Raw genomic sequence first — 144,179 nt, forward strand, 5'->3', positions numbered from 1 at the left:
ATCTGGTTAAATATGAATGGACATTGAGACTCCGTAACATTTCTTGCGATTGCAGCGAATTTTGGCAGTCAAGGAGGCTGCTTTTCACTCCACCTAGTATTCTCGGAACGGGATGTCACAAAAACCGTAGTATAGTTCGAAGGATCTGCATAGGTGTAGTTTACCTTCATCTCAAGCCTCTAGGCAATTGAACGAGAAGATGAAGCTGAGTTCTCACGGAAGATGAAAGCTCAGACACGTTTTCGAGCCAATAAAATATCAGGTCTTCGGATGGAGTGTTAAACTCTGCAAACTTTGCATAACTCATTTTTTTGCCCAGAAACTGCGATGATCTGACAAGGATCTTGCAGTGGTGAACTTGAAACTGTTGTTTTTATTGTTAAGGTTATCAGTCTATCAAATTGTTCGTGAATTTGCTCATTCGAAATGTTTGAGACACTTACACTTAGTTTAAAAACACGGAGAAAGTTACTGAAAGCGTTCTACAGTTTGCTTGATGATGAAATAAATGATTATTGAGGTTAACCTTTGAACAAGTCTGATGAAGGCGAAAATTTTATAGAAATTCCGTGCGTTCGTCTTAATGCCGTCGGAGCAATTTTCCAATTCTTTCATGAAAGGTAATTTTTCTTTTACTTTAATTTTGATGGAATAACATTTTGCTTGAGAGCAATTCCAGAAATGAACAGCAGAGAAGATGGTAAAATCATGGCCCACTTGCTCCGATTTGGATGAAAATATGATCACGATCAATTGCACTCAATACTGATTTTAAAAAGGAAGAATGATTTTTTTAATGAAAATTTCTTCAAATCATTGTAACTCGGAAACTGTTATTGGTGGAAAAATGGCATCGAAAAAGAAGAGGTAGGTAGTTATTTTAGACATGAATTATGAATAAAATGTGTCCGAAATTTAATTTGAATATGTTGACGTTAATGCGATTCGTGTCTTAAAAAATAAGTAGTTACTGCTGAAGCAATTTTTAGTTATTTTCAGAAATTCAAGCTCATGACGAAAAATAGTCAATGTAACACACTAAAATGATTTTATAGATCAAAAGCAACACATTTACTCATAGTAACCATTCAAAATTTTAATTTTTTTTTGAAACTCATATCTAAATGTCTCGAAAACGGTTACTTCTAGGAGAATGGCCACTAAGTATACATTAATTGCTTTGTATCTGTAAAATTAATTATACACGGAAAGAAATCCGTTACTGCTGTCATGATTAGAAAATCAATAAGCAAATAAGTCTTCTCTCATGAAATTTAATCATGGTCCGAAAAGGTGTTACTTGAGGAATGTATTTCATTTAAAGCCCGTAACTCCAATTTTCTACCCGGATATCACTTTGAACCCTCTTCCTCAAGTGATGTGGCAAAAAGCAGACATTGAAAAGCAACAACCACTGAAAATGTTTACTTAATCGTGAGGCTTATTCATTTCATAATTGTGTTGTTTTATCCACCGACTGACAGAGAATTGACAACATGAAGATAATGAACCGAAAATTGACATCGGCTTCGATTTTTATTTGGCAAACATCAATGTTACATTTTGTATATCTGAATGTATTCTTCCATATTTGATGTGACCGTTGTTTTTAGAATAATATTCCGAGAGCTAACGTCAACCGAAAAATAAATTCAACAGTGAATTTAGAACACCATCTAACGAAAATCAGAAAAAAATTTTGTTCAACCACTTTGATTATTTTGTAACAACACACGTACAGCTCAATACCTAAATATTTAAAAAAAAGCCGATTTTGCTAATGATGTTAAAAAAAATAAAAGGAAAAATCAATACACGGTATTTGCTAGAATACGACATAGAGTTTCTTTTCGAGAGATTTGTTTCACACGAGTTTTTTCATGCAGTTCGTTTAAGTGTTTAAATTCAGAAAAAAAATAGAGCAATGAACGCAAGTAAACACGTTATTTAAGGCGTCGTCGCTTAAAAAAATTGTTTTGGTAATGATTCAGATTAAAAGGAATTCGTCGTGCTTTTCACTGTTTTGCTATTCAATTGTGCATATATAAAACATAAGTTAAAATCGCGTAAAAACTACACCATTCCATTTAATTCATATATGAAATCTTCATATTTTAAAACATAACGCCTTCATTTATGTTGCAAAGATTACCATCGTAGCAGAAACACGCCTGAAGTTATACCCACAACGTCATGTGCGTTATGCTTAAATTTCAGCGAAATCAGTCCAAATGGATCATGATCCGAGAACTTTCAATTATGGTGTACCTTATGATCAAAAAAGAACCGGAATTTTCATTTTAAAATTCCCGCGCTTGTCCAATCGGTAAACTTTTATTCTCTCAACGTTGGCAACACTTTTACACACATTCTGTCAAATTTTGACGCATATCGTACGATTAGTTTTTGTTTGGCGTCTATACAAAGAAGTTGAAAAATTTTCGTGTGGCGATTTTTATAATGGATGAAAATTTAGAACAACGGCCTTTGGTGAATCGTGTCTAGGAAAAACACAGGCATACGGGTGGTATAAACGCTTCAAAGGTGGTCGTACAAGCTTGGATCATGATGAGATCCCTGGTCGCCCAACAACATCTGTTACTGAAGAAAACATTGAATCGGCGAAGCAAATCGTGTAGCAAAATCGTTCTGTACCGATTAGAGAGATTGCTGTGTTGTTGGGCATCTCTTATGGATCAGCCGAACACATTTTAACTGATGTTTTGGGTTTGAAACGCGTCGCTTCTCGGCTGGTGCCAAAAAAGCTGAGTTTCATTCAAAAACAGCGTCGTGTTGATGTGGCCAAAGAGATGATTTCCAACGCAGATAGTGACCCTACATTCATCGAATGCATGATAACTGGTGATGAGGTGTGGATCTATGAATATGACGTCGAAACAGCACAACAATCGACCGAATGGCGCTTCGAAGGCGAGCCGTTGTTCTAAATTTTCATCTATTATAAAAATCGCCACACGAAAATTTTTCAACTTCTTTGTATAGACGCCAAACAAAAACTAATTGTACGATATGCGTCAAAATTTGACAGAATGTGTATAAAAGTTATGCCAACGTTGAGAGAATAAAAGTTCACCGATTGGACAAGCGCGGGAATTTTAAAATGAAAATTCCGGTTCTTTTTTGATCATAAGGTATTATCATAACATGAAAATATATTATTTTCCCCAAATCATGACACGTTTTGCTCATTTCTAGAATCGGAATTTTTACCGTGTACCGTTGCAATAACTATTTTTTTACGTAAATAAGTCTTACTTTACTATGGGGCGCTTTTTAAAAATCATACTAATATGATCAGCAATTTTCTATGGAATTTTGTAATTGTGTGAGATAACAATGACTCAAATACTGAGTATTGTGAAACTTTTGGAAACATTACGCTTGCTTGCCTTTCTCGTACTCGCGACGACGGTTTCGAGGAAATCAGGCACATTGTCAGTTTCTTAGTTTATCGAATCCTGATCTAGGATTTCTACCTAAAAGAACAAAATTTAGGATATGAATTTTTCTATCTGGATTCTGGAACTAGATGTTAGAACTAAACTTTAGAAGTGACTTCATAATTTCATAACTAGAAATTAAGTTTCATAATTTAATTCCTAAATTCAGTTACAAGATTTATTTCCAGAATTCAGAACCTGCATGCTAGAACTAAATTCAGAGCATAGATTCTGGAGCAAGATTTTGGAACTGAATTCAGTTCCTTTATTACAGTTCGTAATTCACTTCTAGAACAACGTGGATTCTGAAAATGAGATCAGTTCCATATCTTTAGAACTAAATGTATGACCTGATTTCTTGATTTGGATTCCGAACTTGAATTTCGCATCCCAGATTTCAAATTTAGTGCTTTAATCAAGATGATTTTGCGAAGTTTACCTCTACTATATAAATCTACAAAAATAGAATTATTTCGTGTAATTTAATTGTATAGTAGAATTCGTTCAATATCAAAACGTCGTTCTTTAGTATAGATGCATCGTTACAATTCTGGAAGCGAAGCAGTAAAAGCAAAATTCACACAATCTACTTATACGAACGATTATCTATATTCGGAAGTGTAAAGGAAACATGTCAGTTTTATTCGTATTCACGTCCTCTGGTTATGTCTGAGACATTACCCACCCGCCTTTATTTTATATCGTTTATTTATACCCGGCTTTAACCTAATTTTGGTCGTTCGCCGGGTAGCCGCCTTTTTATTATTAGGAATTTAAAACTGGAAAAATGTATTAAAATTATTCCAGCTATTATACCTTTCCCTTTTAAATGTTTCTAATAGGCACACATTAAATTTGGACGTTAAGTTTAAGTTAAAAATAATATTATAAAAAAAAATAGGGGGACAGCTTTCTAATTTGACTTTTTCGATACACGGAACGACCGAAATCAGCATTTTCGCGAAAAATTTAGTTGATTTGCTGATTTTAGTTAGTTATTTTTTGAGACAACTAAAAAAATCTTACTTTTGCTGATTTAGATTTTTTATTCTCATTCCCTTAATAATAATAAAATATTTGTTGAAATGACTATTTTTTTTAGTTGAATTCACAAATTAAACGTACTGTCATTTCTTAGCTAAGGCACACTTCATATCCAGTCAACTAATTTTTTAGTTGAATTAAAGAAATATAATGTTGTTTTCAACCAATATGAATGGTTGAATTGGCTTCTGCAATCTGCAGCTATATGGCGCCCTGTCACCGAAACGGTAACACCTTAATGACTACTAGCCACTAGATGGCACACTACTGCCGAAAAAAATTCAGACGCGGTTGTCTTTTCTATATTGGCAGGTATAAATACGATGTTGTGTTGGAGAAAAAGACATAAACGAAACGTAAACATCTTTTTGAATTTTTTTTCTTCTAAATCACTGTTTCTTCATTCTCACTGAAAACTTTGAGCACTCGGAAAACAAAAACCGAATACAAATAGTACACCGGACGGCGCAGCTCGGAAGGTTTGAAGATACAAAAAAACTTCATCACAATTAGAGTGAAACATTCGAAATTCACATCACTGCTCCGCGTAAAAACATTATTACGCACAATCGCTTCAAGTGCGCACAAATTCTGAATAAATACACTGTCCACTAACAGTTTACGTCATTTTTACATATCGGTTTAGAAAATTATATAGGGATATATCGTAACACATGCGAAAAACATCTAAACAATTTGCGAGCAGTTTCAACAAGACTGTCCCTTTTAGCTTTTTAATGGATTGTTTTGCTTTGACACTGCTGTCCTTCAGTAATGACGGTGATAGATAAATAGAATCAAAGTTTCTGATTTTAATAACAAAATTAGTTGTCAATGAGAATTTCGTGTTGGATTGAAATATTGCTGGTTTGTGTCCAGAATATTCGCCAACTAAACACATTCTCTAAAAATAAGAGTTTTTTTCAGCACAGTAAATTCTATATTTTAACTAATTTTATAGTTATTTTGGAAATTTTGTTGTTAGAATCAACTAATTCAAAAACAGTAATACGAATTAGGCGCAGAGCTAATTTCGGTCGTTCCGTGTAGTTTTTTTTAAATCTTGTAAAAGTGTTCGTGTTTTTTTCCTGCATGCACTGTTTTTAGAGTGCTCAATCGATTTTCTATAACTACATGTGAACTATTCTATAACTTCATGTGAACTATTCTTGAAGAAAGTCCATACTAAAATTATACGCCAGTCTTTAGTCATCCGTGAAGTATAAATGTTAGTACTCATATTTTAGAACAACAATTTTACGATTCAGTTTTTTTGCATTTCTCATATTATGGAAGGTTATGCAATCACCGATTTTTGAACCGAGGCCCCAAGGACCGAGTGTCATATACCATTCGACTCAGTTCGTCGAGTACGCAAAATTTTATGTGTGTGAAAGCACGTATGTGTGTGAATGTAACGTTTTTTTGCACTAATTTTTCTCGGAGATGGCAGGACCGATTTCACAAACTTGGATTCAAATCAAAGCTCTTGTGATCACATACTAAATTCCGGAATACTATTTGGATCCGACCTACGATTCTGGAATTATGGGGTAAAATGAGCAGAAAAATGTTTGAAAAAAATATAATATTCAATTTTATACCATCCCTTAGAGGGGCGAAACAAAAACGGTAAAAAATTCCTAAACTGTCTTCAAAACTCCGGTTATTTTTTCAAGAACCGAGAAAAATTATTTTTTTTTTATAAAATTTTTTTTATTCAGGCCAATTTGCGTACAAGCTTTACGTGGCCGAATGAGCCATGTTTTTATTAGATAGAATAATTTTTTTACCGTTGGATCTCGTTGTCACCCTTTTTCTAGGGGGAGAGGAGCTTCCATTTTTATCTTGCGATGAGTGAGGGGCACTTTGTTCGTGGCTCGTCTCGTCCTCCATTGCCGCATCGGTGGTATCGTTGTTGGTTTCCGTTTTTTCTTCGTTTTCCTTGTAATTCGCCTTCTTGGGTTGGTTGTTAGTTGCTGTAGACGCGCCTTGTTGTGCATTAATTGCAGTTGTTGGTGGGTTTGATGGTACAACAGGAGTACTGCGCTCACTAGTTTCCGTTGTTGGGCGGTTGTCCTTATTTTTGTTTAAAGATGTCCTTTTATCAGTTTCAGTGCAAGGTTTGCCGTAGTGTGCAGGTTGTTCACAAAACTGACATGTAACCAGTTGATTTTCATACGTAATCAGCGTTTTACACGGATGTATCCCGTCTTGATCACAAATGATGTAAGATGGAATTGCTTTACGTAGTTGCATACGTACTACTCGCACGCCATTCCGGATACCCGGAAAAAAATTCCGCCATACTTCCCTTTCGATGGAAAGAACTTCACCGTACTGCGACATACATTCCCGAACATACTCCTCGCTGGTCTGCGGGGGAAGGTCATGCACGCGTACTTCTATGGCATTGTCCACCATGTACACAGGGATTTTATATTTAACATTGTCATGATCAATACTGTGCACCCCGTTATTAACCGAAGCAAATGCAATTGCATCTTTTTCACGTTTGAACATAATGTACACACAGTTAGACGCCTTGTTGAATTGAATCTCACTTACATCAGTAACGTTTAGATGCATTCGTTCCTTAAGCAAGATTTCCATTTCGGTTGCTGCTGGCCTAACTTTGCAGCGCTTGAAATCAATACAAATTGAATTTGGCCTTGTAGGCCAAGTTTCAGGCTTTGTTAAATCGTATTTGCCCATTTCGTACACTGTATTGTTCACTACACTGTATTGTCTTTGTTTCTATCGTCTCGACCGTAAGCAATTGTCGACTGTGTCTGATGAGATGCCAGCACGAACTGAAAAAATTATTTTGAAACATACCACATTGTTATATATGAACGGCTGAAAGCAAGAATCGGATAAGTACAACTTTGTTTGGAAAACCCGTTTAAGTATTTTCGAATGCAAAAATAGAAAAAAAAAACATTGAGAGCAAAAACCGGACATGGATTTTGCAATGCAAGAATCGTTTAAAAACATCTTTTCTGCAAGAACCGGACAAAATAACTTTGAATGCAAAAATCGGACAAAAAACTTAACCGGTACTTCCAAACCAAATGTATTTATCCGGTTTTTGCATTCAAAGTTTTTACAAACTGCCGTTGTGGGAACGCAGCTTAGATCAAGTTGCCCTTAACAAACAAGCTAACCATGCTTCGTCCACAGCGACAGTCGGTTAAAACTTTGAATGCAAAAACAATCTTTTTCTAGAAATTACGTTATTAATAATAGTGATAATGATGAAACGGCAAGTCTGTCAGTACGTTGTCCAGTTAAACTTTAATGATGCACATGTAGTTCAATTCGAACTGCTAAGCACTAACGAGTCGAATATGAAATGTAACGAAAATACAGAACAGAAGTTATGTACCATTGGAGTAAACTGAATTCCAAACACTCTAATTAATTATTGACATCAAACATTCGGCAAATCGATTTATTGGAGACGTGATAGCTTACAAGTTTAGAATATTCAAAGCATGCTTCTTGTTTCCGAAATGTTTGAAAGTTTTAAGAAATTCCGAAATTTTAATCGCAACTTCGTCACCTTCAAGTAGATTTATTACAAACCTGCTGGCCTCCGGAGAATCACACTATCATAGAACAACAAAAAAAATCCTGTCACATTTGGCTTTCATTAAGACCCGAAAGAGCCGACTCCAGTATTTCAATTAAACAAGGCAAATGTAGCCTGAAGAGATAAATCAGTTTCATCGAGCAGAATGACGAATTACTGTAGGTGGTTTTCTAGTTTCCACAACGGGATCCTATATCGGAGTTAAACAAAAAAGTCGAGATGTTCTCCGCAGAAGTGCTCGGGACAAGCATTAGATGCCGAGAGCGGCTCGTTTCTACTAAATTTAGTTACACACCAGCGTGACTATTAATACATGGGAAACTGGAAGGCACCCAAACAGGGAACAGGAAGAAAACCACACCCAAGATAAATCTCCTCACATATGTTTAGCCTTGTTGAATCCGGGCATTAGATCTGTTTTTGTTTATGCTTTTTAATTATCAAGCCAATATATCAAACGGTCCCAATGTTCGTGACAATCGCATCCAAAGCAGGAAAAGCGTAGTGCGACTCGAAGAAAAGAGGCAGCATAAATCAAGCCAAATGAAATGTGAAGCAATTGGGTGAGCTCGTTTTGTGTCCCACCACAGTCGCATTCGGTGAACAACTAGGACGACGATCCGTTCCGTCCACGGTGTATGAGAACTACAGTTCAATCAGTGCTCTAACTGTTTATTTTCCCGACGAATTCAAAAAAAAGTCTCCACTTGGCTCTGATCGATTTCCTAATAAATACTGACCAAATTGTCAATAAATTTACGAACATCATTAATTACATAATTTAAATATTTCTACCATGTCGAACTATATTATTTTCCGCCGAAAACTCTGCGGGATTGGCGTTCGTTATCTAGCCGGACAGATCGCCCACGGTCTCGAATGGGGCAGTCGGGCGGCCAGTCGGCGTATCGATTCGCCTTCTGCGCTCGATCTATCTGATCTATTTAATCAGAAGAATAGATGCAAAGCGCGATGATGAAGGAAGGCACGGGTAATAAATGATGTCGCCACCTTTACCAAGAAAATCGATCGATTGAACGTGAGAACGGCGTTAGAGCAAAGAAAACTTGATTCCTCGTGGAAAGTATTGTAATCTTCTTCATTTGGTGATTTCGATTTGGAAGTAAATCAATCGCTAATAGATGAATTATGCATTTCAACTACACGATAACTCTGAATTCTAAGGAAAGCTATGATGCAAGGATACGATAGGAAGCTATTTGGAAAAAGTCATACCCCGGCATTCTCCGAAACTAATTTACTAGTTCTCAGCGACTCGCTAATTTACAAGCACATGTCTTCAATAAGTATCGCTTTCATTATCATACAGTCTAAAACACACAGAGGCAAACAGACAGTGCCTAATCAAATTGTGAAAACCGTGAAACGAAGCCCGTTGGCGATGTGTGTCATGCAAAAGAGCAAAAGAGGAAACTAACCCAAAATCTACTGCCGATAACTTGACCGAAATCGTAAATCATCGCATTGCTGCCGCTGCTGGCCCTAACCTTAGTCCCATTCATTCGACAGCCAGAAGAAGAAAAATATCGAACCGTAAAAGCTAAACGACGACAAGAATCGCCAGTGAGAAGGTAATAAATTTTCTATTATCTATTTCGTTTGGTGGCTCGACTTGACTCCACGGCAGCCTCGTGCTGTTTATTGTGTAGCTTTTAATAACAGCTAGCTGGTAAACGGTGTAGTGGCCCGGACGAGCAGCCAGCAGCCACCGGGATCGGTCCCAAGATCGATGGTATTGAATGGGAAAAACCAATAATGCACGCCTTGGGGGTTGTGTAGCTATCCGATGGGTTATTAATTGATATTTATGCGTTTGGTGGCGAGTAGCAGCATATTTATAAGTTTTTGGAATTCTTAAATTGATGTGCTGCTCGAAACGTAAATAGAGATATAGTACAGTAATTTTAAGTGGACGATGTTGATCTCTTGAACCAAACGTAACGACCGTGTTGTTTATTTGTTGGAATCAGGATGTTGTGTCTGTCGAAGCAAATGGAAAACTCCAAGACACTGTGTTTTGAGGGCTATAGTACCACAAGAAATTGTTTTGGGAATTGTTTTTTTTTCGAATAAAATTTAACAGTTTGCTTCAAAAAACGGTAAAATTTGCGTCCACATATTATCTTGAAAAAGTAAATTTTCCTTCTCTTTACATCTGGTTAGCGTAACTTAACCTAAGATGACGCCAGTTGATAGCCCAAAACATAACACGTCGGTCGAAAAGTACTCGGTCTGACAAATAAAATAACGCTCGTCCTTGCTTCGGCTGGACATATACTAAAATTGGAACTAAAATAACGCTCGGTCTGACAAATAAAATAACACCCAGTTCGCTTTCACATCTCATCCAAATCAGTAGATATAACAAAACCGCTTACGTTCGGGACGGAAGAAACCAAGTACAGTATTGTGTAGTGAACAATAGAGCGATCTCGAAATGAGTGAACCAAACGAACAAAAGCTACCGCCGCTACGAAAGAATACAATTATTGTTGACTTCAGGCAGTACAAAATTCGACCTTCGATACGAGAACTTGAAAGTTTGCTTAAGAAGCAAATGCATATTGACATTAAACGTGTGCATTTACTTTAATGCAATAAGACAAATAATGTTGTTTACATCCAGTTTTATAAAGAGTTGGATGCAATTCAATTCGCAAAAGACAATAACAATGTGCACTATGTGGAGCACGAAAACATTAAGTACAACATTCCAGTATATATGGAAGATAGTGCTATAGAAGTGCGTGTGCATGATCTTCCCTCAAGCGTCATCGATCTTTATATTCGCAAAACTATGTCCCAATACGGAGAGATTCTCTGTATCGAAAAAAAAGTTGAAAAACTTTTCCCCCGGTATTCTAAATGGCGTATGTTTGTTACGCATGCGCTTGAAGAGGCCTATACCTTCTTCTGTGACTTTCGGCCAGGATACAAGAATCCCGTGCAAATTACTTGTTACCTATGACAATCAGATGGCCACATGTCAATATTGCCAAAAAGCTGTTCACAACGCTGCTTTCTTCACACCAACCTCAAGCAACCCCAGTACACCTGTGACAGCCACCAACAACAATGAAGTATCCCCTTCAATGAAACCATCAGTATCCCCTATAGAACAAAGTACACCAGCTGCAGTTAACAACTTACCCTCCAACCAACCATCAACTGCAACCAATGTACAACAAGGCGCATATACAGCAACTAGCAACGAACTCAAGACTGCGAACAATAAGGAAAACGAAAAGAAGGCGGAAATAAACAACAAAACCACCGATGCGGCAATGGATGACGAGACGAGACACGAACAAAGTGCCCCTTAATCCTCGCAGGAGGGAAATAGAAGCTCCTCTCCCCCTAGAAAAAGGGTGACAACGAGATCCAATTCAAAAATAAAATTTTTTTATTTAAAAAATCGGTTCAATCGGCCACATAAAGCTTGTATGCAAATAGGCCTGAATAAAAATATCTTTTAATTAAAATGAAATAACGCTTTCACTCCAATTTCCGATTTAATTAATTGAAGATTAATACAATTATTCCAACGGCGTTCAAGTACAGAGAATGGCTTTTCACGGAAAATGAAACCTATGTCACGATGCATTTCAGTCAGGTTTCCGAGCCTTGATAAATCAGGTCTTAGGAAGCAGTGTTTTACTTGGCAAGCTCTGCAGAAACGATTAATTTGCCGGGAAACTGATGATTTGGCAAAGAATTTGCAGCGGTGAACTCTAAACAGTTTTTTACATAACCTACTAAACAAAATACTCAAATCAGTATGAACCAGGACCAGTGATTTTTCGGTCAGTGCAGCGATAAGGTCTAATGTTAAGGTTATCAGTTTATCTGACTGCTCACGAATCTTCTCAATCGAAATGTTTTAGACAGTTATCAGGAAAAAAGCGACTTTTTGGAGAATTTTTTCAAAAAAGCTTTCAGTTTTTCGGAAAGCCGTCAAAGGAATATTTTATTCTATCATGAAAGTTCCTTTTATTGTAGTTTCGATTTAAATTTTGCTTGAGGGCAATATAAAAAATTTGGATGAAATTTTGCACACATCTTTAGTATGACAAACCATGTATTAGTATTTAATAAGCAATTTTTTTCCTGCCTATTTGCGTACAAGCTTTACGAGACCGATAGAACCGATTTTTTAATCAACCGATTAAATAAAAGTAATTAAAATCATCAATGTGGAGCATGGCTTTTCATAAACTTAGATTCAAATTCAAGATCATATTAAATGCACACATAAAAAAAATCCTGTGATTTTACATCTTAGGCGGATACAAATACGATATCAACCGAAAAGCTTGTGTATCACACTCTGAAATTCGTGAAAACCGATCCATACGATTGATACCTGGTTCTTCTAAGCGAAGTGAGATTAAAAAAGTACTCTATAACATTCTAGAAGATCATCTTTCGAAGCAACAATCATATGTAGAAGTTAATATGATATTTTTTGCACCGGTTGATAGACGAGCGAAATACAACTATATATCTGGTTTAGTCCTTCCATTCGCTGTACATATTTATCGATCTCATAAGCCAGTGGCAACTTTCATCTGGCACATTCCTGATATCGAGGATGCATCTGCCTTTGCCACAACTATTGCTAGGATTGAGGCAAATATCGTATCAACTGTTCAGTCTGATAAGAAAAAGAAGGCACGTGAATTGTTTTATGGCACGACAAACTGGACGAATAAGAAAACCAATCAGTTTATTTCGTTGATAGAAGGTGTTGTATATGTTTTATATGTCTATGACAATATTTACAAACGATCTTTTACGTAGGTAACGACACAGACGAAGAGTGCTCACCCTCGAATGTTAAAGATAGTGTTAAGTTACTCATCGACGAATGCTATGAATTAGATGAGATCGTCGATATAGAAAAGGATGCACGAGATTGCCGAAAGGATCGATTCAAACATTTTTGGGAGGCTACCGCGCAGAGAATGACTACGCTGTTGCGGAAGAGAGGCGTCATGGGGAAACATCTTGGATTTCTCCATTATGTGTATCATTGCGAGATCTGATGGATAAATGTGAAAGGAAAATGGAAGAAATATTCCCCCACTGTGATCAGAACGTTATCCCATCATAAGAATATTTTCGTATCCAATTTCAACCAAGGAACAGCAAATCCGCTGTTAGTAAACGTTATTATGGTCGTTTTGACGTCAAATTTGGTTTGCAGAAACGAACCCTTCATAAAGCTCATGTGGACCAGCATTATGGAGCTAAACAGTTTCAGTATTTAAAAAAAATGGCTGGTGAGTATTCAACGTTCGCTAAACTCTGATTTCAATTCTGATAATACAAAATTAGGACTTTTCTCAGCGCATTCTTTGGTCTTTCTGATGGATGACAAAGCGTCCATTCCGGTTGGATTTGTAGGAGCTCCAGTTAGTGCAACCAGACGGCAACGATCTGTGCTTATGGCAGGGATAGATCCCAGGGGATTAAATGCTATGGATCATGACAATATTCCCCAACATCTTGTCCCATCAGTCTCATTAAAGTTAGTTCCTCCGAAGGAGATCAACGAATCATGGTACGGAGATGAACCACTGATCATCCTTAAGGATGCAATATTTCAAGCATCTAGTGCTTTTAGACATGCTTCTGAGCTGATCAAACACCTATCTGACACTGACAAACAGAAATCCATGATGTTTATTGGGACAGATGGAGGACCAGATCATAACGTGACATCGATACAGGTTATTCTCAGCTACATTTCGTTGTTTTTAGATCAAGATTTGGATTACTTGTGCGCCGTTAGAACACCGCCAAATTTCTCGGTTATCAACCCAGCACAGCTAATATTGCATTGATGGGAGTATCCGTTGCTCGAAGCCTAAAATAACGATTTGAGTCCTTAACGTATAAAGGAAATAAAGTAATAGTTGGGGATCCTGCTTCCGAAGATGAGATCAATGCGCTTAAACGCAGAATATCTATTATATGGAATGAAATTAGAATGGACAAAAAACTTTCTAAGCAACAGGTTCTTAATAACTCTTTATTTTCGAAATTTTTCGAATCACATGTAAGATCGACAACGTATGCTCTACAAATCAAAAAGTGTACTGATCACCAATGCAAGTTTCACCTGAAAAGGCGAATGGATACGGTCGATTTCGATAAAATACTGTGGATGCCATCACCAGAACCAATTGATGACAAATTCAAGGATTTTGAATCTGTCTATGGTCACCAAGAACCACACGACAGACATGTACCTAGTAAAAATACGAAAACTGCGTTTATTGAGTCAGCTTTACCAAAACCTTCATTTCCACTTGCTGCATCCCGTGCACGAATGATTGCTATCTGCACTGAATGCAATTTTCCTCGCCTTTTGTATTCTAAATATGCGTTGAGTAAGGATGATGCTGCGGCCTTAAATAGATATCTGGAGGAAAAACTATTCATTTGTGGGGCACAACTGGAAGAATTTCCAGATGTTTTTCAAAATTATAAACTGAATTGCTTTGATCCTGTTTCGCTGCATTATTATCAGGCTGGCCCCTCGCTTCCAGATTTCCATAAATTGTGTTCCGAGTGTTTGAACAAATGAACTGTTGCTACCGTTAATAAAATGCTTTTTTGTAAAAGATGCTACGCAAATGAGAAAAACAGCGCACCAAAAACTGTAGATCGTCTTCAAAAGGCCGACCTAAGAAGCAATAAAATGCTGTTACCTTGAATATTCAATTTGAAATACACTTGTTATACCATTGAAAATAATTTTTAATTTGCATTTATCCTTTTTTTTGTCCCCCCCCCCTTCCTTCACCATGAAATCATCAGTTGGACCAAACCAAAAAAAAAAGTATTTGTATCGGCCTTATTAGATGCACATAAATGGAGCGTCGCAGTTCACTAAAATTCACGTGGAAGAACATTTAATATTGTTTCTAAAACTCCATGACATGAAATTCGTTGAAATAAAAAAAATACTGATAGCAACCACCGCGACTTGAACCGAGAATCATTGGATTGCAAGTACCTCTATTAATCGACTGAGCCACAGAAGCATACATCTGCTTGGTTGGTAAAAGGTGCATTTAAATTCATACAGTAGCACCTGCTAGCAGAATGCAAGTTACAGTCGAAACCAGTAAAATTCAAGCTCATCTAACATTAAGTCAAACAAATGAAATTTTCCGTCATTTGACAAATTAGGTCTTTATGAAATACATCGTATGAGGAATTAAGTCACCTGTATTATTCAATTTTTTTTGGTGTGGGTAATAAAAAATTCCACCCTAGTGAAGATCATATGGTTCCAAACAAAATTCCTCATACTTTTCGAATACGCGTTCCAGTGCCGGAATTACACGGTGATGAGTTTTTGAAATGTCATACCGTTGTTTTCAACGGTGTCGCAAAAGCCTTAAAAAATCTTTTAAATGGGACTCACCGATAAATAAACATATAAGTGATAATAAGTAATAAATAATAATAATAATAATAATAATAATAATAATAATAATAATAATAATAATAATAATAATAATAATAATAATAGTAATAATAATAATAGTAATAATAATAATAATAATAATAATAATAATAATAATAATAATAATAATAATAATAATAATAATAATAATAATAATAATAATAATAATAATAATAATAATAATAATAATAATAATAATAGATCTGATTAAATATGGCATATTCCCAAGCGCTGAAACATGTAAATTTACACATCTGCTTTAAAAGCGGTGTATATTTGACACATATTCAAATCATTCTAGTAAAATTCAGCAGAGCTACGTTCCTATGAACTGTGTCATATGAAAATTTGTCACCTGTAAATTCAAGAATTTTTTGCTGTTTTTATAATGGATAGGCTAGATTTCGAATACATGAATTAAATAAAACAAATCGATTTTTCAAACTGTTTCCTGTTTTTGTATTAGCTTGTTTTTACTGTCTTTATATAAGGTTTTTGCTTTGCATATAATGCTAAGATTTACAATGTCTATTAATCAGTAATAATGATTCCGTTATTGCAATAAAATAGCTACAAGAACTTTTCAGTGCCAGTCCCTTCCGCTCACCTGTTTGCCTTAAATCAACGTACGCAACCGTGTGATGGGTCCTTTCACTAGCATTAATTTAAATTTAATATATGCACATATTCTTGCTCTTTCGTCGTTATATCGCTTACTAGGTGCTGGTGGTTGTAAAATATGGTTCGATTTTACTAAACTTTCACATCGCGTGATTACATGTTCAGTTTTACTTATTCGATATATGATACACGTATTCTAGAACAAAGTAAAACTCTGAAGGATTTGATCACTGGATTACTGGATTACTTATGTCAACATATTTTAATTAACACTGGACTATTAGTATCGCCAGTAGTTCGTGAGGGAAAAAGTCCCGCATTGACTTTACAAGAGCAAGCGTTTGCCGACAAGTACTTATTTAGCACAGAAACTTTTCTCCGTTCGTTGGCGATAGACTGTAAGTAAATCAATTAGATTCCAGTTTATTTACGTTTTGCACATTTATTATAAAGTTTGAACAGAGCTTATGACCATAAATTATTAGGTTATATATCACTAAAATCACTTTCAAGTGCTTCGTTTATTTCTGTTATAGATCTGTCTTTTGATTTTTTTTTGCTACGTTAACGTTTTTACAACATTTTGTTTTATTTTTCGCTTGTTCCGACGATTAACTACATTCAAAGGTGGAAGTTGACTTGCTTTGAATTTGTACCCAAGCGTTCTCCTTTCGAGTCAATTGTTATTGTTGCTAATTTTTCTAACTATCTAGAACCAATACAGATCCTTGGAAGATTCCTGCACCTGTGCTTCCAATCCTGTAAATAGAAAAAAATATATTGTGAGAATCATTTATTTGATTGTATAACAGATGATTAATTTCGAAATATTGCAGGAACAGTTTTTATGATCACTTAGAACGACTTATATCGATTTTTCATTTGAACATTAAATTTCAACCATTACTCATTTTGCATGGAACTCATCTCTACGATGAGAGAAGTGTGCGAACCGAGCAAAGAAAAGCTAAATCACACGTTCTTTACTCGCCATCCCACCACCACAGTGACGGTGATCTTTTTCAGAGCAGTGGTGTGCTGCACTCCACCTCACTCCAGAAGGGGAGTGGGTTTTGCGGGCTGCTGCGTTCTCGGAGAAGTGGTCGCGCAACTTGTGTGATAAAAAGGCGTGTCTTCGCCAGCGGACCGCCGAATGCGATTGGCCGTGAGCAATGGCTACCGATGCCATAAATTATTTTTTTAATTATAATATTATACCTCGTTTCTTCGGACGCAATCCCTGGGATACAGGTTCAGGCGAAGTTGGTTCAGGCAGGGGGAAACGAAATGCTCATTTAGTAAATTAATTGCATGCTGGCGTGTTTGCAATCTATGCTGCTCTACGGTACGGTTGTGCAAACCACAAAACGCACATGGTTTGCTACCGCGGTCATTTCGAAGGGAAGTCCCGATAGTTTTAAGGGAAAAACGAGGGGCGAATCAAAAAAAAAGTTTGGCAGGAACATTCTTGTGCCGATCCGCTCGACTAGGGGAGGGATCTGTTGTTTCGCTTCTCGTTTTGGCCGCCGTGGACCTTAATTAGATACAGCCTAAGCATTCATGTTTCGTATCAATTATGTTCCGAATGGGCGGCATTAGATCAAAGGCCCTCGCAGTTGGTCTTCTGGAAAAGCTTCTACCGCCCGAGCTAAAGTTGGTTTGGAAAAACGGTTTGGGTTACTTGGTGGAATTAATTTTCTCTAATTGCTTGTAATTATTTTGACGGATTGGTGGCAACATTTTCTGCGAAAATTATAATTCTTACTGCTTTTTTGCCGTGAACTTACTTTGATCGTCAGTAATTATCGCAACGTACGCTACTGGCAGTCCAAGTTAGGACTAGGAAAAGTGCCGACGGACTCAGTTTACAAGCTCAACATAATTTCAATGGACAAAGCAAATCAGCTATGAGCTCGAGAAGCTTTTACTTTAATCTTCCGCTGGTTGGTGATTCACAACAATGCCGAAATATAACCAGTTTTTGCTTTCATTGAGAATAGTAAATGCCTCAATATTGAGCAACCGCAATTAAATGAATCAAAAGAGTCACTTATGAAAGTTATCGGGATAGGATAAACGTTCCCTGAAGCCTGTTTTGTCTGTGTCAAGTAAAGGATCTCATAAATAAACGCATTTACATAATCAAACTTTTGCCAATCTAAAGCGAACTTTGCCGAGAACTCGTACCAAACGCAAACTAATATCAAAGCAGCCACTGGCCCGGTCCCATACCAGCGGCCCCAACAGCAACAGAAAGCGTTTGTAAAATTTATGTGACATATGAAATAAAAGTTCGTCCCTTGTGCTGTGCATGTAAGGGGCCATCTTTCCAGTTTGGCCCGGTCCGGCAGCATAAAGGCGGTTACGTGCTCTTCAACAAAGGACAACTTTCCAGTTGGCATCCTTTGTGTACGGCAGTATGTCGTATGGGTACCGGAAAAGGTTGCCTTTAATCTCATGCACAAAGGCGGATATCCCCTTTTCAGGAAACATAATTCAATCTCATACTCCCCCCATTCGGTGGTGAAATGACATTTTCTTTGCTAGGTCCAGGAAAGCAACGCCAGCTGAGTGGATATAAATTTGTATCCATGCGCTCATGTCAAAGGACGCTGGATATCCAAGCAGGCACCCGTCAGCACTTCGCTAGTGTTGTAACGAATTCGCCATGTTGATTGTTCTACGTTTCCATGAGTGTGGTGAAGTCAAGAAAATATATTTCGTCGATATTTCATTTCCTTGGGATGTGGAGAGTATATTAAATTTATGTTTCGTGTGTACCTTGTATTAGCACTATTTCTACATCGAAAGAAAAATTTGTTTTTATATCTAATCTGCTAGATTTAAACTCTGCACAATTTTCGCTGCAGTACCAAAGTATCAATGAGAAAATCTTCAATTTAGGGCAGAGCAGTCCGGTTGGAATGTGTAAAATTTCAATTAAATTTTACTCACTCTCCATAGCGAGTGTCTGACCGCTGAGTTCTCTATGCAGAGTGGTTCAGAACTTTGAACTCTGATTTATTACTATGTCCCAAATGTATTAAAGTTCTATTATTGCAATGTATTTCATTTAATTTTGCGATAGATAAAAATTTATCTTACGGCGATTGGCTTCAGATAAAAAAGAGAAAAGGGTTTGAACCTCATCGGCTGAACAAAGTCTGAACATGAAATTAGTGAAACAGTCGAAAATTTCTTATAATCAAACTCTTACTCCTTTTGAAGTTTATCGTCCATAAAATACAGGAAAATTTGTTATTATGCTTCAGAATTTATAAATGCGCAGGGCTCTTCTTTTCACATCATCCATCGGATTTTGTACCGTTGTAGTAGCCTATAGGTGCAAATCGCCTGCCAAACCGGGTAGAAATATTGATTTGCTTTGTCAACTAGGGTTGCCTTTTGAGTTGAGTTGTATTATCTCCACAGTAGTTGGAATGAACAATTTCCCCGGACAGGAGAAGGTTGCTATGTCGAGTTCTGTCTTTGATATTTTTTTAGATCGCAAGCTCTTATTTTACGCTAAATTCTGTGTGTCTGTTGTTCTTACTACTTATAAATACTCATAAAAAGCTAATTTTATGGCATTTTCACTTGTAGCCTAACCCTGCCCAGTGATCATCATGCTTGTGTGAATTTGATAGCAGTACGGGTCGACACTAGGTTAGGGTCAGTTTATACCGAAAACGATCTCATGGCGATTTGCACTCAGCTAGCAAGTGCAACTGTATAAATTTACTTGTATGTACCAATTATATCTCAAGCAGATATATGCCATCTGTGATTCAATCGATGGACGGACCCACTTCGTCATCAAAAGATTCTGGGTTCAAGTCGACAGTGAATTCTCGATATGTTTTTAATTTTTGAAATCATTCTTGAATGTAAATTAATGTGCAACCGTCGATTTATGTGCAACTTATGAAATGTACAATCACAAAATTGCATCTGTGTGTATATTTCTAGAGTTGGCAAATCAAGCAAATCAGCGTTCAGGAGAATACAATTTTACCGGTTATGAAAACGTAGGGAAACTTTGCGTTTTTTCAAGAATAAATGTATTGTTTGCAGCAGAGCACTGACTTGGTCTTGAAAACTCAAATATAACAAGGATATTTACTACCTAGCGTGTACATGTGGGCTGTGGGAATATATTTGCGGAGCTTCATAAAGGACTAACACGAGATTATTCAAAAAATTACATCAGTTTGTAACTTTTCTCCCACTGAACAGAAGTTTAATATCTTTGGTGTAACTTATTTTTGAAGTTTATTATATACATCTCATGAGATGTGTTGCGGCCAAAATGAAAATGAAAAGGGCGGATGGCTAATGTAATAAACATAACTAGAGGACATGAATACGTATAGAACTGATATGCTTTCTCCACACTTCTGAATATAAAAAATCGTTTGAATTAGTTTGAATTTTATGTGTGTGAATTTCGCAACTTTTACTACTTTACTTCCTGAATTGTAACAGTGCATCCATACTAAAGGACGGCCTATTGACGGCAAACTATTTTTTTTGGATTTACATACTCGGTAAAGAAAAATTTCGTATAATCGCATTTGTCGATGGATTTTGTTTTATAAATCCCGCCACACTTGTTCCGCTTTGGTGCTAAAAATTGCAATAAAAAATATATGAAATGCTGAAAATTCTGGACACAGTTTGACAGTTCATTGTCATGGAAAAATTTCCCACAAAACCACTCTAACAAAAAAATCTGTCAAAAAAATTTGAATTTTGAAGTTAATCAGTTTTTAATACTCAAGTCCTATTTATTATTCGAAAATATTTTGTGGCTTATTAAAAAGTTCAAATTTATGTAAATAGCGTTGTTGGTTGTTTTGAATTGAAAGGTTGGCGACCTCTGCCCCACATTCTCATTTTTTTCGCTGAATAGCACCGTCGGATACTCGGAAATCATCTCGGCAAAAAATGAAATTGCGGAGTCTCGACAATCTCAAATTTGACAAACGTCAGTTGTTACATAAATTTTCAGGCGAATGTTTGCTGTCTGTTCGGTATAATCTGCCTGGACTAATTCTATTTGTTTTAATGACCACCGGAAATTTTTTCCGAAATATTTCTTCAGAAAATAAATGCGTAGTGCCCAGCAAAAAGATAACACGTAAATTGTAGTTTCCTAACAAAATTTTGCCAAACGCATTTACTGATCTCGGGATAATTGTTAGTTACCGATTAGTACAATATTGGCAAAATCTCGGCAAAAAGATCACTAAATTTACTAAACGAATCTCGGATAACATAAGCAATCAGCAAAACTGTATTTTGACGATCTGCCTCGGAATTTTGTTTTACCGACATCGAGATTTGGGTTTAAGTGTGTAGGCAGCAGAGATGCCATGTATACAGATTTATCTGAATTATACAGATTTTTATATGCTCATACAGATTTAATACAGAGTACAGATTTTTTACAGATTTCCTCAATTAAATACAGATTTATACAAATCTCACAAAAAGTAAGAAAGAAAAAATTAAACTTTTCTTTCAGAGCTGTTTTAGTATTTGATTCCATTGATGAGATAAAAGTCTTTGTATCAACGGACAAATGACAAACTAATATGGAAATCTGCTTTGAAATCCATATATATTTTAATTTGAAACCAATTTGAACTGATATTGAAATTTCATGTCAAATTATGAAGTCAACAATTTCAAACTAGATAAATATATGGAAATACAATTCAATTGTTGTGGATAAATAAATAAAAAGTGCTTAATCCACCTTAATGAAATGATACCTTTTATTTTTATCAATCAGCATGTGTTTTTTGCATGAATATTCTTCGGTGTTTCAGTTTTCATGACATTGTTCTAATATCCGTCGTTTTAAGTGGCAATTTGAGATTTTAATCACTCATTACTCTGTAATGTCGAAACTGCATATCGGATAGAATTTGAATCTAAAAGTGTAACAATCGGTTAAACATTACATGATATGTCAAAGTAATTTCCACTTTAGAGTTTAGGGTAATTTAAGGTATTCCCAGAGCCGGTATTCAGAAACCAACATAACCCAAACCGATTCGTATGGCCATATGACGAATAAATTGCAATATTTTTGAGTCCAACCTTAAAGCTTTTCGGGATTGTCATCTTCTATATCGCTTTGAATTTTAAAAATTCATTATCCTATAATTCCAGAATCGGAAGCCAGAACTGGATAAAAATGGATTTATTTTTATTTGAACTTTTGTTTCTGAAATTCGATTTGGCTTTTTTTGAGAAAACGATTGAGCTTCGAGAAACGATTCGATACTGGAGTCGGAATTCGAAATTCGGTGTAGCCGAAGTCAGACAAATTCCCCTGAGAAGCTGTATAGTTTACATTTGTTTCAAAATGTTTGAAAATCTTTGTAAACATCTTAGAGGAATCGTAGTGCGAATTAAATTTTTGGGTGCCTTCCGAAACGAAAACTGAATACAATCAAAAATGATATAAGTTTATTTGGTTATCGACTATCCAAATGTGCTAAACCGATAAACCTGATCAGTTTATGTGATTTATGGATCTGACTCAAAAACAAGATGTTTAATAAAATCTTAAAACTTTTCATTTGAATCTCAGATCGGTTCAGCCATCTACGAGAAAAATGAGTTACACAGTTTTATTTTCGTTTCACATATCATCCTGTAGTTCCGGAACCAGAGGTCGGAACCAAACATAATTCAGGAACCTTGTTTGGGAGTATACGACTTTTCATATGAATCTGGGTTTGTAGAAAACGGTTGAGTAATCTCCGAAAAAAATGAGTGGAATTATTTGTCACACACGCATTTGTTGATCTCGAAGAACTGGTTTGAATGGTATATGGCTGTTATGTTCTTCCAGTATTTATTGCTGTAAGTAGTTAAATCAATATAATTATGGAATTGCTTTCAACTCGAAAATTCTGCCATCATCTGGTTTACATATGGCATATTCGAACGATTATGTTGCCAAAAACGAACCGTGCTAAGATCGGTCCGAGGCAAAATATCATGCTACTTAGAAACAAATGTATGTAACAGTATAAAAAATCGTGTTTTATGTTTCTCCCAAGCATTTCTTTGCCAAACAGCGCTCAAAACTTCTACTGCTGGAATAGGGGAAAAAGTCGCTTACACAAAAATTTCAATATCTCCGGTAAAAATGGACGGATTTGAACAATCTATGGCTTGTTGGAGAGGTATTATCGTGCGGAATCTAAGTTTGAAAATATATTCTGTTTTCAAGGTCAATTGTGACAGATACTGTCAAAAAACTACAAATTTTGACATAATACTTCGTATAACTCAAAAAGTAAACATCCGATCTCAAAATCATTCAATAGCGTTCAGGGTGACGGGGAGACCTTTCATTTGCGACTAGTTTGATCAAAATCGGTCTAGCCATCTCTGAGATCTCGACCTCTTAGTTGACAACACACATGCACATGCACACACACACACACACACACACACACACACACACACACACACACACGGACATTTGCTCAGTTCGTCGAGCTGAATCGATTGGTATATGACATTCGGCCCTCCGAAATTTCTTCTAAAGTTTGAGCCTCGGAAATTTTTTCTAAAGTTTGAGCGAATTCTATTCCTATTTTTACCTTTTTTTATATATATAAAAAATAGGTATAGAATTCGCTCAAACTTTCGAAAAATTTTCCGAGGCCCGGAGGGCCGAATGTCATATACCAATCGATTCAGCTCGACGAACTGAGCAAATGTCTGTGTGTGTGTGTGTGTATGTGTGTGTGTCTGTATGTGTGTTGTCAACTAAGAGGTCGAGATCTCAGAGATGGCTGGACCGATTTTGATCAAATTAGTCGCAAATGAAAGGTCTCTCCGTCACCCAGAGCGCTATTGAATGGTTTTGAGATCGGATGTTTACTTTTTGAGTTATACGAAGTTTTATGTCAAAATTTTCAGTTTTTTGACAGTATCTGTCACATTTGACATTGAAAACAGAATATGTTTCCAGACTTAGATTTCGCTCGGTAATACCTATCCAACAAGTCATAGATTGTTAAAATCCGTCCATTTTTAACGGAGATATCGATATTTTTGTGTAAGCCTTATTCCAGTAGAAGGAATTTTGAGCGCTGTATGAAAAAGCAATGCTTGGGAGCAACATGAAACACGATTTTTTATACTGTTACATATAATTGTTTCTAAGTACCAAAAAGACTGTGTACAGCATCCTTTTTTATGACAATTTGCCTCGGACCAATTTTAGCACGGTTCATTTTTGGCAACATAATCTTTCGAATATGGCATATGTAAACCAGATGATACCAGCATTATCGAGTTGGAAGTAATTCCATAATTATATTGATTTAAACTATTTACAGCAATAAATTCTGGAAGAACATGACTTCTATATACCATACGACTCAGTTCGTCGAGATCAGCAAATGCGTGTGTGACAAATAATTTCACTCAATTTTCTCGGAGATGGCTAAACCGTTTTCTACAAACTCAGATTCATATGAAAAGTCGTATACTCCCAAACAAGGTTCCTGAATTACGTTTGGATCCGACTTCTGATTGCGGAACCACAGGATGATATGTGAAACGAAATTAAAATAATACAATTCATTTTTCTCGTAGATGGCTAAACCGATTTAAGATTCAAATGAAATAAGAATATCCATGCAAAAACACATGCGTATTGATAAAAAAAGGTATCATCTCACTGCTAGGTGGATTAATCACGTTTTTATATTTATAAAAAAGGTAAAAAAACGACTATGAAATGTGAAATCTTGTGAGCGCAGCAATGTCTGATTGAATCTACCATTCTACAACCACAATCTATTGGAAAAACATTTTTTGACATCATTTTGTGTAAGAATTTCATTTTATTAGTGAATACAGATTAATACAAATTTTTTATACAAAGCAATACAGATTTTCTATGAAAATATCTGGCATCTCTGGTAGGCAGCTTCGCAGAGCTCGCGCCGGTTTCAGCCTACTGCACGTGAAGGAGCACACACTTCAATTTTAATTTTGATCTCGGCAAAAAAAAGATGCCGAAAACGGGTGGCAAAACGATATTTTACGAAAATTTCGGCTAAGATAGATATTCGATATTTCCTATTTTTCGGCAATTCAAAAAGTTGTGCTGATACGCGGTTCTGTAAATTACCGTGTTAATCAGCAATTGGTCGTTTTACCTAAATCAGCAAATAAACTTTGGTAAACAGCTTTTAGACAAGCGAAATTCGGTGATTCGTCAAAATAGCCATTTTTGGTCAGTGTAAATTCGAGCGATGTGAATTAGTGTATGGGCTCTATGCGGGATTAGTTTCAAGTAAAAATTGAATGTGTTTCGTGATTTTAAGTCAAATTTGTTCAATGTTTGGCGATTGTTCGTGACAAGAAATCCCCCAGATAATCCTTACGCACACGGGATAAATATCCTCGCAACGCTACTCTACTGCATGAAATTGATTGAATTCCGGTATAATTGATGAAATTGGAAATTGATATTGATTGGATTCCGGTATAATTTCCTTAAATATTCATTGTTTTATTGAGTTATTACTTTCGTTGCAGCCGGAATCTTAGTTTTCAGCTATTTGTTTTAATTGCATAAAAATCTCACAATAACTCGCATGCATGAACACCGATAGTTTAGGTAATTTCTTTCTCAAAGCGAAGAAGATCTCGGTAATTTATAGTCTTCACCAAACCGAAAATCTCGGTGAAATGCAAATGGAAAATGGAAAATGGAAAATACAAAGAGTCTCGATTGTTTCAATGTTTCCCGGGTTTCCCACCCCAATTTTCGTCGTTTTTTCATTGTTTTGACCCTCAGGAAAATTATGTTCTATAGGAGAACGTGGAAAAGTTGTAATTGGTTAACGAATATGTATTTTTATATACTTTTGAAAAACCACGGAGAAATAGAGCAATTTCTTTGCATCATTAAGTTGTATTTCGTTATTTTACATTCGGAACAGTCTTAGAAGGTATCAAAATAATCTGACCATCACATCCTTCTAGGCTATCTAGTCATTTCCAAGCATTCCCGAACCACGCCGAATGAGACAGGATGATGACGGCGAGATTCTTATCATGATATGTTAGCGATGTTCGTCGAACCTGTATTTGGTAGTGGTTCTAGGTACTACACATTGTAAGCGTGATCTGTTCGTTGATTTGTTTGTCTCGGGAGTCTCTGGACCATCTCACCATTAATATGTTGATAATGATGATGATGATGATGATGAAAGACTTGGCACGGATAGTTAGACACACTCATGTCCGCACCGCACTGAAGCGCCTGACATTCCCAGCATGTCTTTGGTCGGAGGTTTCCCTGGTTGCCCCGCTTCCGCCACGATGTCCGGCGCTGTCGGCAAATCACGTTTTAGACAAAGATCTGCGTCTGAGACGCCGCGACGGTGAAATGTAGATTTGACAATACATATTTTGAAGATTCAACTTGTTTTCGGTCGTGTTTCTGAGTTGAGTTTTTCCCGCATGTCGTCGATTCATCGGCTGTTTTGCTTCCATCAAACTCATCACGATGGTTTGCGGTGTTGCCGCAGTCTCAAGAATCAAGAAAGTTTTTATTTACGGCTGAGAAAATCGATCAAAATTGCCTACGCGGAACCAGCCGGCACAATAAAAAAATACACAACGTTTCGCGCTCGTCTGTTCACATTTTTCGCCATCGGTTCGCTTTTGGGCCGGTCTTTCTAAACACCACATTAGTGTTAGATCGCGCGAATTCATACGAAGACAGTCACTTTGAGCAGCACGGTAGCATTCTGGCAGAAATTATCAAGGGAATGGCATTTCAGGAATTCGATTCCGAAGCGCGTACGAAGAAGAAGAAGAAGTGAATGACATTGAATTAGACTGATAATACAAGGAAAAAATGTCGCTTCTGATCATATACAGAAGCTGGACAAAATGCGCATTCCATGCCCGAAGACTGGGCCGGTTCATCATTGCATTTGGCCGTCGGCTCTGTTGTGACCGATCGATCCCGAAAGCGGGGCCCAACGTTTTGAAACTTATCAACACTGGAAGTGCATTTTGGGTTTCAGTTAAAAAAATGAACTACGTTTTCGAAAAATTATGGCTTCGATTATTATGATTATGATCTGACGCAAACCCGAATCTTTTAATGTAGATCAAGTTAGGGCGGTACTCTAGCATCCCGTTGCAAAATTTTAAGCATTACGGTTGTACGGTATACATTTTCAAAATTTGAAAAAGGATGAAAAGCTGCGTAATTTTGAATTGTTACATTTTTCATTATTCAAATCATTATTGATGCCTCAGTTTTTCATTATGTTTCATAACGTGGTCCTCGTTTACTTACTGAAAAACCTTATTCCTATGTTTGTGAGCTGGTTTTGATACATTCTTTGTGTTTGTAGGGTGGAAGCAGTTCCCATGCAGTGACTCTTTAAGTTGATACACACCAAAGTAATTTTCACTGTTATCCGTAAAATTTTTCACTGACTCTCAAATTCGATAGAATAGATCATAATTGTTATCGGTTGTAATTTTTTTGAACAACAATTTTTGAAATTGGATAACACAACTAATGTGAATTAGAAAAACCATAACAAATCGTATGAAATTTCTAAATTTAAATTAGGAATAAATATGCCATCAATTTTTTTTTGTTTCAATTATAGAGGTTTTAACATTAATGTCATTCGCCTCTTCGGGCCAGAAAAACTTTCTGACCCTATGTGCGGGGTTGGGAATCGAACCCAGGCGGGCTGCGTGAAAGGCATCGACTTACCCATCACGCTATACCCGTCCCCTATGCCATCAATTTCAATAATTTACTTATAAAACTTTTCTCGAAAATACAAATCATATAGCGATTTGAAAGAATATCCGCAAACCAAAAGCCGCCATCTTGGATTTTAAGAATTCTATGACTATAAATTTTTGACATCCACCTACCAAGCGTGGACAAAAAGTGTCTATAATTCTTTCGATAATTCACGAGAAAGGGTAAAATATTGCTCACTTATAACCAAAGAATTTTAAACATATTTAAAACGACTAGGGACATTTAAATAATACATTCTACACCAGCTCTCCAATCTATAAACCTAATCTAGTCTAATTACACCTGTTTGGGAATTTGCGAATACCGGTTGAAACTAAGTAGTACAAGCAGAAAACAATTCTGTAATATTCAATAAATTCAGTGTAATTCCAAGCATACATTCGTTTGATAAATGCTATATCATACTATGGCTAAAAATTAAATTAAATGATTCGTTCAACTAATGCGGTTGAAACTTTGTGTACCTTTTTTGGCACTGAATTTCTTCACAAGGATTGTTCAAATCAAACATTTTAGAAAACTGCTATTTTGAGTTCTTATTGGTTATCTCATACTACTGAAAAATTGATCATAAATTGAAGAACATATTTATGATCGTATGGAGTAAAAAAATGTTCTACTGCGTTAAAAGCAACAAGAGATATTTCCGATTAAGTTCTACCCATTATTGTACAGAGAAAGTTTTAAAAAGGCGCCTCATAGTGCTTTCATAAATTCAGTCCATCTTGAATCGGATAGGTTTCTGCATCCGTGAAAAATGAATGGTTTGTCATATTGAAGACGTGAGCAAAGGTATCAGGAATCAGAACTAATTGGCTCAAGTGGCACGTTCCCCTAGTTATTTGGAGATTTGTGCCTTGCCGTAGCTTCACATCAATTTCCTGATGTGAAGGGAAGGATAAAAGGAACATGGAAGGGAATTGTGAAGTGGGTGAGGTGGGAAAACAGCACAAAACATAAAGAAACAAATCGTTCTACATCCCCGAAATGATGTCAAAATGCACAGTTAATAAAACCTCCAACCCCCGAGAGAATTTAGAGATTTTACAAAAGCAACACCATTCTGCATTCCCGGAAGAATGCAGAACGATTCGCAGTATGTACGAGCACATAAAGGATGCCAAACAATCTGCTAAATCCTATTCAAGGCCAATACAGAAAGGATTTATTCACTCCAGAAAGAACGATGAACCCTTCTGACTATAGCTCCTTACCACATTGGGTGAGAAACGATAGAATATCCTTTAGTTTTAGCTCCGCATGCACATACTCAACCATGGAGAACCAAAAACCCGGATTCGTAGTTGCGTCAATGCGGGACAGTTATACAGGGTGATTTTTTAAGAGCTTGAGAACTTTTTTAAACAATAAAACGCATAAAATTTGCAAAATCTCATCGGTTCTTTATTTTAAACGTTAGATTGGTACATGACATTTACTTTTTGAAGATAATTTCATTTAAATGTTGACCGCGGCTGCGTCTTAGGTGGTCCATTCGGAAAGTCCAATTTTGGGCAACTTTTTCGAGCATTTCGGCCGGAATAGCCCGAATTTCTTCGGAAATGTTGTCTTCCAAAGCTGGAATAGTTACTGGCTTATTTCTGTAGACTTTAGACTTGACGTAGCCCCACAAAAAATAGTCTAAAGGCGTCAAATCGCATGATCTTGGTGGCCAACTTACCGGTCCATTTCTTGAGATGAATTGTTCTCCGAAGTTTTCCCTCAAAATGGCCATAGAATCGCGAGCTGTGTGGCATGTAGCGCCATCTTGTTGAAACCACATGTCAACCAAGTTCAGTTCTTCCATTTTTGGCAACAAAAAATTTGTTAGCATCGAACGATAGCGATCGCCATTCACTGTAACGTTGCGTCCAACAGCATCTTTGAAAAAATACGGTCCAATGATTCCACCAGCGTACAAACCACACCAAACAGTGCATTTTTCGGGATGCATGGGCAGTTCTTGAACGGCTTCTGGTTGCTCTTCACTCCAAATGCGGCAATTTTGCTTATTTACGTAGCCATTCAACCAGAAATGAGCCTCATCGCTGAACAAAATTTGTCGATAAAAAAGCGGACTTTCCGAATGGACCACCTAAGACGCAGCCGCGGTCAACATTTAAATGAAATTATCTTCAAAAAGTAAATGTCATGTACCAATCTAACGTTTAAAATAAAGAACCGATGAGATTTTGCAAATTTTATGCGTTTTATTGTTTAAAAAAGTTCTCAAGCTCTTAAAAAATCACCCTGTATATATGAAGTACCGTAATCGCGTTCACACAAATGACACGAATAATACTCAGCACGCTGAATAGTAGCCATGTGATAATTGAGTGTCCAGTCATGTCCAGTTAGAGCTCTGACCAGAATACTGCAATGATGCTTGTAAAAATGCAGTAGATACTTTGACATTTTCAGATTCAAATCTGGTAAAACTGTTTTTGTCTGAGCGCAAGTTTGCAAGATGCGCCAGTTTTTGGCATGTTTGGATGCAGCCCAAGAACGAATCTTGTGCTTTATACAACTAGTTGAAAGTGGTAAAACTGGTTCAGGACCAACGAAATCATTCGTTGCACCAGCTCTAACCAACTCATCAGCCCATTCATTTCCAGTAATACCAGAATGGCCGGGTACCCATAAGAAGTAAACAGCATTTGAAATGCTGAGGTCTTCAATTTGAGTTCGACATGCGATCACTAGATTCGACCGTGAATCATTCGAACTGAGTGCTTTTAAGGTTGCCTGACTGTCGGAACAAAAATAAATTCGTTTACCACAGATTCTCTGCTGAAGTGCCGATTGTGTTTCATACAGAATCGCGTAGATTTCTGCTTGGAACACAGTACAGTATCTACCAAGTGAATGAGACTGCTCTAGCCCCATTTCACGATAGTAGACACCAGCACCAGCACAACCATTCTAGAGAGAACTGTCCACTATGTGTTCATCAAGTTGTCGTTCCAAACAACCAGACAACCATACCTCACGAAGAGGATAGCTCACATTGAATGTTTTGAAAAGAAAACTGCATGTGAGAGTTAGGTCACTAGGAGCGAGTAAATACTCATCCCACGTAACCATTTGAGACCACAAGCGAGTGTGGCTGGTAGCATAATCTAATGGGTTACTGTTCCAAAGCCCTGTAACCTTAAGACGGTATGTACAAGATAATGCTTCTTGTTTTAGGAACACATGTAGTGGTTTAACGCACAGTAGCGCCTCTAGAGCAGCAGTAGGAGTTATCGTGAACGCTCCTGTCATCGCCATTAGTACCATCCTTTGGAGACGATTTAGCTTTGACTGAACTGTCGCGACTTCTCCTTTCTGCCACCATACAAGACATCCATAAGCTAAAAAAATTCGTCCCGGGTTGGCTGTTCAATGCATAGGACGCTGGTCTCACAAGCCAGTTGTCGTATGTTCGAGCCCTGACCTGGAAGGATTCTTAGTGTCAGTAGGATCGTAGTACTAGTCATGCAATGATTCTCTACGCTAAGAATCGGCTGCGAAGTCTGTTGAAACAGAAAGGCCAAATTCCACAAAAGGAATGTAATGCCAACAAAAAAAAAAAATACTAAAATTGGTCTAACGATAACGATCCAATCTGACAACACCATTGCTCAACAGTTATATGCTTATACCGGTCATCAAGATATGATAATCGTCGGCAAAACCGTAAGTCGGAAATCCAATGTTATTAAGTTCCCTTAACAAACCATCAGCGACTAGGCTCCATAAAAGTGGGGATAGTACACCACCTTGAGGACACCCACAGACACTCAGCTTTATAATCTCTGCTTGCAGAAGCGATGAACAAAGAAGTCAGCGAGCAAAGTTTCATTTAAAAGAGGCTCTGTGAGATCTGATGACCTGCTACGCATTTCTGAAACTACTCTTATATGTCACCAATCACATTACGTATTTTGCTTTAGTGGCCAACGTTCCGAAAGCATTATCCTTCATCTTCAGGATCTCTCGATTTTCGTAAGTCAAGTGAGTTTAGTTAGTAGCTATACTGATATAGAATTCTTTCGATTTTTTGTAATGAACAAATTTATTTAGGTCTATTTGCGTACAAGCATTACGTGGCCGATAGACCCGTTTTTTTTGTTAGCCAAAATATTTATTTTGTAAATGGATTTCGTTATCACATTTTCTTTCTATTTCCAGCTTACATTTCCATCCGGCGACGATTGATGGGTACTTTTCTATCGAACCACAAACATATAAGTTTAGATTTACAATAAATTACCAATAACGTATATTCAAACTCATGCTCCATGCTAGATTGTTATCTGCATAGAATATATCAGGTATAAAACTTTGCTTCCGCCGTTTTTTCCAAAATTTAAAGCTTTATTGCGAAAAAATGCTTACAGATATATTATTCAAAGTATTGTCCGTCACTAGCGACAACTTTCTCCCATCTTTCGGATCCCGGCTCGAAAAAAGGAGTCCTCTTTTGACGCTATCCATGAAGCAATCCATTTTTCCAACTCTTCGAAGGATTGAAAATGTTGATCTGCTAGGCCGTGTGCCATCGAACGGAATAGGTGGAAGTCAGAAGGGGCGACATCTGGGGAATACGGCGGGTGGGGCAAGACTTCCCATTTCAGCGATTCTAGGTACTTGTTGACCACTTTTGCGACGTGAGGCCGAGCATTGTCGTGTTGGAGTTGACTTTGTCATGTCTCTCTTGACAATGGCCGCTTTTCTTCTAGCGCGCGACTAAGGCGCATCAGTTGCGTTCGGTAGCGATATCCTGTGATGGTTTCATCCGGTTTTAAGAGCTCGTAGTAAATCACATCGAACTGATCCCACCAAATACAAATCATAACCTTGGCGTCGTGAATATTCGGTTTTGCCTTCGACGAAGTAGCTTACCCGGGCTTTCCCCATGATTTTCTGCGTTTAGGATTATCGTATCGAACCCACTATTCATAACCGGTTACGATTCGATGTAAAAACCCCTTACGATTTTGTCTTTGAAGCAGTTGCTCACATACAAATAGACGGCGCTCGATGTCCCTCGGTTTCAACTCGTACGGCACCCAGTTTCCTTCTATCTGAATCATGACCAGGGCCTTGAGACGTTTTGAAATGGCTTGCTGACTAACTCCCAACGATTCGGCAAGCTCTTGTTGGGTTTGGCACGAATCTTCATCAAGCAATGCTTCTAGTTGTTCATATTTGAAGGTTTTTTCTCTTCCACCACCATATTTGTCTTCGACATCGAAATCGCCATTTTTAAAACGTTGAAACCACTCCCGACACGTTCTTTTACTCAGAGCAGCATCACCGTAAGTTTCTGAAAGCATTCGATGCGCTTCAGTTGCATTTTTTCGAATTGTAACAGAAAAGTAAAACTTCCCGCAAATGGCGAGAACAACTGTCACTGAAACAGCGATGACAATTCATTAGGCACTGTACATACTTACTTTAAAGGCATTATCATCTATGTATTTTGACCAGCCTCAGCCGGTACAGCCACCTATCGGAAAACGGCGGAAGCAAAGTTGTACACCTGATACATATCACTGTTTCCTTCCGTTGTTTAGTAATAACTTTTACGATTACTATCTGTACTATTAAACTATCTCACAGTCATCTGTCAAAACACTGCTGAATTGAAATATTTAATAAAAAGAATACGAAATGTTTACTTTTATTTTACTGACAAGATCTAAAACTTTGAAATGTTAGTGCTTTTCACAATTCGGAAAAAGTTTTGCAAACATACAGTAAATCACTTAATAAGAGTGAAATATTTCAACAGAAATTATTGAATACTTCAGAAAGAGTCATATCAATCAAATAGGTTTACCTTAAAATAAAAATAAACAAATATGTTTTAATTGTTTTTGGAAGGGTATTCATTTCAGCATTCCAATACCTGGTAATCAAAAATTGAACTGAAATCGGGATTTGACGACGTTTGCAGAAAGAAATGTGAGTCCAAATTATCGTTTTAGTGCATCGAATTACTCAGCAGTGAGTCTATCCATTCAGCTAACTCTCATAAATCATTTATTGAAAAAGCAGCAATATTTCACAGTCTATGACGTTTTTCAATTAGCTGAATGTTTGTAATATTATTTTGGTAAATTGGATCATTTAGCCAATTATTTGAAACTTCAGCTGGTAGAAATTTTCAGACATCCGTAAATATAGTTTTGTATATATTAAAGCAAATGGAGAAAAGTTAGTATAGAAATCTTTTTTTTTGTGAATTGGCAATCATGAAATTGGCTCAAAATTAGATCAGTTAGCTACCCTCTGTGTCTCATCTTCCTGAAACAAATATTCAGAATATGACAACAAAACTCACCTGCCATCGTAGGATAACTAGAATATGCGGCCGCACTTTCCAGAGCATGCGCCGTCTGTTGATCGTGATGTAACCTGTGGAGAAACGATCAAATGCAAACACACTTTGTACTTTCTGGCAATCAAACACTCATTGGACCAAACTGCCTACCTAGACGTGTGTCCGTACTGTTGGGGTAACCTCAGTAAGCTGCCGTACTGTGCCATGTTGTGGTGGTACGCGTGTGCGTGGGCGGCATGTGCGTGCGCCGCGTGGGCATACGAACCGTAATGGGCCGCATGCCAAGGATCCGTTGAGTAGCCACCGTCGGTCGAGTAAAGGTCGGAAACCTGTAGTAATGAGTTGGAGAACTATAATTGTGCGCTGATTACCGGTTTTGCATCCTATGTGGGGATGTACGCTTACCTGATGGTGGGTAGGTGCAGGTGTTGGATGAACGTAGTTGCTATTCCAGAAGGAGGGTGGAAAATTTCTACTCGTCATGGAACTGTAACCTTCTGGAAACAAAACAAATAGAATAAATAGAATATCGGCGAATTGAAAGACGATGTGTGTAACTATATTTAGCGACATGGTTCCACTTTCCAAGATGCAATGCTGATTTTCTTGTGGTGCACTTCAGCTGCTCACAGCATTCAGTGAGTGACATTTTTCAACAATCTTGTCCAACGAAATCGGGAACCCATTATGTAGCTCTTTATGTAACCACCTTCCGAAAACGTAGCATAAGTCACGAAATGAAGACAGCAAAAAATAATGCGAGTTCGGCCGATCTGCTTGTACTGATCTTATTCAGCTTGAGTGTTGTTTCAAGTTTTCCAAGACAAACCAACACCAAGTGGAATAACAATAACATTTAATCGATTTCGGAGAGTTGAAAGTTAACAGAGCAGTCGGAAAAGACTCCCCGGCAACGGCAGGGCACAAAAAGTTGTACACCAGCGAAGACGAAAGGAAAACAAAATTCCAAAACGGAAAGAGACACAAACGGGCGGGAAAAGCGAACGTTTGCTATCTAGAGAAGGTAGGACCACATACATGCTGGAGATTTGCGGGGGACAACGGTCTGGGGGAAGGGTGCAGCAACCGATCCGGGAGTTAGCGAGAAAAGGTAAAGTTCCATACCCCAGCGGTACAGATCAAAAGGGTTGTGGCAATTTGGACGAAATCATGGCGGCCGATGCAAAAGGTGAGCCAAACAGAACATGGTAGCAGATTGTTGAAAAGGGCAGTTTCGATTAAAGCTGTACATGTCGGAAAGGTTTCTGTCGTTGGATTTGATTTCAGTGGAAGAGATTGTTCCTACAAGGTTAGCTGTTTGTGTACTGATACTGATTACGTAGCAGTAAAATGGTAAGCTCTTTGATAAGGGTTTTGTTTGAGTGTAGTATTCTTATTCAAATTTCACTGAACTATTTTTGTCCTGTTCGAGATAGTCACCATATTAATGTCGCTGTTCGATTTATATTTTATATTTACAGTTGATGTCATAGAATCTATCGAGCTTTTAGGAAGTAATAACTTTCTATACCATCCTGCGCAGATTCTTTACACACTTGCGGGAAAATACGACGGTTTCGATAACACCTTGAAAAAATGGTGTAAGTTTACGTCTTTCGAAACCATCATATTCCAGCGTCAAAAATGGCTCTTTTTTACAGTTGATTTAACACATATTCAATATTTTCTGACATAGTTTTAAGTGCAGAATTATCGGTTACTGGAATTACACCCTCATGAATTGAGTCATATGTACACACTTAGAAAAATTCACGACTCACTTACATTCAAAATTCAAATCATTTAAAAATAAGCCGTATCATTATCTTCACAGTTAATTAAGCTGAAGCTTACATCGATATGTCCTGGGTTGGCGGTTCAATGAATAGGACGTTTGTCTTACAAGCCAGCTGTCGTATGTTCGAGCTCCAACCTGGAAGGATTCTTAGTGTCAGTAGGATCCATAGTACTCTAGCTATGCAATGATTCTGTACACTAAGAATTGGCTGCAAAGTCTGTTGAAACAGAAAGGCCAAATTCCACAAAAGTAATGTAATGCCAAGACTTTGCTTTTTACAGCGATACAAGCGCAAAATTTATTTTTACATGTTAATAGATGTAATATTATGGTAAGAACTGTGTAATAACATCAAAACAATATTTGGCACTCAGAAATTCCACAGTGTTGTGCTTATTCCTGGTGGCAAAATAGAGGTGAAAAGGTATTCTAATTCAGAAGATGAACTAAAAATATTTTCCTTGTATGGAAACTATAAAAAATAGCACGAATGAAGATATCTTTGAAACAAATGTTATATATAATAATAAATAAATATTTGAGTAAAATTCAATACATATAACGTTGTGGGGGTTATATATTTCCTCAGAACTAGACAAGAAAATAAAGGAATAATAATGCAATAATTGTTTAATGACATAAACTCTGTTCAATGGAATTCATGATCAATAAAAATATACTTAATTGCTATATTAGACAATGTCTTCTCAAAAACTGAGTTGCATTACATCCTGAGATAATTACTTTCGTTGGTTTAGTTTTCGTTAAAATCACACGGAAAAACTAAATCCTCAAAAGTGTCCAACTTTATTTTTAGACTGGAGGCAGGGAAAATAATCACCTATCTTGTGACTAAATTTCATGCAAATCAAACATGTTTTTTTTTTGCAAATCGGCTTTAGATTTTCAAAATCGATTTTTTTTTCAGTGTAGGAGTTGATTAGGATTTTTTTAATATTTTTATTTGAAAAACTGGACTAATTTTGTAAAAATCACTCATACAACACTTTTACGTTAGATTTGTCATTTTTTGACTACTGCCATTTGAAAAGAAATGGTAAAAAAAGACAGTCTAGATCATTTTTGGAAAAGCAAAGTACACAAAGTGTTTTTTGTGATTCTGAGAGAGTGCTGCCCACTCTGAATACAATTTAGCGCGAAATTCTTCGTCTTGTAAAACAACATTGTTACGAATCTCATCAGTTTTCATATTTTCCGGAATATATCTTGGAAAATGATCCATTGATCACTTCTTCAACAAACAATTAATTTACCAGACTGCAAACGACACGAAATATAAAATTCAAATTTTTTGTTAAGCTCAATTTCCTCAACAAATCCTAGCTCGACTTATTTGCATGAAATTCGACAACTTTTTCAACATTCTTGGGACTCACGTTTGAGCAACTTTTGTAGAAGATGTTCATTTTGTACTTCATTCTTCACTTCGGATTTTTATCTTTATTTTCATTCCATGAACACTTATTTGTCATTTCTCATTTGTTTGTGCGTATTATCAGGTGCGTTTCTGTCATACAAAAAAAAAAAAATAAATACTATACTTGATTTTTTTTTTTTTTTTAACGTAAACTTAAGAAAATGGTTATGTGCACCTAGCATAAACTTGGGGGTAAAAGTAAGCTTTTTCCCCTTCAAATTACCACAATCTGTACGGCCAGTAAGCCGAAACTTGTTTCGTTCGAGACGTCAGGTTAGACGTTACACTTCACGTGTACAAAAAAAAGTGTCTTGCAAATAGCATTAACTTTACGTCTGCTCAGCGGATTATGTTGATCCGGGGGTTTGCGTCAGCATAATCTGCTGACGCACTGATGAGTCGAAGACGAAACGTAAACTTAAGAAAATGGTTATGTGCACCTAGCATAAACTTGGGGGTAAAAGTAAGCTTTTTCCCCTTCAAATGACCACAATCTGTACGGCCAGTAAGCCGAAACTTGTTTCGTTCGAGACGTCAGGTTAGACGTTACACTTCATGTGTACAAAAAAAGTGTCTTGCAAATAGCATTAACTTTACGTCTGCTCAGCGGATTATGTTGATCCGGGGGTTTGCGTCAGCATAATCTGCTGACGCACTGATGAGTCGAAGACGAAACGTAAACTTAAGAAAATGGTTATGTGCACCTAGCATAAACTTGGGGGTAAAAGTAAGCTTTTTCCCCTTCAAATTACCACTATACTTGATGAAAACATCTGGTATGTTTGTACGAGAGAACTGAGGAACTGTTTTTTTAATTTTTATTTTCAAATTTTTATATATTTTACTACTCAAAAATGATTTATTTACATTTCGCGTATTGGTTGCTATTATTGTCATTTTATTATTTGAAAAATTCCTTTTTAATCCTTTGTGCACTATAACCCAGTCAACTCGCCTGCAATTTTATTCGAAATACAGTATGAATGCAACAACCGATTCGGAATCCATTTGGAAATCATATTTAATTTCGAATCAAATTCCAGACGAGTTAACTGGGAACATGCAAATTAACTAAATCATCGCCGGATTATTTTCCAAGCAGATTTTGCTGCACAAACAAAATATGTTTTAATTTAAATAATTAATACATTCATTAATAAATCATCAATAATACAAAGGTTATATGCACATAGTTAGAATAACCGGTAATAGTAAAATGATTCTATCGCAATTATTAACTGCCTGTATAGAATCGGATCGCGAAACGAGAATAAGCGACCGTTTGTTGCTTCAGAGAGGATCCCCACAGCAGCATGCTAACCTTTGATTCTCAGAAATGTCATCGAGAGAAATTCGCTCTCGCACTGGTGTCGATTCTATGTTAAATGAGCCATGTTGGGGTCTTGTTGTTGCGATGATATCAGTCTCTCTTTGATGGCACTGATTCAATCGTTGAAGAGTTGAAGGTGAGCGTTCTTTGATACGATAAAAGCCATCCTTGATACGGATACATATTTTAGTCTACTTTTTGTAGTAATCATTAGTTTATACAATGAACCTTATTAAGGGGGGGGGGGGGGGGGGGGATTGTAGAGTCTAAACAATGAAAGAATCATCATTTTCACGAATTTTTTCAGAATTATTGTTCAACAAAATAAATTCTAATTTTGCATGATGAATAGCATCATTCGAACAACATTTTGTGATTTTTTCGTGGATAAATATTGAGAAATAAGTCGGTGAAGAGGTATTTTTAGAACGCTTCTTAAAAATCATGATTTGCGGTGTCCACTGTATCTCAGCGCAGACTAATCAGAAGTGAACAAATCAAAGCAGCATAGTTAGAGTAGAAATTTTTCTAAACCCCAACGTTTCTGTTTGATTTTTTTAATTTTTGGTGGTTGTTCAAAGTGAAAACTACGATTTTTCCCGAAAAAATCCGCCATTTTGTAGATGTAAAATCTCTCCAAAGTAACAAACAACGAAAAGGGAAACGTTGGGGTCTGGTTTTTCATATGTAGAAAGTGTGTGCAAAATTTGAACTAAATTGGTGCAGTAGTTTTTGAATTACGATGGACACGGACTTTCAAAACCTGCTTTCGAGAAAAACGCGTTTGAACTTTTTTGTCTATAAAATTAATGGAAACAAATTACTACTCAAGGGAGCTCGTAGGGTCTAATATTTTCAAAAAAAGCATATTTTTTCTTTTATAATTTTTTATAATGAAACATTTCAAGAATGTTTTGTCAAGTTTTTGAGTCAATCAAAGCAGAAGTTTTGGATCTATTTCTTCGCAGTATGGCCCATAACTTGGTGAGTTTTGTTTCGATAAGCGTGAAAATTCAATAGAATATTCTTGAAATGTTTTACTGTAAGAAAATATAAAGAAAATGATTTTTCAAAAGTGTTAAACCCTACCCACCCCTTAAACGGATACAATAAGGAAGACTACACAAATTAATTTTGAATTGGCATTTGTTTGTAAGCAATACACCTTAGTGAAAGTGCAATGACGTGACAGTAGATTTCAATGGTGGTAAAGAAAACGTTATTGATTGTTAATGATAATTCCCAAACACAACGATTCATTTTAAGCGAATCCATCGATTATTCCAACAATTTTCATGTCTTTATGCGCGTATGTGAGAGTGCTAGATATTTATTAGATAAACTTAATCAAAAAACTGGATTCAATTATTAAATGTAATAAACTTGGTTTGAGATGCGAATAACCCAGGTCCTTTCAGTTCGTACTCGCATCTCATCCGACACAGTCGAAAATTGCTAACGGTCGAGACGATAGAAACAAAGACAATACAATGTAGTGAACAATAGAGTGTACGAAATGGGCAAATACGATTGAACAAAGCCTGAAACTTGGCCTACAAGACCAAATTCAATTTGTATTGATTTCAAGCACTGTAAAATTAGACCAGCAGCAACCGAAAATGAAATCTAGCTTAAGGCACGAATGCATCAAAACGTTGATGATATAAATGAGATTCAATTCAACAAGGCGTATAACTGCATTTACATTATGTTCAAACGTGAAAGAGATGCAATTGCATTTGCTTCGGTTAATAACGGGGTGCACAGTGTTGATCATGATAATGTTAAATATAAAATCCCTGTGTACTTGGTGGACAATGCCATAGAAGTGCATGACCTTCCCCCGCAGGCCAGCGATCAGTTTGTTCGAGAAAGTAACATATGTCGCAGTACGGTGAAGTTCTTTCCATCGAAAGAAAAGTATGGCGGAATTTTTTTCCGGGTATCCGGAATGGCGTGCGAGTGGTACGTATGCAACTACGTAAATCAATTCCATCTTACATCATTTGTGATCAAGACGGGATACATCCGTGTAAAACGCTGATTACGTATGAAAATAAACTGGTTACATGTCAGTTTTGTGAACAACCTGCACACTACGGCAAACCTTGCACTGAAACTGCGAAAAAGACATTTTCAAACAAAAACAAGCACAACCGCTCAACAACGGAAACTAGTGAGCGCAGTACTCCTGTTTTACCATCAAACCAACCAGCAATTGCAATAAATGTACAACAAGACGCTTCTACAGCAACTCGCAACGAGCTCAAGACTGCGAACAACAAGTAATACGAAAAGAATACGGAAATCAACAACAAAACCACGAACAAAGTGCCTCTCAATCATCGCAAGATAAAAATGGAAGCTCCTTTCCCCCTAGAAAAGGGTGACAACGAGATTCAATGGTCAAGAAATAATTTTATCTAATAAAAACATGGCTCAATCGGCCACGTAAAGCTTGTACGCGAATTGGTCTGAATCAAACATTTTTTTTTTTAAAACTCTGGTCATTTGTTAAATTAAATTAAATTCGGGAGAATTCATAATTGCAAGAAATAATTGGAATTCAGATATGAATTTTGGGAGGAACGAAGATTTCCGGGACAGCTAGTATATTATAAAAAATCTAAATTGAGTTCGAAATTGAAAAAAAATTGATTTAAGAATTTGTCTACAAAACAGCGTCATAATCATTTGGATAAAATTGTGTTTCGAAATAATTATATGTCGATTTTTTTTGTTTCGATTATAGAGGTTTATCTGTAAGGTCGTTCGCTCTTTGAGTCAGACAAACTTTCTCACTTTCTGTTTCGGGGTTGGTAATCGAACTCAGGCGGGCTGTGTGAAAGTCATCGAATTACCCATCACGCTATACCCGGCTCCTGTCAGCAATTTGATCCGAAAAGACTGGAAGTTAATCTAGGTTTTTAATGGCAGTGTGCTTCAGATTGTTGTCCTGCATAAGTACGAACTACTCTTCAAGGCCCGTCTGGATAAATACAGCAAAAATTATGAAATTTAAATGTGTTGCATCTCTACACTCTTAGGAAAAAAAAATGAAATTTGCGCTTGACGTAAATAATATTATTACGGGAGAATTCATAATTGCTAGAATTAATTGGAATTCAGATATGAATTTTGGAAGGGACGAAGTTTTCCGGGACAGCTAGTATATTATAAAAATCTGTCTACAAACTAGTGTCAATTTTATTTGAAAGAAATTCTCTCTCGAGATAAGTAATTCTCATCCCTACCATACATTGCAGAAAAATCATAGAGAAGACGTCATTGGATTATTTGTTCACTCGGAGTACTTTATACTAGATGCTGTTCTGGATGGTTGCTTAATCAACCAACCAGCCAACAGCATCTTCCAACCTTGCAAGGAAAACTTTCTACAGTTCATCGTTAGTCTGTATTATAGCAAAACATACTGCTCCACCAACCACGTTTCGCTCTTCATCTGCTGCTTCGAAAATTCTGCCGACAACACTAACAGAACAGTAATTAGAAGTAAAAAGAGTTCATTTTGAAAATACTCTACTCGTGCCGGGCTCCGGAAGGCGAAGCGGAAAATATCTACATCTATACCGGTAGCCCCGATACCGAGACGTGGTTGGTGAAGCACTTTGATATGGTCTTAAGAAAGTGTACTCCTTGTCGAAAGAATTTTCCTTACGCTGGAGAGCGTTCTTCGGCAGTGTTTCGTTTCCCGTACGGTTCGTCCAGGCGTAAAATCGGTTGCTGATTAAATTTATTATGTTGTGATCAAAGACCGGTGTGGATTCCGTCGAGTTCGTGCTGCGCATGGAAGCTTAACCTCAGGCTTCGATTATTTACTTCTGGTCGAGTTTAATAGTTTGAAGATGAATGATTACTAATTATTATACGATGGAAATAGTCTTTACGATGTATGAGTCAAGATTTATAAACGAATTTTTAAATGTAAGAAGTAAACTGTGACAATTTAATGTCGAAACACCGTTCGAAATGCTTGCTCGTGTTTCCCGTCTTACCGCGCAGATGGGATCTTTCCGGTTAAAATAGCTTGTGTCTGCCCGAGCACGATCGAACGATATTTGAAGAAGCGAATTCTTAGCATTGAAATAGAACATTTTCGGCGCGCCTTGTTCAGCGAACAATTTAATTTTAATTTATTACTAAATAACAGCTCAGTGTGTTTAAAATATTTTAACGGTAGGCTAAATAACCACGAGCGTTGCCGTCTTTGACTAACACGCACTGATGTTGTTTGTTTTTGTAATCGCCGCTTTTTCTCGAGTACTGCTGTAATAACTGAACGGTTTTACAATAAATTGCAAAATTTGTCGTTTTTCGAGTTGAGAAAGAAAAATTGTTACCGAAATTGCGCCTTGGGATAGAAAGCAACGACAGAGCAATCATTCGAAGCATATCTGTAAACAACTATACGATGTAATAAAAAATCAAATGAATTTTAATCGCGTTTACTTGCCGACGTGGCAAGTTCGTTTCTGTTGAACGGCAAATCTACCTCCGGGATTTATGTACTTTAGAACAATTTATGATTTCGTTGACAATTGAGACGCGACCCAGATCCCAGATAGGTCACTGATTTGCAGATTGCCTAGCTCGACAAAGTCCACTATTCTGATTTTAGAACATTGCTTCATTACATTAACATTAACACTAAAACAGTTTAGTTCGAACCCGAAACGAAAAGATCTGATTGCTCATTTTTAACAAGGTGATGATAGTGATTACGATGACATGAAGTACTTTCACTGATTGTTTGTTACTCATACTCTTGTTGTTAGCTACAAAGTGTAAGAAGGAAAGCACTAGCACTTCTACTGTTCGTCGATGGCCAGTTTGACGAGTGTGCGATGCTGTGGTGTGTTGTTAAATTCCTCGGATAGTTTACACGGACAATTTAAACAACGCTAACTCATTCATGAAATAAACTGGCGTCAAAAACCATACTCCACGACTATTGTATGTCGCCGCCCGGGTAGGAATGAAATACGCGCATTCGTAGATTCCCAGGTTTCCGCCAGAAAAGAAAACAACCCCAGATATTTGAACTATTCCATGTATCTGAACGGTGCAAATATTTGGAATAACGCGCTATCGTTCACAGCACCGGCGGGCGGCTGTGTGTTTTCCCGTAGTCTCAACCGACAGCCCGTAACCGATTCTGTTTGATGATTGTTTTTCCGGTTCTGATTTCTCTCTTTCGTAATTGATTGTTTTCAACAGTGACATTAAATTTAGCGAGAAAATTCGCCAGATAAATAAACAGTTTCGGATACTCTGACTGCCGCAATCTGAGTCAACCGAGTCGACGCATTCCGCGGTGCCAGTCGGTATCAAATGGATCGCTCTACGGAGGCGACGCGCGGTTGTTTCAAAGCCAAACACCGAACATGCAGCTGTGTGCTGGTCCAATGTGCGATCACAACTTTTTCGTCTTCAAGTGCTTGCCAAAATGTCAGCCATTTTCAGCGCGCTTCGTACGCCTCATTCATTCTACCAGTCGTTAAGTATCGTCTCGCAATATGTGGATAAAAATACGTTTACTCACAATAATTTATCTCGTTCTATTGCATGCATGTGGTAGGTAAATGAACTGATTTACTAAGTTTATTGCATTCAAGATTTATTCAGTTGGAACTAGTACATTCTTTTCCGCCCCGAGACGCCTTCGGATCCCAAGCCTCGATCTTCTCCTTGGTAGTAGAATATGGCATGTAAGCACTTTTCGTTCCGGATAAATTTTCACTATGATCTAACATCCACGGATACTGGGGACGGGACGGATCTCGCATCGGAAGTAGATCGGTACGGTTGTGCAACCAGCCGAACCATTCGGCGGGAACTTGGGAGGCATCATAGGATTCGCCACGATACGCCGCATACTCTACCCATCGGTTACGGCCGAAGAATTGACTCGAATCTTCGAAGTACTTATTGCCATATTTGTCCTCACCCACCAGTCGACCGGTTTTAAGTGTACTCATCCGGTACAGTTTATAGAGACTGGCTCGGAATCCACCAGAGTTTCGATAGTCACGAAGAGCGGTTCGCAATTTATCCAGTCCAATGAAACGCGCCACCGCTGCCATCATTGTCGATAATTAAAATTTGTTTGTTTTTTTCGGTTTTCAAAAATTTCTTAAGATTTGCTTGGGTTGCTATGATTTATGCAAGTTTGTCGATATAAAGTGAGCTCTCTACAAAATGTCAAATGTATCAATATATAGAAAAAAAGAATACTAAGGGCATATTCAGGAGTGTTCTAGTTCTAGATGCATAATTTATGTCAGTTTTAAAATTTAAATCTAGAAATTATAACAAAATAAACCGGCAGCCCCAACAGGGTTTTATCTGTGTTTCAAATATAGAAAAAATAGAACGGCAATGTATACCAGTTTTAAATTTGACAGTAGAACCGAGTAGAACTGGTTGAATAAATAAAATTAAAACGGATTGCTGGGGATACGTTTGTTTCAGTTTCATTTACATTATAGACCACCCATATGAATCTTGCAGCTGCTGAATTTGCTCTTAGAGCAAATTCGGATGAAATTAAACAGCAACCTATGAGACGATAGGAACTTTCATTTGAGCGACGACACGACCAGGCACTCCGAAGAAAAATCAGCATTAAAACTGTTCGCTAACGATTCACCGCCAGTTACCACAAATCTAGCGACCCCTTGTAAATGATAAAAATAATCTTCTCGAGCAACACTGTTTAAGTTGCTATGGACTAGTTACCAAGGAACCCCAAAACAAATAAACATGTTTTGAAAGCGGTGGAATAGTTCTATTAGTGTTAAACTTTGTCCAAATGGAGCAGAAATGCATTTAAATGAACTCGATTTTCGGAATTTAATCGAAACTATGGATGAAACCAACGAACGAGGACAATGATCTGCTTCCAGCGATTCATCCGTACACTTCAACTGCTAGCTTTTCTGGGCAGTAGGATTCGGTGTAATATGCCGGTGTCAAAATTATTTTGTATCGGTTGATTGCGCGACAGTGGAAACAGTATTTCACCTTGTTGGCCACTATTCGAGGATTACTAGTGGAATTCCACAAAGAAATCATTTTACCGTACGTTATGCAGGTACCGCAGAGCACTAGCCTCGCTCAGCTCGTTGTCGATCATTTCCATGTCTTCCTTCTCACACAACGGTTTCAAGTCAAGACCTGAATTTTGAACTTGGCTTTATAAAAGACATAACTCATATTCCTCAATTTTTACATTCCGCTCGAGTCATGTAAATCCATTAAAATGTTCCGTAATATAATAACCGATCTGAAATTTATTTTGTTTACATTCATCTTGCCTTCGGTATGCAGTAACCAAGGTTATGGTGACTGTTATTCAAAATCAATAAATATATCAACTTGTGCTGCCAGTTTAAAAAAATTCACTAGCGTTTCCGATTTGACATTTCCAGTTACTGAGGGGTAGTTAAATTTACGATACAGTTTTGATAGACGAGTGGCAGGTCGTGTCGTTGATTTGAGCCTGTTTGTGGAAATCGATCAGAGACAATTTAGTGAGCCTCATTTTAAACTTTTTGACCACTATTTTCGGTTCTTCTGGAACCGGGAACTTGTAACCAGTATAGCCGAAGACGGTTCGTTTAGTAAGTAACTAATATAGTCCACAAATTGAATCAGTTTTAAGCCAAATCTAGAACACTTTTACCCTTTTTGCATCGATGCTCTAAATCAGGGGTCCCCAAACTATTTTGAGTCATGGACCCCTCTACTAAAATTAACTTAGGCCTCAGACCCCCATCAACAAATTCCCTGGAAAATTCAATTTCTTGAATTTCTAATATTGATGTAAAATACCAACCAATTTCTGCGGATTGTCAAATAAACACAACTTTTTCAGCGTAAATATTCAAAATAACAGCTTATATCAAACAATAGGGGGTCGATTTCTAAACCTCTCGACCCCATAGTCAGTTTTCGTTTACGTCGACCCCCGCAAGAAGGATATTGACCCCAAGGGGTCTATATCGACCACTTTGGGAACCCCTGCTCTAAATGATGGTGTGAAATGCAATAGCAACCTATGGGACTATTGTGATTTCTATAAGAGAAAGGAAACACTGAGGTCTTTTTTTATGCGGTTTTTTATGCGACTTTTTTATGCGAATTTTCAGAGTTATGCGTTTTTTTTTATGCGAAGTTTCAGAGTTATGCGGTTTTTTTATGCGAATTTTCAGAGTTATGCGGTTTCTCTTCTGCGGTTTTTTTATGCGAAGTTTCAGAGTTATGCGGTACGTAAACTCGCATAAAAAAAGACTTCAGTGTACTTTTATAGAAAAGCATCGTTATCATGACCTTGTAATAACACTAACAAGTAGGTGAATAAAAGAATTAGAAATTAACATTTTTTCACTTGAAAAATATAAATTTTAATGTAGCAACCCTGCACGATATACGAAATTGAACAAAGCACGCTGCGAACGGAGCAAAGTCGCACGTACCGTCGCGTACTCGTTTTGCATCGTCATTTTGAATGACGATTTGAATGTTTTGACACTCATCGCCCTATAATTTCGGGACCGGATGAGACTGCACAGTACATTTAAAGACAATGAGAGCTTTAATTTGAATCATGATTCGTGAAAATCGGTTTAACCGTTGCTGAGAAATCGAAGCGAGTTCCGTTTATGGAGCTTTTCTTCACTATTAGCAGTGCTTCCTGAAGCGCAAACCGGGGACTAATAGTCCCAAAGAAGTTTTATATATTCACTAGCTAACAAGATCTGCTCACTAGATGAATTTAGCAGTAAGTTTCATAAAAATGTGCACCTCGTTTCGCTATCGTTTGTGAAAAAATGCTCATGAAATTGAAAATTTTCACTAATCGCACTGTAATACCGGAACCGGAAGTCGGATTTGGATCAATTTTTCGGGGAATTTTCAAAGAATTTGATTCTTAGTTTGTAAAAATCGCTTTAGCCATCGCTGAGAAAATCGAGGGACATTATTTGTCACATACACACATACACATACATGCACACACACGTACAAAAACAGACATTTTGTGATCTTGACGAAATGAGTCGATTTATATATGGCACTCGGTGCTCCGGGCCTCGGTCGAGAAGTCGGTTTTTACAGCGATTGCATAGCTTTTCTATACGAGAAAGGCAAAACGGGACTCACTTCGACTTCTCAGCAACGGTTAAACCAATCATCATTCGAATTAAAGTTTTCATTAACTTGAAAAACACTGTGCATTTTTATCCAGATCCGACTTTCGGTTCCGAAATTAGAAGGCGACGAGTGTCAAAACATTCAAACTGTCATACAAAATGATGCAAACCCGGTACTCATCGGTACGTGCTGGTACGGAAGAAGAAAACACCAGAGAAAGTTTTTGATTTTATTCTTGTTTGAAAAAAAGGTCTTGAAAGAGTCTTCTAGTGATGTTATTGAAATTTTAAATAATGTGAGAAAGGCATCATTACATCACTGGGTGGATTAAAAAAGGTGTTTTCCGTGTATTTAGTGTCAATTTAGAGTGTTCAATCGATTTCCTACAATTTTTTCGTGACCACCATTTCTGTGCAGTTTACTGATTTTGAATTGAAGCGATTGGGAAAAAGTCTATGCAACAAATGCATTCGCCACGTTATGAGTCTAATTGGTCTCTCTTTCCGTCAAACATAATGTTTTGTCAAACTAAAGACATGTACAAAGTTTCATCCAAATCGGAATAAATTTATTTTGTCACTTTTTCGATTGCTAATTGCTGGAGTAATTTTTTGTTCATTTATCAAAAAGTTTGTTCTCTGAAAGCTTTTAGATATGGCAAACAATTCAGCTTTTAATCACATCTGCGCCATTCAAGACAATCCGGAAAGTCCTCGGTATCTAAGAGCTAAGGAGTGTGCCTTATTACATGTATTGCTAAATAAAATACCTTTTTTAATCCACCTAGTGGTGTAATGATGCCTTTCTCATATTACCTATATTTTCGAAAACATCACTAGAAGAGTGTGTCAAGATTTTTTTTTCAAACTTGAATAAAATCAAAAACTTTCTCTGGTATAAACTACCATCACCTTATCAATTTAGAAACAGTTATGTCAAGTTAATATAGATATAAATGTGGCAACCCTGCATGTCATACAAAAATGAACTAAGCAAGCTGTGTGTTAGGCGGTGGTGTTTTCTTCTTCCTTACCAGCACGTACCAATGCGTACCGATATTACATCATTTTGTATGACAGTTGGAAAGTTTTGATACTCATTGCTCTATAATTTCGGAACCGGAAGTAGGATTTGGATGAAATTGCACAGTATCTTTTAAGAAACTGAGAGATTTAATTTGAATTATGATTTGTGAAAATCGGTTTAACCATTGCTGAGAAATCGAAGTGAGTTCCGGGTTTGGAGCTTTTCTTCACTATATTCGGTGCTTCCGGAAACAGAAACCGAGGACTATTAGTCCCAAAGTAGATTTATATATCCACTAGCTAACAAGTCTGCCAACTAGATGAATTTAATAGTTTATAAAAATGTGCACCTCAATTCGTCAACTGGAAGTCGGATCTGGATCAACTTTTCGAACACTTTTAAAAGAATTTTAAGACCTTTTATTTGCTTCTTAGTTTGTAAAAATCGGTTGAGATCTATGGGAACATAAAAACTTTCATTTGAATATGAGTTTGTGAAAATCGGTTCAGCCATTTGCTCGGTTCGTCGAATGGTATATGACACTCGGCCCTCCGGGCCTCGGTTGAGAAGTCGGTTTTCACCGTGATTGCATAGCCTTCCTATATGAGAAAGGCAAAAACACAATCCAGAAGTGCGTTCTGGCCATCATGGAGTCTTACGAAGGTCAGACGCAGTTAGTTTTTATCGGATTTGATGACCTTTCATTATGTCCGACCGGTAATAAATTCCATATGTAATTGAAATGTATTTCACTTAATATTGCAGCAACATTTATATCAAGTCATGTTACCTTCTATAATATAAAAAAAAACTTTACTTAATTTATGCTTCTATGCTACTAGGTGGAAATCTGCATGAAAGTTAATTTCACACCACTTATAGGTGTTATGAAATTTTCCCACATTTTCATATAATAATAAGATTCTTATCGTGACAAAGAAATTTATCTCAGAAAACTAGAAAAAGCACATTATCACTCATAACCCTGTATCGAAACCATGTCGAATCCTGACAAACATCAATGGCAATCGATAAGATCGTGGGAGAGTGGTTTCTTTGGATATCAACTGATGAATCCTGCAAAGTTGAAAAATTTAGTTAAAACCAAAATCACAACTCATTGCTTTGTAGCCTTTGAAATAATCATGATTTTAGCATAGATTTTTCAAAAAATATTTGAGCTACTTACATTATAAGGACTTACAATTCGCCATTTTCAAAATCGATTTTTTCACACTGGAAATTCACGTAGATTGTTTGACGTTTGGTTAATTCACGTAAATAGTATGTGATGGTTATATTCATTTTAGAGGATGTTCGTATAACATTCATATTCTTCACGTAGAATTTTCAATTTGACATTTGAAACAATTTTACGTGATTTTATAAGTAACTCGAACGTGAATATTTATTTGAGTGTATGCAATGGAGATTGAAATGAGTATTTTGTGTGATATTATTAATGTAACCTAATGTTTCAGAATCATTATTATTCAGTTAGGATACAGAGCCAAACTATTAAGAATACCTGTGTAACACAGCTGACGTAAGTAATCAATTAAATAGATGCGAGTGGAACGAACAGCTCGTAACCGAATAAGTGTTCGTGCAGTGATTTTTACTTCTGGTTTATTAATTTTTAGTTGGTTTAACGTAAAGTGGCCATAACTAAGTTCAGTTTTTGCAATGGATGAGCAGAAACATATATTGGAGAAGCCAAATGAATGAGAAACTCACAGAAAAGATGATTTTGTGGAAAAAGATACGCTCAGATACAGGACTCGAACCTGCGTTCTTATGCAATCCGTGCATACGCGCTACCATTTCGCCCCCCTAAGCATGTGATAGACACGGCTCTATCACACGACTGGGTTCGTTGTCGTCGTCGTACGTCGAACATGGTCTAAATCTTGGCCGCCTCACGACTGGTATCAAATATCCAAACATGTTCATCAGACAACAAATTAGGTTTTTTATCGTGACGACACAAATGAACAAGTATTCATCCTTGACAGTTCAGCGGTACTGTTTACAAACAAGCTTAAACAAAAATCGAAGAGCACATCTAAAACAATCATCTTTACACTTTGCAACTAGTCACTTTTATTTAATAAATATCAAAAACAAACCGTATTCAATCGTGAACAAATGTTTTAAAACTTTATTTAGGCGATACGGACCGTAAATGGTCTGATCCAATTTGTCAATAAACAAACAAAAGAAATTTCTGTTTACAAACAGTACTGCTGAACTGTCAAAATGTATTCATCCGATTGAGGTTAGCAGTGACGGTAAAAAACCTAATACTAGTCTTCTCGTTCTAGACCTATACTTCCGCTCAAGCACTGGGTAGGAGAGTATATTTATAAACCCTTGCTGCCTTCTGGCTGGTTATCGTCAGCGACAGACCCCTATAAATGCTGTTTGATAGTCTGCTCTTTCATACCAGAAGCAGATTGGTACGGAAAAATCAAAACCGTAATTGTTTTTAGCAATTTATTAATTTTTAGTTGGGTTGACGTAAAGTCGCCATAACTAAGTTAAGTTTATGCAATGACTGAGAGGAAACAAATATTGGATAAGCCAAATGAATGAGAAACTAAACCAAAACCCGGTCGTGTGGTAGAGCCGTATCTATCACAAGGCTTAGGGTGACGAAATGGTAGCGCGTATGTATGGATTGCATAAGAACGCAGGTTCGAGTCCTGTCTCTAAGCGTATCTCGATTATTTATAGACTTTGGACTGACTTAATGCGCGTTGATTTTTGACGGTATATCAATCAACTGTTGGATTTTTTGTATCGTTCTGGTTACCATTGCTAACAAAGTCTGTGTCTTGCACTACTCAAATATATCTCATTAGTAAGTAATAATGAAACAGGGGAACTGAGAACCTATGATTCGGTAAAATGATTCTCTGTCGAGTAAAAAGGTCCCAAACAATCATTGATTCTAATAACACTATCAATGTTACAGAAAAATAACAACACAATTAAATTTAGACAATTCCTTAGATAAAGTTTTGCTCTGTACAACAACACACACAAAACTGCACTCGCTGTTCGCGAATTATTTAAATTTAAATTTCCCACGGGTGGTAGCATGTAGAAAGGGCATAAGCAATGCAATGAAGAAGAACCATTCGAAATGAAGCATCAACAACAACAAAAAAATCAAACGACCTTGCATCCTTTTACCCACGCTGATTATCCCAGTTTCTTTCTCACACTGACCGATCAGCTTCGACGAGAACAAATTATTTCACAACACTAAATGGAACAACGCTTCTGCGATAGCCCAGTCTCCACCATCTTACACCGGGAAGGCTGCCTGATGGGAATATAGCAAAAATTCGCTCAGTTCTGTCCGGCAGCCGAGTGACAGCAACTTTTCTTGTTCGCGCAATAATCTCGATTTGTGATTTACTACCGCCGTCGATGCTTCGTTGCGGGTGTGTTTCCTCTGCACCCATCTTCTGTTATTTTTTGTTCAGTCTCCACCGGTTCCTGACTCGGTATACTAGGCAATAATCAAGGACCGTAGTGTTGGGAGGTTTCGGTGCACAAAGGATACCGCCGGACGGCAGGAGTGGCGGAGCAGTGCATGCAAAAAGACGCACAACTGCAACGGCAAAGTGGAACCGATCGTCTCTGCCTTCTTGTGCCTTCCGAAACAAAACAAACAAAAAACGACATTATATGGTAGTAATCGAACGAGGAATCCCAATCGAAGCGGATTCCGCCGGCTGGCTGAAGTAACGAGAGCCCAAAGATTTATGCTTCCAATAAGGGGTGGCAGCAGCAGCGAAACCGGCAAGCGAATTAAGTGGAAGCGAAAAGGGCAGTTCCAAAAAAAAAGAACATGGAAATTTTAAATGGCTCTCAAGGGTTACAAACGGTTCGACCGAAGTAATCTGCGCTGAATCTTCTAGGAAACGATGCAAACCGACAGACAACGGTAGCCGCCGCCGGTTGCACTACCGACAGGGTGCTCGCGGAATCGGCAAAAAATGTTCGGCACGGAAAATTATCTCGTAAAATTTTGTTTTTATTGAGTCTTGAAATAAGAAACTTTAATCGCCTTGGAAATTGAAAACTATGGAATCGAACTAAATGTAATTGCGCAAGTAGATGAAAATTTCGAATTTTCTAGATTGCTCAGATAATTTCATGTCTTCAGAAGAAATACAATGTATTGTTTTACAGTTTGGAAATATTTTCATATCACCTTAAATATTTGCAATTTTAAAATGACATACAAATATAAAAACCTCTTTTCAAATATCAATTCTGTTGATGAACAAGCAAAATTCGCGTTTATCAACGCGAATTGATAAATCTAAAAAAAATCCGTTTATCTAGAGTGACTAACTTATCAACGAGGTTTCCGAAAGTGAATATCTCAATCTGCACATTTTTGACACTACAACAGTTTCCTCTTGTATCAACAAATGACGACCTGTCTGTTTGTGTCAAAAGTTTTCTCAACCGCTGTCGCGAGGTGTCAACATTCTCACTCCTGTTCTGTACCTATGCATGAGCATGTTGGGGAATCACATTTCCGCGCTAAAGATGATCACAACTTGTCTAGTGTCAGCCTTCTGTCACCGTTCGCTCCTCCAATTTGCCAGCGCCACATCGCGAGTGACGCGCAGTGTCACTATGAATTATGTACTTATGCTAATTAATATTTTAATTATCATTCTCATTCAGAGAGATGCAACGGTGAGTGATCCTTTCATCCCAGACCGCGAATGAATAAATTGCGCTTTCGGATTAATTAAATGCGATTATAATGACGCTAATGATGTATATATTTTACATGGAAGCAGCCCCGTTCCTCGGTTGCAGTTGGCAGTCTTAAAAATAGTGGGGCGTATAATTGAAAATTAAGGCGGACCGCGTATATTGTAGCTAATGACACCTCGGTATCCCTCGAAACGTACGTTTATTGTACAGAAAAACTGTGGCGACACACTGAATGAAAAGTCACAGTTGCAATGAACCACAAAACGCCTGTGATTATGACCGTAGATCTCCAGGATCAGCGGTATGACGACGACAATGTGGAAAGTCATCATAAATAACACGTTTCCCACCCTTTACTGCCACGTGAAAATAATAGCTCTCCTCCGACGAGATCTGTTTGCTCTTGTCGTTAGTTACCGTGTGCGTGTGGAGTGCTTCTAAAATAACGAGTGAAGGCACTTGCATTACTTCGTCGTATAGCAGATCTACGGTGCGACAAGGATTTATTTCATTTCATGAGAAGGGCAATAACAACATTGAATGTGGAACCAAAAACTGTATCAAACTCCCTAATGTATTTAAACATCGAAAGGTAATTGAAAATCGGTAATCGAGACTTTTGAATTGTATTTGAAGCCCGACCAAGTATGATTCTTTCAATCATTAGCATTAGCTTTTGACCCTAACTTTTATCAGTGCCCAAAAACGAGGGATTGCAAAATAACTGATAAATAAAAAAAAAACCGAAACTCTAACTCATATCCTCCTCCAACCGGGGATAATCGTTCTTCCAAATAAACAACTTTACTTTTTGGTTTGGCTCAATTTTTAGTCTCACCCATGTGCAGAACATGTACGGTGTTCTGTTCAATTGAATTGCTACCTAAGCTATGTTTCATATTCTACAGTGTGGTCCAATTTGCAGAATAATTCGTCCGGATAGGAGAAAGTAACGAGTTCGAAAAAGTTCTTAGAAAAAACGATCGTTGGTCTAATGAACGTCCGACGGGAAGCCAACACGGGAGCTTCGTTTGCCGATTTTGAAACAGACCGTTGAACCGAATGCCTTTTTTATGTTTAAGAAACCCGGTAGACGGAGTTCCATTGTTGAACTATTTTTAACATGAGGAGTTGAAGTCCCGTTGGACTAATTTAACGGGAGAATTTCGTAACAACACAACATACCTGTATAACACTTTTACTTCATGTAGAATAACAAAAAATTTTTTTTATATATGATGGTAACACCTTATTTTCACACTATTTTTGCAAGATAAAAAACAACAACAAACCGTTCCAGCAAACTGAACGATTGTTTCGTGCAGTATGCCGTTCAACAAACTCTCAACGATCAACAAAATATAATCGCTTGCTGAATGGGTTCCGTCGCTACTCCAGAGATGTGCATCTCCTCTGTGTTATGAAGAGCGAGTGTAATTTCTCTTCTCGCACAGACAACATTAACGAGAGTTCTTCTCTTTTGAACATAAGGAGTGTATCGAAAATAAGCTATCCACATACATTTGGGTTGTACGCATGTATTTGTGATAGTTTCTTATGCTCAGATCACAGTATGCTGTGCGTGTGGCTGTCAGCTTTCGTTTGTTTACTTGTTTGTGCGGTTGAAATTCTGCGTTTTCAAAATGTCGCGTATTGAAAAGAAAGTGAAAATTAAGGTTCTGGCCACTTGGCTAAGTGAGAAGGGTATTACTATGCGAAAATTGGCGAAGCGGTTTGGAATTCATCACACCAGTGTTAAAACCATCATTAATAAGCTTGGGGAACACTATTCTTTGGATGAGCTACCAGGAAGAGGCAGAAAACCCGGTTCTTCCAACCCGAAACTGGACCAAAAAGTGGTATCTCTAATCAAGAAGAACAAATTAATGTCAATACGTGGTTTACCCAAAAAAGCAGGAACGAGTGTCGGAATGATCCAGCGTATCAAGAGGCGAAACCACCTGAAGACCTACAAGAAGCAGAAAATATCAAAACAAAGTGTAGAACAGAAGAAGCGAGCAGCAACGAGGGCCCGGAGATTGTATTCGCGTCTTTTGCAGTTTCCGGATGCATGCGTTTTGATGGACGATGAGACTTATGTAAAGGAGGACTCAAAAACCCTTACAGGGCCACAATACTTTACTGTCGTTGTTGGGGAGGATGTGAGCGATGCGGACAGGTCGATTCAAGTGGAGAAATTCGGTTCAAATGTACTGGTATGGCAAGCAATATGTTCCTGTGGTTTGAAGTCAACCATTTGTTACACTACCGGAACTATAAATGCAGAAATCTATCGATCCGAGTGTCTCCAGAAGAGATTGCTGCCTTTATATAAGAAGCATAGTACACCTCCACTGTTTTGGCCGAATTTAGCGTCGGCTCACTATGCCAAAACCACTCTCAATTGGCTTGCGGAAAAGGGTATAAATTTCGTTGAGAGAAATATCAATCCAATTTGGTCTCTCAGCTTCAACCCATCGAACGTTACAGGAAAATCGTTAAGAGGTTCATCAAGAAGACTGGTAAGGCAGTTGGGAACATGCAGGAGTTCAAAAAAATTTGGGCTCTCGCGTCCAAAAAAATGCGATGCAACACTTGTCCGGAACTTGGTGAAGAGCGTTAGATCAAAAGTTCGAAAATTCGTGAAGGAATAACTTAAATTTCATCTAGTTTTCATAATGCTCAAGTTTAACCTCATACAATAAAGGATCAATTTTTAGTTTGAATAAAATATCATTTTTTATCATAATTTGAAAGAAAAATTTGTGGATAGCTTATTTTCGATACACTCCTTATACACCCAGTGCTGTAAAACTTCAATCAATTCAATTGAAATCGAATGTGTGCACACACTGACGATCACTCTACTGCAGTAAACTTCACATTCTAACACACAACCTTCGCTGTCGCACCGAATGGGTATCATCCCGTCCTTCATTAGTTTCACTTGCTACCGAAGCTTAGTTTAACCACCGTGAGTGTATCTCTTGAAGTAACAAAATATCTGTTACAATTGAATGATAGAGTGGCCTTCGAGTGAGATGCATGTAAACATTCGAATTGGTCCAAAATAATGTATGAGAAGTAAACAAGTCATGATAACTGACATATCAATTACAAAATAAACATATATCAATTGTTCTCTCTTTCAGTTTTCATTTTTAATATTTCGAAACACATCTCAATACATTTCAAACAGTCGAAATTATCGGTTTTAACCAGGGCTTGTATTGTGAATCCTCAAATGAACGAAGCAACAAAAAAAAACATCCGCTATGAACACTTTGCTTGACATTGTGAATGAGAGAGAGCTATATTAGAGAGAAAATAGATGCGTGAGAGTGTATGCTACTGAGAAGACCAGCTCCCTTCCCTTGTAAATTGTCTGTGCTCTCTGTATCAGTTAATACGAACAGTTTACTTCACGGCATGCTACAAGACGCGAAACAAGGTCATACAGGCATTGTTTACGGTGTTTTTTCAATGTAGGTTTACATAAATCATTTTTGAACATAATGTTTGCACTCAAAGACCAAATTTGATCACATTTCAAAAATATTTTAAACATTGTATAGCGTAAATTTGTCATTCGAGTCCATTTTTAAAACGATTAATTTGTTTTTTGCGAGAAACACTAAAAGTAATGTTGTTTAAATTAATATTTATCGGATCTAAAAGTTATGAATCTAGTTTTCTCAAAAGCAACTTCAATATGAGAACCATTCGTCAAATGCTAACCTCTTGAAGCATAGTCATCAGCTGGCGCACATAATAATGAACTAATGAACGAACGAAGTAGCTCTCCTTGCTTGGGTTGCGCTGTTAATTTTACCCGACGCATGAATGTTTGTGAATAGCACAGATGATGAAACTCTTTTGTTGATACTCGTTGCTTCAATTTGCAAGCCCAGATTTTAAGTTGCTGGTGATAATTGATAACTCAAATGAGAACCGCCACCCTCTATTTAGCATTATGGTCGGAGTGAGTTTTGTGTTATCTAGTTGATTTTTATGCCTATTCCTTCGCACTTGCTCACTACCCACAGTGAAGACAAGGAAGACAATGAAACAGGTAGACTACTTGGCACTACAAACTGAGCAAGCAAAACTTCAAGTGAATAGGGACGGTTATTCAATTGACGATGAATTTTGGGAGCTTCGGCAACAAAAGTAACATGAATGAGAAGGAATATGCTGAGAGTCAACGGCCATACATTTAATTTTCATCTAATAATATTCGATTGAAATGAAGTTTTACCGAACTGTATACACCAATGTTATATACAGTGGGCACGCATTATAGGAGCGCGTGTTTATTTTATTCCTCCTTTAGCATCGGACATTCTCTGAGTTGGATGCAGATATTGTCACCAAAGTGTACACACTGGTGCGCACTTTGGTATCATGTTCCCATAAGAGAAGCATGGGACTTGCATATTCAGCAAAAATGCAATTTATCATTAAATTTTCAAAAACTACTTACTATAACTGATATACTTAAGAAGGTTTCAAATAGCACATCGAAATATTGGTTTCTGTGTCTGTTACTATCCCGTGACATTAGTGGCGAAATAGTAAAGACTTTTAAACATAGTGAATTAAATGGAAAAATTTTCGTATTTATCTACTGCAATCGAGACTTTCATAGCAAGACAAACTCTAGTATCTATAAATTAATCAAAAAAATCACAAAAGTTTTTTGCTCGTCGGTGCACGAACCAGTGCACACTTTAGTGTATTTAGGCAAGTGCACGAATGAGCAAGGAGAATATGGTTCACTCGTACCAGTTGAAACACAAGCGCACACTCGAAATCTGTCTATTCGACACAAGGAGAGGAGGAGGTCGCTTTCCTGTTTTTGTTCGCCGGCTGCATCCTCAGTGTAGGCAAGAAACTTACACGCTGTTGTATCAGTCTAATGATATGTCATCACTGCTTCTCGGTAGTTGATTCAATTCATGATGACTTTTAAGTCATGCCGAACAAACAAATCATTGTTTTATACGAATTTTAAAAAGAATCCAAATATGAAATTGAACTAAATGCATGAAACACAGAGAGTTTCGAGTTTACTGAATCCAATTCGGTGTTGGAATCGTTTTCATAACAAATTTGAATTAGCGAAGCCATTCAAAGCGTATATAAAACCGAAGAGACAATCTACGTAGGATTTTTTGGCGACTGTTCACTTCATTGGACAACTCTCAATCATTTATATAATTCAGAATTTTTTAACCATAAATGCATTAAAATTATTTTAAAGCTATTTGAAAGAATTCAAGAATCGGTTGAATAATTTACCATAAGGATAAAAGTTATTTTCTACTTTCAGTTTCCCAAATATCAACAGAGTAAAAATCTAGTCCTCTAACAGTCTTCATATACTTGTCTACTTGTCCAGTATATTGGCGCCCTTACGAACCGGAAGATGGTTTGCGGTTTCGTCGAATGAGTAAAATAATTATATACAAGTGGCGGCTTTTTCTGTCCCGGAGAAATAATGTCATTTGGACTGTGAGAAGTGTCGTCATATTACCGAGATCGGTTACATTTTATTCAACATTTTTTCTACTCAATTCCGAAAACGACAATGAAGCAATAACAATCGTTGCCGCTGGAGACAGCCTCATTGGCAAAATGGTCGAAGTAGCAACGAGAAAAAACTTTCAACGAATGGTGAATTTCCATTTTTGAGCGATGCATAAAATGTTTCAATGTTTTTCCACTCAACCGCTCCGCAACGATGCTTGACTGGGTCTATAGCATATGCAAACGTGGACGATAATCGTGTTTACTTCTGTAATAAAATTAAAATTCTTCACACTGCGGCAAGGAGCCCTTTTGGCAAGCAGAAAATATGCACTACTCATCTAATTGGAAATATTTTAATTTGCAATCTTAAAGCTAAGTGGTCGCAATAAATAGTAAACGTGTGGATTCTAGAATATCAACGGACCCTTTGTTGTGCTACTAACGACGTGTTATATGTTAAAAGAAAGAAAAATAAACACAACACCACAAACATAAAATTCGAAGGCACCGCCACGGCACAGACAGTGCAAACTGAATACTGGATTAAATGCCGTCATTTAAAGTTAAATTAAGATGATTAATGTCACCGAATCTGGGGGGACGCTTTTAAATGTGTGTATGATTTACGGCAGTAATCACGAGTAGCATATGTTTTGGTAGTTGATACGACGGGGTCGCCTATGAGCACAGTTTTCGGATTCGCTGTGTTATTTTCGAATTCACACAAATGGTTAACGCCTAATTTCACCAGACCTGTGAAACCGAGTGTTGCGAGAATTCTCGTGAAACAAAGTAATTTTTTCTCGGCATCTGCCCTGTCTGGTTCTAACTTCGGATGAATGATTCAGCATCATTCGGGAGACGATACGATTTCGCGTGCGTTTGCTGTGTACTTTGTCGAATACTTTTGTTTTGTTTTTTTTCGGTACACCTAGCAGGAAGAAGAAAAAAACCCGCGCAAAATTATTTCTTTTACATGGATGAACTCGTTAGCAGCAAATTAATTTATTAGTCTCAGTTGGACGGGCGGTATTTCGGTGTTTATTCCTCAAAAGGAATATTTTGGAGCTATGCTTGGAAATGCATTCTAAATCCGGCTTGACACGTCGGAACGTTAATTCATGGTATTTTTGACATGGTTGGCGCTTGTCAGCGAAATTTAAGACAAAATATTTGTCAAGCCGTGATTGTGTCTGCTACCAAGTATTACCACGCTGGGGGCTTTAATAACATATCATTAATATACTACGTATGTCTTACAGGCCAGTTTCCGTATGTTCGAGCCCCGACTTGGAAAGACTTAGTGTGAGTAGGATCGTAGTACTAGCCATGCAATGATTCTGTACACTAAGAATCGGCTGCGAAGTCTGTTGAAACAGAAAGGCTAAATTCCACAAAAGTAATGTAATGCCAAGACTTTGCTTTACGTCAATAGTTGCTGGTGTATCCTTATGTACATGAGCCTTAACATGGCCTCACAAGAAATAGTCCAAAGGCGTCAAATCACACGACTAGGCGGTTAATTGACGAGCCCAAACGTGAGATAATCTGTTCACCGAAGACGGTTCTCATTTTGGTAATTGTTTCGCGTGTCGTGTGGGATGTGGCACCGTTTTGTTGAAACCACATGTCAGGCATGTCCAGTTCAGGCAAAAAAACGTCAATCATCACACGATAGTGCTTGTCATTCACTGTAACGTTCCGCCCAGCGTCGCCAGTTTAGCCCCATGATGCAACCGGTCCACTGAACACTGAACAGTAACTTTTTTCGAATGCATTGATAGCTCTTGTTTTTGACTGATAATTTTGCTTGTTGGCGTATCCATTCAATCAGAAATCTGCTTCGTTGCTGAACACAATGCAATGCGATGCACTTGGATAGCATGAATTTGGATAGTAAAATTCAATAATTTGCAAGCGTTGTTCGGTCGTAAGATTCATGATTAAATTATAGACCAAACTGAACAAGTCTGATAATGACACAAGACACGATTGTCGCGAGACAAACATGCACAGTTTTAATTATGTCTAGAGAATTTTTAACTAGACCTAAAGTTATTCGAAAGAACCGCTTCGTATGAAAAAGCGTACAAACGGATAACAAATGATAGTTTGCCGTTATTTCAAATTTAACTTATGTTTTTACTCGGCAGCCGGTTGCCTAGAGACCGAATTTCCACAATGATGTATTATTTGATCTTAAGCGATTCGTTAGCAATTTAGTAAAACATTTTTTACTTTAAAAATTTATTATTACTTATCAAGCTTCTCTTTCTGCAGTGATCTAAATGGGCGTGGCCATCATCGTCATTGATTATTTCATGTTCTAAGTCAGTTTTGGTTGCACGTTGAGCATGATCTGCTACTGCAAAAAAAAGTTTCAAAAATAGCCGCGTAACCTATTTCTGTCATAATTTTGAACGTTAATAACTCAGTCATTTGTTGATGGATTGATGTAATTCAACAACCAATCGACTTGGTAACTTTTAACCTAAACATGTATGGCAACGTCGTTTCAGTATGTCAATAGCATACTATTGAAAAAATGGTTAGAATCGACCTATGTTTTCATCTACCAATCCCAGCTGACCAAAATGATGTCATTTTATTGATTTTTCGCGCACGGTTAACGGCTTCGATCGTTCCCACAAAAGGGAATCTATAAACATATGTCATCTTACAATTTCAACTACAATTCGCAGCCAGTTGCCAACGAAACAGGTGCTTGTCGCTCGTTGGATGCTTGCTTTTTATTTCCATCTGCTGCACACCGTGTTCACTTGAGCATATTGAATCTGTTGATTTTACGGGAACTGGCAGGCCAATTCAGAACTTTTAGCGATTGATATTGGACCTAATTTGAAGCGCGTATTATGTATCATTTTAATTGGACCCCTCACTGAACTCGTGTCACCGCCAGTTTCAGTTAAATTATCATTGACATCAAAACAACACTTATCACTACGCGCATTGTAATTATGACAATTTTCGTTCTAATACACGAACTTCTAAAATCAAGTTACAATATGAACAAAACTAGGGGTTTGGTTGCGTATGCATTGGTTCCCAATATGCAAAAGTGAAAATCAATGAAAGTAACAAAATATGTTGTGCGGACAGTGTCATGTTTTCTTCCTTGTATAGCTGCCATAGTAGTTTCAGACACTTTCTGAAGATTATCGACGCTTTTTAACGAAATATCAATAAAATTACACTATTACTGAGTTTATTGGTTGGCGGTTATTCACATTTTTCGATCAAAATATATAAACTCTTCTCTAATCACTATTTATAAATTAAATAGTTTGTACGTTCTCTGTCTTGAAAATTAGTATGAAATAAAATCGTTTCATTTGCGAAGATTAATATCTTGAGGTTGTTCGTATCCAAAATTGATCTTTTAAGTAACTTTGAAATAATCATAATTGACTTTCATCTAAAGGATATTTTTCAAAAACTTCAAAATGTAAAAATTTGTGGAATGCATCAAAACTGAAAGAATCTAATTGTCAATTAGATCGTTCGCAAAAAATCTAAACACTAAAAGTAGTGTAAGTTTGTAATTTGTCACTGTTTAGTGCATCCATCATTATCTTTATGTGTGTATTTATTATGGGTACCTTAGAATTATTTCATTTTTAATGTAATCGTGTTCTAACAGATCGGCTGAAAAGTTCGTATCGTTTCTATGAGAGGGCGCCACTAGAATTAAATCCATACCATTTTCAGTTAGTACCAACCTTCAAAAGATACGTGTATAAATTTGACAGCTGTCTGATTATTAGTTTGTGAGATATTGCATTTTGAGTGAAGCTACTTTTGTTATTGTGAAAAAAATGGAAAAAAGGAATTTCGTGTGTTGATGAAACACTACTTTTTGATGAAAAAAGTGCCGCCGATACCAAAAAATGGCTTGATGAGTGTTGTCCAGACTCTGCACCGGGCGAAGCAACAATTCGTAAGTGGTTTGCAAAATTTCGTACTGGTCATATGAGCACCGAAGACGATGAACGCAGTGAACGTCCAAAAGAGGCTGTTACCGATGAAAACGTGAAAAAAATCCACAAAGTGATTTTCAATGACCGTAAAGTGAAGTTGATCGAGATAGCTGACACCCTAAAGATATCAAAGGAACGTGTTGGACATATTATTTACGAATATTTGGATATGAGAAAGCTTTGTGCAAAATGGGTGCCGCGTGAGCTCACAATCGATCAAAAACAACAATGAATTGATGATTCTGAGCAATGTTTGGAGCTGTTATATCGAAATAAAACCGATTTTTTTCGTCGATATATAACAATGGACGAAACATGGCTCCATCACTTCACTCCGGAGTCCAATCGACAGTCAGCTGAGTGGACTGCACGCGATGAACCGAACCCAAAGCGTGGAAAGACTCAACAATCGGCCGGTAAGGTTATGGCGTCTGTATTTTGGGATTCGCATGGTATAATTTTCATCGACTACCTTGAAAAGGGAAAAACCATCAACAGTGACTATTATATAGCATTATTAGAGCGTTTGAAGGACGAAATTTAAAAAAAACGGCCTCATTTGAAGAAGAAAAATGTTTTGTTTCATCAAGACAATGCACCGTGTCACAAGTCGATGAAAACCATGCTGAAATTGAACGAGTTGCTCCCTCATCCACCGTATTCTCCAGATTTGGCCCCCAGTGACTTTTTCCTGTTCTCAGACCTCAAGAGAATGCTCGCTGGTAAAAAATTTAGAAGCAATGAAGAGGTAATCGCTGAAACTGAGGCCTATTTTGAGGCAAAGGACAAATCGTACTACAAAAATGGTATCGGAAAGTTGGAAGATCGCTATAATCGCTGTATCGCCTCTGATGGCAATTATGTTGACTAATAAAAACGAATTTTGGCAAAAAAATGTGTGTTTCTATTAAACGATACGAACTTTTCAGCCGAACTGTTATCGTGTCTTGCACCCTTCAATTATTTTCTTCCACATTTCTTGTTCAAGTGCACCTAAACGTACTTCAAAGCGCACTTTATTACTATAAATCAACGCAAAGGCAATTTATCAAAAATCAAACTAGCAATGGTAAGGTTTTCATATGCGATGTGAGAACAGAGCATTTTGAGAGCCTCGAAATTTTATATAAGAAATGTGATTTATTGACTAACAACATCATTCAGTTTAACTGATTCGAACAGTTCTAATGTCACATTGTAAGCAAAAATTCGCTGCCATTTTAATTTTCATGAAGTTTGAAATGCGTCCGTGTTCGGAAAAAGTGTCGGAGTGTTCGAAAAGAAGACATTGTTCGAAATCCATGTAATTATGAAAAAGCGAGAGAAAGTTCCAATGCAGTGGAAGAGAATATCTGAAGAAATACAGTTGGGATTTTCAAAGAATAGTTTCAATCTGTTTTGTACACTGAAAGTTTTCGGTCCGCGTTTTGCTTTGAAGGTGTTTTCAAACGGCTTTTGCACTTGATGTTTTTATCCAGTTTCCTAAAATAAGCAAATCTTATGTGTTTCCAGCTTTCGGTGTTTTCTTCAAACTCCTATTAGGCACGTGTAACGTAATTTACTGAACAAGGATCAAGATTGTAATCACAAAAAACATTTCCTATCATTTCCATGTGTGCTACAGAACAACAAGAGTACATTCTTGTTATGTTCCATTTGACATCTTTATAGTTGTGTCTTTCAAAAATCTATTTATATGTCAAGGTGCTACCGCTACAAGCAGCCAACATATCGCTGCATAAATATGCATTAGTGGTTTGAAGAAGGGTAACGACGAAGAAAAGCAACCGAAATAAAAACTACAAATAATGGAAGGTCGTTTGTCCTTCGGAACAAACAGCGGGGGACGATCACCGGAGAAGAGTTCGACCGGCGGCGGGTCGGCTCATAAATTGATCGTTCGATGATTACTCACTTTTCTCCCATAAAACTGATCATTTCTGGTTACCCTTTTCCGCACCGGTCGCCTTGTTCGGGTCAACTATTTATTTGTTTTCGTGGTTTTCAATCGGTTCCTTTACTTGGGATTGTTCCCGTTCACGTGGCGACAGTGTTCCTAACTGAAGACGAAACACGGGCAGAGAATAACAACAACGACAACCGTGACGATGATGATGATAATAATGGTGATCCAAACAGATAAAGGCTAATAGAAGCGTATTATTATTGGTATTATTTATGATGTCGACACAGCCGCCACCGAAAATGATTTATTGATTTTAAAAATTCTTGATGCGACATTACGATACTCAGTCCACAAACACAACGCTTGTCAGTTTGCTCTAATTTAGCTGGTTATAGAAAATTCTGGTGACTTATTTTATAGTTGATAAGATCCTTTGACCGAAGTCAGTTTAAATCTGAGTCCGAAGCTGTAACCAGATGTTAACTGTTTTAGAATCATAATTTCATCTCCCTCCCTCAGTTGTTTCACCATTTCAGTTCAGTTTTCAAAGAATAAACCCTAGAGGGAGTAATCTCATGCCATCGGTGATTTATTTTTATGGCATTCGGGTTAAGAAGCCATAAACAGCTAATTACAGTGGTTAAGCATAAGACGTTAGCGCAACTCATGGTGAAATCGTGGAGGGGAATTAAAACGCATCTTCCGGAACGAACGATCGCAGCCGTGCCAAAACCATCATCATTGACACCTCTAGAAGTGGAATACATACCGACCATTTTATGATGCCCCACTCTTATGGGCCATCCGGTATTTGTCTTGCACTACTCACCTTTGTTATTTTTATCGCTAAAATTTAATGCCCTAGAAAAATGTTCGTCTACCACGCTGGCCGCATCGCCGGAATAATGGGTAACCACAACGCAAGTGGCGGACAAGTACTGGGCTCGGCCCCCGCCACCGGAAGTTTCGCCACTGCCACTAGCACCACCTCCGCCGGTAGCCCCACTAGCATCCGGGTGGAGATTGTTGGGCGAATCTGGACCAGATGAACAGGAGCTATCATTGTGGGTTCCCGGGATGGTACCTGAAACGCAAGGAATATGGAAGTTCAATTATTTACATTGTTCAATTGATTTTCATTTGGCTTACGAGTATAAATTGAAGGAATGAATAGCGAGACTCGGGTAGGGGTTTTATTTGCGCTCACAGCGAACTTATTCTCTTTATTTGATAGGACGCATTAAATGTCAATCACACATAGAAACACAATTATGAATTTTACAGGTGATCTAATTCTACAAACGATACAATTTATTGAAAATTAGAATATCAAACAACGGAAAATTCATTTCGTAATGATTTTAAGTCGCATTTGAATACACCCAATCCTCCGTTTAAGTAAATTGTGAAATGATATGGATAGGGACTTTTTTCGACAATACAGCTTAAAATTGTCCCAGCATACTAAATTACTATACTGAATTTTGGGAATGATACTTCACTTTTAGCCTATAGTTTTTGTTTAGATTTTCGGCGAATAAATGAACGATTCTAAAATTTTACCAAAAAATTTTGTTTACTGTGTTGTTGTTTACAAAATTTGGGAAACAATAAGCTAGACACAAGAACCCCGCATTCACACAAGAAAGTTGTACTAGTAGTGGCACATCGAACCATGCCATGTTGCCATTAATGACAGGGCATATATCAAAGGCGAAACTGTAAAGATGCTTGGACATGAGTTTTGGATAGTTAAACACCAACGTTAATTTGCTGTGATTAATGTTTCCAGGAGCGTCTCTATTTTGGTCGCATTTGGCATCTTACCTTTACGCCTGGTCTACTGTGTCTATTAGCTGTAACATATCTCCTCGAATCAAAATAAATTATAACCGAAATGTTTTTATCACATATTTTGTTCAGAAACAAATGCTTCCACTTTAAATGACCCACTCTGCACTGTATACTCGTACATGGTCAAACATGTTACTTTTGTTTATTTAAAAAGATCGAACTTCACGGCGGATCATAAGTTTCGCTTTTAAAGAAAGATTCCATTTAGTTCCATAAATTTCATAAAACGTATATGGAAAACACACTGGATTTTAAAATAGAGTGGTTAAAACTGCCGAAAAAAGTTTGGTAAGAAATGGGTATTTCTATATCAGCTATCAGAGAGTGCTATTAGTTTTGTAATGAAATTATGTTCATTGTTGACCTCAAGATTTCTAAGGTAATAAGCAAAGTTGAAGCTAATTTAAAGTTTTTCTCTGCAACATTCACAGCTTTAAAAGATCAATGAACTTTACTTTCGCTGACTATCAATGGTAGGCTCGTGGTGTCGCATGAAGCATGGATGAAAAATTTTGCTCTTACGATTTTAAAAGTGCTAGAAAAGCAAAGACATGGTATTACATTCCTGTAGTGGAATTTGACCTTCTGTTTTAACAGACGTCACAGCCAATAAAGAGCGTACAGAATCATTGCATGACTAGTGCTACGATCCTACTGACACTACGAATCCTTCCAGGTCAGGGCTCGAACATACGACAACTAGTTTGTAAGACCAGTGCCCTATGCATTGATCCGTCAAACCGGGCATAAGTGCTAGAAATTCTGGTAATAATTTATATCCGGCAGAAGGATATGAGCTGGTTTAATTCGAACTTTGTGTGGTGAATTAACAGTTTTCGATCAGTAAAATTTATTCTGTCTCTCTAATATTTTATTCAAGCTCGTGATGGAAAATGACGCAATAAATTTACTTTTATCTTTGGTTTTCGAGATAGTTAGGTATACAATTAAAAAAACGCAGTTCTTTGTTTAAAGGGAACACACACAATATCAGTTCAGTATCAAAATAAGTTATTAAATCTTATTTAGTTCCTAAATTTCTGTTTGAGCTGTTAGTAGAATGTTCTCACTAATAGTACTGTTGTTGTACCGTTGAATTCCACTATATCACGTCATTACACTCTCACAAAGTCACTATTTTCACAGTCACTATTTTTCCGAAAGTGTATCAAACGTTATAATACAGATACGTATTTCGGAATGCTATTTGTATCCTTCTTCAGTGTATCGGTTTTATAAGTTTATTGAAAGAATGCTGCAGTGAAGTTCCTTTTATACAAACGTAAGTAGGTAGAAACGTAAGTAGGTAAACCACAAAAGGGACAAAAAAAAATTTGAAAAGGTAAAAACAGGTAATAGAAAACTGGAAGAGTTAAGTGTTTTCTATGTTTGTTTTTATCTTGGATATGGGTAGTAACTGGAAAAGCCAAGAAGATCTATTCCCTTGGTCTCGGTTTAATAAAGAGATGGAGTTGTTTTTGAATATTTCTAAACTTTCTGCTGAATCTAATTTCCATGGATTGGAAATTTGTCTTAAGATTTTTATGTCATTAGTAGTGGGTTCATGATCTTCAAAAAAGGCATGTTCTGCTACTTTTGACTTGAAGTGATGTGGTAGTCCCTTTTCCAATTCTTTGGATGCTTTCACTATTTCTGAGATATGTTCCTTGAAACGAATGTCTAGTGTTCTCTTTGTTTGTCCGATGTATATTTTATCGTAATGAGGACACGAGATTTTGTATACCCCAGCCTTTTCAAATTCTCTGTAGAATCTTTTGTAGAACCTAGTAGAGTTTTCAATTGGTAGTTCATACTGCTGAACACTAAATCTAAACCAAATTTTCTTAGTTTTGATTTTAGTGGGTGTGAAATGTTTCGATTGAAGTCCACCGATATTCTTTTAAAATTTTCAGAAGGGGGGGCCAAAGTTGTAAGTGATTGTTTTTTCAACAGTCTTAATTTTTTAACGAAGATGGTTTGAATTGTATGCTCTGGATATCCATTGAACTTTCCAATTTCGAAAATAAAGTTTTTCTCTTTTATCGCAGCATCTTTTCTAAGGGGCAAGGATAGCATTCTGTGAATCATATGGTGGAATGATGCCATTTTGTGTTGATGGGAATGATTAGAAGTATTTGGTATGACACGGTCCGTATTGGTTGGCTTCCTATATATTTCGAAAGTTAAGGATTTTGCCTCCCGGGACTTATTTAGTTATTGATGAGATATTCCAACTAAGTACAATTGATCCCGTAGTTCTATCTTCAAATAAAATACACAGACAGAATTTGATATTTTGTGGTTATTTTTTTATATCGTTTATTTTTACCTGACTTTAACCTAGTTACGGTCGATTGCCAGGTATTGATGCTAATTTCTCATGCAGACATTGTTATGGTTTTTGAAGTTTTTACTCGTATATCAAAGTAAATAATGCAAATTTCTACCATTGAGATGTTTGGGTTTAAAATATAAATAAAATTCCTATTGGTTTGCCAATCACTTCTACCCGGGGTGCGATCGCAAAGAAAATCCTGATCATTTAGTATGAAAACTTGCTAAAAAGCTTTTTTTTAATAACTATTTTTTTGAAATATGAGTTAAAATTAAATTATCAAGATTTAAATTGGGTGTTCAGCCACAAGTGGTAACTTTTCAGCCCTATTATATACATGATTTCATTATAACCACGAAGACATCATTTGCTTCCGCAACTCTGTGATTTTTGTGTAGGGAAAATTGTAAACCTACTTGTATTGTGCAATGAGGAAAATGAACTTATATACTGACTTACTTAGTTACAGTTAGTTACAGAGCGCGACTCGTTTCAATTGAACATTGCATCGATTTTTGTCGGAGCTTCTAAAAAGCTTATTTTTTCTTGCAAGTACTGTCGCACTTACGTTCTTTAATCTTTTGATACATGTTTGACATCAGCCAGGAAGACTGGGAGAACAGCCAAATCGGATCTCAGGAACAATCAGAAGGACGCCAAGGGAGAGTTTATATTGCCGAAGAGACCAAATCTTTCGAAAAGTACTGTGTGTTAAAATATACCAATGTTTGATGTCGTTCAAGATGAACACTGTACCGAACCGTAATAATAAGCAGAATGTGATGGCTGAAATCAAGCCTCGCAAGTTGTATCGCAAATATTTGAAGAAGTTTTCCTGCGTGATAATAGACGAGGAAACTTAAGTGCAGGAAGACTTTAAGCAGCTTCCCGGAATGTCTTTTTATACTACCTTGCAACGGAACGGCATGAAGGAGCATTTCCGGACAAAGAAAAATGCCAAGTTTATCAAAAAATATTTGGTTTGGCAGGCAATATGCAGCTGTGGTCGAATCATGATGGAAACATTATTAACCATTTGATGAAAGTTTTAAATCATTGTACAGTAACATAAGAGCGTGGACACGATTATACCCCTGACAGACATGTGATTTCCGTACAATGATTTCTGTATAACGCTGTACGCGTACAACGATGAGGTGACAGACATGTTTTGCGCACAGAATGAATATATAGTGAAACGAAACAACTCAAAACTTAGCTTGATTAGCTAAGATTAGCTGGTTTATGACTGATATAATCAATGCCTCCCAATGGGAAAATTTGATGTCCATAATTTTGATGTTCTACCGTAACATTTACTGACAAAAAAAAACGGAGAAAATACGATAGACACTAGCACTATTTTTTTATGCAAAGAAAATGATTTCTACCCAAAAAAGTGATGAATTACCAAATTTTGTTTCTAACACATGGATCAATAAGTCCCGAGACTAAAGCAGAGATGGCGCTCGTAGTAAACCAGTAACCACGTCTTTTTAGAGTACTAACCTTTGCTTGAAACGGGTCAAAATTTTAAGTCGATCCGACCAGAAACAGCTGAGTTATCGAGGTTGGAGTAAAGTCGTTTTGTAGTTTGTTTAAAAAATGAAAAAATCCGAGTTTCGTGTTTTGATAAAACATTGTTTTTTAATGGGTAAAAACACCGTGCAAGCGAAACAATGGATTGAAAAATGTTATCCGGACTCTTGTCCATCAAAAGCAACGATTTGTCGGTGGTTCGTCGAGTTTAAACGTGGTCGTACCGACACAAATGACGCGGAACGCTCGGGTAGACCTGTGGAAGCCGTTACACCGGAAAATGTGAGTGAAGTAACAAAAATTATAATGAAAGATCGTAAAGTGAAGCTCCGTGAGATTGCTGAGATCATACAGATATCATATGGACGTGTATTTACTATCCTTCATGAAAAATTGAGCATGAAAAAGGTTTTTTCCAAGTGGGTGCCGCGATAGCTTTCGATGTAACAAAAACAGCAACGAGTCGATGATTCAGAAAGCACTTTAAATTGAACGAATTGGGCTTTGATCTGCTTCCCCACCCCCCATACTCGCCAGTTTTAGCCCCCAGTGACTACTGGCTCTTAGCTGATCTTAAAAAAATGCTCCAGGGAAAAAGATTTGGCTCAAATGAGGAGGTCATCGCTGAAACTGAAGCTTATTTTGAAGCGAAAGATAAATTTTTTTATAAACATGGTATTGAAAAATTGGAAAAACGTTGGAACCATTGTATCACTCTAAAAGGTGATTATGTTGATGAATAAAAAAAAATTTGCAAAAAAAATGTTGTTTCCATTGTTAGTCTCGGGACTTATTGATCCATGTGTTAAATCATGCCGACTTTGTCTAAATCCGCATAAATTTCAAGGTGTTCAGTCATTTTCCTTTTTTTCACTCGCATGTTCAAGATAAAATTAGGAGCGCCTAAACTTTTAACATTGAGCCTCAAAATAGTAAATAAATCTAAGATATTCTTAGTATGTAACCATCAAAAACGGCATGGCACACACACATATTCCAGAAAAATGCTATCAATACGAAATTTTCATAACAAGGATTATGTTTATCATAAACCAGATTTTAAAACCTTCTGGAATTTTAAATCATTCCGAAATAGATTTGACATAGGTTTGATACTTCATTTTGCTTCATAAATCTTATGAAAAATAGTCTACTAGACTGGAATATAATCTCATAATGGTTTTATTGGGATTTTAAGGATTTAAAGTTGCTATGCTATGTTTATGAAGTAACACTGAAAACTACTACGAGTATTTATTAAATTGAATATGTTACTTGATACGTGTTCTTCTTCAACTTACCCACACTGAAAAACATGATTCGCTGTTCTCTATTTATACCCAAAATAAGACCCTCTTTCTAAACAATTTAAAAACAAGTTTTCTTTCTATCCAACGGCATTCAACCTGATGATATAAGACAAAGTAATTAGTAGAATTAGAGTTTCCAGAATTGACATATATTGAATTCTGGAAACAGGATGATCACTCAATTGGTTTATGTTTGCTCTTGGAAATTTATCGTTTATTATCGCCACATGGGCATTCAAAACATGAATCATTATGTTTTTAAACCCTTTTCAACAATAAATTTACTTGTTATTGAATAGAATGGAATGAACAAAGATGAATATATTGTTTTCCTTATTTATATTTCAAACTTTCATCAAATTTATGAACATTTAATTGTTGACGCCATTTTAAAATATGCTACAACGTTGACAAAGTATATAAGTTTTATGCTGCTTGTTAGCATTTAATCGAGATTTTTTATCGCAAAATAAAACGATAGTTGTTTATTATTTGATACTTAAAAGAAGGAAATATTGGGCCGTATGAATAAAATGTAGTAAAGTCTGTTGTTTGTAGTATCTTCTCAAAAACAAAGTCCACAGAGTATAACGCGGTTTGGTATGAATAAAAAACAAGTTCGAATATGTAGTTAATGCTACTTCCGAATTTAGGCATTTACTGCATATCGTATCGACACAGAGCCGGAAAAGCTGGCATAAGCATGTACGAAGCAAGAAACGTACTTACATCTGTAAAAACGTCACTTTTTTAATTTCTGTACTTCACTTTATCAGCAAACGCAAGAGTAACAACCTCTAGAGCTGACTACTACGCGAAAACTTGTACTAAATACTACAGTTTGTAGCATGTTTTGACAGGAACGTGATCCACACGTAGCATTTACTACCGAAATTCAAGCATGCTACGTTTTATTCATACGGCCCATTGTTTCATGAGTTCACCATTGCTCTCCAATGGCGCTGGTAGCAGTAAACAGTGATGTGATTTTGCACAGTACAACGATCAATAGCGGCCCTTACACGATCATTAAAAGTGTCATTACTAAAAAGGAATGGCACTTTTAATGATCGTGTAAGGTCTACGAGTTCAGTAATGATGGAATTGTGGATTTTCCATCATTACCAACATTATTTCTTCTTCTTATTTTTTTTTGTGGAAGTGATGAGTATCTTTAGAACTATACGCGAAAAAATGACAAAGTGTAGATTTAAATTGTTAATATTTCATTAACCTTAACGTTTCAATGGCAAATCAAATTTATTTTCAGCTAAACGAAAATAAAAATATTTCTATTGCTGGAGTAGTTACAAATACTCATCATTAATAATGAACGTGTAATGCTAAAAAGTAATGATGTGCAGTAATGCAGTAATGACGAGCGTTTGAGCAGAAGTGTCATTACTTAGTAATGACACTTTTAATGATCGTGTAAGGGCCACTAATGACCGTAGTACGGAAATCACCGTTGTATCATGATGCTCGCGTGATACCACCGTGATTCAGGGTGACAGACATGTGATTTCATAGTGTACAGTGATTCCGATATCACATGTCTGTCATAAGCATTACTCGCTATCGGTCAAACGAAATGGTGTGATATTTTTTTTAACACAGAGGGCAGTAGTGTCCTTGATGCAATGCGATAATAAATCCGACATTAACTTTACGCGAAGGTGCTTAAAAATTGACCAAAAAAGGTTTAAATATATCGTACGGAACTGTTCGCAGACATTTGATCGCAAAAAAATTGAAATTTCGCAGTACTTTTCAAAAACCGATATTGAGTGAAAAACATGTGCAAAACTGTCTTGAATGGGCAAAGGAGCAAAATTGTGTCGTGACCTTTGATTGGCCCTCTCAGTCGCCCGATGTCAATCCAATTGAGAACGTTTGAGCTCGAATGAAGATGAGGCTTGGTAAAAACTGACCACACAATTTGAAACAGCTTGTCTTAAAATTAACAAACTTGGAGGTCGTTTTCAGAAGAATACGCGCAAAATCTCGCTCAAAGTATGCCTCGAAGGTATCAAGCCATTATTAATGCTGAAGGGGGTTGGACTTGCTATTAATGGATTTGCATGCAGTTTTTGATCTTATAAAACAATATTCAAAAGTATTTTCATGTTGAGTCTTTTCATTTTCTAACAACAGTGACCACGCACTTATGTAACAGGCTGTTCCATCTTTCTTAACATATTTTGGTGATTAATGTTAGCCTACTGTGCGAATAAGTTCGAAAAACAAATAGTATTAAAAGCGAGAGTTTTTTCGGAAGTACTTTTTTCTAGTCATTTTACTTCGAGATAATTTTATTCTCCGATTATTCTTTGATGTTTAGATTGAGAGAATAGATTTGGAGACTCGATTTTTTTTATTCTAAAATTCTGCTTTGCTTTGCCTTCTTCAAACTTGATTGTTAACGAAAATTATTATATTTTTACATGCAATCAAATTTAATATGTCCACTCCTGTAGTATTTGAAAATAATCGAGTCAAACCGATATCAACTAGGCTGTGTTTCAAATTTGGGTTGACCTAAGGATATAAGGACCTCATATCAGAACGAACGATTTCGGGAAATATTAACGATTCGAAATAATCAACAATCTCATTAACGAGCCTGTGCTCGACAGACTGTGAAACAGCAATGCATTTACCTCACGAAACCTTCGGAATCATTCCCGCGATGCACAATAAATTATGTTAACTGTCATATATTTATCTGCAACATTTGAATTACATAATGTGAATAGCGTGCCGCTTAGCCACGGTAGTCTCTACAGATGTTTTATCGACTGCCCGGAGATAGGGGTTAATAATTTAATCATTCATGAGCTTCCGTGTGTTGATACGCGATGACCACACGATGAAAGGGTTTTATTATGCTATTTGTTTTTTTTTCTCTTTGAGCATCAAAAGTTAGCATTCGTCGAGCAGAAGGAAACAACAAACGGTACAAGAAAAGCGGCATGAAAGTTTTATGTTGACGTTTCTTCGAGCTACGGGGCCAAGGGTTTCACCTGTTCGAATTTTGTGTTTGTGCTGGATGTGAATAGAGAGGTTCGGAGTAATAAATAAATTGTCATTCGTTCGGTATCCATCATCATCGCGAGAATACCTAATAAATGCTAACTTTCTGTATGTGACAGACTCTGTCCGTTAGAGTTTTTATTTTCGCTCCGAAACTCACCTTCCGTATCACTTCGGGCCGTACTGATGTCTTCTTCTTTGGTTAGGTGCCTCTGGAGTGCGCCCAGCGGAATCGTTGGTATCGTGGTATTGGAGGTGGAGGCAGATAGTGTCGATGTTTGGGCTGCTGCTGCCGCCACCACATTGGACGATATCGACGGCGGTAGTAGCGGACTGCAGGGCGAATGTGAACCGGCGGATGTGCTGGAAGATGCCGCCAGCGGGACACCCGAGGACGAGTAGAGATCTTGGTTGAACTGCGGAAAAAAAGTAAAAGGGCAAAGATTTTATGATTAGTAATTTGTTTTTTTTTGTATTTTTCATTTGTGTGAGTTAGAATTGCAATTTTCGGTATTGCACCTGAGCCCACCATATCAAGTATACAAGTATCCAATTCGCTATTCAAATTAAAGGAATATTCAAGAATATTGACGCTTGCTAGTTACACATTCTTCGAATATTTCTGAAAATTGTGGATTCGGCAACAAATAACATCGTCTTTTTTGATTCGTAGAAAGAGCTGCTACTAACCAAGTGCGTGTCGCATCGACGCAAATAAATGGTAATCTAAAGCAGCTAGCACTCGATCATTTATTTATTTTTCTTCACGTTTCGTCCATGACCCGTCAGTGCGTAAAGACGAAATACGAAGTCGAAGATGAAACGCAACGAAAATGAACTTGGTTATGTGCCCTTAGTTTGTTTTGATTTTCAACTCCGCATATAGGGTCAGGACCCTAAGGTGAAAACCTGTATAATCGAAACAAAATAAAGTCCCGATGTTCGACTGGATGAGTATAAAGGGTAAACCGTGGTAAGAAATCAATATTTTATTCTTGTGGAAATGGCAGTCGTGGTGTGGAAGTTACATCAATAGCTGCAAAATCCGTCCTTCTACGTGAAATAAAGACTCAAACGCTCCTCATTCGATTTTCGGCCAACAGACGCCTTCTCAACCAGCAATAACAAATGATCCGTAATCCTTGTTCAACCAAATGTTTGGAGCTGGTTTCTTGACTACATTTAGGAACGAATTCCTTAACTTATGTTCGGGATTCGAATCCAGAAATTTGATTCAACTTCAAAATTTTAGGAACAAAATTCGAGTTATGAATTCTAGATCGGGATTCTAGAACTAAGTCTTAGATCTGAAATCCGAAGCTGAATTTTGAAGCTGTCTTCTGAACCAGAATCCAATTCCAGAACTTAGTTTGAGAATTTAGTTCTTGAACTCAGTTTCAGAAATCATATTCAGAATTCAAAACCTGCAGAAGCCAAATTCCGAGCTCGGTTTCTAGAACTAGACTTTATAACTGAATACAGTTCCATAGTTTAGGTTCAGCCTTCAAGTTCGATAATCCAGGTGGAGAATTTAGGTGTTCGTATAGATTATTTCAAAAAGTACTCTACAGCTGTAAACATCGGATTGATTCCAAAAATCGGTTTGATTTGAAAAATTGCAACTGGTTTTCCTGTGGTGTAATGATGCCTTCCTCATATTACTTATATTTTCAAAAACATCACTAGAAGATTCTGTCAAAATTATTTTTCAAACATGAATAAAATCAAAAACTTTCTTTGGGTTATGTCAAGTTAATATAGATTTAAATGTGGCAACCTTGCACGCTATTGAACGAAGCACGCTGTGTGCTAGGTGGTGGTTTTTTTTAAAATAACTGTTTATTGGAATAAGAGTTAAAATTAAATTATTAAGATTTAAATTGAGTGTTACCATGAGGACATCATTTGCTTTCGCAATTCTGAGATTTTTGTGTAGGGAAAATTCTAAACCTACTTGTATTGTGTATAGGGGAAAAGGAACTTATATACTAACTTACTAACTAATACAGAGAGCGAATCGATCCAATTGAAGATTGCATCGATTTTTGTCGGATTGCTAGGTGGTGCTGTTTTCTTTTTCCGTACCAGCACGTACCGATGAATACCGGGCTTGTATAATTTTGTATGACAGTTTGATAGTTTTGATATTCATCGCCTGGATCTGGATGAAATTACTAAGTATCTTTTAAGACATTGAGAGCTTTAATTTGAATCATGAATCGGTTTAACCGTTGCTGAGAAATCGAAGTGAATTCCATTTTTGGAACTTTTCTTCACTATTACCGGTGCGTTCGGAAGCGGAAACCGAGTACTAGTAGTCCCAAAGTAGATTTATTCATCCACTAACTAACAAGATGAGCTAGATGAATTTACCAGTAAATTTTATAATAATTTTAATCTCGTTTCGTTATCACTTTTGAAAAAATCCACATGAAATTGAAAATTTTTCACTTATTGCGCTGTAATACCGGAACCAAAAGTCAGATCTGGTTTAACTTTTCGTGGACTTCTCAAAGAATTTTAAGACCTTTCATTTGCATTTTAGTTTGTAAAAATCGGTTAAGAAATTTCCGAGAAATTTGAGTGCGAATTCGTCGGTAAACAAAAACTGAACATTTCTGAAAATATTCAGAACGCGTAGGATGTTTGATAAGGAGTGTATCGAAAATAAGCTATCCACAAACTTTTCTTTCTAATCATGATAAAAAACGATATTTTATTCAAAATAAAAAATGATCCGTTATTGTACGAGGTTAAACTTGAGTACAATGAAAACCGAATGAAATTTAAGTTGTTCCTTCAAGAATTTTCGAACTTTTGGTCGAACGCTCTTCATCAAGTTCCGGACAAGTGTTGCATCGCATTTTTTGGACGCTTCAGTAAAAATTTGAACTCCTGCATGTTCCCATCTGCCTTACCAGTCTTCTTGAAGACCCTCTTCACGATTGCCCAGTAACGTTCGATGGGTCGAAGCTGAGGGCAATTTGGTGGATTGATATTTTTTCAACGAAATTTATACCATTTTCCGCAAGCTAATTGAGAGTGGTTTTGGCATAGTGAGCCGACGCTAAATCCTGCCAAAGCAGTGGAAGTGTACTATGCTTCTTATATAAAGGCAGCAATCTCTCCTGGGGACACTCAGATCGATAGATTTCTGCATTTATAGTTCCGGTAGTGTAAAAAATGGTTGACTTCAAAACCACAGGAACATATTGCTTGCCATACCAGTATCTTTCGACCGAGTTTCTCTACTTGAATCGACCTGTCCGCATCGCTCACATCCTCCCCAACAACGACAGTTGAGCATTGTGGACCTGAAAGGATTTTTGAGTCCTCATTTACATAAGTCCCATCGTCCATCAAAACGCATGCATCCGGACACTGCAAAAGACGCGAATACAATTTCCGTGCCCTTGTTGCTGCTAGCTTCTTCTGTTCTACACTTTGTTTCGAGATTTTCTGCTTCTTGTAGGTCTTCAGGTGATTTCGCCTCTTGATACGCTGGATGATTCCGACACTCGTTCCTGCTTTTTTGGGCAAATCACGTACTGACATTGATTTTTTCTTCAAGACTAGAGATACCACTTTCTGGACTAGTTTCGGGTTGAAAAAACCGGATTTTCTGCCTCTTCCTGGTAGCTCATCCAACGAATAGTGTTCTCAAAACTTATTATTGATGGTTTTACCACTGGCATGATGAATTCCAAACCGCTTTGCCGATTTTCGCATAGTAATACCCTTCTCACTTAGCCACCTTAATTTTCACTTCCTTTTCAATACGTGACATTTTGAAAACGCAGAATTTCAATCGCACTAACAAGTAAATATACGAAAGCTAACAGCCAAACATACAGCATGCTGTGATCTGAACATAAAAAACATCACAAATACATGCGTACAACACGAATATATGTGGATAGCTTATTTTCGATACACTCCTTAAGTAGATCAATAGTGGTGATGTATTCGAAATTTATTCAGCAATACCGTGGTGGTGGAGTAATATCGTCAATAAAAACAGCATATGACCTATAATGATAGTAAAAATATTGGTAACAAACCTTTCACAAAGCATGTAATGCAGCTGATTAAAAGTATTATCTTGAATATCATACGCAGAAGTAATAGGAACACAGGTTAACGCTACACCAATTCAAACGCAGCGCAAGCTGCGTGTTCGAGATATGAAAAATGCTGCACCCCTGTTACTTTTATGAATCAAATTCATATTAAATAGCGTTTTTTTTTGGATTTAATCTAAATAGTGCAGTGTAATCAACCAGCTGGAATCAAAACAGCCTTCTGTCGCTATTTCAAATGTGGAAAAAAATTTGTTGTTCGTATTCACCACCTTACCACCCAACGTGCATCGAAAATAACGCAGCCATTATTTCTCAGTTGCGAATTTATTCAGCAGAGATTTTTCTATTGATGAAAATATAATAATTAAATTTTCAGAAATCACTTCGGTGTCGAACTGAAGCGTACTAGAAATTCTGCATCGAAATATCATCGGAGACTCTTCTTGATATTTATATGGGTGAAAATACCTCATCAAGTTTCGCTGATATAAAAATCACTTGTAAATATCCAGCTTTAGAGTTTTGTGTAATCCTTGTTTCATGAATGAAAAAATTGTCAGTCACTGAGTTTTTTTAAATCTCTTGATTTGATTTATTCACGAGTGATAATGAAATGAGCTTTTTCTGATCATGATTTTCCCTATACTGTTCAAGAGACCTCATTCGACTTTGTTTTTTTTCATTGATTGTTTACTGTAATATGTAACCTGTTATTTTTCAGAAACACTATCCAATTTAGAGAATGTCTACATGTGATGTAAATCAATTGTTTCATAATAAGCTTTCAAAATTTTACACCAGACAATCAGCATATCTAAAAATAATAATAGAGTATCTTTCTTACACCTCGATTGCATAGCCGATGTCGGCCCTCCGCTGTTTCGCCGCGAACCAAATGGTTAAAACACATTAAAATAATTCAACTTATTTCTTGCGACTTCTTCAAGCATCTTATGAATCGCATTCCATGGTACATACTTGATCCGAAGCTTTTGCTTCCTCACTTCGCATCATCAAACCGGTGGCAGACGTCCGTGGTTTGGTGTGGTTGACTCAACGGACGCGCGACGGGACATTGACTGATGTTTTGCTCAGTTGCGTTGCAGGTTACGTGCGGTGTGTGATATTTATTTTCCATTTGGTAGAGGGCACTCGGCTGCTCCTTTTCGGGTCAAATCTCCCGGCGTACAAATAGTTGCTCGCATAGTTAAAATCCCCCGCGGTTGGGGGTGCTCTCCGATGGATGTGTGCTTGCTACTTGGTGAAAACCGTTGTCTCCTAACCAGACAGGTTCGAATTAGCGCTAGTAAGAACATACCTAGTTGAAGATACATCACCACGTTATGTTCGACTGCACACTCGACGGGAGTTCATCGATTCGATGTGTTCGAGATAAATTGCAATTGTACCGAGCGGCCATGTTCGGATAGGGTTTGAACACATGAGCTACCGCACAGCCAAACCGTATGTATGTAGAGCGATTCGACGCGTTCGACGGCATTCCACTCGCGTGCTTCTCGTGCTAACCACTTGAGAAGGCAGCGGTCCTGCTCTCTGGGCAACGCTCGATATCAATCAAATCGGCTCGCAGCATCCAAAGGTTAGCAATGTATTAATCACTGCGTGGTTTCGAGAGCGATTTGAAGAATCCTAATCAGCTCTACGTCAGGACGAGTGAACTCAAGTCGAGGTGTAGCGGAAGTTACCGCTCGGCTGTGGACAGAAATTGTGCAAGCGGATTCGTGGATGGTATTGAAATCAATCGAAACATATCCGATAACTTGGAATGTTTTGATTTTGACAGTTTCAAACATGTTAACAGGGCGCACAGTGTTTAAGGTTCTAAGAAAAAAGAAACCCTTGTATTGTTTATAGTGAGATGGGTAAGCGCATTCCAAGCAAGCTACCCTTGTTCTATTCTTAACCCGAGTACATTTAAGGAAATCCAGAAATCACCCGACTATACATACACTGATTAATTCGCCTACGTCTTCAGTACGGCTAACCATTCATTTTGCGCGAGACTCATTCGACTCAAGACTGATTTTTGGAGATTATAAATCAAACAGTACATTTTTCTGTAAGAATTTTATTTTAAAATAGTGAACAAAATAAAAGAAAATACTTGTTTGATTACTAATTTTCATTATCATAATAGTTTTTTTTTATCCCCACTAGAAATAAATAGTGTTTAGTTCAACAAAAACTAACCAAAATAATCAACAATTGACATTTTCACCACTTGCAATGCTAAAAATCCACCTCGTTTTTTGCACAAAACTTCATTTTCTTTTACGAGAAATGGATATTTTTCACGAAGATTTTTATATAGGGTATATTTTCTTTTTGATGGAGACATTGTTCTTTTGTTTTTAATCATCAAATGTTAGTAAAATTGTTGTGACGAGGTCTGAATAAAAAAATTGAAAATTGGATCATCCTTTAGAAATCGATGAGAGCTCCATTTTGAAAAATATGTGATCTCTGAACTGGGAACCGATATAGCTTAAGTCGTCTTGTTTTGACCAATTACAAGTACTATAAATTAGAACAGTATTTAGCATTGCACTGCTTTTATGTTCTTCACATTGCTACTTCATTTGAAATCGGTTTAGTCTGCTTTGAGAAATCGATGTAAGTTTCATTTGAGAGTTTTTGAACCCAATTTTCGACACTTCTGGAACCGGAACCCAGAGACCGGTATATAAGCGAACTTATTCGGTCATCAATCAACGAGCTATATGAAATAGGGTAATTTAATACACTTATTTCAAAATTAATTAGCATCTCTTTACATGGTAACTTAGGAAACTTTTGAAATTGAATTTCATTTTAATCTATGTTTGTGAAAATTGTCAGCCCATTCCGAGAAAATTGATTTCATATTTGCGTTACCCACACATATACGCAAAACTTACACACATGAACACCGATAAACACACACCTATCAACACAGACATTTCGCGATCTCGGTGGACTGATGAACTTATGGTACGGCTCTCCGGGCTTTGTACAGTAGTTTAAAAGTGAAATTTCGATTTAAATTTTTCTGCTAGCTTTTGTAAACTTTTCCTTGTTTGTGTCTTCTGCAAAGTTGTAGGGGGTATTGATGTGGTTTTCTGGAACTGAACGGATAGGGTAAAGTGTTATAATATGCTCCACTTAAGAAAATTTTCCGGATTCCGGTAGAAGTGATGAAAATTGCTTGATACAAACACATTTTCAAAAACGACTATATTCTCAGTTTTTTTGCTTGCCATAGACGTAATGCCCCAGTAGCCGTATAATATGTCTCACAACAAACCAGTGGTATGCCCCACAACAAGAGACATTACGCCCCACAACAATGATGTAATATGGCCTTTGAAATGTCGATATAGAAGATAAGCAGATAAAGAAGATATTATTAGCATCAGAAATTATTAGTGTAATCAACCAATAGCAATTGGGAAGCAACATTTTCGATCCTCCAAATGCTACATTTTGTTTTAACAATCATTATAAATCTATAAAACAATATTTTAAACCGAAGCATACTGTTGAATCGGTGGTGGGCATAATGTCTGTGAAGTATGTGTTTTTAGAAAATTAGTGAAGAAAGATAAAAAAAAAAATTTTACTGGAAGCAGATAGAGAGTTTTCGTCTTCGACAATGTTGTTAACAATGTAATTTTTATTATCTTTGTTAAAAAATCATTATGCTAACTATAGCCGTTAACTTTTTCGGTAGTGTTTCTGTAAGGATTCCAAAAATAAGTTTTTTCTTAACATTACAACATTTTTCGCATTAATCCTAGAGAAATGATTTGTTCTACAAGGTGTTAGATTTTTGACGTTAAATTATAGATTTTAAAAGTAGTTATGGATAGTTTTATTTAAAAAAAAAAGTCAGATTTCGCACCTGCGTTGTTGGGTTACAATGACAAGCGTAAGTATTCATCGTATACTTGTAGTTTAAACGATTCATAAGATGACATACAGTTTTTTATTCTTATACTACGTGGAATGAGAAGTCCTGGGCCTAACAAAAAAAAATCGATTTTTTACCGTGAAAACTTTTTTATTCTCCAGCATACTTTCCATCTAGATCCATTCACTTGACTCATCGGTCTTCCAACATTTTAATGCCCTTAAAAAATATATTTGTCAAGGCCCTCAAAATAGGCTTTCGTTTCTGCAATGACCTCAGCATTCGACGAAAATCTCTTTCCCTGAAAAAACCTTTTCAAGTTTGGAAATAGATATTAGTCTTAGGGCCAGGTCTGGAGAATACGGCCCGGAAAGACCGAAATCAGCATTTTGGCGAAAAAATTAGTTGATTTTATAATTCTAGTTAGTGATTTTTTGAGACAACTAAAAAAATCTTACTTTTGCTAATTTAGATTTTTTAATTCTAATTCTTTTAATAATAATAAAATATTTGTTGAAATGGCTATTTTTTTAGTTGAATTCACCAATTAAACGTGCTGTCATTTCTTAGCTGAGGCACACTTCATTTCTATTCAACTAATTTTTTAGTTAAATTAAAAAAATAAAACGTTGTTTTCAACCAACATAAATGGTTGAATTGGTTTCTGCAATTTGCAGCTATATGGCGCTCTGTCACCGAAAAAACGTTAACACCGTAATAACTACTAGCCACTAGATGGCACACTACTACCGAAAAAAAATTCAGTCGCGGTAATCTTTTCTATATTGGCAGGTATAAATACGATGTTGTATTGGAGAAAAAGACATAAGCGAAACATAAACTTCTTTTTGAAAATTTTTCTTCTAAATCGCTGTTTTTTTTCATTCGACTTCGCGAAATCTACTCTCTCACTGAAAACTTTGAGTACTCGGAAAACAAAAACTGAATACAAGTATTACACCGGACGGCGTAGCCCGGAAGGTTAGAAGATACAAAAAAAATCATTTGACATATATAATTAGAGTGCAACATTCGAAACTCACTTCACTGTTCCGCGTAAAAACATTATTACGCACAATCGCTTCAAATGCGCATAAATTCTGAATAAATACACTTTCCTCTAAGAGTTTACGTCATTTTTATTTATCGGTTTAGAAATTTATGTATGGATATATCGTAACACATGCGAAAAACATCTAAACAATTTACAAGCAGTTTCAACAAGACTGTCCTTTTCAGCTTTTTAATGGATTGTTTTGCTTTGACACTTCTCATGAGTTTTAGGCTAATAAACTTGTTAATTAAACCAATTTCATTTTTGTTCCCTTTGTGCTGTCCTTCAGTAATGATGGTGATAGATAAATAGAAACAAATTTTTTGATTTGAATAACAAAATTAGTTGTCAATGAGAATTTCGTGTTGGATTGAAATATTGCTGGTTTTTGTCTAGGATATTCGCCAACTAAACTCATTCTTTAATAATAAGAGTTTTTTTCAGCTAAGTAAATTCTCAATTTTAACTAATTTTTATTTTGGAAATTTTGTTGTTAAAATCAACTAATTCAAAAACAGTAACACGAATTAGGCGCAGAGCTAATTTCGGTCGTTCCATGGGGGGTGGTTGGATCAATCCGTACCGCAAATCATTAAATTTCACCGTTTCTGTTTTTTTCAGGATATAAAACACGTCTTGTTCCATAGCTTGATGAAAACTAAAACTCGTCTGAAACGATCAGCTGTTATTCAAATACTAGGGTAGATTGTCATGAAATTTGGTATTGGGCCATATAGAGGCTTGTTCTCAACAAAAATAAACACGGTTCGAAACTATTCACGTCTTTTCTGCGAGAGGCCCGGGACTTTTCATTCCATGTAGTAGTAAAGGTTTTTCACGAAAAAATCTGCCATTTTGTATTTGTTAAACCTCCTCAAAGTAATAAAAATCAAAAAGGGAAACGATGGGAATGGATATTTTGAATGTAGTAAGTGTGTGCAAAAATTAAAAATACTTGGTGAAGTAGTTCTTAAATGACGATGGATACGAACTTTTAATACGTGCTTTCGAGAAAAACGCGTTTAAGGTTTATTGTTTATAAAATCGAAGGATGCAATTAATCTTTGCAGGGGGCGATCGAAAAATCATATTTTTTCTTTGTATTTTGTTATTATAAAACATTACAAGAATGTTTTGTAAAATTTTCAAATCAATCGAAGCAGAACTCTAGGGCCTGTGGACCGAGCTCTTGCCTCTTCGCAGTATGAGATAAGAAAAGCTAAAGGCCCATAGCTTCCACAGTTTTTCAAAAGTGTTATCAAACGATTTCGTGCCTGTTTCGTCCTGTGCACTACCAAAAATCCGATAAAAGTGAATGTACCAGGTGTGCTTGGAGCTTTCTATGGTGAATTTTCAAACGGAGCCTTATGACGACCAAGACAGTGTTTGGATCTGCAAACAAAAGTGAATTCTCCCAGAGGACATCGAAACTGCATCTGTCACCCACGGCCTTTGTAGATCACTATTAAGAGTAAAGTTACAGGAAAGAGTTTTCGACGGAAATGGTGTTCTCTTCCAACAATCTCATCGAAAGTATGCCTCGAATGTGCCAGGCTATTCTTTAGGGTCTGTTTACTTATTAACTACACTGTAAGAAGTAACTGACATAAATACTTTCAATACCTTTGAAATAGTCGTGCTTACATTTTTGCGGAACAGATTGTATTAATACACATTATGTATTATTTCACAAGAGGTAGACTCGTAAAAAAAAAAAAAATGATTCGATTTTGATTACTAGCAGTGACAAAGCAAAGTTCCGTCTACTTCCGCTGGACCGTTAGCACTTTTGTTCAGTCGTACGTAGTAAGGAAAAACTCGCGACGCATAGAAATTAAGTGATTAGTAAGCACGGTACTGTCCTTCAATCAATCCAGCGGTCGCAGCTAGCGAAATCACAATTTCTAATGAGAAATCACTACACGGCGAGATAACATCTCCGCAGCGTGAACTATCGTTTTCAGTGCGGTCTGTTCCACATTCAAGTTCCGTCACAGCGGCCAGAATAGACATCTATTGATACGTCAAACAACGGACTCTTTTTCAGCAAATGAACTCGCACCGCACGTTTTCTGTTCATTGAGGATTAATTCCTCGTAATTTATTAACATTAAAACTGGTATGGCGAGCATACGTAATGCCACCTGCATCATCTCCAGATCCAGTAAGTCCGCAAACGGTGAAGGCTATCCGTCAGCGGTTCTGTGCCACGATACGCGTGATAGACACAATGAGACGACACGAACAAAAAAAAAAATAAACACAAATAGCAAACAGGTTCGTCGCTTTTCCAGCGAAGTCAGTGTCTTACAGGAAGTTTCTCGTTGTTCTCCCATTCGGTCCAATACCGACGTGCGTGCAATTGTCAGTCTGATGCGTTCGGTCTGTTCGGGGGACCAGTGAGTAAACACTTCTCAGAAACTTCCTTGTGACGGGTATGCATTAGCCCGTCAAGTTCAATAAGATCGAATGACCATTTGGAAAAATCAGTCACTTCGCCAACGAGCGGCTGCACGGCGGAACCAGTATCGCCGCATGGGGCTTTTCTTGCACCTTTGGATCTGCGCGGTGTTTAGCTGCCTATAAAACAAATTGTCAGCAGCTTATTAAATTAATAAAAATTATAAACCAGCGACATGATGTGATGATTACTTTGGTTTTTTACTTACTTTGCCCTGCCGACTGTTAGACGGCGAAACGGCTCCGCGCTGGAAACTACCATTTGTAGATAAGTGGCAAGTAAACAAACAATTGCGGGACGCAACAGTAAACTGCATGTCGTTTATGGCATTGACCACCGGTTGGTTTCCTTTCACGACCAATTTCATTCGAAGCTTTATTTATTTAATAAACAATGTTAATTTATAAAATTAATTTAATGAATATGGTTTGCGAGCTTTTATGGAGTGCAATTATCTGAAGAGCTATTTCAGTTTGAATGAAATTGAAAAGCAAACTTGTGCACGAAACTAGCGACCAGAATCAATATTCAAAACACACGTATTGGTCCAAAACCGCCATTGAATTTAACTGATCACAGTGTTATTATTACCGGGTATAATGGTTTGCTTTTGCATCACATTTCTTCATCAGTACAGACTGGCACACAATCACGTATGCAGAGACAAGCTCAAGTGCATGTTAGAAAATAGATCCATAAATCTTCTATCAGACCTCATTACCACCTGCTCGAGGGACAACTATGGCCCACGCGGGTAAACCGTAACCAATCGAGATCTGACACTGACATCTGATTCCCTGGTTTTCGCCGCCATCGGGGCCCTCAGCCAGGCTGGCAATGGCCACGAATCGGCCGAAGCAAACCGCGTTGTTCGAGACACAGACGGCCCTAAATGCTAAAATTCTCGCACCAGCATGACTTGTTCGTATGTCCGGTTTGGTACGGCAAGCGCTGAAAGGCGCAAAATTAATGACCGGGAATAAAATAAACTAATAATCGGCTGATGATTTATCTTAAACGCGCGCGCGGTTATTTATAAAGGAATTCCAATTGTCTTAACGCCCAATTATCCAGTGCGGTGCTGCAAAACTTTATTTGTGTTTGTACAGGGAACCGGGCAGTTGCGGCTTAAGTATCCCGCTTTACACAACCTCGACAGCTTGATCGCGCGTTGTAATCCAGTTCGATTCGGGCACCCAGCGGATGGCGAACGATGGAGTGAATCAGGAGGAAAGAAAAGCCGAGAGTCATTGCCGCGAAAGTCTGCATCTGGACGTGGACGGGTTGCTCGGCTGATGATCGTGAACGGTGTCGTTGGATTTGGGAACTGCGCGGACGGCACTACAAAGTTTGAGAAGAATCTCGATAAAGACAAAATCTTAAGGCACACGGTGACTCGAAAAAATTAAGAGCGCGAAAGCACCGGGAGGTGGGGAAGACTGATTTGCTCCTTAGCGTCGATCCCGTTTGGCGAACAGCATGCAGGGAAAACGCGTAAGAAACAGAGATGGAAAATTATACTAGTGTACCCCGCTTGTTTTCCATAAGGCAACTACGACACGGTAGTCGATAAATTTCTTTTCCCTTAGAGGGAAAGCAAGTTACTGCAGTTGTCGAGGTCTTTTGCCAATAACTGACTTACTCGATAATATGGAATCAGTTAACACGACCGGCAGCTTCTTATTTCTATATGCAAATTAAAATCACATTGGGGGGAGGAAGGCTCTAAGGTAGCTTTCATTCAGATTATCACACAACAGTTTGAGTTGCGAAACTTGGTTGCTATTATTCTGAAATATCTTTGTTTCTATCAACTCGGAAGTTTGTGTCAAGGTAATCACATAACAGATTTGCTTGGGTTCGACCTGAACAATACGAATGGTTGTTTGTCGGATTGATGATCGTATAATCGCAAATAACTGCATGGTTTGGTGTAGGATTTATCGCAGAAAAAAATTGGATATAGATTACGAGGTTCTGAAATAGTGGTCTCGAAAGCTTCGTGGTGTGTCGATCACCGATTATGTCCGCAGCAGTAAGCCCTACACTGTGCTTACAAATGACAATGTCAAAATTACATGGAATGGTGCCGGCTGACTGGAAAGTGAAGGTACGCGAGCGAACAGATCTCAGTTAGAGCAAGACTCTGTAGATTCTATCGCTGGATGCCGCTTACGTTTACTCGGGACTAAATTGACGAACGCGAGCACACTTCGGAAGCATGTTTGGGGTTGTTGATATACATTCGGATCCGAATTCAGTTTAAACTGAATAGAACTCTATAAAATCATAAGACACCATTATTGCGAAAATCGTCCTAATCATTTCGAAAAAACCAATGTAAGCTCCGTTGTGGAGTTTTTTACCGCTACTAAGAAGATTTTTGTTTGTAGTTGCATCGTCACTTCTAATGACGATTTTAATTTTCCAACATTCATCAACCTGTATTTTCAGACCCGGAAGTTGGATATCGATGACATTAAATAGAATCAAGTGGTATTGAGCTGAGTTGAGCTGAGTTAAAGAAGATCGCCCGTAGTTGCACTTCGTGATTGACCGAATGAGTGGAAACGTACAATGAACCAAGAAAATGAAGCTTGGGATAAGCAAATCATTTTCACTGTACATACCCACTCACTCCTAACTGTTTTATTGAATGATCAATCACGACGCTGGCTGCGACCAAAGGCTGTGCTACTGAGGGAAAGGAAGGAATGTTAGACCGATACTCGTTGTTTCTAGAGACCGCGGGTACCACTGTATCTCCACGAGCATCACGGGATAAGAGATGAATTAGCAGGGAGGGAAAGAGATTCGGATATGTTTTGGTACATAATATGATCTCAACAAAACCTGATTTTCGATACTCAGGAGAAATATAAGTAAGAATAATATAAAAACGGAACCAAGGGACGATCTCACCAGTATCCCTTTTCTCCTGCTCACTCTGCTGTCAGCAACGCGAGATGAAAAACGACCACTAGAAGAATGAAATAAAAACTCTCGCGAATGGGTCCGCTTCAGTCTGAATGACACGATCGACTTGTTAACTTTCACATATTCCATAGAAATCCGACCACACCGACAGTGACATGCAGACGGCGCTTTGATCGGTTAACAGGTTAACATCGTTGAGTTTTCGGGCGCTAAATTCTCAGCTTCCGCCGCTTGATCATCTTTAGTATCGCGGATCACTATTATTCAATAAACAGCACTCTCACTACTAAACACACACTTGCTACACCTGCACTATCACTCAAAGTAACTATTTCAACCAAATTTTTAACTATACGTATAAAACAACACATTGCAATTATACTTTTTTTTAGAGCGGCACCAGGACACCGCATCGCACTCCCAGTGATGCCAACTCTACCGATGACATTAAATAGAATCAAGTGGTATTAAAAAAACTTGAAGAGCTTACTGAATAATTTCGAAGCATTTTCTCCTTTTTACATCGTAGCTTATAAAAACACACTATTGAAATTGAAGATTTTAACACTCATCCCTCTGTAATTCCGGAACTGGTACTCGGTAGTCGAATTCGGACTATGGGATTACATGATATGAGAAAGTTAGAAATCTATCTTTTCCCTTTACTACATAGCATTTTTTGATTTATTCCCTCACAGTCCAATCCAAAACATATGACCAGTATTGGTGAATACCGATAATTTTGCAGAGATCGGCTCGATATTTCTCTACATTGTATACAGCATCGTCATTCTAGTAGATGATGCTACAAGAACTCACTGCCTCTCAATGCATGAACAGTGAGAGAATTTTTCTACATTTGTTCGCTCCACCTTATACTCTGAGTATTTCACGGCTCTTACAAAAATAGATACAGCTTTACAATTATCGGTGCTGTGTTGAATTTACCAAGAGAGAATCGCATACAAGGCTTATATGCACATACATAGTTAGAATAAGCGTCAACCTATAATATTTTTAAGAGAAATTACTACGAAATTAAAATTTTTTCTACATAGTTTTCTCCACCTTATTCTTTAATCTTTTCTATCTTTAAACAAAACTTCTCAGAAATCTTCTCAGCAAACAAATAATTGTTTTTTGAATTAGGAAAATATTAATGGTTTTAAATCTGTCAGAGCAACACTAGTTGTTAGATTATTTTTGCCAAATTTGCTTAGTTTTATCTTCTATTCTCATGCTAGGGACACTCCATTTCACCGAAAACTATTCTTATGACAATTTCTGAAGAGCAAGAAGCACTTGTGTCAAGTTTGGTAAGAGTACATTAAGTTATACTGGAGCTATAATGCAACATACAATAGTAAAATGATTCTATGTCGATGATAAATAGTTTTAAATTGCCTGACCTTCCTGCAGATGATGGAATGGATGGCAATAAATCTCGAGCTGAATTAAACCTCCTTCTAACAAAAGATCTCACCTCGCGATGTAATACAGTACAAAAAATTTAAAAAGTACACCCGAACAAGCTTAGGATCTTGTTAGCCAGTGCAAAACAGGCTTACGAGATCGTTCAATGTGAGCTCTTCACTTCGATTGTTTCGGTCGCAGTATGACAAGTGGCACCATCCTGTTGAAACCCCATTTCGTCCCCATCGATATCTAGAAGATTCCGCAACAAAAATTCATTGATCATGGTTCTGTATCGATTTCCATCCACAGTAACGCGTCGTCTTTCCTTATTTTTAAATAGATACGACGTGTGGATTATCTTTGCTCCAAATACGGAAATTTTGCTTGTTGAATGTATCCATTCAACCAAAAATGCGTCATGAAAGGTAAACCAGTCATGATAACTGAAATATTATTTTCGAAATAAAGTGCATTTCAAACAGTAGAAAATTATCGATTTTAACTCTCTGGTGATAATTGAAAACTCAAATGAGAACCGCCACCCTCTATTTATCACTATGGTCGGAGAGATTTTGATAATCGAGTTGATGTTTATGCCTATTCATTCGCACTTGCTCACTACCCACAGTGAAGACAATTAAACAGGTAGACTACGTGGTACAAACTGAGCAAGCAAAAATTCAAGTGACTAGATACGGTTATTCAATTGATGATGAATTCTGGGTGCTTCGGCAATAAAGGTAAAATAAATGAAAAGGGATATTCTGACAGTCAAAGGCCATATATTTCATTTTCATCTAATAATATTCGATTAGAATGAGATTTTACCGCACTGCTCTTCAAAATAATTTTCTTCAATTCGAATTGAAAGAATAACCAATATCGGTTTGTTTGACCGTCTACTTATAAAAACTATTAATTGGTGATGGTATAAAATTTTTAACACACTTCACCCTATATTGCCGGAACCTAAAGTCGGATCCGAATGAAATTCAGGAATTACGTATAGGACCACAGGAACTTTCATTTAAACCTAAGTTTGTGAAAATCGGTCAAACCATCGCTGAGAAGAGTTAAATTTGGGAAAATATGATTACTATTTCCGGTACATCCGGGGTCGGAAACCGGGAACCAGAATAGCCGAAATCGGTTTGTTTGGCCATCTACTGATAATGACTATCGATTGAAGTATTTTTGAGGCCAGTTTAGAATTTTTTTTCGTATTTTGTTTCAACGCTCTAAGTGACGGTATACCATTTTTGACATACTTTACCCTATCATTTCAGAATCGGAAGTCGGATCCAGATGAAATTTGTAAAGGATAATATGTTCATTTTAACTTGAGTTTGTTGAAATCGGTCACGCCATCTCTGAGAAAAACAAGCAAATAAATCGAAATTGAAATATTTACACTAATCACTTAATAATTCCGGAAGCGAAAGTCGGATCCAGATGAAAATCAGCAGTTTTGTAAGACTATTCATTTGAATCTACGTTTGTGGAATTCGGTCGCGCTATTTCTCTTTTTCACCACACTATGGTGAAGAACTACACTTGCTACACGACTATATTTGGGGACTCGAATTTATTGTTCGACCCTCTCAAGTAGAAGGTAAAATAGAATTCATTTCTTTCTTCTGATCATGCTTATATGAGCCTGCCTAGGCTAGCTTTTCCGTTCTAAATTTATAACTGATTCAATCTATATTACCATATTATATCTTTCGTCTATCTCAGTTAATGCTTGCCGAAATGAAACCAATCAAAAAAAAGGTAAAGCTCTGTTGGTTTTTTAATCTAATTCGCAACATGTGGCCAGGCGTTTTTATGATAAAAGTACACTTATCTTAAGGTTATTTCAATACAATATACATTCTTAATACATGAAACCATCGTGATATGATGAACGAGGCGTTATCTACGAAAACAATTGGCTTTAGTTTTAATTCGTATAGCACTCAATTTCCAACCTTTTTGGGGAAATCTCAATGCTTTTAGGCTCAAGGAATTCACTTTTCGAGTCTCGCTCATTGATACAGTTAACATTTCTTAGATTTGGCTCTGATTTTCATGCATTCTAATATCTAACTCCTTGCCTTAACAATCCCAATTTTCTAAAGTGCTTTTTTTACTCTTGAATGTCAACCGTTTAAACAACTATTAAACCGTTTGAACAAGTCATGACACTTCGATTCGCCAATATCTTTATTATAGAGTAGTAGCAGTGCTTTCCGCACATGTCACTTAGGTAATAAGACATCTTGCTAAGAATATTATCTACCGATTTCCATCCTTTCAACATGGTACTTAAAATCTGCCAAAAGTCTAATGGCTGAACTATCTTTTGTAAAACCCAAGAAACTTAGTTCCAGACTTAATGAGATCAAAATGTGGTTTGTATGAAAAATAACTCATTGTTTTGATATGAAACACATCTTTATTTTCTATATAGGGGTGCAAATTAGAAACTCAAGGAAAAATACACGTAGAAATGTGGTAAGGTTTTAAACACTTACAGCTCAGTATATTTTGTATCAATTATTAATATTATTTCATTATTTCATTAGATTTAGATTTCTAAGATTCGATTTGAATGTATCAAGCCACGTATTTTCAATCATATATGATTGAAATTTTGATTAGTAGCGAGCAGTGTCCTATTTTGTCTGCTAAAAATCTCCGGTTTTCCGGATTTCCCTGCCATAGACGAGGGTTTTGAAGGAGTAAGCGATATATCAAAGTGAAAGCATCGCTCTGATTGGTCAATCGATGCAAAAGCGAAGCTGTTGGAACCACGCGAATCTATAAACAGAAGCAATATTATAGCTAACGTTTCAGTCCTACGCGTAGCATGCTAGAGGTAGGTTGTTGCTAGACAGCAAGACAAAAAGCTTTAATTGGTATGCTCTGATCTTGTGTCATGCAAGCTCGGATGAAATTCCATGTTATGTCGTTTCGCCTGAGAAATTGACAACTATCCCCGGGTAAATTTTGAGTGCGTAAGATTAATTTCTAATTTATATAAGATGAACTCGATTGATAATGAGAAATAGTTTATCGCTTCAACCGAAATCGCAGAATGGTAGAGAACCTTAATGCTATAAAAATCACTGCTTGCATACAAAACTCGAACACAAACTTGACGAAGAGAAGCTTTAATATCAAAATCCGTATCGCAAGTATGTACAAACATATAATTGCATACATTTGGGATGTTGGTGTAATTTCGGCGGCTATAAAACAAACAATGTTCGGTGTTGGTTTCTAATCAAGATAAATCTAGGCAGACTCTCGTGTAATAGCGGATTCTAAAGAGTGACGATTGATTGAACTGTTTGATTGTAGATCATTAGAAATTTTGGTTGCCTTGTTCCACATTAATGGCTCGAACAACCACATGGGGCTGATCCTTGTTGTTTTTATTCAACGATATGTTTAAAAAGGCACACTGCCTTAGAAAAAATAACTCATGTATAGAGTTATTACTCAGAGAATCAAAAAGCATCAATAGCCCTTTAGAAAATTATTCTTTGCATGGTGGCAAAGATGCTGTAAATTAACTTATTTTATTAAATAAGAAGACCACTTATTCCAGTGAGACCTATAAAACCGACTAAAAATTTTCAACTGATTTTAAATGTGCTGTCAGTTACTAGCTGAAACTGTGCTTTATGAGACAGGCGAACACTTCTAAGAAAATTTATGATTCGGCAAGCGATTTTCAGCTGCAGTTTTTGTTCGAAATAAGTTTATAAACTCGAAGCTATATAAAGAAAAGTGTATAAAAACGCATTATTCATCATTGCCCCAACAGTCGAGAGACACTTCAACTTTAATTTTGAATGAACACGACAAATATATCATGAAGAAAATGAACTTAACAGATCGGCTGAAAAGTTCGTATCGTTTCTATGAGAGGGCGCCACTAGAATTAAATCCATACCATTTTCAGTTAGTACCAACCTTCAAAAGATACGTAAATAAATTTGACAGCTGTCTGATTATTAGTTTGTGAGATATTGCATTTTGAGTGAAGCTACTTTTGTTATTGTGAAAAAAAAGAAAAAAAAAGGAATTTCGTGTGTTGATGAAACACTACTTTTTGATGAGAAAAAGTGCCGCCGATACCAAAAAATGTCTTGATGAGTGTTATCCAGACTCTGCACCGGGCGAAGCAACAATTCGTAAGTGGTTTGCAAAATTTCGTACTGGTCATATGAGCACCGAAGACGATGAACGCAGTGGACGTCCAAAAGAGGCTGTTACCGATGAAAACGTGAAAAAAATCCACAAAATGATTTTCAATGACCGTAAAGTGAAGTTGATCGAGATAGCTGACACCCTAAAGATATCAAAGGAACGTGTTGGACATATTATTCACGAATATTTGGATATGAGAAAGCTTTGTGCAAAATGGGTGCCGCGTGAGCTCACAATCGTTCAAAAACAACAACGAATTGATGATTCTGAGCAGTGTTTGGAGCTGTTATATCGGAATAAAACCGATTTTTTCGTCGATATATAACAATGGACGAAACATGGCTCCATCACTTCACTCCGGAGTCCAATCGACAGTCAGCTGAGTGGACTGCACGCGATGATGAAGATGTAATCACTGAAACTGAGGCCTATTTTGAGGCAAAGAACAAATCGTACTACAAAAATGGTATCAAAAAGTTGGAAGATCGCTATAATCGTTGTATCGCCTCTGATGGCAATTATGTTGAATAATAAAAACGAATTTTGGCAAAAAAATGTGTGTCTCTATTAAACGATACGAACTTTTCAGCCCAACTGTTTTTTCCAGTCAAAACTAATACCTCGAATGAATCAAGTTCAGCCGTATTTCACAAAGCTTTATGACCAGCAAGGATCAACAATGATTGAAGCTTTCATTAAAAATAAAATATAGCGGATAGAATTAATTTTATTCCTCGATTCATCATAGGTACTAGCGTCAGGTGTGGATCTAATGGAATTCGTGAAATAGTCTCATAAATTATTCGCCAGTTTTGTTTTCTTCCTATTCTTGCTTTTGTTGGCTTCGAATTTATGCTGATGATTATGGCTTGACGAGCTTCTGAATTACACGAATAAGTGAGCCACGTTTGACGCGTTCAGTCGATTCTGTAAGAAGCTGACACGCTCCTTTCCAGGGAAACTGTTTCGTTGTATGTCTCAAGTTGACTTTTGCTTGCTAAGGGTGGTTCTTGCACTGGTGTCACCTACGGTTCAAGTCGGTAAACTGCTTATGAAACAATAGGGAAAACAACATGTTTCACGCCACTCTACGAACCGTAGTGTCCATCGTAAATGGCATATGATATGGATAGTCCTGCGGTTTTACCAACGTCACAAACGCACATAATCGCATTGAACGCAACCAACGACTCCAAACAGACTACGTGCATCGGCGCCCCCGTATTTGTGGTGGTGAGGTATGCGATCCGCATTGAGCTTCATGCGCTTCTGGTCTTGCATGATGGTGCAACGAAACTGCATTGCAGCAGCAGCAGAAGCAACAACAACAGCAGTGTGTGTGTGTGTGTGTTTGTGCTTGTGCGATACCTACTCTATTTACAGCCGGAGGAATTTTTATTGAAATACTATAACGAAATGAAAAATTTAATAAATGCTGTTTTACTGACATGCTGCGGAGTATATCGACCACGATGCTCCATCCTGCTGGGGTGTGCAGTAATTATTTTATCTATAAATGTCGATCGGAAGGCACTGCTCCGAGGGCTATAATTTCACGTAAATCAGCGTCACTAATGCGAACGCTATTTGTGGCATCTTCCATTCGCGTGGAAATTTTTCACTACTTTTTCGAAATCACCACCCGGACCTCTCGCCGTGGCTTTGCGGTCTGCTGGGAGAATTCTGTGCCCTCAAGAGTTGTTCATTAAATTTAATTAATTTCTCGCCGAGCACCTGATGGGAAATTGAACGAGTTCAATTAATTCTAGAGCTCATAATATTATTCAGTGGTGCTGAGTTAATGTGATTAAAAATGTCAGTTGGGTGGAGGCTCTTCCATCCGAACCCAAATCATTATCCTAGACTTCGTTGGGGGACTCACATTTCTCACCTCAGCTGCAGCAGCATTGTGCGCTGATAATTAATATTTAATGAGCCAGTTTAATATTAATATTTTCACCCGCTGATGGGATGGGAGTTAATTCTTTCTATCAGTGAGTACAAATGACTGCTCGGAGTCGCCATTTTGACTAATGGAAGCCATTTTTCCTGCCTACAATTGAAACCGCCTGTTCAGTATTTATATGCTCTCATTACGTCAATGAACGGTGGTGAGTGAGGTGTAACACCGGTGCAATGTGAAGGTTTTGCTGTCGAACAGCATAATTGTTGCTAATTATGACGGAGTGGCTTCAGAAAGTGCATTCTGCCTGGCCTACCACCGTCCCACTGCCAATACTCATCGCTAGGTCTGATGTAGCTGGGCTTCTCGCTTACAATGGTATATTGTTTGCTAATTTGTCGATTAGGATTGTGCTTTCGGATGGAAAATTACAAGGGAGCGAACGTGCTTGGCTTTTTCCTGGAATTGTGTAAACCTGAGCATAACCGTTGGAAAACTCGCGAGTCTGTTGAAGAAATTTCAATACATACCAGCTATGTTGATTGGTGGAAATTTCAGTTTATTGGCTGCATTTCGCTGTCATGTTAGCCAATACCAAGTAGTGTTTTCTTCTCTGTTGAGCTGTTTGTACGAGCCACAAATTCAAATTCATCATTATTTCGAATGATACGTGTTTGCTAATTAGTGCATTTTACTAGAAACCCAATGTACAGCAGGGTTTCTCGAACAATTTTGTAAATTTTCTTTATACTTTCATCATTAACTTTATTATCTCTTTTCATTTTCATCAGATTTTTTAAAAGGTATGTTTATTAAAGTACACTACATTAGTTCTACGATGCTACGAGCATTTTTTATAACTATTTGAGACTAGGATAATTTAGTAATTTGTTACAGTGCTTCCCAGCAACTCTGGCAGATCCAGTTCATTCAGGGTTCGCGTAATCCATTTGGCAGTTTGGGATATGGAAAAAACTGTCCGGGTAACATTCCACAGTGGTTTGAAACAACAAAAACGAACTGCAAAACCGTTAATCCGCTACACACAGTTTACCTTGTAAATTGATTATAATTAAAATGTGCAAAGGCTACTACGATAAAAGTTGATTTCAACAAATTTATTATCTCAAGAGATAGAAAAATGATATCTTCAACAAAGTTTTAGTACTTCTAACGAGGAAACAGTTTGCCGAAGTGACTATAGGTCTAACACAAAACCCCTTAAATTCCATTTTTATGCATAACATTTTTTAAACTTGTTTTCTATTCAAGTAGGATAACGAAATATGGAGTACTTTTTTAGTCATTTAGCAAGTTTGTGGACCATTCGCACCAATAAAGTTGTAATTATCTTTCACCAATATTCAGTAACAGCAGTTTCACAGTCAACAAAAATGCGTTTGATTTTCTTTGTAATTCAACAACTCGATTCTTTGGAGAGCCAAATATCGATTTGATATTGGACATCAATGCACTAGCGAATTGGAAGATTTGCTTTGTGTACTATTCGCATCGATTTGTGTACCATTCGCAGGATTCTTGGTAGGAAAACGGTTCCCTATTTCATCTGAACTCATATTTCCATCTCATCCCATCACCTCATTACTTTGAACATGAATAATATCTTATAACGTACTTGAACCAAACTGTGAAATGTTTAAAAATGAATATTTAGGCTATTGTCACACTTTCCCTTCGGAAGAAATGGTTTTAAATTCATCGGTGATCGTTTTTTTTCATTCAAAACAAACTCACTTTTCGATTTAGGACACATTTTCGTCTCAAAATTTACAGTTCGTCATGTTTCTGAATATCTACTAAACGATTCGTCTCAAAACATGGTCACTATTTCGCCCAATTACACTACTATTGAATGCTGGATGACTTTATAATTAGTAATGTTCACTTGCCAAGTTTTCTCAAAATGTTACAAAATAAAAATTTATTTTCTTTTTCAAATTATCACAAAAAAATATGTTTTTGGTATCCGTAACATTAGTTTAATTATATTATTGATTTTAATATTTCAATAAAACTGTTTCGGCTTCGAATATTACCAGAAAGGGCGTGTTAAATACTAATGAAATAACCATTGTGGCGAATCTAGTAGCACTGGTTTCATTCCGCTATATGTCAACATAACGCTGTGAAGTGTGCGTGTTTCATCGGCTGTGCACAGAGATGCCAGATATTTTCATAGAAAATATGTCTTGCTTTGCATAAAAAGTCAAATTGGTTTAAAATTTTAATATAAATGTTTGTCAGTGTTCATCATCGATTAACTGCTCAAAAGATTTCCATTTTAACATGTGATTTGTCCGTTGATTAATAAACTTTTAATGAATCACTGCAATCAAATACTAATAGATACTCAGGGAGAAAAGTCTATTTTTTTACTTCTCACTTTTTATGAAATCTGTATTAATCTGTATTAAATCTGTATTAAATTTAGGAATCTGTATAAAATCTATACTTTGATTTAAATCAGTATGCGAACGCAAAAATCTAGATAATACAGATAAATCTGTATAAATGGCATCTCTGACTCTGCCTTTTTTTTAGAAGGGCTAATGCCTAAATAGTACTAATTCCTTTTTTGTTTTTATTTAAACTTCACCAAATTAAAATTACAGTTAAATTTTAAAATTAAAACGAAAGGTAACGAAAATGACCGAAGAATTTTTAAACGTCGAAATGATTCCAAACTGGTTCTAAAAATGTCGTGTGTTGTCTCTTAGTTGGCATTAGGACGTTTTTAAGAAGAATTCTGACATTTCTCTGTGAGTGTAATAGTGCAATATTTTGTTTTCATTGCTGTCGCCATTGCTAATTTATAGGATGAGTAAAGGACCAACGATAGGATGGATAAAAATCCATTGAGATGAAATTAGGAGCAGAGTAGTGAACACATCATAAGTGTTTTTAGCTGTTTTATAAATATTAGTTTAATTTTGAAGAAATGTGAATCCATTCTCAATGTGGAGCAAGGCGAATGAAGCAGAAATATGAAATATTTATAGTGATTTTAGTGGCTAAACCGGGGTATTGAGGCAACGTCCTTACAAACGAGATGAAATAGGAAGCCCTTACCCTGTCAGTACACAAAAATAAATGAAATTTACACGACATGTAATTCAATGATATCGATGTTAAAATGTAAATTAGAATGTAATAATAAAATACATGTAAAGCTTTATTTTACTACAAAATCTGCTAGAGGAAACCCATATTGGAATGCGTTAGTTGCGCATTGAGTGTGTTGGTGCAAGGAAACTTAAATCAAAATATTTCTCACAAGCAGTTTTCAGTTAAACATTTCCACTTTGCCTAAATTACAATTCAAAACAGAAACGGCTGATTTGTTTCATTGTAAACTATGAGCTAATTTTATTTGATTAAATCTGGAAAAAGACTACGGAACTTGTTTTTACACACACATTGTTAGCATTACCCTTACGCTTTAAAAGTGTCTTTCTCCTTAAATGATTACTTTTAGTATTTTCATAAATAATTGTTTCAGTTAAATAGTATTTTAAAATATATTTGATGTCAATAAGTCCGGAAGCGAATACGATCTGAAAGCAAAATGAATTTATAACAAAAAAGCTATTTTCGTAACAAATGTTGATAAACGTCTGGTCTCGTTGGTAGATATAATAACAAAAATAGCAACTCTCAGAAAGTGAAATAGTCTAACATAGTTATAACATCTTGTTTATATTTCAATAGCAGTTATAGAAGCTCTGCAAAAATTTTCACATCGTCATACAATACGGGGTAACTATATCAATTATGCAACTTATGGAAAAAATTCCAAATGGCTGTCATAATTGCATCGGACACAATATACGTCGAAATTGTTATAAATCTCTTGTGGAGAAAAAATTGACTGAATGATGATGATGATCTCCGCAAGGCAACAAAAGATAAGCCGAATTGAGAAACTTGTCGCTTAAAATATTTTTCTGCTGAGTCCGCAAAGTTTTATCTGCCTCATCAATTTTTGGGTCGGTGTGTGCAGTTTTTTTTAGGTTCAGAAAAAAACAATGACATAAAATTCATAACATGTGAAAATTTTGTGTAAGATTCATCTGTTTGAAATGAACGATAAACTTTCAGACATGAGAATATTATCATAAAAGTTGCAAAAATACAGCATTACTCAATGATAACAAAAAATCAAACAGATAATTTGTATTCGGTTTTCATCTCGCGAAAAAAATGGGCAGACCTGACATCACTTGATATTGAGCGAAAAGTTAATTTCATCGTAGTTACTCTCATAGTTATATATTACCGCACGAGCAACTTGTTTTTGCAACTACAGCACACGGGCTTACCAAAATAATACCTATAGTGCGCATAACAAAAGTCGGTCATTTTATTTCATGTTTACATTACGTAGTAGTTTTCACGAGTTCCACAATAGTTTTTTCGCTGATTGTATTACTACCTTGATGATGGGATCGACGTAATAACGGGAGAACTTAAAGATATGTTGCACAACTCAGAAAAATTGCACTTTTTCCATCACACAACAGTTACTAGAATAGTAATATAAACTAACTTGATAAATTGCACAATCAGTTGAAAAATACAGGACAGCAACTTAACATGCTACTTGGGGTGTAATGATGCCTTTTTCATATTATTCAATAGCAATAAATACTACAATTTAAAAAAGTTTTAAGTTAGTGAAAATATATTCAATCATATGCGAGAAAGTGAAGTGATGTACTTTCGGAACCGAAAGCTGGATATCGGTATAGTGACATTCGGTTTATTCAACCCTAGACTAATAAGACCTACCATTTTTTTGAAAGATTCTCTATGGCGATTTGAATTAAAAAAAAAAATTATCGGTAGTTGGACTTGGATGAAATTCAGCAAATCGTTTATGGGACTATCAATGATTTATTTGGTTACAAACTATCATGGTCTGCAAAATAGAAAAAATCACTAGCCAATATAAAGAGGTAGCACCTGAAAAAATATTCAATTAAATTGACATTTTTACACATAGTACCCTACATCCGGAACCAGGGGTTTGATCCGAATGAAAATTGGAATATTCTAATGGCATCTTTAGATCTTTCAGTAGATTCGAAGATGGTGAAAATCGGTTGAGTTATCTCTGAAAAAAGTGAGTCAGCTTATTTTCACTTTATTGGTGTATATCACCCTGTAATTCCGGAACCAGAGGTCGGAACCAAATGAAATTCAGAAACTTTGTGTGGGACTAGAAGACCTTTCATTTGAATCTAAGATCGAGGAAACAGTTCAGCCATCTTCGAGAAAAGTGAGTAACAATATTTGTCACACACACATACATATGCACACAGACACTTGCTCAGTTCGTCGAGCTGAATCGAATGATACATGACATTCGGCCTTCCGGGCCTCGGTGCAAAAGTTGTTTTTACAGTGATTGTACGTATAGCCTATATAAAGCAAAGTCCTGGCATTACATTTCTTTAGTGGAATTCGGCCTTTCTGTTTCAACAGACTTCGCAGCCGATTCTTAGTGTACAGAATCATTGCATGGCTAGTACTATGGATCCTACTGACACTAAGAATCCTTTCAGGTCGGGGCTCGAACATACGACAACTGGCTTGTAAGACCAGCGCCCTATGCATTGAACCACCAACCCGGGCCACATATAGCCTATATGAGAAAGGCAAAAAGACGCAGTTTCACCACAACATTATTACACTGCCTGTTGTTTGAAAGCCTGCTATCATACTTCCGCAAGGAAGCAATGTAATACTAAACGGTTTTTTTATTTAAAAGATATTTTATTGAGGCCTATTTGCGTACAAGCTTTACGTGGCCGATTTAGCTGAGTTTGGATTTCGTTGTCACCCTTTTTATAGGGGGAGAGGAGCTTCCATTTTCCTCCTGCGAGGATTGAGGGGCAGTTTGTTCGTGGTTCGTCTCGTCATCCATTGCCGTGGTATTGTTGTTGATTTCGTTGCTAGTTGCTGTAGATGCGCCTTGTTGTACATTGTTTGCAGTTGCTGGTTGGTTGGATGGTAAGCTGTTAATTGCAGCTGGTGTACTTTGTTCTATAGGGGATACGTTGGATGGTTTCGTTGAAGGGGATGCTTCATTGTTGTTGGTGACTGTCACAGAGGTTGCTTGGGGTTGGTGTGAAGGACGCACCGTTGTCCTTTGGTGAAGTTGTCTCCTTATCCAGTTTATCACATGGCTAACGAACAGCTTTTCGGCTATATTGACATGTGGCCATCTGATTGTCATAGGTAACAAGTGATTTGCACGGGATTCTTGTAACCTGACCGAATGTCACATAAGAAGGTATAGGCCTCGTCAAGCGCATGCGTAACAAACGTACGCCATTTAGATAACCGGGGAACTTTTCTTTTTCAATAGAGAGAATCTCTCCGTATTGGGACATGGTTTTGCGAATATAAGGATCGATGACGCTTGAGGGAAGATCACGCACACGCACTTCTATAGCACTATCTTCCATATATACTGGAATGTTGTATTTGATATTTTCATGCTCCACATAGTGCACATTATTATTGTCTTTAGCGAATTGAATTACATCCAACTCTTTATAGAACTGGATATAAACAACATTATTGGTCTTATTGCATTGAAGTAAATGCACACGTTTAATGTCAAGATGCATTTGCTCCTTAAGCAAACCTTCAAGTTCTCGTATCGAAGGTCGAATTTTGCGCTGTCTAAAGTCAACAACAAGTGTATTCTTTCGTACCGGCGGTAGCTTTTGTTCGTTTGGTTCACTCATTTCGAGATCGTTCTATTGTTCACTACACAATACTGTACTTGGTTTCTTCTGTCCTGAACGTAAGCGGTTTTGGTTTATCGGCTGACTTGGATGAGATATGAAACCGAACTGACTACTAAACTGTTGACTTATCTTTACCTAGGACAGAACCTACTGACAACTGTTATTCCACTTTTCGAGCTAGCTTCAATCAGCTCATGATGGATTGAAAATGACATAAGCAAGCACAAGATGTTGAAATTTATATTACTACAGGGTGTTTGTAAGAAGTGTTGCTAGTATCGTGGGTATTAGTAGTACAGTTGGATTTCTTTCCAATCTGAGTTAAGGAGTGTTGGTAGATTTTTCTCCAACGGTTGTAAAATATTTGACGCGTCCTTCTTCAACAAACCTCATGGAAAGCCTGGCAAGTTATGAAAAAATCATTATTCAATCTATTGGATCGTATTGTTGGAAGGAGATTCTCTGTATCCCGCGGTTTTTTATGTAGGTCACTTGGCCTACGACACCGCCCACCTCCTTTTGGTTCTTTCACACAGCGGTATTTTGAATTTAGATTAGAATACATACGTACATACATACATACATACATACATACATACATACATACATACATACATACATACATACATACATACATACATACATACATACATACATACATACATACATACATACATACATACATACATACATACATACATACATACATACATACATACATACATACATACATACATACATACATACATACATACATACATACATACATACATACATACATACATACATACATACATACATACATACATACATACATACATACATACATACATACATACATACATACATACATACATACATACATACATACATACATACATACATACATACATACATACATACATACATACATACATACATACATACATACATACATACATACATACATACATACATACATACATACATACATACATACATACATACATACATACATACATACATACATACATACATACATACATACATACATACATACATACATACATACATACATACATACATACATACATACATACATACATACATACATACATACATACATACATACATACATACATACATACATACATACATACATACATACATACATACATACATACATACATACATACATACATAATCTTTTTAAATTACTTATTTCAATTAGATTAATTTTTTGTTTCTTTTTAACTCATGTAAATGCAAAAACTTTATTCTACAATCACTGAATGATACAATGAAAGAATAAAATCCAAAAGATATAGGATATATAGAATATAAGACGAGCAGCAGATCTTTGGATAATTTTCTTTGTTGGTATTTGTTTGATAGTTTAGTTTATAGAACATCAGAAATTAATAACAAAAAAATAATCATTTTTAAAATTTTCATCAATCTTATTATCTTTTTTTTGAAAACGAAGAAGAAGTCAGTCTGGTCCTGCATTAACCCTTCCACGACCATAAGATGTCCAGGACGAAATATGTCAGTATAACACAATATTTTAGCTATTGTGGGTGTAAAGTTAAAGAATATCATCAGAAAAATATGGTTTCCTACAATTTCAAGGGAAATATTTTTCCCAATGATCCTCAGAAATAAATAAACGAAGAGTTGGGTTTATTATATCGTAATTTAATTTATTGCTTTAATTGCTTTAATTATCAGAATAATAAAATAAATAGTTAGTTATGGTAGTGGTAGTGTAGTGGACGTGGCACATAACATATTCTATTTTCTATACGTCGTTTTGCACAAACTTTTTCAGTGCACTAAAGATTGACAGTTCTTTTTTTTATTCGTTCAGAAACACATTTGTCGCCTTTGAAATAAGTTTTTTTAACATTCAGTAAAAAAACATCTATTTTATAATAATTGTTATAGATTCTATAACTATTTTAAAGAAGGGGAAAATATTCCCCTTGAGCGTTGGAGGTTAAAGCATTAAAAATGTCTTACTCTTCACTACATGGTGGCAGGCGTCAAAAATTACTTTTCGTTACAATCCGCGTTTTTTTTTTCAATAATACTCAACATCGTCGATTCAACCATAAAAGTATTTCAAATTTCTGTATGTTTTTGGTTTTGTCAAATTTTTCAAAATTTCCATCGAAAATTCCGCGCGCATGGTACTTGGACGATGGCCTTGACAAACATAATTTTTGTGAGGTTATGTCCTGTTCTGGCAAAGCCGATGTAAATGAATTTCTATTGAATTTCTATTGAAGTGCTCAATCAAAGATAGCCATGGTTATAAACTTGTTTCTGCAAGCTAGTTTTTTTTTATCCATAGATCATCATGTCATCATCCGAGGAAACAGCCTCAACAAGTAAAGATCTAACAATCGACGAAATCTCCGAAAAGTTTGAATTATTGAAGACCAAATTTCTGGCTATTTTGGAGGATCGTTTTTTCGGAAATCTAAAACATGACTGGCGTAAATGCGATACCCAGGATCAGGAAGCGGAATCGATGCCTTCATATCATAGTTTGAGCGAAGAAAGTGGAAGTTATCTGATACTCGATGGCAAGAAAGTTTCATTTGAGTGGTTTCGCCTTGGACTGGCTGGTGGGATTTCCGATCCTGAACCTGAACCAAAACCCTCGCCGGTAGTACAGATTTCGGCAGGAAACGAACTCCCCCATGAGAATCCGTATGCCGTTGGAACTCCGGTGGAAATGGCTAGCTCCGCGCAAGCGAAAGATCGATTCCATACCCATAGAACACGAGCCAGAGAAGGGATGCGTAAACGGTTGCTGGTGAAGGATGTTCCTTTCGAAAAGGAGACTCTAGGAGCAAAACAGAAGCATCACTCGAAGTTGGCTACTCAGTTGGATGCTCATTATCGGAATGAAATTACGTACCGACCTCGGATTCGCAATTTTATGCGAGTTGATGCCATTCATAAGCTGCGTGATGATTCCAGAAGACAGTTCGAGACTTTCTACCGAAAGGAGTATCTGTTGCAGAAAACCGACGTCGAGAAAGTGGAAAAACAGCACCACAAGGACCTGCACGAGCGTTGTGCGGAATTGACGCAAGCATTACGTGAGATTCGACAGCAAGGATTTAGCGCATCTATGCGAGTGTTGGACAAGGTAAAACCGTGCTACGAAGAAACCGCTCGATGTGAAGCGCGGTATCGTGACTGTCAGCAGCAGATGGTCGCACTGTGGAACCAAGTTATACAACTGGAGAGTGTATGGACTAGGCGATTGAAGTATCAAAATTTCCTGTACTTGATCATGCCAAAACAGTGGCGCGAGGAGTATGACTGGATCCATAGGGACGAGGAAGGCAAACTTGAAGGGTATCCGGAATCAATAGCGAAACGTGACACTGCCAATATTCGGAATTTGGACGGCACTAACGATATCTGGGCTGTGAAGGAATTCTTCGAAAAAGAATATGTCGAAAAAGAAAAACCAGTTTATCCGGCGTTCGAAGATAGTGCCAGTTTAATGCAGGGGATTGCCGAATTGGATGTTAATTTAATGACTCTGATTAGTAGACTGAATTTGCTGAATTGGGTAAAGGTGGAGGCCGAAAAGGAAGTGCAGGATGTGAAGATATTCTATGAAAGAACAATCGCAAACCTGCGATACTCAATTGAAGATGTGGTACAGAAAACGAATAGATGTGAGAAACGTGCGAATCACTTGAAGCAGTTGTTCATCGATCTTTCCGGGGAGCCACTGCGGGCTTGTGTGGCAAATGAAAAAGCCAGATCAATTGAAACGCTTGTGTATGTGGTTTACAAAGAGCTTCTGCCACCGGAACAACGCGAGAACGCCTTGAGATTTTCTGCCACCGAAAGCTTCATCTACATTTTCGATGTGTTCACTCAGCTATGGGCAGATTTTGACAAACTTCCACCAAAGTTGCTGCACTCCGTCGAGCGGCAGGTTCGACTTCGGCGTAAGCGAGAGCTACGCATAGCTCAACGTGCCGCTGAGTTGGACCATCGACATAATCTGATGGCCATTCAGTTGAAACGCAGCCTGGCACCGCCGTACGTTCGTCCTCCGAGAACTGGGAAGCTGCCCAGATCTCGACTCAAGAAAAAACCCGTCCCGGAAGTGGTTGAATCTCCGGTGGTAACAAAATTAGATAAGATCTTTAAAATGGCATTCGGTGAGGATGCCATCATGACCGAAGCCGAGCGAAAGAATCTGCAGGTTGATACGACTTTCCGTAATTACTGTGCGGTGCAGTTCGATCACTTTTTGCGCACATTAGGCTACGAACCGGAGTACGATTTCGAGACCCAAGTGCAGCAGCGTGATGGTCCCGAAACGAACTTTTTCAAGCGGCTCGAGCTGATGCCAAAGGTCATGCAACGAATGGCGAAGTGGGATGCACTGCAGGAGAAACTTAAACAGCGTTTGCTACAACGAATTTCCGAGACCTTCGACGATTGATGAGTGTATGTCTTATTTGTTTTAGAGAATAAACAATGCTTCGTTCTATAACTTGTCAATACGATTTGAGGGTCTTGAATTTATCCATTTTCAATGAGTGTGTAAATCTACGATTGATTGGATTTTTTTAAAATTCAGTTTGCTTATTTCATTGCACAATGCTTACTAATGGGGCAACACTTACCCGTTCATACTGGTAGAAGGGTCGACTGGGTCCGGCTCGGCCGTACAGGTATGGGTAGTATGCTCCGTACATAACTTCCGGGCAGGACACTGCCATTGTCGCGAACCGAACGAACCGAGCAACCGAGCTGAACAGGCAGTCAGTCGGTCGCAGGTTTTGTTGGCAGTCTTACCAGTCGGACTGCCTCTGTCGAACGAACAGAGCACCGTGGACACCGTGCGGTACTAAATACTAATTAGCAACGAACTTTTTATTTTCGTTTCTCAGCACAACACTATTTCGCACTTTTCAACAGCTGTCACTGCCTAGGGGTCTTCAAATCATTTAAAGCCTATCAACGGTTTCATTTATTCACACTTTTCAGCAGCTTCTTGGCTCACCTCCGTGGGAAGGGGGAACGGAAAATGTAAGTTTGAAAAACGAGTTCTGATTTAAAATTTCAATTCGTATCTCTCGCGTTCTCCCGTCCGACAAGGGATTCTTGGTTTGCCGGTTTGCTTGGCCAGCTCGGTGGTTTTCGTTTTCCTTGGCCGGGTTTTCACTTCACGGTGTGTGCTGTTGCTCGGCAAATCACGCGTGTTCTCACAACTTCATATTATTCAGTTGATTAATGAAGCACTTTTAAACTTTTTGTTGTTGTTGCTCTTAATGCGAAAAGATTAATTTTAACACTTTTTGCTCACTGTCAAGAGGTTTCCCTGGGGTTCTTGCTTCCGACAAAGAGTCCTTATCCGGCAGATTCACGGAACCTAAAACCAATAAAGCTATTCAGTAGAACGTTTTCCATTGTTGTTTGAAGATGTTGTTTCCACTTGCAAAAAAATTATAGTCATTCTGAAACACTCATTATCGTGTCCATTATAATTAGCAAGACAGAATCAAGATGACGACCTAACACAACACTCCGTTGGCTACACGTTAGTGCCCCGCAAGTATGTATATGCTTTAGAACAATTAAACTCACATAAAATTGTATATGCTAATTAGAAACCGTAATCGTGTTTCCTCGTTTCTCGCGTCCCTCCCCGGTAACTTTTTTTTTGCATCGTCTCGGTGGTTTAAATCTCGGTGAAAGAAATTGTTTCATTTTCATTTGTGCTTCCTAAAGACAGCGGAGCAGAAGGAAAATAAAAACGACAATCGACACGCGGGAAAAACAATTTTCAGACAGCAACTCCTCGCAAGACCCGGCACTTGTTACGGGCCACAACGCGTCGGGGTTATTACATCGATTACACGTTATGTAGGCCCGGTGCTGTTTTCTGGTACAGACCAGTGCAGCTGGTGCTGCGTTTCAGAGTTTAACGGAAATCGGGCCGCGACTGGAGCGGAATACTAATTAGCAGGAGTCCCCACCACTGGGGAGCAGAGGCTTGCCGCAGACGCATCGTTAGTACGTGAAGCAATCATCACGGCAACAGCGTCGAACTGCTGGTGTTTGAATGAAAATCAAACTGTTGATGTTTGAATGAAAATCTGGGATGAACGAAAGCCCATTGAAAAATTCATTAGGGTTAAGGAAAATCTTCGACTAGTTTTCAGGTCTCGGATATTAGTACTATGTACTACTTTATTAGTACTAAGAGTAGAGTTACTTATTAACCTTATTAATATATGTAAGTTCCATTGGGCATTTGATCTACGACTGGGTCTAAAAACTTTGCCTCTGTTTCATGGAACAAGGTCATAGTAATATCGATATGATAAGTGACAGATTTAAAAGATTCGATTACATCATGTTATGCCTGTTGTTTCCAGAAACCTACACTTTTTGTAGTGTTGGAACTGAGCAGGCGCGTATACAGGGGAGGTTTTGGGGGTTAAAAACCGCCCCCTCTCCAAACTCAAGAAATTATTAGGAGAGACAGGGGCTAGACCAGACATGGATTTACTTTGAAAACGTGCTTGGAGATGACATGGTAGAGATGACTTGGGTAAAAATTAAGTAAGTTTGAATGATGTTTTTTTCAGTTTCTAAAAGGTGTTTGCCCCGGTCTCCCCTATATTATGAAAACACCTCCCGAAATTTTTTTCTGTTTACGCACCTGCACCTGAGTGTATAGGAAAAGTGATGGCAGTAGTTGGTTTGTAAGAAACATTCTTTCCAATGGAGCAAACGACCTGTCAAATCTAATATGAAACTTTAGAAATTGCGAATACTTCGAATGAAATTGTGAATTGTAGCCAATATTACAGTACACTGATTTTATTCAGCAATATGTTAAACTACGTTCACAACGTTCAAAAGCGCGTACCAGCGTAGTGTTTTATTTACAATCAATAGTTGAGTTTTTCCAAGCATAAGAAATGAAAACGATTTTATTGAAATTAGCTCATATTTAGAGAAAACAGTCAATTTTTCATGGTACAGTAGCATGAATAATGTATATGAACTTAAGCTTCGTTCACTTCTGATATGTTTTGACCATTGATTGTATCAAATGAACCAAAAAACAAAATGTATGTAACAAAATGCATCTTCAGGTACGTTAATTAGGAAACGTCAACTAAAATAGTGAGCATTCAAAACATATTTGACACTGTTCAGGTTAAAATTAGAAGGACATTCAACGCCCGTAGTTTTTTTTTAAAAAGCGATACATCGTTGTAAAATATAACGTTACAAAAATGTTTCTTTACAGTAAACGAAGTTTAAACACACTTAAAGCTCAAGTATCATTATGATCGTTTGCAGCCCGTCGAAGTAAAACATTTGAATAGAACGTACTGATCTTTTTTTGAAAAGCGGGATTTTAACAAGTATTAAAGATTTTATTTATTCTCCCATGTGGCACTTGGTGGTCCTTCGTCTCTCTTTCTATTTGCACCAGAACTCAAAATGGACGAAAATAAAGAAAAATAAATGTCGCTCTCAGTTCCGCTTGCAAATTATGAGAACGTGAACAGTAGTTTCAAAATTGTGTTCTATCTTTCATTTACTCTTTCAGTCATTTTCGGGTTTCAGTGAAAATTGTATACTGTGCAGTGTCGATATTCAAAAGAGGCCTTGAGAATCGATAACGACAGAATTGAGAATCGAAAATTGACAACGATTTTAACCAGATGATGCTCGTATCTATAGTAGTTTTGTTTTCAATAGGGGTTCTAGAGAGTAAATATTTGGATTTATCATATTTTGGACACTCTTTATAACCAAACTCCACAGATTTTCATTTTATCAATGAGATAATGGGAATTGAAATTTGACTGATTCTCCCTGCAGACTCTATTTTGGCTTAGTCTTGTCGTACGAGGAGCAAGTGACGTTGACATTGATACTCCCTTTTGTTGAAGTAAGAGACGAAAAAGATTCGCCTCACTCCGTTTGTTTTGGATGCGATCATTTACGAATGAGACAGTAAAAAATAACGAATATTAAGCTTTCGGATTGGATGCTTTCATTAAAAATGCGTAAAAATTTTAAGCTTTGTTCAGCACATCTAACGTAAAAAAAGTGTGGATTTAATCTTTCACTTTCAGTGAGTGTGTTTGATCAATCCCAAATTCGAAGACCACCTCAAGATTCGTGCTTCATTTCCAGCCCACTGTAATCTAACTCGTTTTCTCGCAACGCCAAACTACTTCGTCCCGGTACAGTTTGTGGTCACGAAGCTTTCGTCTCAAATGGTACGAAGGAGTCTTCCACGGCTCTATGATCAACATCAACAATATCGATATGACTTCCAGGAGGCATGCGAGATTCATTAATGTTGATTTCGTTTCTCCGCATAGCATCTCTTCGAGTACTAGATTGAGCAACAAATTGAAGAGTATATCGCCATGCTTTAGTCCATCTAACGTCACTCACGCATCGCATCTCATTGCTCACTGGCTGATTCACTAGTTTGATTTAATTTCAATGACTATAGTCAAAACTGGTTTGGGTTTATCATCAAATGAAATTCAGACGCATTGCTCTTTTTCTACGCTTCTACCGTGCAGTGCTTCTGGTGTTTCATTTGATTGTTTGAAAATCTATCCTATTTTTTCTGGTTAAAGTTATGTCAAGTTTAATTGAGATTTGAAAGCGTTGAAAGAATGATAATGTTGGATACTGACGTTAAAACTGGTTATTAGGTTAAAACTGACGATCTATTTGAATTCTGCTAAATCTACATTGCATAATATTTAAAAGTATTGCTGTGATCAAAAAATATCATTCGGAAGGATCAAAATAGTAAAAGGTATGTTCAGTAGCAGTGTTGTTAGAAATTGAGGACAATTGGAGTATACCCAGAACTCAATTCAATGGTCGAAAAATACAATTCCAATAAGAACATAGTCTATGCATAGTACGGCACTTTTGCCGTGTCAGAAACTCAAACCAGACACTGAAACCGAACCGAATTTCCTTAACATGAGTTCAACACTAGTTTGATAGAAAGGTTTTCATGAGATACTAAGGATGGACAACGAAACCTATACACAGAAGAACTGTGATTAGTTTTCCGAGTAAAAGTTCCCTGTGGTCGCAGCATGAGGAAATGTTTCCAATAGATGCAAATTTGTTTCTATTATTGTGTTCGATGAAAAATTTTAATTCGGCAATCTATTTGCAGCTGCGGACAAAAAGCCCAAGGTTTCATTCAAAAATTAATCTGTAAATTCGAAACTCTAGAAGAAAAAATATTGCGCAATGCATTGTACATACAACGAGTTTGAACAATTTTGACCGAATTCGGCTAGCTGCTCTCACAGTCGAGAAATGTTTATACCGGTATTGCGACAGCACGATGGACTTCTTTAATGTCGTTTTCGCTTGAGAAAACTAAAACTGAACCAGGGTAGTTTCATCAAACAAACACTTTTCATGAAACTGTGTTGATTTCGCACTGAGCAACGGGGGTTTGAGAAAACCTGATATAAAAACCAGATTCGAAACTGACTCGATTTTCAGTTCAACAACGTTAAAACTAGGTTTAAAACTGGATTCAAACAAACGGTTTGACAGCAGTTAGCACAATGAATTGACTTAAATATAATTTGAAAAACAATTCAAATTAGATTGAAAATTTAAAATTAGATATTTTATACACGCATAATGAGTTTGAAAAACTAGGTGCAGTCTCAAGCGCATTTCGGTTTGTTAACGTCTTCTTCATATAAATTCACACAAGTTATATATTCACATCAATCACGATGCCACAATATTTCTCGACTGAAAGAGAAGCTAGTCAAATTCGTCCAAATCATTTAAAACCCGTTGCGTTGTTAAGAAATTTATCTTCTAGGGCTTCGAGTTTACAAACAACTTTTTGAATAAAACCTTGAGTTTAATCCAAATTCACTGAAGTGATCGCATCAGAAGCTTTCAAACTTCGAACTTTTGTGCAAGATATTGCTTTTTTGAGATAACTATTGCTCTGTCAAAACAAGTCATTTTCTTGAGCAAGGTTTCTTCTGATAATGAAGAAAATCACTACTGAACTGTCAGATTCTTGCAAAAGAGTTTATTTACATCCCAAATTAAATTAATAATTGCTTTTTATTGGATTTATGAATTTCATCATGAACTAAGTAGTATTGAATGGATTCAATGCCATTTTCGATGTATATTGTTTTTAATGAAAAGAATATCAAAAAAAAAAAAATTATCCTGATTCAAAGAATTTGTTACTTTTTATGTCGAATTAGCAATTAGCTTCTAATTATAGATGAGTACTAGGGTGGGACAAAATATTGATTTCAGCTCCACTAAACTTTTTGTGTTCCTTTTGGGTCCCATAAGCACCATGATAAATTTTAGCTCGATCGAAGAAACTATATTTTAGCGCCCGAGGTTTAAAGTTTGTATGGGATTTAGTATGGAGAAATTCATTGCTTACAAAAAAATCGGCTAGAGATCAGCATATGAGCTCTAAAAATCAGTGCGTATGTTATTTTTATAGGAAATTTATCGAGGAAGAAAAACTTCAGACTTCAAAACAATCCGACATTTGTAGAAAAAGTTATCAAAGGAAAACCAACACATGGTCCGAACGATGGCTCATTCTTTAATATATCTAGCACCACTGCTGCTAATGATGGTGATATGATTTAGTTTTTTTTATTATGCTATAACGGTTGATCTGAGTTGTTTGATGTCTTGACGATAGTTACTCAGCTTAAAATGAAGAGTCTTTTTAAGTGACAAACCATGCTCCAAACCTTACTGTAAAGACGCAAATATCTATGTCAATTATGTTTTTGTTTGCATAAAATAGTATTGTCTGTATTTTCTAAACTACAAGAGATAGAGAGTTTGTATAATCGCCAAAGTTATTGGATTTGAATTTTTCGAAAATATTGTAGACTCCAAAAACCTATTTCTTCAAATCGAAAAGTTAGACTTTTTTGTGTCTTTACAGTGAGTCTTGGAACATGGCTTGTCACTTAAAAATAATCTTCATAATAGAGTGAGAAACTTTTGTGAAGACATCAAACAACTCAAATCAACCTTTATAGCATAATATAAGAAAGTTAAATCATATTACCACCACTAGCAGCAGTGATGCTAGATATATTGAGGAATGAGATATTGTTTGGACTTTGTGTCGGTTTTCCTTTGATAACTTTTTCTACAAATGTCGGATTGTTTTGCGGTCTTCGAAAGTGTTCCTCCTCGATAAATTTCCTACGAAAATCATACATGCACTGATTTTAAGAGCTAATAGGTTGATCTGCAGCCGATTTTTTTTTGTAAAAAGTGAATTTCTTCATACTAAATCCCATACAAATTTTGAAACCTCGGGCGCGAAAGTATAGTTTCTCAGATCAAGCTAAAATTTTGCAAGGTGCTTATGGGACCGAAAAGGAACACGAAAAGTTTGGTTTGGAGTTGAAATCAACATTTTGTCCCACCCTAATGAGTACCCTTTGAAGAGAGTTTGCAAAGTTAGAAACATCAAAGAGTTCCCTTTGATACAATCGCTGAAGCTGTTCAAGAGGGCTGTATGAAACTATGAAACGGGAGGAAATATGGTCCTTTTTCAATATTTGAATGTAAAGAAACTGGAGAAGGCAGGGAAATTCCTTTTATCACATCTATAGTTGTACGTTTGAAGACAAGAAAAATAATTTTAATATATTAAAACTATTTAAAACGGTGAACATATCGAGCATCCCCCGGGACTGGTTTTAGAAAAGTCGACTTCCCGTTCGCATGAAAACTTCCAGGTTGATATGTGAAACATTCAAGTAATGTAAATTGATCAAAAGATTCAATTATTCGATATTCAATTTTGGTAAATGATAATTAAAGTTTTCTGAATAAGTTGTCTATGCTATTTTTGGAGTCATGAACAAACCTCATTGGAGGCCTTAGAAATCTAAAAAGAATTATTACAAATCAAGATAATATCGTAATATTATCAAGATTATTAAGATTTATTCCTCGATATTTAACACCGGTCAGTGCATTTTACTTATTTTTTTTGCGAAGGATCAGCAGTTTAATGTTGGTGCAAAAATATTCCGCTGCCGAGCTGTATTCAGTGCGAATTGATACCATTGAGGTACACACTGAGAAAAAATCCTGTGATTTTACATCTTATAAGATGCACATCAATGGAGCGTCACAGTTCACGCAAATTTGCAAGCAAGAACATGTATTATTGTGATTGATTTGAAAATTTCGGTTTCTAATGGTTCGTTTTACACGAAGTGTATTTTAGATGAAGTCAATAATTTTGCGAAATCTTTTAAGTATCTAATGCCAGCTATGTCCGTTTTTGAATACCATGGCAACTTGTCCCCGCTTCGAGTGTTCGGGCACTGAAAGATGCTTCGACTGCTTTGTCGGCGTCAAGTATTTCACCTAGACGATCCTAAAATATCTAAATGTTGATGTGATCGCTGACAAATGTTTTCGAAAGAATTTCTCCTCAAAGATTTAGAAACCGCTCATACCAAGATCGAATACAATGACTAGCTTCTGAACGATTCGTTTCCGTTGCCGTTACACCTGTATCATTAATCTAGTCATCGAATGTGATCATACCAGCAATGCAGCACCGTTTCCTCGGTTACCGCCAAATGTTGCTGCTAACTATTCAAAACATGTCCGTGCAAAGAGCACTTGGTCACCTTTTTGACATTTTTGGTTAGCTTACATCGCTGCTAGCGTAATCCAATTATCTTAATTGAGTTATGATCCACTCCGCCGGAATGAATCTTGCTCACGGCTGGGGTATTCTGAAATGTTTGCGATCTCGCCAATCACGCAGATAGTTTTGAGCAAAATGGTGCGTCCACGAGACTGAACTAATTGAAATTCGTGGCATCTCTCTAGCATTGCTTACGATCCACCTTCGCCGGAGGACGAGGGGGCGAGGACCACGAACTGCACCGTCGACCGGAGCAGTGTCACAGGGAGCGGGTACATTCTAAATTGCAACCGTATTATGCAATCGATCACGCTCGAGTTTACCGATCGATTACAGGCGCAGTGTTACGTTCAGTGACAGCTTCAATCACACGGCTTCGAATCTAAATTTAATTGCACAGTGCTGAATCTATTCACTACAACACTGAACCAATCGATGACCGGGAGTCCATTGCAGTGCGATGGAAAGTTTTTTTTTGACTTTGTCAAGATCACTTGCAACTAATGGGTTGATGCTGCTAATTTCTGATTCTTCTAGAAATCCTACCAATTCAGGGTGTTGGAAAATTCACCATTTCGACTCTGTCTGAACCTTTGTGAACAGAACAAATGGAAACAACTCTTTAAATAACTGACCATAAATCACTGATTTTACGTTCGAATACGTTACAGTAACTGCACGTACGTAGGCTGAAATATTTCCAGAGCGTGTACTTTAGCACCTGGCTCAATGTCAAACACACAATCAATCACTCAACTTCGCGTGGTTTTATGGTTCAAATTCTCGAGTCTAGTAGGCACTGCACTTTTGCTGCATTACAATGTGGAACACGCGAGTGGGGCGATTCTATGTCACTTCCACTGTAATAGTTTTTCTTCTGGGAAAATGGGAACGATTCACGGATGTCACTTTGCATGCGCCCACCGGTGCAAGCTTCGACACACGAGGAATCAGTCAGTAAAAATTCGAAATGCACGACGACACGTCACGTCACGACGCCGCAGTCCATGCTGCAAGGTTACACCGCGAACTGCACTTTGGCTTTTTTGACAACAAAAAACAAATAACAATACAATCTCAGTCCGTCGATCGGTGCGTCGTCCACACAGTGGTTAGCCTGAGCGCGCCGCGCGTATCCAAACCGAAAAATCAACTGAAGCAGAAGAATTTCGAGCTGTCTGCTTTAGGTTGGAGATTCTCGCTAAACCAGTTCGTGCAGCTGACAAACACATCGAAGTGAACCAGCCAACCAAAGAGCGAGGAAGGGGATTTGCCTGTTGTTGCTATTGTTGCTGTATATGCCTACTATTGACTGCGAACGCTCAAACAAACCGGTTCAGAGGCACCCCATGAAGGTGGGAGTGGCTATTGCCAGGAAAGCTCCGCCCACGGATGTGTGCGGGTGTGTTTGTGGGGATTGTGTATATGTACGCTACTGTTTCGCTGGTAGAGGAAGATGAAGCAGTCCGATTGATGATATCAGATAGCTGCATTTGTCGTACTAACACTGGCCAACCGTTTTCCGAAGGAGTGTGCATGCAGTTCAAATGAAGAAACTGAATGAAAAGTGCATTTGCGATACTTCATGAATAGATGTTGTCCCAGGGTGGTTAGAAGGGAAGGTGAATAATACAGTAAATCATAAAATGCGTTAGTCATTAAACTGGACTCAGACTTGTTTAAATCCACCTGGTAGTATAATTATGCCCTTCCAATAAATTATGGGACTTTTCAAAGAGTCCTTAGCCTTGATCTCAGTATGAAAATAAAAATTTACGCGTTTTATTTGAAATAACGCGATTTTTTATTTCATGATCGCGTAAAATAGGTTTTTGCATAATAGAGGAAATCTCAATTTATTTACATATACAAAACAATCTAACATGCTTCATGTAATTGAATATTGTGAAATGTACATTAATGAATTGTTTAGAGTCAAAGAATCTAAATAAGATCATGGACATCCAAGAATTATCTGGAAAGCAAATATTGTATATAATTGCTTTTCAATGAACGCGGACGGTTTGTACTTGTAGTACTAGTCACAGGAAATTGACATACTGTGTTAAGATCTGTAGAAGAACTTGAACATTAAAAACCTCCTCAGAAAAGACCTTAAGATGTACCAACAAAACCGATGATCCATCCAAAAACTACCTGAAATTTAGACCTGTGTAATAAAGTGCATAAATGAACTTATCGTTCTCGGTCCATATTTGTGATGGCACATGCAATCAATAAGACAATTGTGATTGCTCTAGGCCATCCAAAAACTACCTAGAGTTGAAGCACTACGACTATGAACAGCATTGAAAAATTATACATAAACTGCTGAATGTTCGACTAGATCTTAGACCAGTTTTCACCGAAGTTCTCAGACGACTGGAAACCTACCTGGAACATCTATAAATAGACAAGTAAGCAATGTGTAGCTCTAAAAGTATGAACCACAATCAAACAGGGTATAAGCCGTTGTAGTTCTTACTGTGACACAGTGTAGTCCCTAAGGACAATGCTCTAAGTAGTTCTTGGATATTGGAACATCTCTTAAGCATTTCCATAGTTTCAGAACATACTCAGAGTCACAGTCCTCAGGAGCTAAAACATCGGACGTAGTTGGATTGTTCATGTTATTCACACTAAAATCAAATGAAATTTAAAAACCTTTTTGTACACGAAAAATTTGAAATAACACGATGTTTTATTTACGTTGTTTACGCGAAATTTAATTTACGCACCCCCGGCTCTGCGCGTGAATTGAGGTTCCAGTGTATATTATGAATCAGGATTCTGAGCGAAAAATAAACAGTATTTAACAGCAGGTTAACTACATTTTCCATTGAAGGTTAGTTATGTTAAAATCGGTTCAGAAATAAACTTATCGGTTCCTGGTTGATCATCAACCGTTAAAATCTGCACATCGAAGCTACATGGTAAACTATTTGTTTGTTTTCTCCCGTTATTACGTTGTGTCTGATGTGAGCATTTTGGCATGTAAAAATTCAAAATTAGTCGTGTTACATGTAAACATGAGTTGGCGGTTTTGACCTTCCATATTCATTCAGTAGCGCTCCTGGCGTAGGAAGATCTGGCTTCCAACTAGATAAAAATTTAGCACCTACTACCGATTCTATAAATACACTAAAGCTCCTTTCAATATTAGGCGGTTATGCTATCTCTTTTCATGCAAAGATAAAAAGAAACTTTAGTGTAGATGCTCAGTCACAATTTGCTGCATAGTCAGTGTCTGCATGTGAACCACGCGTCCAGCGTCTGTTTGGTTAGTGTATTTCTTTGCTGGCTGATTTCGGCAAGTAGACAAATATTTTATTTAAATGCAAATTATTTATTGGAATATAGTAGAAATTTATATTCATTATTCACATGATTTGGTTATTACCGTTAGGATGTCATTTTCTCAATTCAGTCATTTCTGTTGCAGAGAAAATTGTCATATGAAAGGAAGAATAGGAACTTATATACTAACTCACTAACTAATATAAACACGAATCGATTCAATTTAAAATTGCATCGATCTTTATCGGAATATAGTATCCGTCAGAAATTTTTGAGACTAATACTACCTTACCGCTCAAGTCACTCACTCACTTACAAAATTTTACTCCAGGTGTCAGTTACTGTTTACGAACGGATTGGTATATTTGAATTTGTTTTTATTTGAGGAAGATTTTTTGAAAAATGTACGACAAGGATGACATCCTTAGAATACTTCACGCCCAGAAGTCAGTTTCAGATATCATGGCTCTTGTAAAATGTTCAAGGGCTACTGTATTTCATGTCAAGGCTACTGTATTTCATGTTGGACTCCCAACAGTACCAAGAAAACCAGGAAGTGATCGGAAGCGATCTGTGAGAACGCTAGGGTTGTGAAAGTAACTCGTAAGAAGAGTTGTGAAATATGACTTAAAAGGAAAATCTAGAGCTCGAGTTAAAAAACATTTAATTACTGACATAATTGAAGTGGAGCGAAGCAACACTCTGGTCAGTAATCTGAAGAAGATGTCAACCGTCATTCTCCAACTGGTATATAAGTTCGAAGAAGGCATCTGATAACATCTGATAACATCAAATTGACGTTTCGGACCAAGCATCCAGCAGATGTGATGGTGTTTGGATTGGATGCTTCCGATGACCAAAAAATTGACCCCGTTTTTATCCAAGAAGGCCTGAAAGTGTATTTAGGAATTCTCAAGGATCATGTTTTGTCTTGGATTACATCTATCTACGGCAGGGTTGCAAATGCAAATGCAACTCGAATTTGATCTCTCTACCGATGTCCATAACAAAGCGTTAGAGAAAAATGCCATCAGATTATACTGCCAAGGTCTGCAAAAGCTTTAGGCGTCGTCTAGGAGCGGTCATAAATGCAAATGGCGGACATATTGAGTGAAGGGGAAGCGTAATCTTCTACGACCATTTTGTGTTAATACAGGTTATGTTTCAAGTTGATGATAAAGACTGCCTCAGAAAATATGGACGCAACCAAAAACCGCTGCCGTTTCACAATGGTTCAGAATCTGTCAATTTTTATGGCTGCGTCCTGTTGTTTACACTCTTCTCTATCCACTTGTGCAGTTGTTTATTCGTTTTCATAAGTTTGTTTCGAAATGCGTGGACTTCCAGCAAAACAACGTCGAAAAAATTGTGTACAAATGGTGGACAGAACGCGGACTGTCACTGAGAAAGATAGCAAAAGAGTAAGTGAAAAAGCCGTGCGAAATGCAATCAGGAAGTTCGGTGAGGATTAACCGAAAATGGATCGAAAAAAAGGTCTTGCTAACCTTCAGTTGGATAAACGTATGTTGAAGGCGTTCAAGCAAAAGAAGGAGGTTTCCGTTCGGGTTGTGGCCAAAAAAGTGGGCACTTCGAAGTCAAATGTTCTTCGTGCCAAAGAACGTTTGAATCTTCGAACGTATAAGAAGCAGAAACAACGAAAACGTAGTCCGAAACAAGAAGCATCGATCAGGCCTGTACAATACGATTCTTGCTGGAAATTTGAACTGCATAATCATGGACGACGAAACATACATGAAACTCGATTACAAATCCTTGCCGGGACCACAATATTATACGGTGCGAGAAGGGCAAGTGTTAAACAAGTCCGAGACATCGATTGAAATCGAAAAATTTGATAAGAAATCTATGGTCTGGCAAGCAATTTGTAGCTGCGGTAAGATTTCGAAACCCTTCATCACCACAGCTTCAATGATCAGCGAAATATACATCAAGGAATGTTTACAAAAACGACTTCTACCCATGATTCGAAGCCACAAGGATCCTGTTGTCTTCTGGCGAGATCTTGTTTCTTGCCACTACTCGAAATCAACGGTAGAATGGTATACTACCAAAAATGTCACTTTCGTCCCAAAAGACATGAATCCACCAAATTGCCCACAACTTCGACCAATTGAGGAATTTTGGGCATTAACGAAGGCACATCTTAGGAAACATGTCTCGGCAGCCGAAACCATTCAACAGTTCGAAAAAGATTGGAAAAAAGTGTCAAAACTTGTCCCCAAGAAGTCTGTACGGAATTTAATGAGGAACGTTCGCAAGAAGGTGCGCCAGCTAGTCTACAATGGCTAAGTAGCAAATGTTGAGAATAATATTCTGTTGTTGTAGTCTAATATTATCAGTATATCGAAAAAAATTTGAATATCTAACACTTGTGAATTATTTACAGTGAAATCAAAGTGCCAATGAAATTAAAAAAGTATAAGCATAAGTATAAGTTTAAGTAAAAGTTTAAAGGTAACTTTGTTGCTGACGTATCGCCATATCGCACAGATTAGTTGTTTGTAGTTTTTTTCACTTACTAATTTACTTACTAAAACTAATCTTTTACTAATTTAAATTTTAAATTTAGATTTCTAATGCTAATTCGTTTAGATGGTGGAGTACCGAATTTGTCCGCGTCATTCGTCTCTTTTTCGAATATGACGATATATCATTCATCTTTGGTCATTTTGGTCAGTAGGCGTAATTTATTTATTGATCTAGCACACATATCTTCTTATCAAATATGCTGTTTTAATTCTTTTCTTAGTGTTTGTATAATCAACTAGAAATCTATCCGGGAGAAAGACAAATTATATAGTCTGAGTAGGTCCCGGATCCTTCGAATGGGCAAATTTGAATTTTCTTGGTTGGCTTAGTTGAACTGTCCTGGTCTCTACTGTGATAACCAGATATTAGATAGTAGTTTAGGACAAGACAAGTTCAAAAGTTTTCTTGTAACTGCTAGGATGGGAGTAGTTTCAGAGCTTAATTAAATGCGAAAATAGTTAAATAGAAATTCCAATAAACTAACTATTGGTCTTATTTTATTATTATCATAGCACTTCAGTTTATGACTAATTGATCATCAATTAAAATAATTGCATACTTCTGTTTTGGTAACCGGCTGCCTAGAGATTCTGGAACAAAAACTATGAGTTTAACAACTAACATTGTTTTTTAGGAATTCACCAACGCATTTCGACTTTTTCAAATCTATTATAATTGGGTAGGAGTTCTTGTTTAATGATAATTAAATTTAGTCAATAGTTTCTCGAATAAATATCCACCCTACCGACGTCGTGTTTTTCTTTTGAAAACCTGATCATGCGCACTGGCCAATATTTTCCTTGGCTCGCATTGGTGTTGGTGGAATCACAGCACAACTATCAGAAACGAGTGGGCTTTCGCAATCATTCCTTTGAACGATAAACCTTAGCTCGATGATTGAGTCGTTGTGAACTGAACGCAAGTTTATCGTTTGAGCGAGCGTGTGTGTGTATGTGTATTTCGGTATTTGGGTGTACTCGATGGATAAAAAAGTTGCAGATCCCCCGTCATGCAGAAACGTACAGCCTTTTGTTTTTTTGTGGTCTTTCGATGTGCTGCAGTATGCTGCTCCATTATTGCAAGCACATGGTATTTGGTACAATGGCTGTACTGCAACGCGGCCGATGTGGACAGAGGTCGGTGTGTGGTGGTGGTGAAGGCGGCAGGCTTCGGATCCGTAATGGAGGATTATTTTCGGTTTATGTACTTTCGCTGATGATTGCTCGCGCATCAGCTCCGCACGTTATTTCCAAACTCTATTAAAACGATTTTCTGCAGGACTCGATTTTTTCATTTCGACATTTTGCTTCTGATCCGGCTGGCCTTTGCTTTCACGGTTTAGGATTCCGGTTATTGCTTGCACTCGTATGTATCTACTAGAATAATTTGCCCTCTAGTTGGCTGGGTTGGTATGTGCGTGCCGCCCGTGGGGAAAGGAGAAAATAAAGGGCGAACAGCGGAATTTTAGATAGTCAATAAAAACGCTTTGTTAATGGAAGTGGCTGAACAATTTTTTTTCTAGATCACAAGCTTTGCCAGTAACGAATCGATTTGGCCAATCTGACCCGATTCTTTAATAACACTTTAATTTTAAACGTTTGGCAGGATCGCGCGGATAGTAGATTGTGTTTTACTATGTTTCAATTGGCGCACTTTGGAAAAGTGAGTAGTAATGTGTGGTTGGCGGTTTGTAATACAAGAAACTGATCTCGCAGACCAGATGACGTATTTTCGAGTCTAGAAATAAATCCCTAGTGTTAGTAGGATCATGCATTTGTCCTGTTTTTTACGAATCGCCCGTAAACTCCGTTGGTTATGCTTCGCATCGAAATGTAAGGCCCTGACTTTTCTCTTTTGAAACAAAGTTAAGCTGGAAAAGTTTTTTGTTTTTACATGCTGTCAACTGTTTCAGCAGCAAAATGTGAAACAAAAATCTCCCAGTATTGATTTAAGTATGATTCAGACGGACCGTCACCTTCCGGCACAATCAACCTCTATCACCGTCACTGTGAAAATTAGTTGAATAAATTTCCAAGGATACATTTACACCCAAAGGCACCGTTGCGGATCGTCTTGACAATTCCGGTAAAGAAAGTATTAGACTAATTTTGGCGGTGACGATTGATTGCCTTGGACAAAAATTGACTAAGAGATGCGAATGATATGAAATTGAGAACAGGATTGGTATTCTAAATTGAATCAGTTATAAACTTATAATGAAAATACTAGACTAGGCAGGCTCATATAAGCATGATCAGAAGGAGTACTTGAATTATACTTTTGTATTCTACTGTACTCCAAATTACAAAAAAATCCCAGTCACGTGTCAAGCTAATTTTTTTAACTCACAGTTAAACTCTGCTTTGTGTAGGTAGTTAAATGTAATAAGCTTCAATTGTGCTTACTCCATTTAAAATAAAAGTTAAAATGCAAGTTATGTATTTGAAAAACAAATTGACTAAAGTTACTTGAATTGTTTGATTGTTTGATCGATTGCTATTTTCGAAAATTCAGCAACAAAATTGGCGCATATCATCTAGAAAAGTCAAATAGATTTTCAGGTGTCTTGACCATCAATTATTTTGCTTTGTAACTAAAATTGACAGCTTAGAAAATAAAATAATCGATTAGTTGTGTAAAATTTCAACTAATCAAACTCTGAAGAATAACTATTGTTTAAGTTAAATTGCGATCGTTAGTGGTTTCGTGTATGTCCAAGTACAGCCATGTTCAATGAAAAAGTAAATGCATTTCAATGTAATTTTACATCAATCATGGTTTTAAATCAGATTTTCGTTTCAACTGACGTCTGTTTAATAGTACTATTGGTTTACATGTCGTGTAAGTTTCATATTTTCTTTCTGTGTATGTATTAGAAAGACGGCAGTATTTTCAAATTAAAAACAATTTCATATTTATATTGATTTATGCTGCTTGCAACAATAGTTGCTGGAAGAACACAACTTCTTACACCCTTATACCATTCGAAGAAGTTCATCGAGATAAGTAAATTTGTGTGTGAAAAATAATTTCATTAATTAACTGCTTTCTACAATGTTAGACTCATATGAACAGTCCTATGCTCCCATATAAGGTTTCTGAATTTTATTTGGATCCAACTTGTGGTTCCGGAACTACAGTAATGAATGTAATGAATTTAAAATAATGTCACTTATTTTGCTAGTAGATGACTGAATCGATTTCGTCCATCTTACATTCAAATAAAAGGTCTTAAGGTCCCATAAAAACTGCTGTTTTTTATCAGATCCGACTTCCGGTTCAGGAGATGCAGATTGATTGGTGTAAAAATTTCACACAAATCTATCGGGTTCACAGATTTTGAGAGTCGACGATCAAATAAACTTATTTCAGTATTCCATTTTCGATTACGGAAAATATTCAAAAATGTTATTTGGAACGCACCACGATTTCTCTAAGAGAGCTACACTGATTTTCAAAAATTTCGAATCTAATGAAATAATTAACAATCCATTAGGCGAATTTAACTGACTTCGGCTACACCGATTTCCGAATCCTACGATTCTTTTTTTGTCGATTTTCAGTTCAACAACGTTGAAACTAGGTTCGAAACTGGCTTCGAACAAACGATTTGACGGTAGTTAGGGTGCAAACTGGGTTAGGTTTAGCATCAAGCGAAAACGACATTAGCCATTATTGCAAAACACAAATGCAGTTTTCTTGGCTATCGATAAGTGGAAATTCAAAAAAGAAAGTACATTTGGAGCCTCATTCTAAACATAAAATTAAATTTTTTCGACGATCGAAGTAAAGCAATCTTTGCACTGAAAATCGTTGACATCAACCGATCAGAAAGTGGAAACACAGTTGTCAGGTCTTAGCTAAGCATTTTTTTGTATAAATATGTTCCTTAATATGAACCGATTTTCACAAACTTAGATTCAAATTAAAGGTCGTTCTATTTCATACAAAGTTCCTGAATTCCATTTGAATCCGACTTTCGATTCCGGAATTACAAGGAATTGTGTGCAAATTAACAAAAAAAATTTATAGGGTGATGAGTGGAAAACTTTCAAGCCGTCATACAAAATCGAGTCGATATAAAAATGTCTTTATTTAATAGACCGAAAACTAGCTTCTGCAATACTAATCTTACGAAAGGACCGGAAGTAGTGAAAGATACATGCAACTTACATCGATTTCTGAAGGACGACTTTACCGACTTTCACTACCTTAGATTCTAATGACAAAACTGATATACTCATCCACCACAATTTAATTTTATCTCAACCCTACTTCCGGTATTACAGGGTGAAAATGTTTACAATACCAAACCGTCATTTTAGATGACGCAAAAATGGCTTGAAATCTGCTAAACTCGTTTTAAAACTATTTGAAGTTGATGCCCAAGTACACTCACTACATTCCAATGGAACTGTTTACTAGAATACTATCGTATTCCGTTCGATTCCGGTTCCTGAATTTCGGGGTGTTGAGTGACACAGAGATTTCCAAATTTGCAAATTATTTGAGTACATTTTTTGCTTTTCTCATATAGAAAGCCTATCCAATCACTGTGAAAACCGACTTTTGAACGGAGGCCCGTTCATATATCATTCGACTGTCATATACCATTCGACTCAGTTAGTCGAGATTACAAAATGTCTGTGTGAGTATTTGACAAATAATGTCACTCAATTTTCTTTGAGATGGCTGAACAGATTTTCACAAAATTGAGTTCAAATGAAAGGTCTCGTGGTCCCATACAAAGTTCTTGAATTTCATTTTTATCCAACTTCCGGTTCCGCAAAAAACAGAGTGATATGCACCAAAAATGTGAAAATAATGCCACTCACTTTTCACGGAGATGGAATCTATTTTCACCGATTTAGATTCAACTGAAAAGTCTTAAGATGCCGATTAATATCCCAATCTTCGTTCGGATCCAACCCCTGGTTCCGGAAATAGAGTGTTTAGTATTAAACTGTCAGTCTCAAGAATATATTTTTCAAGAGCTACCAATTCTTTTGATTTTCTAGTAAATTTCTCTACTTTGCAGATCAGAGTTATAGAGAATCATACAACGTTTGCAGGTCATATTAGTTTATAATTGAATGAATCGATGGTCACTATACCGATATCCAGTTTTCGGTTCCAGAAGTACCGACAGAAGTAATCAAATGTGATAAAATGGAGCTCACTTCACTTTCTCACATATGATTGAATAGATTTTCGCTAATTCAATAGATTCATACATGAATACATTAGTTTCCATTAAGTTAGATGGAACTTTTAACACCATTGTTTCGTTTTTCTCAACATAAATAATTTTTTTTTTGAGCGAAACTGTTTCTAACATTAACACAGTTATGAATAAAAATAGGTTTACCTATTGAATTTTTCTTTTTCATTCAAGTTCAACACCCAAAACTTTCAGTTAAATGTCGGTTCTCTGATTATCAAGAGGATGCCCTACTTAATTCACTCTAGATTTTAGAAGGTTATCCGACTAGAATTGAAGAAGTTGATGACCAATACGATTGAAACTGAATTCTGAAGAGTAAACTAGTCAATTTTGACTCAACGGTTTCCGACAACATTTGATCCCACATATTTCGCAACTTTTCTTTTTAAATTTTCGATTAACATCCGCTTCTTAATCCCCTTTGGACAGTAGTGAGAACGCTTCTCTTCCTAGAAAATGGGTCACAATTAGTATTGAAATTACCGTGTTCTTCAAACTACAAACTGTACTGCACTTCGCCTGTTTATTCAACAGACATCTAGCTTTTGATCAGTCACGGATCAACAGACCGACTGGAGAGTGACAGCTAAAAAAAAGTGACAAATGAAAATTAACAAAAACATCACCCCAGAACGCGAAGTTCTGCCAACTGATCTATTCTGTGTCGAAAAAAGAAACTGCATGTGAGCATTAATTTAATTTTCTTCTCTGATATCCGGCAATTAGATATTGTACAAGTTTTTCCACTAATTTCCACACAGAAAAAAATTATGAATTTTACAGGTGACAGAATTCTACAAACGATACAATTCACAACTGCTTAATTTTTCAAATGACGCAGTGTAATTAAAAGTCTGCTACCAAGTGCCGCTGTATGGATTTATATATATCAAATATTCAATGAACAGATATGAGCTCTCCTATTCAGTCAAGTAACCGATGTGCTTGTGATATTTAATGTTTCTCGGTTCAAGTCGTGCTGCTTCCATCGATCTTTTGTTTTTTATTTCATTCGAATTCAAGACATGCATTTTTCAAATCACACAGTTTTACATGTTCTTGAATATAAATTTGTATGATATACGACGCTCTATGTATGTGCATCTTATAAGATGTAAAATCACAAGTTTTTTTTTGAACTGTGCACTTTTCGTTACTCCCACCCATCATCTATTGTTCTACGGAAAGTAAAACATGTTGAGTTGAAGCTGGATTTACAAGCTAAAAAATGTATTATCTGGTCTGCTCAGTTTAAATAAGTATTAGTAATACCAAATACAAATTTTGATTTGTATTTGGTAATATCATACACAGTAAAAATATCTGAAAATTAAATGTCACGGTATCTCCATGCTGATTTAAACAGTGAAGATGAAATTCTGTGTTTGACTTTGTTTTTCCATCGAATGAAACATCAATCTCAGAAAACTTATTCACATATTAAAATTATGTTTGTTTCTTATCAATTTTCTATGAAGCGTAAACTTTAAAACAGGTGAAATTTCGATATCTTCGTGTTTCGCCTTCAACTCATCAGAGCTCAAAGTAGTTCAAACAGAACCGCCGTCTCCACCCAATAATTCAAATTGAACTACTAAGTCTCCAAAAAATCGTATTTTACAGTTGACTTAATCCCTCATACGATGTAATTCATAAAGACCTAATTTATCAAATGCCGGAAATTTTTATTTGTAATGACTTAATGCTAGATGAGCTTGAATTTTACTGGTTTCAACTGTAACTTGCGTTCTGCTGGCAGGTGCGACTGTATGAATTTAAATGCACCATTTACCAGCCAAGTAGATGCATGCTTCTGTGGCTCAGTCGATTAACAGACGTACTTGCAATCCAATGATTCTCGGTTTAAGTCGCGGCGGTTGCTAACAGTATTCTTTTTTTTTATTTCAATGAATTTCATGCCACGTAAATTTGAGTGAACTGCGGCGCTCCATTTATGTGCATCTAATAAGATGTAAAATCACAGAGTTTTTTTAAGAGTGTAGACGCAAAGTTCACACAATTTATATGATCCTTTAAGGATATTACACTAAGTGTCAATTTGAATTGCTTTAAGCACTGATGAGCCGAAGACGGAACAAGAAGAAATCGAAACGAAATATGTACTTTTAGTACAAACCAAAAACACCCAAATGTTATTATTCTGTTTATCAACTGTATTTTCCGTCATGACAGATTGAGATTTACATATATAGCACGTAATTTTTCACTTACCACTTTCACATGGCTTACTAGTACGGCTGTATGAACTTATTTACGCTATTTACCTGACCAGCAGATATGTGCGTATGTTTGTCAATGCTTACACAGACGCTTTTTGTGATCAAATGATTGTTGGTTCAAATCCCAGTCATTGTCAATCACGCCATGCACGTAAAATTCGGTTATTTCTGATGAATGCCTTTTGTTACAGCTAATACAATGGAATTCTACAGATTTCTTTCTAACTGTGCGACTTTACGATTTAGTTACAAAAAAATTTGCTTTTATGTATATATGCAGATTCCTAATATAAATTTTCCCGTAATAGTTATTCGATTATTAGACAATTTTATTCATTCATTTATATTATTATTCTTACTGCCACTGTATTTCTATCAGCTTATTTGAACAAAAATTACATCAAACGATCGACGTGAAAGATTTACCTAACTATAGTAAACTTTATCTGTGACAAAATTTCAAGTTATGAATGCAATCAGAACAGTTAAACTTTAAAAAATTGTTAAAAATTTCATGTTTTTTTCAATTCAAAAGATATTTTTATTCAGGCCTATTTGCGTACAAGCTTTACGTGGTCGATTGAGTCGATTTTTTAAATATTTTTTTTTTTGAATGGAACTCGTTGTCAACCTTTTTCTAGGGTAAGAGGAGTTTCCGTTTCCCTCCTGCGAGGATTAAGGGCAGTTTGTTCGTGGTTCGTCTCGTCATCCATTGCCGCATCGATGGTATTGTTGTCGATTTCCGTCTTCTTTTTGTTGCTAGTTGCTGTAGATCCACCTTGTTGTACATTGGTTGCAGTTGCTGGTTGGTTGGAGGGTAAGTTGTTAACTGCAGCTGGTGTACTTTGTTCTATAGGGGATACTGATGGTTTCGTTGAAGGGGATGCTTCATTGTTGTTGGTGGCTGTCACAGGTGTACTGGGGTTGCTTGGGGTTGGTGTGAAGGAAGCACCGTTGTCCTTTGGTGTAGTTGTCTCCTTGTCCAGTTTATCACATGGCTTACCGTAGTGAGCAGCTTTTTGGAAATATTGACATGTGGCCATCTGATTGTCATAGGTAACAAGTGATTTGCATGCGTAACGAACGTACGCCATTTAGAATACCGGGGAAAAAGTTCTTCCACTTTTCTTTTTCAATAGAGAGAATCTCTCCGTTTTGGGACATGGTTTTGCGAATATATGAATCAGTGACGCTTGAGGGAAGATCATGAACACGCACTTCTATAGCACTATCTTCCATATATACTGGAATGTTGTACTTAATGTTTTCGTGCTCCACATAGTGCACATTGTTATTGACTTTTGCGAAGTGAATTGGATCCAATTCTTTATAAAACTGAATGTAAACAACATTATTTGTCTTATTGCATTGAAGAAAATGCATACGTTTAATGTCAAGATGCATTTGCTCCTTAAGCAAACCTTCAAGTTACCGTATCGAAGGTCGAATTTTGCACTGCCTGAAGTCAACAACAATTGTATTTTTTCGTGTCGGCGATAGCTTTTGTTCGTTTAGTTCACTCATTTCGAGGTCGTTCTATTGTTCACTACACAATACTGTACTTGGTTTCTTTTGTCCCGAACGTAAGCTGTTTTGTTTTATCGACTGACTTGGATGAGATGTGAAAGCGAACTGAAAAAGTTCATGTTGTTTACTCGAAGAATAAACATTTTGAAATAAAAATTTCTTTTGAATTGCGTTGAATAATTGACACACCAAAACATTGAATTTTACAGTTGACTTAATTCCTCATACGATGTAATTCATAAAGACCTAGTTTGTCAAATGACGGAAAATTTCATTTGTAATGACTTAATGTTAAATTAGCTTGAATTTTACTGTTTTCGGCTGTAACTTGCATTCTGCTAGCAGGTGCGACTGTATGAATTTAAATGTACCTTTTACCAGCCAAGCAGATGTGTGCTTCTGTGCTTCAGTCGAATAACGAACGTACTTTACGAACCAATGATACTCGGTTCAAATCGCGGCGGTTGCTATCAGTATTCATTTTTTTTTTTATTTCGAGTTATGGAATTTTAGCCACAATATTAAACGTTCTTCCCCGTCAATTTGTGTGAACTGCGCCGCTCCATTTATGTGCATCTAATAAGATGTAAAATCACAGGTTTTTTTTCGAAGTGTGTAATGATCTATATCATTAGTGTTTGAATGACAATTTCGTATTGAAAACTTCATGCTTTGGATATACTTTTGAGTTTTTCTAACTGTTACTTGTCTATTTTCAACCCTTTGAAGGTTGCCCCGCATTAGGCCGATCCGACCGATCCGAGCTCTCCGACTTTTTTCTGCTGCCAAGCCATAACCGAAATAGAAAAAAAGTCGGTACCGGAGAGCTCGGATCCACAGTTTACACCAACACAAACACACACACAAATTGAATTTTTCTGGTGACCAAATCCCACATACGATGCAATTCATAAATACCTAACTTGTCAAACGACAGAAAATTCCGTTTGCAATGTCCTAAGGGTTATCTACACTAGGCCGATCCGAGCTCTCCGGTACCGACTTTTTTTTCTAAATTTAACTGATTTCGACTGTGATTTGCGTTAGGCTAGCAACTGCGACTGTATGGATTTATATTTACCATTTACCAGCCAAGCTGCTGTGTGTTCGTTGGATCAGTCGATTAACGGACGTACTTTGTGATCCAATGCTTCTCGGTTCAAGTCGCCGCTGTCGCTTTTCATATTTTTTTTTTTATTTCATGTCATGTAGTTTTCCTACCACACAATATTACATGTTTCTGCCCGATCCATTTATGTGCATCTTATGGAATGTAAACTTACCAGGTTACGTTACGTTACGTCAGTACAAAACGACAAATTGCGTTCGATGATGCTGCAAAACGTTAGTTCTGAGCTGCCCGATGACAGGCAAATGAGTTTAGATAGTTCGAGTTTTTCCGTTTGTGTTGAAAATGCCTTTCACGAAAGTCACTTCACTGACGCGGCCTTGTGAGTTACGGGCATTAACCAAATTAACGTCAATTGGCTTAGTGACAATTTTAAAATAGAAACATAGCAAAACATATTGGAGATATGTTATTTCTAAAATTAGTTTTTCGAATAATTTTTAATTTTTAGCAGAGCATAAAACTTTGTTCACAATTTTTTTTTGAGTGCTCAATCGGTTTCCCACTTATAACGGTTGGATGGCTTTTGATCTGTAACGTGATGATATTATAATATTTGCGAAAAATGAAGCAAGGAAGCTCGAATAAAAAATATTGTAGAAAAACAATACGATTTGTTGTTACAAAACCTTCCACAATTTTGCTTTGACCGTTGAAAAATATTTCAATGTAATGTTATAGACTATTCAATTAATTGTGAGTATGCTTTTCACAATAGAATGTATAGGTTGTTAATTATCGTAAAAATTCAAATCATAAAATTTTCTCATACATGTTTTCTTGGAAAAGAATCAAATGTACAGTTTGCATATTGTTTGAAACACCACGTGTACAATAAATTCAATTGTGAATCGTATAAACAATATATTAAATCGTTGGAAATGAAAAAAATCTTTTCAAGATACAATAAAATGTATTGTAACCCATAATTGTGAATCAGGCGCGTAGCCCGAGAAATTTTTCGGGGGGGGGGGGGGGGGGGTTTAGAACATGGTGATAAATCAACACATGTACAATCTATATCACAATGTTTCCCATGGGTTATAATTTTTTGTTTCGGGGGGGGGGGGGGTTTGAACCCCTAAAACCCCCCCCCTGTGTACGCGCCTGTTGTGAATCAATTGATTATGCTGTAAAATCAATGGTTTTTTTCTTTCGGAAAGTGGAATAAGTCTTCAGGAACAATTATATAAAGACGCTTTTACTTTGATTTTAGTTTTACAGGTAAGTTGAAAGTAATGTAATGGACGATATGAGAGTGTATGAAATACTAACATCACTCGTTCATGATATTGGTCAGCATTATCTTTCCTGAAAGTCTTTCGGGAGCCATGATGAAACATATTTTAATTTTGTTAATTCTGGCCCAAAGAATGCGTTCAGAATCCAGCGCTATATTGAAAAGGACGAGCGAGAAGATATTTATGAGATGTTGTTCCGGACGTTTTTCGGCTTTCTTTATGCCGTTGCACTACCGTTCATTTATCGGCATGTTCCTTTGATTGTCCGTGTCCATTTTCCTTCGTCATTCCGCGAACCGGCAGCTCGATTGCCAGCTACTGAATCCCGAGGACATGACCGGCGTTTTCAAGTGCAAGACGGCACACCACTCTACCCGAATCGCTGATGGGAAAGAAGGAAACAAAAACGATCGTTTTCACAGCAACCAGGACCCCATTAAACTTAAATCCTATTCTATACCGCTGGACCTTGCGACCACTTACCCCCCCCCCCTGGGAAAAGAATTTCCGCTCTGTTCGGGTGATAGATGGCTGCGTTTAAAAATCGATAACTTTTTCACAGAACAATACCTAACCGCTCAATTTGCATTTAATTGTTTTGTTCCATCCATGAAATGTCCTCGACGGTTAGCCTCACTGGGACTACAACTGGTTCGTGGATGTTGACGGTGCAGTTTTGTACTGTTTGTCATTTGGAAAAGTTCTATTCGTATGGATGAGATGTAATGGCAGATTTTTTTAATTGTTGCACTCCACCGGTACCCAGCACAATTGCGAATGAGATAATTAAAATAATTGAGCAGTAAAAATCGATTTTGAAGTATAATAAAATGAAACTGGTAATCTGTGAACGGGATTCTCTGGGGACAATTTTCATTCTTAAGCATGTTCATTGCAATTCAATAGCCGTGCTTCTATCTTTCAAAGAAGTTAAGTAATTTATAAACCTCCATCTGTATTCAAATTATGCTCAAAAGAATTCTTGACATTCCGCGAAATAAGCCCTTCCTCTGCTCGTAAGGTAAAATTTGGGAAAGTACTCAATTCAAAGGCTAGATTGAATTCTTCTCCATCAAGGCATCTACAGAACTAGACTGACGAAGAAACACAATAAAACTCTCCCAACGTCTAACACCGTTTCTGAGAAGGGGAACTTTCCTAGCGTTGAGAAAAGCCATTTTGCTTCAATAATAGAATAAGAGAATCGCCCCGTCAGAGTCGACAAGATGTCTGCGGGGGTGTGAGTTACGCTTTTCCTCTCGTTATCCTTCAGTGCACGGTTTTATCAATGATAAAGAAAATTAAAAGGATTGGCTTGAAAGCAGCGATTGAGGTATTTTTTTTCTCGTTGTACAATTGGTTTTCCCTACTATATTGGAACAAAAGTTCGAGGGGTACAAGGGCTTTCCACGCGGTTCGCTTCAATTCATTTGCAAAATATTATAATAGAGATAATGGTTGATTTTAAAAGAGGTATTTTGTGTTACATACGTTTTATAAGGGTATGAAGAAAACCGCTAAATAACCACTAAAATGAAGAGTTCCAATTCATTGACAACATTTATCTATGAGGTTGATTACTGAGCAAACAAGTTTTAAGAATGTGACTGATAACTAACAAAGAACCAACAAAAATGAGTCTTGTTGAAAAACGCAAAAAGTAGCAAACATTGTTATTATAACATACAATTTGTCTGTAAATAGTACCTGAGTTTAAATTAATCGTTACTTTAAGAAAATAATACATCTTTTAAAGAACGAAGGGAAAGCCTTGTTTCTATCCCGCTATTGGGGATAAATTTTTCCTGGAATAATGGCCCTTATTACCGTTCTCGCTTCCACGTTCACATTCACTTCACTTAAATGTCACTTCACTTGATTTTACCTCTTATCGGTATCACGCATAGTGAAGGGATCACTGTGGTAGAAAAAACTAATTTTTTTAACAAAATGTTGGTGGCGTGATGTTCATAATGACATCAAGTTCATTCAAGTAATTACTTTTGTCTCTGAGGTGACTTCCGTAATAAGGCCCTACATTCACTTCACTTGATTTTCACCGTGAAGAGATTCCCATGATAAGGGTTACAGTCATTTCACTTGGTTTTCACCGTGTAGTGACACCGGTAATAAGGGCCTAATATGATTTAAATAGTGAAGTTAATCATGAATAGCATGATGATATTATGAAAAAAGTTTCAACTAATATTTCAATTAAAAACTGAATGAAGCATTGATGATGTGTTGTCTAAGGGCAAATTCTCAGCTGCTGCCGCGAAATAAGCCTTTCCTCATTCTCAGTTCTTCTGTTAAATTTAAAACTGGCATACGCTGCCGTTTTTTTCTATATTGGAAACACGAGTAAAGCACAGATTTAAATTTTAAAACTGTCATAAATTATGCGTCTAGAACTAGAACACTACTGAGTATGCCCTAAATCAAATTAAAATAATATTTTGGAACTATACTTACTTGCGGAGCGAACCGAGAACGATATACCTGATCAGAGTTTGTATGACGATTAACTGACCCGCAAGTTGAAAGAAAAAAATATTTTTTCCACTGTTTTCGGCGTTGTTAGTTGTATGACCATTAAAAACCCAGTTGATATGTGTAACAATTTGTGATGCCGTGTGGAATTCGGCGGAAAAAAATGAAGCAAGAAATAGATCCACTGGGTTCCTGCTTCCATGTCGTAAAAAGCGATAATTGCAGGAGTTTCTTTTTTCCTTTCAGTTCAATATCTAACTGATTGAAATAATTCAATAATTCTGATTACTCTATTTTACTAAATTATCTCTTCATTCAACCCATCCATTTCCGTCTAGCTTTGGAGAAAAGTTTTACTTGGAATATTTTCTTCTTCCATGTTATTGATTGTCTTTCAGGATTATAAATTGAATGATAAAAATCAACTAATGCGCAAATCCGTTGATATTACAAAGTTAATAACAGAGATAAAATATATCGGTATATTAAACACATAGTAAAAATACACTTGCTATTAATATTTCAAACAATAAATTAATATTTTTCTCGGTAGCCGGCTGCCCAGATCAACCAACACACTAAGGTCTTTTTTCTGCGGTTTTTTATGCGACTTTTTTTATGCGAAGTTTCAGAGTTATATGGTTTTTTTATGTGAATTTTCAGAGTAACGCGGTTTTTTATGCGGTACGTAAACTCGCATAAAAAATGACTTCAGTGTATAACCAATTAATAATTTTATTAAATAATTAAAATAGTAAAGTGGAAATAATAAAGGATCAGGACGCGCGTCAGGTCTGTTGACCTTTGTTTGGTGATTTAAAATGATTTTATAACAACTGTTTAGAATATATCAATCCAATGAATCAACGTTTTTGTCTAAATCCTATTCACTCGATTATTTTGTAAATTCATTTATGAAAAATAGGGAAGTTTCAATTCTTTACGCGATAGTATTGTAAATTTTTTTTCAGTTTCCTCGAATAAGAGCTGTGAATCAAAACTTCCCAGGACTTCAATATAGGATATTGTTGAAACGTTCACTCGGGAAGTCAGTGATTTTAGTGGTGCATCCGAGCATCCTGAAACCGGAACATACTGAGTCGTGCGCGAATACTACCAATATTGAAATTTTTACTAACAAATATCCTTCTCCTGTGACACTTGTGGAGTGCGCAGTAGCATATACGGCCTCTAGTAACAACAAGTGTTGGACTAACATCCCTTCCCATTCCTTAGACGATCTACGTTCGGGCCTGGCCGGCGCCGGTACTGATCTATGAATTCTGGGATTACCAGAAGATGTACATTGAAGGATGATTTACCAGTCCCAGGTTGGATTATCTAAAAACTCCCTGTACAATTTCAGCTAATCCTGATTAGTAACGGAGTAGCAAGCTTAAGCTCAAGTTGATATGTATAACAATTTGTGTTATTTTGAGATAAAGACTGCCCCAGAAAGTATGGACGCAACCAAAAATCGCTACCATTTCGCAATGGCTCAGAATCTGTCAATTTTTATGGCTGCGTCCTGTTGTTTACACTCTTCCCTAACCACTTGTGCAGTTGTTTTTTCGTTTTCACTAGCTTGTTTCGAAATGCGTGGACTTTCAGCAGAAAAACGTGGAAAAATGGTGTACAAATGATGCACAGAACGCGGACTGTCACTGAGAAAGATAGCAAAAATGGAAAGAGTAAGTGAAAAAGCCGTGCGAAATGCTATCAGGAAGTTCGGTGAGGATAACACCTTTGAGGATAAACCGAAAACGGGTCGAAAAAAAGGTCCTGCTAACCCTCAGTTGGATAAACGTATACTGAAGGCGTTGGAGCAAAAGAAGGAGGTTTCAGTTCGGGATGTGGTCAAAAAAGTGGGCACTTCGAAGTCAAATGTTCTTCGTGTTAAAGAACGTTTGAATCTTCGAATTTATAAGAAGCAGAAACAACCAATATGTAGTCCGAAACAAGAAGCATCGATCTGGCCGAGGGTTCGAAAGCTGTACAATACGATTCTTGCTGGAAATTTTAACTTCATAATCATGGACGACGAAACCTACGTGAAACTCGATTACAAATCCTTGCCGGGAACACAATATTATACGGTGAGAGAAGGGCAAGTGTTAAACCAGTCCGAGACATCGATTGAAGTCGAAAAATTTGGTAAGAAAGCTATGGTCTGCCAAGCAATTTGCAGCTGCGGTAAGATTTCGAAACCCCCTCATCACCACTGTTTCAATGAACAGCGAAATATACATCAAGGAATGTTTACAAAAACGACTTCTACCCATGATTCGAAGCCACAATGATCCTGTTGTCTTCTGGCCAGATCTTGCTTCTTGCCGCTACTCGAAATCAACGGTAGAATGGTATACTACCAAAAATGTCACTTTCGTCCCAAAAGACATGAATCCACCAAATTGCCCACAACTTCGACCAATTGGGGAATTTTGGGCATTAACGAAGGCACATATTAGGAAACATGTCTCGGCAGCCGAAACCATTCAACAGTTCGAAAAAGATTGGAAAAAAGTGTCAAAACTTGTCGCCAAGAAGTCTGTACGGAATTTAATGAGGAACGTTCGCAAGAAGGTGCGCCAGCTAGTCTACAATGGCTAAGTAGCAAATGTTGAGAATAATATTCTGTTGTTGTAGTCTAATATTATCAGTATATCGAATAAAATTTGAATATCTAACACTTTTGAATTATTTCCAGAGAAATCAAAGTGCGTTCATACTTTCCGGGACAGTCTTTATTTAACAAATGAAAAAAGTTGAAAGTTAAACCTTATGATTATTTTATAATAACAAAATTAGTTATTATGTTTTATTATCATTTGCAAGACTAATGATAAAGTTCATTAATTGAAAAAATGAGTTCTTCCGTTGTTTCATTTCGAAATATAATGATCAGAATTTCAAAGAACTAGAAGAAAAAATCAGATCACTAAATAAATTATTCATTTATTAAAAAAATCATTCAACAATTTTGGATTGAAACGATGCTAACAGTTGGCTGTGATATAGTTTTTCTGTGTTAAATTTGCTGTCTAATTTATTACAACTATTGTTATAAATTTCTGCTTTCGGACTTCTGTAGTTATATCAAATTAAATAATAATTGTGATACGAACGTTTCAAAATCTGTTACAATTTTGTTCTCGCTTGAGTCATTATTGTTAACATTTGTGATATTTTAACAGCTAATCAGCCAAAAATATAGCTCCTAATCTGATTCAATCGATTTTTTCCTGTAGCTGTAATTCGATCCAGTAGAATTTTATTTCAATTTCATTTTTTGTAACATTTCGTTCCGACTGGGGTACCTGAGGGAGCCATGGTCGCAAAAAAGTATGTCACTTACTATATGTTCGTAAAATGTGAGAGCTGTATATTTTGATAACATGATGACTTTGACAAACGGAATGTAATACCACGGCTTTGTTTTTGCAGAGAGATCTATCTCATTTGAGCTAAATCTTTTTCCTGAAATATTATTTTTGAGATCATCAAAGAGTCGTACAAGTCGCTGGGGGCTAGATCTGAAGCATATGATGAGTGAGGAAGAAAATTGAAACCCAAGTCATTCTATTTGGTCATTTTTTTCATTGACTTATGGCACACGCAGATAAAATTATTTTGTGAATTTACATCTATTTTCAAGCACATATTTGAAGCAGAAAAATGAACAATAACAAGTTACTTTACAATCCAGTATATTTTAACGCAAAACTTAGCGTTAATTGAAAAATACAGTTCTACTCGTTGAAAAATCAATGCAATCCAATTTATTTTTACCTCGAAGATGGTTTTCAATCAAAATTTCGATTCAACCAATGTCTATTCCATGTTACTATTGATTTACATGTCGTTTAAATATTATTATTTCTTCCTGTGCAGTGCATTTCCTTGGAGAAAAATGATTTTTGACTTTTTCATATGAGGCCACTTTTCTCGATGTCGCTCTTCAAACGCATCAATACATCAAGATATTACTCACTATTGCTTATTCTTCTCTTTTCAAGATAGTCGATGTGAATTATACCTCGAGTTTCCCAAAAAAAAATTGACGTCATGACTTTTACAGCTGCTTATTGTATTTTCAAATGCTTCCGCCGGTGTTTCCTGGATGCACGCCACTCAACTGACTGCTAATTCGAATCTGGAGTAAACTGGTGGTTCCATGTTTCGTTTACTGTCACATACCGATGCAAGAATTCCTATTTTCATGCACAAGTTTTCTTTATTCCCACTACAAACAATGTTTTATCTATTCACAGAACTTGATGATTTCTAAGAAGAAGCTCAGTAAAAAATTTTGAGCGCGGTTGTGGAAAATTTAGACCAGTCCCACAGGTGGATCGTGAAACAGTTGGGTATCGACGTGTTGCAAAATCATTCATGAGACCTAGACGACCCTGCTATGAGCTGACAGTGGAACAAAAGTGATAAAATGAAACCCAAGATATCCAGCTCTCACATTTCCCGAACAAATCATGACAGCCGTAATCTATTTTCTGTTATATTATATCCATTAAAATAATATTGTACCGAAATTTTTTTAAGTGGTTATTTTGTAGATGGTATTGCAAAATTTCATACAAATTGATTGATTTTAGCGATCTTGTCAGCCTTGTCTGCACGAAGTAAAAAATCTGAACTTGTTTTTTTTAAAGATTTTAAAAACCACCTAAAGTAATCGGAACTATTCAGAAGTCTTGTCAATTGTGGCTTACAAATTTGAATTGTTTGAAGCGTGGGGTGTAATTAATTTTACTTCTTTTCAAGCATTCATGGGTAGGCACTTTGTGTTTTTAAATTTAATAGAGCATGGTTTTGTGTTACTTTTCGAAATATTTCAATGTTCGGCATTATAGCTCGATTTTTTTAATTTGTTTTTTTATGGGGTTATATAAAAATTTGAGAGAAAAAAACGGAAATTTTTTAAATGTGTTTTATATATCTTTTTTATTCAAAAAGCGAAGCACAATTTATTAGTTGTACTTTAAGAGTAGTACTATAGGATTGAAACAATAAAAACTGCCAGTTATCGTCATCTCTAGGAAGTGTCATTTTACAGAAGCTAGCGGTGAACATTCTCCAAGACGAGTAGCTTAACTGAAATAAAAAAATATTAAAGATGTATGTATTGAAATGTACTTGAACGCTTCGGATTTCCAAAAAAAAATTTCCCTGAAAATATATTGTTTACTAAAAAATCAATATTTTAAATGCTCAAAATTTAAAAGAAATTATTGAAAAGTACAAAAAAAATAAATAAAAAAATTGATACTTTTCAAAAAACTGTATTCCTCGATAATCGCGATTAAACATATCGATAGTCCCACGACAAAAGGGCCTAACTGCAAATGGGAGCCTCTCTTTGTGTACTTTCTCTTTTGATTATTACGGATCCATTATTGCAAATTCTCTAAAGTTTACAATTTAAATCGAAAGCTTGTAGTTTTACCTTGTAAGTTTTGTGAAGAGTTAAGCGTCAAATATAAAATCAGTTCGGTAAATCGTGAAAGAAAAAGTAAACAAAGAGAAACTGTCATTTGCAGTTAGGCCCTTTTGTCGTGGGACGGTCGATATGTTCACCATATTCCGATTTTTTGAGCGAATGCAAATACTTTCATCGCGACCTAAGACAAGACCTGACAACTGGCTTCTTATTCTTCCTTCCGAATCATCCTTCTCGTCATTTTCACCCTGTGGAATAAATACCAACGTATCGGCTACAGTGTAGCCATATTTACAGATTTTTTAATAACTATGCTAGGAAAAAAATATTACATATAAATTTTTAGAATTTAGGTTTTTGATTTGAAATAAACATAAAACATGTTTTGGTGAAAGCATTTCTTTATTATATATTAATGCTTAAAAACAATTAATTGAGCTTTGATGACAAAACACGAAATATCTCTTGTTGAACGCAAAATCGAATCCTTTGTTGACGTATTACCGGATCTTTTGGAAACCGGAAGAAGTCAGGTTTGGATAGAAATGCTTAATGCGATCACAGTGTGGAACACAACAGTTCATTCTTCTCGTGAAACTAAACACACTTTCGAGTTTACAGTAATTTAACAAATATTTTTTGGTTACCTTTAATTCACTAAAAAGAAAAACGGCTTGATGCCTATTTTAATTACACAGTCCTGCCACTATAAACATTTATTACCAATGAGATTGAAAAACATGTGAAACATTCTCCGAAAATTTTCATTTTCATTGGTGAGCTAAAATTATACATTTTAATAAATATGTTTTCTGATTTTCTTTATACTTGGCATCATTGCTCGCGTACCCTGCAAAAGTTTTTTCTTTTCACAATGTGCAGGTGGTAACATCAAAATCAGCCAATCAGAAACTGGTCCATTTTGGAACAAAAGCAGCCCCCCCAGATGTCAGGTCTTGTCTTAGATCGCGACCGAGAAAGAAAAGTAAATATCATCCTTCAACCGATGCAGCGCCAACATAACATGAAGTGGCGATATCTGACACTATAGTTTCCCTGTGGAAAAAATGGTTTCCTAGAGTGTATCCATACTCTGAAGTGTCATCGCTGAAATCAGGCTTGTCATTAAACTTTGCTTTATGTTTTGTTCTTGTGAGTTAGTTCAAATTGCCGGTATTTCAAATGGATTTAGTTGTACTTTAACTTTTATTAATTTTTCTGGAATAACGGCTGAATTATCGGTTTATTTCGATATAGTTCGTTACTTTGGTATTCGTAAGTGCCATGTTCCTTTACTGTAGTAAATTATTATATATTGTTTATTTAGCCTCAGCTTTAATTTTTAAGTCGTTCGCCGAGGTTTATTGTAATAAATCAACACTGTATCCTTTTAGATAATAAATGGCAGCGGCTTTGTCGCCCAAATTCACCTCACTGCTGTGCAGTGTTGAAGTTTGTGATGTTCAATACAACATCAGGGTTCTGAAGATGAAGGACTCGGTCTTCATCTATATCGGAGAAAACAATGCAGAGAATTTCGATGAACTAGCGATGGCAATGCCGACTACCGAAAATGAAATTCTAACAACGACTATTTTGGGTGGACTCGTTGGCTGCGGTTCCGAAGAATTGGCTCAGAAGACTGCCAAGAAGCTCAAGAAACAGGTTTATCTGAGTGCAAATATACCCAACGATCGGATAGTGCGGCCCACGGTCGAGAGAAAACTGTTCCAAGAGATTGCCAATAATGTGGAAAGTTTTTAGTGCTTTTATCATCGATTTCGTGTGATTATTTGTAAGCCTTTATTATCGAGTTTCCTAACAATGTATAATAAAACATATTTTTTTAACTTATTTTTCTGTCGCTCCAGAAATCATTCATCAAGTTAATCATTTCTGTCTCAGAATTGTGTCTGAGGTCGTGCAACAAGAAAGGGAAATCATTTTTATTTCAATTGATGTAAAAATTCAACTTGTATTCCTTAGTCATCATTAGGAACCACGAGTCATTAAAGTGGCAAATATATGTGATGTAATTAGTCATTAGTGTGGGAACATTTAGAAAAATTTTTCAGTATAAACCAACTGAAAATATCTTCAAAATGTTTTTTAACAGTTGACACAT

At 36.9% G+C, this 144,179-nt stretch overlaps 2 protein-coding genes across 7 annotated transcripts; both read right to left on the reverse strand.

The window, feature by feature from the left end:
* Nucleotides 1–16,036: 16,036 nt before the first annotated feature.
* On the reverse strand, nt 16,037–118,062 carry LOC131429991 (protein vestigial). Of its 6 annotated transcripts, none has more exons than XM_058594585.1 (8): nt 117,586–118,062; nt 108,818–109,566; nt 75,587–75,842; nt 66,185–66,439; nt 34,810–34,901; nt 34,555–34,754; nt 34,405–34,478; nt 16,037–16,981 (listed from the first exon to the last, which is right to left on the reverse strand). In XM_058594585.1, exons 2-8 carry the CDS (start codon nt 108,911–108,913, stop codon nt 16,932–16,934), a joined length of 1,023 nt encoding a protein of 340 aa, XP_058450568.1. In that variant the 5' UTR covers nt 108,914–109,566; nt 117,586–118,062; the 3' UTR covers nt 16,037–16,931. The 6 variants fall into 6 exon arrangements, with proteins under 6 accessions (XP_058450568.1, XP_058450571.1, XP_058450570.1 ...); XM_058594588.1 differs by having other exon boundaries at nt 117,571–118,062; XM_058594587.1 differs by having other exon boundaries at nt 117,556–118,062.
* On the reverse strand, nt 44,604–45,160 carry LOC131429992 (NADH dehydrogenase [ubiquinone] 1 alpha subcomplex subunit 12-like). The gene has a single exon (XM_058594591.1). It carries the CDS (start codon nt 45,075–45,077, stop codon nt 44,613–44,615), a length of 465 nt encoding a protein of 154 aa, XP_058450574.1. The 5' UTR covers nt 45,078–45,160; the 3' UTR covers nt 44,604–44,612.
* Nucleotides 118,063–144,179: the final 26,117 nt, after the last annotated feature.

The sequence above is a fragment of the Malaya genurostris genome, chromosome 2 (assembly GCF_030247185.1).
Source record: "Malaya genurostris strain Urasoe2022 chromosome 2, Malgen_1.1, whole genome shotgun sequence".
Classification (NCBI taxonomy): domain Eukaryota; kingdom Metazoa; phylum Arthropoda; class Insecta; order Diptera; family Culicidae; genus Malaya; species Malaya genurostris.

Excerpts from the sequence above, each read along its gene's own strand:
- LOC131429992 (XM_058594591.1), bottom strand. The coding sequence starts at position 45,077 with ATGATGGCAGCGGTGGCGCGTTTCATTGGACTGGATAAATTGCGAACC.
- LOC131429991 (XM_058594585.1), bottom strand. The coding sequence starts at position 108,913 with ATGGCAGTGTCCTGCCCGGAAGTTATGTACGGAGCATACTACCCATAC. Across the intron at positions 75,843-108,817 it reads CCTTCTACCAGTATGAACGG|TTCAACCAAGATCTCTACTC; the intron begins GTAAGTGTTGCC and ends TTTTTTCCGCAG. Across the intron at positions 34,479-34,554 it reads CAGTACGGACACACGTCTAG|GTTACATCACGATCAACAGA; the intron begins GTAGGCAGTTTG and ends GTTTCTCCACAG.